Genomic DNA, 128,671 nt, shown 5'->3' with positions numbered 1-128,671 from the left:
CAGGGATTCACCTCCCTGCTGCATCCCATCACCTATGGGGTAGAGAATGCAGCACATTCTCACAGAGACATGTAGCACCTTCTAATACCTAACCCCCCCAACCTCCCCAGGATTTAAGGACCTCAATTCACAGAGGGCTGAGGCTGCAGAGCTCACAGAAGAACAGAAGAATCACAGGGGCAGGTGAAAGGTGCTGGTCGGGACACCAGGGCTTATTTCCTCCTCACTTCCTTAGATCTCACAGAACCACAGCATGGTAGGGAAAGAACCACTGGAGATCATCCAGTCAAACCCTCCTGCTGGAACAGGGTGACTTAGAGCAGGTTGCATGGGATTGCATCCAGGCAGGTTTGGAATCTCTCCAGAGAAGGAAACCCCACAGCCTTTCTGACAGCCTGTTTCAGGGCCCTGTCTCTGTGTGCTGCCATCCAGATGTGCACTTGGTTTCTGACATCACTCTATGGGTACCCTGAAACCACTCACAGACTCCTGTTTTGTTGGGTTTTTCCCCTTAGTTCAACCAAAGACAGTTTTAAGCCACAACTCAGTTTTCAAATTGCCATTTATCAGCTTTTGCATGCTGAGCAACCTTTGCCTCACCCATGGAGGGCAGAGGAGCGGCTTATGGCTCATTTACAGCTCAAAAAATGGGGGGAGAGCACCCCAAAATCAAGTAGGTAGGAGAGCCCTGCAGAGGGGCCTGGCCAGGCTGGATGGGTGGGCAGAGGCCAATGGGATGAGACTGAACAAGGCCAAGTGCAGGGTTCTACACTTTGGCCACAACAACCCCAAGCAGCACTACAGGTTGGGGACAGAGTGGCTGAGAGCAGCCAGGCAGAGAGGGAGCTGGGGGTGCTGGGAGAGAGGAGCTGAAGAGGAGGCAGCAGTGTGCCCAGGTGGGCAGCAGAGCCAATGGCATCCTGGGCTGGCTCAGGAGCAGTGTGGGCAGCAGGACAAGGGAGGTTCTTCTGTCCCTGTGCTCAGCACTGCTCAGGACACCCCTGGAGTGCTGTGTCCAGTTCTGGGCTCTTCAATTGCAGAGAGATGTTGAGGTGCTGGAAGGTGTTTGGAGCAGGGCAGCAAGGCTGGGGAGGGGCCTGGAGCAGAGCCCTGTGAGGAGAGGCTGAGGGAGCTGGGGGTGTGCAGCCTGCAGCAGAGGAGGCTCAGGGCAGAGCTCATTGCTGCCTGCAGCTACCTGAAGGGAGGCTGGAGCCAGGTGGGGTTGGGCTCTGCTGCCAGGCAAGCAGCAACAGAAGAAGGGGACAGAGTGTCAAGTTGTGCCAAAGGAGTCTAGGTTGGATGTTGTTAGGAAGTTGTTGTCAGAGAGAGTGATTGGCATTGGAATGGGCTGCCCAGGGAGGTGGTGGAGTCTCTGTGCCTGGAGGTGTTGCAGCCAAGCCTGGCTGGGGCACTTAGTGCCATGGTCTGGTTGCTTGGCCAGGGCTGGGTGCTAGGTTGGACTGGCTGAACCTGGAGGTCTCTTCCAACCTGGCTGATTCTTTCATTCTGTGATTCCATGATTCATCAGCAAGCAGCACATAGGAGCTGAGGTTTCAACTATATCCATAATCAAATGGAATACAATAACATGGAAGGAAACATTTTGAGTGAAAAACATACTACTTTATTAAGTGAAACCACGTGGAGAAGTGAGACCACTTATGGGACAATTTTACTAGGGTAAATTTTAACTTTTACAGGGGATCAAAGGGGTTTGGCCTTGCTGGTGTCTCCTGCAGCTGCAGGAGCTGAACCCCAAACAGGAAATTCACTCTTGCAAGAGGAGAGCCATCCTGACTCTCACCACTTTTGGACCACATGTGGAAGATGGATAATTTACTGCTGAAAGAACCCTTCCTAATCCTCTGATACTGACCTTTCCCCTAAAATAGGCTGGAGCATTCCATCTGCACCCAGCTCAGGCATTGCTGAAGTATGTGTTAATCCCACACACTCTGGTAAATCGTTAAAGTGATCTAGCTCTGGGTTTGTTCCCTAGTTGTGGAGAAGAAAGCCACATAAAACTACCACTGAGTATGAACAGTATTTCTTAGCAGCATGGGGAGCTGCTGGTGTCTCCCCAGGTGTGCCAGTTTGAGCCTAGCTGGGATATTTTGGGGAGAAGGATTAGATGCTAGGCTGTGAAAAGGAAACAATGGTGATGGCTACTGCACTCATAGGCTTGCTGAGATGGAGAAGAACAAGAACACATAGATAACAGAGTTGCTCTCTCTGGCTTTTGGGCTGCACTTCTCTCTCTCTCTAACCTGCCATCTGTGTGGCTAATCCTTCTGCTTCCTAACCCCCCAGGCTGTCCCTCCAAACTCACTCTGAACGTAAGGCAAAGACTGGGGTCAGGTAGAGGGGTGGGAAGAAAGTGCAAAGGTGGTTGGGAGCCCCCCCTGGGGACTCTGGTTTCTGGGAGGGCTGTTGTGTTTCTGTATGGCTTTTTTACCTTGTCTCTTGCTGTCTATAGCTGTACAGATTGCAACTACCTGCTTGCCTCTTGTGCTAAGCTGTGAATATAAAGCTTCATTCTTCAATAGCCAGCTGGGCTGAGTCTAGTCTGGGTGATTATCGTAAGTGTGGTGGGGCAGGTAACACCCAAACCATCACACCAGGAGAGCACAGTGAAGTGGGTAATAAGTGACAACTCTGACCTTCAGCACGTTCAGCTGGATTGTAGCCACCTTCTTGCTTCCCTGCTTGCTCTTCCTACCAGCTGCCACCAGCACCATCTCAGCGCAGCGCTGGGGGATGCAAAAGCTTGTGGCGGTCCCGCGTTTGATGCACCAGAGCCTGCAGCTGACCCGTGGCCTTCTCCTGCCGTGCAGAAGGAAAACACAGCCATCCATAAACCCCCAAACCCAACCCAGGCAGGCACGATGGAGAATTCATTCCCCCAGCACACGAAACTGGAGGAGTGGCTAAATCAACAACGCTCCTCTGGAGAGCGGGAGCCTGGCTGCCTCCTGCGGCAACCCAACCGCACTTCCAGGGAAGTCCAAAGGCCCAGATACAGATTGACAGAGGTTTACTGTTGCTATTTCAGTCTGCTCATCTGCTCTCATGAGTTCTGGCTGTTACTAAAGACAGTGACAGCTGGTTCCTTTTCTTCTGTGTCCATCCCAGTGTGTTCCCCATCCTCATTTGTCTCCACCTCTAAGGCTGGAAATTACCCATCTGAATGCAAAGCATTATCAGGATCTCCAGGTTCTGCTTTCAGCCATGAGGGAAGATCCATTGGGTAACTTCATGAGGTGATGTCCATATTTGGAAGATGGGAAGATGAGGACTTTTCTTCCCTGTGGGGGTGACAGAGCCCTGGAACAGGCTGCCCAGGGGGGGTTGGGGAGTCTCCCTCTCTGGAGATATTTAAGAGCTACCTGGACGCGTTCCTGTGTGATCTGCTCTAGGTGATCCTGTTCTGGCAGGGGGGTTGGACTGGATAATCTTTTGAGTTGCTTTCCAGCCCCTAACATTCTGTGATTCTGTGTGATTCTGTGCAGCTGCAGCAATTCTTGTAAGCCACAGCAGCAATCATCATCTGACTATCACAATAGGCTCCCTGCTCTGTGTAAACCACAAAGAGGCAGGGAAGTCCTGACCCCAAATTGCCACATTCCCCTTGTGCAACACGAGGAGAGCAGATGGAGGTGGCAAAATCAAGTGCTCCTCTCTGCTTGCAGGAGCTGGACTTGGTAAGGCAGGGCTTTTACGGCTGCATATAGCAGGACTCAAAACAACTGCAAAGGATTAATGATTACATTAATCAAGCAGGCTGGAAGAGACCTCCAAGCTCAGCCAGCCCAACCTCGCACCCAGCCCTGGCCAAGCAACCAGACCATGGCACTAAGTGCCCCAGCCAGGCTTGGCTTCAACACCTCCAGGCACAGAGACTCCACCACCTCCCTGGGCAACCCATTCCAATGCCAATCACTCTCTCTGCCAGGAACTTTCTCCTAACATCCAGCCTAGACTCCTTTGGCACAACTTCAGACTGTGTCCCCTTCTTCTGTTGCTGCTTGCCTGGCAGCAGAGCCCAACCCCACCTGGCTCCAGCCTCCCTGCAGGCAGCTGCAGACAGCAATGAGCTCTGCCCTGAGCCTTCCCTTCTGCAGGCTGCTCACCCCCAGCTCCCTCAGCCTCTCCTCATAAGGTTTGTGTTCCATTCATCGCCAATCCCTCACCCAAAAACTCACTGGCATCTGTTACTACAGAGAAGGATAAAAGAACTGGAACAGGTTGCCCAGGGAAGTGGTTGGGACCCCATCCTTGGAGATATTCAAGATGAGACTTTACAGGGCTCTGGGCAACCTGATGTAGTTGAGGATGTCTCTGCTTAATGGCAGAGGGCATTGGACTGGATGACCTTGGGAGGTCCCTTCCAGCCCAGACCAGTCTGTGATTTTGTGAAATCCTGATGTAAGAGTTGTGAATGACAAAGAAATATCCTTCCTGAGCCCTGCTAACTGAAACTTTTGTTCTGAAGCAAGAAGGTTTATAACCTCTTAAAAAATGCCATTCCTTTGCCATCCTTAGCATTACACATCTGACCAGTCTTGTCTAAATCTTGCATCCTGTGAGCACCTACAGCACTGGAAAGGAGTGGAGTAGACAGCAAGGCATGGTGCACAAAAGGCCTCTTTTACTCAGCACAAGAGCTCAAGGCTCTTTCTTAGAAGCAAACATAGGGAAAGGTTCTGCTTTCTGCATCCCACTCAGTGTTTTTGATATCTCCACTATCACTGGCACAGGTTGCCAGGGAGCTTGTGGCCACTCCCTCCCTGGAAGTGTTCAAGGCCAGGTTGGAGGAGGCCTTGAGCAACCTGTTCTAGTGGGAGGTGTCCCTGCCTATGGTGGGGGGATGGAACTGGATGAGTTTTAAGGTCCCTTCCAACCTAAACCATTCTGTGATTCTGTGATGGGGGCAAAGGTGCTATGATTGCCCTGAGCAGCACGGTGTGGACATGGTATGTTTGGAAGCATCTTAGTGAAGAATGGCCCCAGTCCCCAAAACCAGCTCCACTTTTGGGTGACAATTCCAAGCTCCCATAATAACATGACAGTGAGTGTGCAGCCTGCAAGAAAAGGGCTTGTGTTGCCTGAGAGGGAGGGGGCAGATGGCCAGCAGTTTGAGGAACAGCATTCTGCCTCTCTGCTTTGCTCTGGTGAGATTTCACCTGCAGTGCTGCCGTGCCGTGCCCAGCTCTGGAGTCCTCAGCACAGCAAAGACATGGACCTGTTGGAGTGGGTACAGAGGAGGCCACAGAAATGATCAGAGGGCTGGAACCCCTCTGCTGTGAGGACAGGCTGAGAGTTGGGCTTGTTCAGCCTGGAGGAGAGAGGGCACCACAGAGGCCTTATTGTGGCCTTTCAGTATACAAAGGGGGACCCTGTAAGAGCAATAGGGACAATGTTTTTAGCAGGGTCTGTTGCAACAGGACAAGGAGTGATGTTTTAAATTAAAAGAGAAGAGATTTAGACTAGAGAGAAGGAGGAATTTGTTTACACTGAGGGTGGTGGAACAGTGGCACAGGTTACCCAGAGAGGTGGTAGAAGCCTCATACCTGGAAGCCTTCCAGGTCAGATTGGATGGGGCTCTGAGTAGCCTGGTCTAGTTGAAGATGCCCCTGCTGAGTTCAGAGCTGTTGGACAAGATGACCTTTAAAGGTCCCTTCTAACCCAAACCATCCTATGAATCTAGGATGTATATTTGAGTATATATGAATGAAGTTATGCAGGATAGGTTTGAGGGCACGAAGCCTGCTTGAATTGTATCAGATGATTGTGAAAGGCAGGGAAAGCCCCGCCTGGCACAACCTCATCTTAACTGTTTGCTGGGAGCAGTCTCCTGGGCAAACATAACCACACCTGGGCTTTGCCTGAAGGGAACTGAGTGATTCATTTCAGGGTGTAACAATGTCAAAGGCAGGGAGCTACAGGGACTGCAGCACAGGGAGCCTGATGTGAGCCACAGAGCACAGCTCGACCAGATTGCCCGAGAGCTGGTGATGGAGTTAGTGGTCTCAGTGTGCAGCATCCACCCAGCCTGGTGTGCACCCACTCAGGACAGAAGCCATTCCTGCACAGAGAAGAGAGCTACCTGTTGTCCTAGCACAGCTCTCCCTGGTGTGGAGTCTCTCCCTCTCTTTCTTATATGCCCCTCTAAGTACTGAAAGGCTGCAAGAAGCTCTTCCCAGAGCCTTCTCTTCTCTGGGCTGCACAACCCCAGCTCTCTCAGCCTGGCCTCACAGCAGAGGTGTTCCAGCCCTAGGATCATTTTTGTGGTGCCCTCTTTCTGGACCCATTCCAACAGTCTTTCTTACACTGAGGAGGACCCTGGAGGTGAACAGAGCTCTGCAGGTGGGGTCTCATGGGAGTGGAGTAGAGGGGGAGAACCACCTCCTCATTTAAAGCAGAGAGGAGGGTGAGAAAGCAATGTTATGGGGAGATGTCTTTGAAGGGTGGAGAATGAGTGCAAGATGTCACTGAGGAGGTTAGGACCTTCCAAGTGTATCTCATCTACATGCCTGAGGCAGATAACAGGAGAAAATGAAGGTGTCCTGCTCGATTTCTTCACCCTGCAAGTTTCCATTCCTCAGTTTGGGAGCAGTGGTGCTCCCAAGTACTGGCAGATGGGTACCAGGATGTGCCCAAGTTTCACCCGGGCTGGAGTGATCTTATCAGAGCTGGAAAGTCCTGTTCCTGGGCTGCCTCTGCTGCAACCCTCTCCCTGCAGGACAAGCAATCCTTTCTGTTCCCCTTTTAAAATAGCTGGAAAACAACAGTCCTGACAGGCTGAAGAGGCAAAACCCACATAAACAAACTGTCATGGAGATGGAAGAGGGGAAACAGATAACTCTGGACTCAAAACTTCGCCCGCACATGGCAGTGGTGACTTCACAGTTGAGTTGACTGTCATGCTTTTGGTCCAGGCTGCATAAGTCACTCCCACACATTTCCCAGCCATAGTTCAAGGGCAGACCACTCCTGGAAGGCTTTTGGGTGCAAATGCTTCTTTTCTGGAGCCCAAAGATCCCGGTGCTGTTTTTACAGCACAGACCTCACTGCCCTGATAGCTGGTAGTTGTTGCAAATCTTAGAATCACAGAATCAGGCAGGTGGGAAGAGACCTCCAAGCTCAGCCAGCCCAACCTAGCACCCAGCCCTCAACAAGCAACCAGACCATGGCACTAAGTGCCCCAGCCAGGCTTGGCTTCAACATCTCCAAGGATGGTGACTCCACCACCTCCCTGGGCAGCCCATTCCAATGCCAATCACTCTCTCTGACAACAACTTCCTCCTAACATCCACCCTAGACTCCTTTGGCACATCTTGAGACTCTGTCCCCTTCTTCTGTTGCTGCTTGCCTGGCAGCAGAGCCCAACCCCACCTGGCTACAGCCTCCCTGCAGGCAGCTGCAGACAGCAATGAGCTCTGCCCTGAGCCTCCTCTGCTGCAGGCTGCACCCCCCCAGCTCCCTCAGCCTCTTCTCACAGGGCTGCGCTCCAGGCCCCTCCCCAGCCTTGCTGCCCTGCTCCAAACACCTTCCAGCACATCCATAGCCCTCTTTGTAATAGAGGCTCCAGAGCTGGATGCAGTACTCCAGATGGGGTCTCAGCAGTGGGGAGCAGAGGGGCAGGATCACTTCTCTCGTCCTGCTGCCCACACTGCTCTTGCTGCAGCCCAGGCTCGGGTTGCTCTCTGGGCTGCAGAGCACACTGGCAGCTCGGATGGAGCTCCTCATCCACCAGCACCGCCAGCTCTCATGAAGGGAGCAGTGTTTTACACTGAGGATGGTGAGACACTGGCACAGGTTGCTCAGAGAAGTGGCAGAAGCTGCACCACTGGAAACACTCCAAATCAGGTTAGATGAGGCTCTGGGCAGCCTGCTCTAGCTGAAGATGTCCTTGCCGACTGCTGGGGCCTTGGGCCGGATGACCTCTAAAGGTCCTTTTCCACCCGACCCATTCTGTGAGTCTGTGACTGTGTCCTTGCCTCAGCGTCACTCCTTCAGCTCCCTCTGCCCAGCGGCGCTGCTGCCCAGCCAGCCCCGGGGGCCCCGGCCGCGGGCGCTCCCACCGGCTCGGGCCGCGCTGCGCCCAACCTGGGCCGGGCCCGGCGGGGCTCGGCGGGGCGCGGGCCGCGGGACCACCCCGGGGCGGGGCGCGCATGCGCGGGGGAGCCCGGCGGCGGCGGCGGCGCTGCCGGGGGCGGCGGCCGCGGGAGTCGGTGGCGGCGGCGGTGGCAGCAGCGGGGACATCGCGGGCGGTGAGTGCCGGTCCCCTGCCCGCGGGCAGCTTCTCTCCCCTGCGGACGCTTCGCCGAGGGTCCCGAGCGGGATCCGGCTGAGGGTCTTCCGATCGATCCCCGCGGGGAACTGTCGGGGAGCTCCGGCGTCCCCGCCCGGGTACCGCAGCTCCCTGCACCGCGCCGCACCCATTCCCGCAGCCGCTGCAGCATCCTCCCCGGGGAGGGGGAAGGGGGCCGGGTCACGCCGGGGCCGGTGATGGGGAACACGGGTAAAACACGGCCGGTGCACGGGAAACGCGGGAGCAACGGGTGAAACGCGAGTAAAACACGGCCGGTGCACGGGAAACGCGGGAGCAACGGGTGAAACGCGAGTAAAACACGGCCGGTGCAGGGGGAAGGTGGGTGACAAATGAGGGACACACGCCAAACGCCAACAGAAATTGAGTCGTGGCATAAATTCGCCCCACTTGAGACCTGTGTGTCAAGGGCCTCATGAAGGAGAGAGGTGAGCACTGCTTTATCTCCCTGTGTGTCTGTAGTAGGCACGGGTGGATTTCCCGTGCGTGACTTTGACCCGGCAAGGAGACCAGCATAGTTTAGCCATAAAGTGGGTGAAGAGCCAGCCCTTGCTGTTTGCTCGGGAGTTCTACCTGCTCCTTTCACTTGACGCAGCCCAGCTCATGTCTCAGAGAGGCTGCCAAAGGGTTACTCCCTGCTTACCTCCCCCAGGACACTTTAGGGCTTGTTGGTTATGTCCTCCTCTGTATCCCGCCTGGATTTTCTCTTGGAAACACCTCGAGCATCTCACTTGTTTGAGGGAAAAGAAAAGCTGCAGATGGTCTTGAACAGTTCTGGTTTTCATCAATGAACAAACCACATATATATATATATATATATATATATATATATATATATATATATATATAAATTAAATACAATCAACCAGGTTGGAAGAGACCTCCAAGATCATCCAGTCCAACCTATTATAGTTTGTGTTGGAAGAGACCTTAAAAATCATCTATTTCCAATCCCCCTGCACTGAGCAGGGACATCTGTAACTAGACCTGGTTGCTCAGAGTCTTGACCAACCTGACCTTGACCATTTCCAGGGAGGGGGCATCCACAACCTGTTCCATACATATGTGTGTGTACATATGTATATATATATATTTATAAGTTTGGGTAAACATCTGAAAGCCATTTGCTCAGTGTCATCTTTGGCATGAGTGCATATGAGCCTCCCAGCAGCTGGGCTGGGGTCAGATAACTGGTGCTGGGTACATAGGGCTGGTGGTCCCACACCTGATGTTGGTTGAATGGCTCTGCAGCTCCAGCTTTGCCTGGACCTCATAGCTTTTTCCTGTGCCACAGGGTGAAGATGTGTGCCGGTTGGTGGGTGCTGTATGAGATCATTGCTTCAGAGCTGAGAAACACTCTGGCAGTTTGGTTAGCTGGGGGTCTTGGCAGCAAAGGGAGGCTGGGTGAGGGTGAGGATGTGTGTGGTGCTGTCCTGGCAGTGGTGGCTGAGAAAGCATGAAGTCATGACAGGGTGATGGAAAAGGATTAAGCACATATGCAGTGCTCTGCTGGAGTAAAATCCAGAGGCTCTGAAGTCTGGTTTTGAATCATGGAATCATGGAATGGTTTGGGTTGGAAAAGACCTTTAAAGGTCATCTAGGCCTGTCCCCTCGCAGTGAGCAGGGACATCTTCAACTAAACCAGGTTGTTCAGAGCCCCATCCAACCAGGGCTGGGATGTTTCCTGGCTTGGGGCATCTCCCACCTCTCTAGGCAACCTGTGCCACTGTTTCACCACCCTCATGTAAACAATTTCTCCCTTCTATCTTGCCTGAACCTCCCCTCTTTTGGTTTGAAACCACAACCCCTTGTCCTGACACAGCAACCCCTTGTCCCCTCGGCAGTGCAGGGAGGGGACAGGCAGTGGTGACCGTGCTCCTGCCTCGCTGTCGGGATGCAGCAGGGTGCTAGGTGTGTTGCAGCCGTTCCTAGAAGCCCTGGGGCCCGCGGTGCCAAACCACAAGCCGTTAGACACTTCCTCCCATCCAGCCAGGAGAGCTGTGGGCTAACAGCTACGCTCGCTGCAGGGCTTTGCACTGGCTGGACGTGCATGGTCTGACTTCTTTACACTGAAGCCACAGCTGGAAGCCCTGGCTGAGACGAGGGCTGTGTCCCTGCAGGCTCAGGAAGGGCTGGCTGGTGGAGGATGGCAGAGCTGCTTGCCCTCGGTCACATGTGTGCACTTGCAGTTACTTGTGCATCTTGAGTCATGCACCAGCTTAATTTGTAGCTGCCAGTGTAGATGATTACCCCTGCTGATGGGATCAGCCCAGCAGCACGTTCATTCCAGCACCATTTAGGCATTCCACTATCCATTTCTTCCTGAAGAAATTCCTCCAGAGGAATAAGCTCCTTAAAAAAAAAAACCCAACTCCTTAAAAACCTTCTTGTGGCCATCCAGCATCTGAAGGGGGCCTCCAGAACAGCTGGGGAGGGACTTCTGAGGCTGTCAGGGAGTGCCAGGACTGGGGGGAATGGAGCAAAGCTGGAGGTGGGGAGAGTGAGAATGGAGGTGAGGAGGAAGTTGTTGAGCAGGAGAGTGGTGAGAGGCTGGAATGGGTTGTCCAGGGAGGTGGTTGAGGCCCCATGGCTGGAGGTGTTTGAGGCCAGGCTGTGTGAGGCTGTGTGCAGCCTGCTCTAGGGTAGGGTGTCCCTGGGCATGGCAGGGGGGCTGGAACTGGCTGCTCCTTGTGGTCCCTTCCAACCCTTACTGATTCCATGATTCTAGGAACTCCCAGGAAGGCTCCTTGGAGGCAGCAGCTGTATGTCCGTGGCCGTCCCTTACATCCTGAAGCCTTCAAGCCCGGGTGGTAGCCTGCTCCTAGTTGCTTTTTTTATTCCCCAGTGGATTCTTGGGATCGAGTGAGGATGCAAGCAACTGGTTGCAGCACAGCCCTCCCTTCCCTGGAGAGGGAATCGGCCACCTGGTCCTTGCTGGCCCTTACCAGGGGCTTTGCAGCCCCTTGGAAGTGCGGCACAGTGGAACCTCACCGAGAGAGGCCGTGGGGTGAATCAGGAGGAGGTTCGGGGTGGGAGCGAAGATGCAGAGAAGGAGGGGAGCTGGCAGCTGCAGGGGGCTGGCGCAGAGCTGCAGCCTGCCCTCTGCCCGCAGCAGCCGCGGTGCTGTGCCTGACTGATGCACATTTTTTTCTAATGACCGAAGCTTTAAAATCCACAACCTTAAAAAAACAAAACAAAACAAAACAAAACAAAACAAAACAAAAAGGGGTTTGTGCAAAAGGCTTTGGTGGACAACAGCCCCTAGCCCGTGGGGAAGATTCTTTGGCAACAATCTGGATCGTCAAACAGTGCATGGCCAATTTAGTGTGCTTGCTCTGCCTGCAGGCAGCGGTTCCTGGGTTCCCATCAGCAGATAGATCCGAGCAGGGAATGATTTGCTGGCTTGTTGAGGTTTCTCCTGCTAGCTGGAGTTCCTGTCTCCAGCAGGTCCCTGCAAGATTTGTCCCACCGATTGTGATGGTTTGGGTGTTCCCCATTCCCCCCCACTCTGGAAATCCCCCAGACCAGACTCAGAGGCTCTGGAAATTGAATGAAGCTTTCTGTGTACAGCTTAGCACAAGATACAAGCAGATAGTTACAATCTATAAAGTTATAGACAGAAACTGAAGAGTTAAAAGGGAATACAGAAGCACAGCAGCCCTGCCAGAAACCTGAGTCCCCAGGAGGGTCTCCCAACCACCCTTCCACCTTCCTCCCACCCCTCTACTTTACCCAAGACTTTGCCTTATGCTTGAGGTAGCTTGGAGGGTCAGCCAGGGGGTTAGGAAGCAGATGGATTAGTCACACAGAGGGCAGGTTAGGTTAGAGAGAGAGGTTGAGCCTCAGAGAGACAGAGAGCAACTCTGTTATCTATGCTTATGTTCTTGTTCTTATCCATCTCAGCAAGCTTATGAGTGAAGTAGACATCAGCATTCTTTCAGGTGGAGCTGCCTGGGGGTGGCAGGGAAGGATACCTCATACCATGGAACTTGCAGGAGGAAACTTAGGAGGTAGGATAGGATAGGATAGGATAGAGTGGAATGGAATAGAATAGAATAGAATGAACAGAATCAGACAGGTTGGAAGAAATCTACAAGCTCATCCAGCCCAACCTAGCACCCAGCCTTAGCCAATCAACCAGACCATGGCACTAAGTGCCCCAGCCAGGCTTGGCTTCAACACCTCCAGGCACGGTGCCTCCACCACCTTCCTGGGCAGCCCATTCCAATGCCAATCACTCTCTCTATGAAGAACTTCCTCCTAGCATCCAGCCTAGACCTCCCCTGGCACAGCTTGAGTCCCCTGCTTCTGTTGCTGGTTGCCTGGCAGCAGAGCCCAACCCCACCTGGCTACAGCCTCCCTTCAGGTGGAAGAAGTTCTTTACAGTGAGGGTGGTGAGACACTGGCACAGGTTGCCCAGAGAGGTTGTGGCTGCTCCCTCCTTAGAGGTGTTCAAGGCCAGGTTGAATGAGGCCTTGAGTGACTTGTTCTAGTGGGAGGTGTCCCTGCCTGTGGTGAGGGGTTGAGCTTTGAGGTGCCTTCCAACCTAAACCATTCTATGATTCTAACTGGGATGCAGCTGCAACAAATCCAGACTCCATTATCAGTCAGTGGGGGAAAAATAAGTAAGAGGCACTTCACTGGCACAGTTTCAGCTTTGGCACTTGAAACCACACAGTTGTCCCATTCCATTGGTGGTCCCTACATGACTGAATAGAGCAGGCAGGGACTGGTGTCAGTGGCTGGAGCAAAGCCATACCTGGAAGTGTGATAAGACTTCAGCAACCTGATAGCAGCAGGTCACTGACTGGGGCTATGTCCTGGTCTGGTTTGATCACTGATGCACTGAAAGCCTGGAAGTGTGGGTGCTCTACCAGAGGATCTTGCACCCAACCAAGGCCTAAACCCTTGGGGGCTGTGTTGGCTGGAGGAGTGAGCTCCTGTAAACTTCATGAAGGTCAACAGGGTGAAGAGCAGGGTTCTGCACTTTGCCTGGGGCAATCCCTGGAGAAGAGAAGACTCAGGGGAAACTTAACTGTGTCCTTTCACTATGTAAAAATAGGGCTTGTAAGAAAGATGGAGAAAGGCTTTTTACCAAGGTTTGTAATGCCAGGACAAGGGGCAGCATTCATTTATAATCCAAATGAGAGTCAGTTTGGATAGGACAAGGAAGAAATATTTCACAATGAGGGTGGTGAGATAATGAAGCAGATTGCCCAGAGAATTCATGGATGTCTCTGCAAGTGTTCAAGGCCAGGTTGGATGGGGCTCTGAGCAACGAGATCTCATGAAAGATGTCCCTGCCCGTGGGCGAGGAGTTGGAACTAGATGATCTTTAGAGGTCCCCTCCAACCCAAACCACTCTGGGTTTCCATGTTAGTTGTGTGTGGGAAGAAGAAGTGGTGAGCATATCTGGAAAGAGCCAGCAGCAAAGGTTCAGTGAGGTCAGGAAGAAAAGCTGTGAAATACTACCTCAGTCTTGCAGAGTTTTTGGCAGGGCAGGAATGGATGAGCTGGAGGAGATAGTTGTAGAGATACTGACTATTAACAGTCCTGCATCTGGCAGGGCAGGAATGGATGAGCTGGAGGAGACAGTTGCAGAAGTACTGACTCTTAGCAGTTCTGCATCTGACTAGTGTTGCAGATGGGTTTCTGTTTTCACATCTCCAGTGTGTTGGTTGCATTATTAGGAGCATCCTAGAATCATAGAATGGTTTGGGTTGGAAGGGACCTTTGAAGGTCATCTACTCCAATGTCCTGTAGTGAGCAGGGACATCTCTCAAACTAGATGATCACCCAGTTTTAACGATGGTTGCACATAAAGAAACTGCAGCTACATCTATCACAGCAAATCAGAAGGGTACCCTGGTGATCCACACTGTTCCCCAGCGTGGTTTGGGAGTTAGCACAGTTCCAGGCAGGCAACTGACATGTAGCCACCCATTTTAAGGGTGCTGCAGCATGGAAGCATCCAAAACCCAGGGACTCAGGATGTTTAGCTCAAGGTCTGGGCTCTCACAGCAGAGGCAGCAGCCTCCTAAGTCCTGTGTCCTAGTTTTAGTTTTCCACTGCCCTACTTCACTCCTCGGAGCACTGCAGGGCCTCAGAAGCTCTCTGTCCTTGGGGAGGAGATGCTGTGTCCCCTGCCCCAGCGCAGTGTTTGCCAGCAGCTTTGTTTTGCTCCGTCCCCAGCGAGCACAGCGCTCATGGTGCCGGCTGTGCTGTTCTCATCCCCTGGAGCCATCCCAACGTGCAGGCAGCGCCGTACCCATGTCAAGAGGCACTTGCTGCTCAGCACGGCTGAGCTGGCTGCCAGCCCAGCTTGCATCCAGGCCAGAGCTCGCAGGGGAGCTGCATCCGTGGGGGATCCTGCCACCACCCACTGGCTCTAGTGGCTCATCTCCCAGCACAACGGGACCTTGGTTTGCTGATGAATGCATGCTTGGACAAGCCTTGCTTCAGCTGCATGCTCTCTGTGGCTCATTCCAGCACCAGTTATGCATTCCTCTATCCTTTTTTTTTCCTAAAGAAATTCCTCCAGAGGAATAAGCTCCTTAAAAAAAAACAACTCCTTAAAAACCTTCTTGTGGCCTCCCAGGATCTGAAGGGGCCTCCAAAAAAGCTGGGGAGGGACTTTTGAGGCTGTGAGGGAGTGCCAGGACTGGGGGGAATGGAGCAAAGCTGGAGGTGGGGAGAGTGAGGCTGGAGGTGAGGAGGAAGTTGTTGAGCAGGAGAGTGGTGAGAGGCTGGAATGGGCTGCCCAGGGAGGTGGTTGAGGCCCCATGGCTGGAGGTGTTTGAGGCCAGGCTGTCTGAGGCTGTGTGCAGCCTGCTCTAGGGTAGGGTGTCCCTGGGCATGGCAGGGGGGTTGGAGCTGGCTGCTCCTTGTGGTCCCTTCCAACCCTGACTGATTCTGTGATTCTATGAACTCCCAGGAAGGCTCCTTGGAGGCAGCAGCTGTATGTCTGTGGCCATCCCTTACATCCTGAAGCCTTCAAGCCCGGGTGGTAGCAAGTGGAAGCCTGCTCCTAGTTGCTTTTTTATTCCCCAGTGGATTCTTGGGATCGAGTGAGGATGCAAGCAACTGGTTGCAGCACAGCCCTCCCTCTCTGTGTGTAGCTGCATACAGAGAGGTAGAATTTGAGACATTTTCTTTTGTCTGAAATACTCCACAAAGTTAGTTTGACCCTTTTCCTTAGCAGATAAGGCTTTCCAGAAGATGTTCCCTTCAGTGTCTCCAGTAAATGGCATCACATCACCTTTCACCTCCCATAGCATCCTACCCTGTGCAGGTCCCTGCTGCATGGCTGCTTGTGGGACACTCTGATGCAGCTGTAGCTGGGTCCATAAGCATGTCTAGGGAAATAAAGTAGTCTGTTCAGTGTGCTGCTGAGTAGTCTCAGCACTGCCTGTTGCATTACAGCAGTGCATTAAGAGCACAGTGTCTTGTTCTCATTAGGCTGATGAAGATTGGTAACCCCACTTAAGAGATGAGGAGGTATGAACCCAATGTACTGAAGTCACAGGATCACAGAATGGTGGGGGGTAGAAGTGACATCTGAAGATCATCTAGTCTGAGCCCTCTTACTAAAACAAGATCACCTAGAGCAGGTTGCACAGGGTCATGTCCAGAATGGGTTTGAAAGTCTCCAGAGAAGGAAGCTGCACAGCCTCCCTGGGCAACCAGTTTCAGTGCTTCCTCACCCTCACAGGAAAGAAGCTTTTCCTCCTGTTCAAATGGAACCTTCAGTATTTCAGTTTATGTCTACTGCCCCTTGTCCTGTTGCTGGGCAACACTGAAAAGAGTCTGGCCTCATCCTCTTGACTGGATGATTCTGGAGGTCTCTTCCAGCCTGGTTGATTCTATGATTCTATGATGCTCACCCTTTAGATATTGATAAGCATTGCTAAGATCCCTCTCAGTCTTCTCTCCTGCAGGCTAAACAGCCCCATGTCTCTCAGGCTTTCCTTGCCAGAGAGATGCTCCTCTCCTCTCATCAACCTCATAGCCTTATGCTGGACTCTTTCCAGCAGTTTGTTGTCTGTCATGACCTGGGGAGCCCAGAAAGCAACTTGGCCTCTCTCCACTTCTTCAGTGCTGCAGTGTAGACTGAACCTTGATACCCTGCTGCCTGCTGGGGCAGGACTCATCTCTTGCACAAACTATCAAATACCACCTCTGCCACTTTCTGCCTTCTGCAACACTCCTGTAACTCCCAGTTAATCCCTGAGATGGGGATCTGCACCTGTTACAGTTGTTAGGAGGAAGATTGTCACCTAAATTTAGGGTGGAAGGAAGAAAACAATACCAAGAGTACACAAGAGGTGCTGCTTGAGCTGCTCTGTGGTCTCTTAGCTTCTGGTGTCTGGTAGACTTTCCAAAACACCAGGCAGAATGGGAGCAAGGAGCTGGTCCCATGCTCCCAAACACAGGCTCACAGGATATTAGGGGTTGGAAGGGACCCAAAGAGATCATCCAGTCCAACCCCCATGCCAGAGCAGGGCCACACAATCTAGCTCAGGTCACACAGGAACACATCCAGACAGGGCTGCAAAGGCTCCAGAGAAGGAGACTCCACACCCTCTCTGGGCAGCCTGTGCCAGGGCTCTGGGACCCTTACAGTCAAGAAGTTCCCCCCTTGAGTTGAGCTGGATCCTCCTGTGCTGCAGCTTCCACCCATTGAGTTCAGTTTGCCCTGAACTCTATCCAAGTGTTTTAGTTGTAGGAGATGTTTGGGCTCACTGAGTAGAGGCAGCAGGCTTTGGGATGGGACTTACCCACTGCATCTGAGCTAGCTGCAGCCTTGGAGCAGCTTCTCCCAGCCCTGCAGAGGTGAGCTGAGCCGCTCTCTGCCATCCTAGTGCCGTAGGAGCTGCCACACCAAAGCCAAGCCCTTGTAAAAAGGGATCAGAATAGAACTCCAGGCTTTGAAATGACCTGGAATCCCTCCAGGGACTTTTGCACAACTTCCAGAAGAAAGACATTCAGGAATTAATCCCTTGCAAGTTTTCAAACCCAGTCTGTTGCTCACTGCTGTTGTTTGCATGCTGTCCACAGCCACTTTTAATTTCTTTCCCCATCTTTCTTTCTTTCTTTCTTTCTTTCTTTCTTTCTTTCTTTCTTTCTTTCTTTCTTTCTTTCTTTCTTTCTTTCTTTCTTTCTTTCTTTCTTTCTTTCTTTCTTTCTTTCTTTCTTTCTTTCTCTCTCTCTTTCTCTCTTTCTCTCTTTCTCTCTTTCTCTCTCTCTTTCTTTCTTTCTTTCTTTCTTTCTTTCTTTCTTTCTTTCTTTCTTTCTTTCTTTCTTTCTTTCTTTCTTTCTTTCTTTCTTTCTCTTTCTCTCTTTCTCCTTTCCTTTCCTTTCCTTTCCTTTCCTTTCCTTTCCTTTCCTTTCCTTTCCTTTCCTTTCCTTTCCTTTCCTTTCCTTTCCTTTCCTTTCCTTTCCTTTCCTTTCCTTTCCTTTCCTTTATTTTCTTTTTTCTTTTCTTCTTTCTTTCTTTCCCCTTTTTTTCTCCTTTTATTCTTTCTTTCCCTCCTTCCCCCATTTTTCCTCCTTTTCTTCTTTCTTTCTCGTTTTTTTTCTTTCTGTTTTAAATGCAATGCATTTATTAAAGACTTCCCCACAGCTGACTTCCCCCTCTGCTTTGTTTACCAGGAATCACTGCCTTTCTGGAAGCCTGTGATGCTTGAATGCTAGTCTGCAAGCTAGCCTCTGCCCTTGGTCCAGCCTCAGTCCCAGACAGCTAGCACCGAGGCCAGACCGGTGGGAAAATCAGCCTTGCTCTGTAGCAGATTTTCTCATTCAAACTTCTCCATCAGACTGTGACCAAAAAGCAAAAGAGCTGAGAAAAGCTCTCGGGTTTCCAATTACCCTCTTCAAAAGGGAGAGGGAAAACTGGAACGGGATCGTCCTCCTCCTGTGCCTGCGGTTCTTATTGTGGCTGCAATGATACAGCCTGGCCATCCTCCACCCCCTGCTTCTCGCCCTGCGAGCTCCCTCCCGAACAAACGATACTTGGTTGCCGTTAATTGGGAGCAGCCAAAATAACTGAATCCCCCGGAGATGGAGGCTGAGGACAGCACCTCCCCGAGCCGCCCTGCCGATGAATGTGGCTTTCAGCCGCTCCTACGCCCCCGAGAAGGGGAAAGAATGAGGGCTCTGTCCAAGCGAACCAGCCAGTGCTGACCTTGGCTTTCGGGGCCGCTTGCTGGCTTTGTTTTGGCTTTGGCTTTGGTTTTCGCTTTGGGTTTTTTCCTTTTTTTCCTTATTATTCCCCTCCCCTTTCTCTCTCTTTTCTAACGTTAATTGCTGCTTGCTTTGTCCATCACATGATCGCTGGGAGCTGCCAACTCGCTCTCATTCCTTCGTGCCCCGACTCTGCTTTCAGAGAAGCAGGGGCCCGATTTAACGCCGTTTAGCCGAGTAGCAGATGAATGTCTTCTGGCTACAGAGGGTTATTCGGGCAATCTCTGAGCCTGCCTCGCTTGGTTAAACCCCGGCGTTTTCCAGCTGGGTGAGCCTGTCTGGAGGAATCTCTCCTGACTGCTGCTGTCAAGGGGGTCTGCAGCACCTACCCTCTTCGCTGGCTGCGCTCAGGGGCGATGCGAAGCGCTGAGCTCTCAGGGTGGGAGCTTCTGGCACTCACCATACAAGCTGCAGCCAGCCTGTGCTGGGTACAGAAGCTGCCCATCTCCCTCCCCTCCTTCTCAGCATGCAAAGCAGGGAGGCCACAGACGGTGGAGGGGGCGATGTGCCCCTCACATTGGCACGCATCCTTAAGCTCAGGCTTAATTGATCGACTGGGCTAGGACTAGATGAGGTCCCTGATCTTGAAGGTCTCTTCCAACCTGTTTGATGCTATGATTCTATCGCTCTGATTCTGTGATTGCTGCCTTGCCATGCATATTCTGGTTGCCTTTGCTCTTTACAGGCAGGGTTCACATATTTGGATTTCCTTGGGTTGGAAGGGACCCTCAAAGGTCCCTGTGTCCAACCCCACTGCAGTCAGCAGGGATACTTCCAATTAGATCGGGCTGCCCAAGGCCACATCGAGTCTGATCGTGGAGGTCTCCATGGATGGGGCCTCAACCACATCCCTGGGCAGCCTGTTCCAGTGTTCTACCACACTCTTCCTCCTGATGTCCAACCTAAATCTTCCTTGCTCCAGTTTCAAACCTCTACCTCCCGTCCTATGACTACAAGTTCTTCTGAACAGTCCTTCCCCAGCCTTCCTGCAGCTCCCCTTCTGATACTGAAACACAGCCATAAGGTCCCCCTGGAGCCTTCTCTCTAGGCTGAATGGCCCCAATTTTTGCAGCCTGGCTTCATAGAAGAGGTGTTCCAGCCCCCTGATCTACTGTGTGGGGTTCAGTTTATGGCTGCCCCTCTGCAGATGAGTGCTCTGACCCTGCTCCCCTGCAGCTCACATACCCAGTCTGCACTTTATCTGAGCTGTGTTTCAGTTCCTGCTATCCTGGGGTCTGTGTTAGCATTAGTTTGTGCTCACTAGGGGTGGGGAGCTTCAGCATGACTTTGAACAGAATCACAGAGTGGTAGAAGTTGGAAGTGACCTCTGGAGATCATCTGGTCCAACCACTCTTCTACAGTAGGGTTCCCTAGGGCTGCTTGCAGGGGTTTGTGTCCAGGCAGGTTTTGAATCTCTCCAGAGAAGGAGACAGCAACTTCTGTGGGTATCCTGTTTCAGGCTCTGTCACCTTCACAAGAAAGTTTTTCCTCATGTCTAGATGGAACACCAGTTTGTGCCCATTGCCCCTTGTCCTGCTGTGGGGCACCACTGAAAAGTATTGCCCTGACCTCTTGACACCCACTCAAGCACTTAGCAATTACTTAGACCCACTTTAGATATTGATAAGCATTGAGAAGATCCTCTCTCAGTCCTCTCCAGGCTAAACAGCCCAAACAGCCCCAGATCTTTCAGCCATTTCTCAGCAGAGAGATGCCTCAGTCCCCTCAGCATCTTTGTAGCCTTTGCTGGATTCTCTCCAGTAGTTCATTGTCTCTCTTGGAGAGCCCAGAACTGGCCACAATACTCCAGATACAGCCTCACTAGGGCAGAGTAGAGGAGAAGAACCCCTCTATTTGGCCTGTGGCTGCACTGCCTTTAATGCACACCAAGATTCCATTGGCCTTCTTGGCCTACAGTCAAAATTTGCCTTGCCTCCCTACATTTTGGCTTATGTCCATAAGGACACACAAGCTACTGAGTGAGCTCTGTGTCCCCATCAGACATCTGGACTCCACAGGTGCTTAGGAGAGAAATAAAGTCTTTGTGAACACACACAACATTGAACCCCTAGCAAGGCTTCTTCTTCTTCAGTGTTATACATTTCATGGATTTATAGAATCAACCAGGCTGGAGGAGACCTCCAAGCTCAGCCAGCCCAACCTAGCACCCAGCCCTCAACAATCAACCAGACCATGGCACTAAGTGCCCCAGCCAGGCTTGGCTGCAACACCTCCAGGCACACAGACTCCACCACCTCCCTGGGCAGCCCATTCCAATGCCAATCACTCTCTCTGACAGCAACTTCCTCCTAACATCCAGCCTAGACCTGCCCTGCCACAACTTGACACTCTGTCCCCTTCTTCTGTTGCTGCTTGCCTGGCAGCAGAGCCCAACCCCACCTGGCTACAGCCTCCCTGCAGGCAGCTGCAGACAGCAATGAGCTCTGCCCTGAGCCTCCTCTGCTGCAGGCTGCACACCCCCAGCTCCCTCAGCCTCTCCTCACAGGGCTCTGCTCCAGGCCCCTCCCCAGCCTTGCTGCCCTGCTCCAAACACCTTCCAGCACCTCAACAGCTCTCTTGAATTGATGGGCCCAGAACTGGACACAGCACTCAAGGGGTGGCCTGAGCAGTGCTGAGCACAGGGGCAGAAGAACCTCCCTTGTCCTGCTGCCCACACTGCTCCTGAGCCAGCCCAGGATGCCATTGGCTCTGCTGCCCACCTGGGCACACTGCAGCCTCATCTTCAGCTCCTCTCTCCCAGCACCCCCAGCTCCCTCTCTGCCTGGCTGCTCTCAGCCACTCTGGCCCCAGCCTGTAGTGCTGCTTGGGGTTGTTGTGGCCAAAGTGCAGAACCCTGCACTTGGCCTTGTTCAGTCTCATCCCATTGGCCTCTGCCCACCCATGCAGCCTGGCCAGGTCCCTCTGCAGGGCTCTGCTGCCCTCCAACAGCTCCACAGCTGCTCCTAGCTTGGTGTCATCTGCACACTTACTGACGCTGGACTCAATCCCCTGCTCCAGATCATCAGTAAAGAGATTGAACACATTTGTGACACTAAAATGTTGTTTGTGGACACCCTTTTGCCTTCAGGGGCAAAGGTGCTTCCATTAAACTTAGCAGCCAGATTGGCAAACAAGGGGGGGGAAACAACCCTCAGCCCTGAGAGGTGCCAAGGGAGAAAGCCTGGAAAGCTCAGAGTGAGAGGAAAGGTAACTCAGCTCTGACAGCTCTCATCTGCTAGGACAGGAAGCAACGTGAAAATATTTTGTCTCCTATCAGATATTTTGGGTGGTGAGAGGAAGTGAAATTTGCAACCTGGTTTGAAGTCTGCTTTCAGTTTGCCCTTTGTGCTATCTTGTCCTGGGACTGTATGGCAGCTCCCATCTCTCTGTTTTTACTCTCTCTTCATGTTTAACACTGTCCTGTCCTCTCTATCTCCCACCTAACTATGGGTTTGCTATCATGTGCACACACAGACTACATCTCTGTGTCATCTCAGCACAAGCCTGTTGGAGCAGGTCCAGAGGAGGCCACAAAAGCAATCAGAGGGCTGGAACACCTCTGCTAGGAGGACAGGCTGAGAGAGTTTGGGTTGTTCAGCCTGGAGAAGGCTCCGGGGCAACCTTCTTGTAGCCTTCCAGTACTTGAAGGGGGCTTATCAGAGGGATAGAGACAATGGTTGAGTAGGGCCTGTTGTGACAGGACAAGGGGTGATGGTTTTAAACTAAATGAGAGGAGATTCAGACTCGATAGAAGGAAGAAACTGTTTAGACTGAGGGCAGTGAAACACTGGCACAGGCTGTGTAGACGGGTGGCAGAAGCCCCATCCCTGGAAACCTTCCAGGTCAGGTTGGATGGGGCTCTGAGCAACCTGACCTAGTTATAGATGTCCATGTTGACTGCAGAGAACTGGACTATATGCCCTTTACAGGTCCCTTCCAACCTAAACCACTCCATGATCCTACTCTATGATCCTCCCAGACAAGCAGCAACAGAAGGGGACAGAGTGTCAAGCTGTGGCAGGACAGGTCTAGGCTGGATGTGAGGAGGAAGTTGTTGTCAGAGAGAGTGATTGGTATTGGAATGGGCTGCCCAGGGAGGTGGTGGAGTCTCTGTGCCTGGAGGTGTTGAAGCCAAGCCTGGCTGGGGCACTCAGTGCCATGGTCTGGTTGATTGTTGAGGGCTGGGTGCTAGGTTGGGCTGGATGAGCTTGGAGCTCTCTTCCAACCTGCTTGACTCTATGATTCTGTGATTTCTGACAACAAAAGGTGAAAAATGCAGGCACAATATTTATTTGCATTTACTTATTTTTGGCCAGCTCCCTCCACTGCAGCTCTGGTTGGGTGCACATAAGCTTAGTAGTCAGGCTCCACTCCTGCAGAGCTCTCTGTGCTGGCTGCACAAGAATAACCAAGTTTCAGTGTGATAAGATCTCTTCTGCTTTGTGTGGCATAAACACTGGCAGGGAAGAGACATACCTAAGGTAGAAGGGAAACAGTGTACTGGGAATTGGTGTCAGGTAGGCTTCAGACATTAGGATCCTGCTGTGCCCTCAATCTGAATCTTTCCAGGCAGAGTTTAGCCACTGGAGGTTGCCAGGGAGCAGAGCAGATGAGAGCAGAGCAGAGCAGGCAGAGGCATACCCAGCACTGGGCTTTATCTGCACTGAACATCCAGGCACATCTTACAGAATCATTTAGGCTGGAAAAGACCTTCAGGATCATTGAGTGCAACTTAGCACAGACAATTCCACTCCTAAACCACATCCCTCAGCACCACATCTAGGTGTCTTTTAAATCCCTCTGGGGCTAATGACTCCAGCACTCCTCTGGGCAGGCTGTTCCCCGGCTGGGCAACCTTTCTGGTGCACAAATCTTTTCCTGTGCCTGAACTAAACCCCTCCTAGCACAACTTGAGGCCCTTTTTTTCTGCTCCTATTGCTTGTTCCTTGGGAGAAGAGACTGACCCCCACCTTGCTCCAACCTCCTTTCAGGGAGCCGTAGAGAGCAAGATCTCCCCTCAGCATCCTTTTCTCCAGGCTGCAGTTCCCTCAGCCACTCTTCACAGGACCTGTTCTCTGGACCACCCACCAGCTTCCTTGTCCTTCTCTGGACATGCTCCACAACCCCAATATCCCTCTTGAAGTGAGTGGCCCAAAACTGACCCCAGTATTTGAGGTGCTGAGTGCAAGAGGACCAGTCCCTGCCCTAGTCCTGCTGGCCACGCTGTTGCCGGTGCGAGCCTGCCGAGTCAAGAGGAGTCCCTTTCCCTTTAGAGCAGGCCTGGCATCTCATCCCCCCCAGGAGTGGCAGCACAGCCTTCTCCCCGCTGCGTCGCCGCTAATGGTTCTGCTTTCTGTCCTCCTGGCAGGGCACACAGAGGAGGCTGCGCAGAGGCAGGCTGCCGGCGGCGAGATGACAGCCATCCTGGAGCGGCTCAGCACGCTGCCCCTCAGCGGGCAGCACCTCAGCCGCCTGCCCCGGCTGCTGGAGGATGGCCTCCCCAAGATGCCTGGCACGGTGAAGGAGGGTGAGGTGCCCCAGCTCTTCCGGGAGCCCTACATCCACGCCGGCTACCGTCCCACGGGCCAGGACTGGCGCTACTACTTCCTCAGCCTCTTCCAGAAGCACAACGAGGTGGTGAACGTTTGGACTCACCTGCTGGCGGCGCTGGCCGTGCTGCTGCGCTTCAGGGCGTTTGTGGAGGCCGAGCAGTTCGCCATGGACGCCTGGTCCTTGCCTTTGCTCATCTTTGTCCTCTCCTCCGTCACCTACCTGACCTGCAGCCTCTTGGCCCACCTGCTGCAGTCCAAGTCAGAGCTGTACCACTACACCTTCTACTTCGTGGACTACGTCGGCGTCAGCACGTACCAGTACGGTAGTGCCCTGGCTCACTTCTACTACAGCTCCGACCAAGCCTGGTACGACAAGTTCTGGCTCTTCTTCCTGCCCGCCGCCGCCTTCTGCGGCTGGCTCTCCTGCGCCGGCTGCTGCTACGCCAAGTACCGCTACCGACGGCCCTACCCCATCATGAGGAAGATGTGCCAGGTGGTCCCAGCCGGGCTGGCCTTCGTCTTGGATATCAGCCCCGTTGCTCACCGGGTGGTCGTGTGTCACCTGGAGGGCTGTGAGGAAGATGCTGCTTGGTACCATACGTACCAGATACTGTTTTTCCTTATCAGTGCCTACTTCTTCTCCTGCCCGGTCCCTGAGAAGTACTTCCCTGGCTCCTGTGATATTGTTGGCCATGCCCACCAGATCTTCCACACCTTCCTGGCCATCTGCACCCTGTCACAGCTGGAGGCCATTCTGTTGGATTACAAGAAGAGGCAGGAGATCTTTCTGAAGAGACACGGGCCTTTCTCCGTTTACCTCTCCTGCATCTCCTTTTTCGGCCTGGTGGCTTGTAGTGCCATCACAGCTTACGTCCTGCGACGCAGGATCAAGGCCAGCCTGGCTAAAAAGGACTCCTGAGAGTCATGAACGTGATGGGCACAGTGTCCCTGGGGTGGAGGAGGTCAAGGAAAGGAGCGTAACATACTAGAGACACAACTGTCTTATTGCCTAACACGCTGTGACTAACCAGACCCAGCCTTGGAGGGAGGGTTGGAGACACCACACTGCAGGGGCTTCCTTTTGCCATCCAGACCCTCGTGGAGATTTTGAAGGCAGAACAAGACACTTAACCAAGGATGCTGGAATAGGCAGAGGTTTCTTGTTCATCCTGGTAAACCTGTGGTTGAGCTCTTGCTGAATGTCAGGGAGGGCAGCCTGAAGGCCGTGAGACTGTAGAAGGGTCTGCCAGTGCTCACAACCCAGTGGAGAGGGCACCATGAGGACCAGAGCTAGGTGTGATGACCTCTCGGTGTTGCCATCTCTGTTATCTGGGGGAGAGCTGATACTGTCAAAGGCAGTAGCAAGGTTTCAGGAGGGGTCTCTGCTTCTCAGGTTCATCTGCAAGGATAGGTGTGGCACGGTGGCTGGTATAACCCTCTTCCTGCCCCAGCTGGGCTCTCTCTGTGGTCCCCTCGTCAAGTATGTTGATGCCAGGTTGCTGAGGTGGCTGTAGCAGAGCATTCTGTGCCCCTCACTGCAAGAAAGACATTGAGGTGGTTGAGCATGTCCAAAGGAGGGCAATGAAGCTGGTGAAGGGTCTAGAGAACAAGTCTTGTGAGGAGGAGGAGGAGCAGAAGGAACTGGAGTTGTTTAGCCTGGAGGAAAGGGGGCTGAGGAGACACCACCTTGCTGTCTACAACTCCCTGAAAGGAGGCTGGGGCAAGGCAGGGTTTGGTCTCTTCTCCCATGAAGCAAGTGATAGGCCCAGAGGGAATGGCCTCGAGTCGTACTGGGGGAGGTTTTGGTTGGACAGGAGGGAAATTCTTCCCTGGAAGGGTTGTTAAATTGTGGAGTGGGCTGCCCAGGGAAGTGGTGGAGTCACCATCCCTGGAGGTATCTGGAAGACATGGAGATGTGGTGCATAAGGACATGGTTTAGGGGTGATGTGGCAGTGCTGGGTTGGACTCAATGATCTGAAAGGCCTTTTCCAACCTAAACGATTGTATGATTCTGTGTTTGGAGTCTTAGCCTGGCCCGGGGTCATCTAGGATGAACTGAGTCTGAACCTGGGTCCTGTGTCTAGCCAGTGACCCGTGTGAGTGCAGCAGAGGTGGAGATGCTAAGTCAGCTCTTTTTGTTCTGTATGGCTGCACTATGTAGAGTGGAGCTGCTGCTGAAAAGCCAGGAGTCAGGCTGGCCCAAGGACCAGCAACAAGAGATGAGATCTTTCTCAGCAGTTTGCAGTTGACCTAAGACAGTGGCAATGCTGATGGCCTTTTGGTAGCTTACAAGACAGGTCTTCAGAGGCTCCTCACTTCCATCATAAGTGCTCAGTTCATTTTGAGGAGCTCGGCCTGGGTAAGGTTGGAATTGGTTTTCAGCATCCCTCAGTAGCAGTGGCAGAGGTTGAGTACCCTTGAGGCCATCAGCATTCGAGGCACTGGCCCTAGAAGGGGAAATGGTTTTGCAGATGGGTGCATCGTTTTGGCTGCTTGTGTGACAGGTTCATACATCCCTGCATCTGTCTAAGGAGTCCAGCGTTTTCCATGCAGTGTAGATTAACTTGGGTGTGAGCCATCTGATACAGGAAAGGCTTTGGGCTCTGGGCCTCCATGATCAGGCTCAAGAGGGTATGAAAGTGAAATAGTCTTTTTTTCCCCTCTTAATGGTGCTTTTCAGGACACCAAACAGTCCTTGGTGGGCCTTGTGGGAAAGCTGATCTTGAAGCTGTGGTGTTGCTTTGCTCTGACTTACAGGGTTGTGAGTCTTGCAGGTTCTTATCAGCACCAGATGAAGGAAGAACAGCAAAAGGCAGGAGCAGGGTGACAGCATTAGGGTCCTTTGCAACCTTGGGATGAGTTTGTCTTTTAGACTTGGTAATTACTCTGTGGAGTGGCAAAGACAGTGGTCAGGGACACTTACTGTCCTTGGGACCTATCCAAGGTTTAGCAAGGGTTAGTTTACTGTGTCCCACTTTAGATCTGTGCCTGCTTTGGGGGAATACTGGGTATGGAGCCATAGTGTTACACTGAAGTTGGTTGCACTTGCAGGACAGGATGCTCAGAGCCAGTGCAGAGGAACTGTCCCAAGCAGCCTGGACATCTCCTGTTTGACCCACTGCTTGCTCTCCATAGTAAACCCTGGCACAGCTTCTCCCAGCCCTACGCTGTGCAAGGCCTGCTGCCCTGAATGCCTTGACATCTGGCACATCCCCCAGAGGTGCAAAGCAAGGAATCCCTGGGATCTATGCCAGCCACAGATTTGTCTCACCAAGCCCAAGAGCAAGCAGCTGGATGGTGATTAATGGTTCTGAGTGTAGGGCTGGGGCCACAGTTTGTCACTGGTTTCTGCACTTGATCTGGTTTTGCCTCTGGAGATGTGTGTGTGTTCGTGGGTGTGTGTGCACATGTCATTTCCTACCCAGAAAGGCTTTGGCTTTTTATCTGCAGAGCCTTCTATCTGATTCAAGATTACCCTGAAGTCTCCTTCAGAGTGCTGTGCAGCTGGAGGAGCAAGGGAGGACCAGACAAGAGCATCTCTGGATCTAGATCTATTAATAGGAGCTTTGCTGTGTGCTGTGTTTTGTGGGCAAGTTTGAGACTCCTGGCCCTGTTAAGAAATGAAATATGAAGGGGGAGGGAATAAGTTTTGAGTAGGGAAGAAGAAATCTTAGGAAAGGCTTCAGGGGATCATCGTAGTCCACCCTTTCTCATGAGTCTAGGTCCCCTGCTTTGCACCCAGTCCAGCTGAGAAATGAATGATTCCATTTCCTGCAGTGTATTTTGGTGGTACAGCCATGCTGGCCTAACAGCAAATGTGCTGCAGGGAAGTGGTAGGTGAGGATGTTCTCACTTATCTCCTCCCAGGCACAAGAAGCTCATCTCATCATGGAGCAACCTGTGCTGGCAGGTGGACCAATAAAACCCCACCCTGCAGGGAAGGTGTCAGCAGTATCCTGGTGGTTTTGCCTTTCAGCCAGCTCACTGGGACAACACCACTGCTTGTAGGGAAGGGCCAGAGCAGAGCCCAGCAGCAGTTCCCCCTTGCACAGCAGCTAGTTGCTCAACTAGCTTAGCTGCACTGGTGGACCATTCCCTTCACAGTCTCTGTGCTTTTGTTTGTAGGTCTCCTCTCAGTCTGGGGGAAGACTTAGAGTGGGAGCTGTGGTTTTTCTTACAGCCTAGTTTGCCTTGCTTTTGAGGTAGGTAAATGTGCCACTGAGTGTGAAACTGACTGACAGGTATGAGTGTGTCCTGTGTAGGGAAGGGAGTGGAGTAAAGCAGGCTGTCCAGAGCTCCTTTCTGGGCCGAGACTGAGAGGGAGTGGGCATCACTTCTGACAGTAAACCCTGCTCTGCTGTTACCTGGAGTTACAGTGGTACCAAACAAAGGCATTGCCCAAGTATTTCCTTCTTTAGAGTCTGAATACGGCCATGTCCTGTCCTTGTCAAAGGGGAATGAGTTCAGTAACGCTGTCTAGCTTGGGGGTAGGCAGAGAAGGTGCCCACATGGCTCTTCTGAGGGATTGCTGGTCCAGCAGAAGTGCAGTTTGTCCTTATGGAGCAAACACCACCTTATGATGGTGGTGGTGGTTTTCCATATCCTCTTGTTAGCCCTTAAGTGAAGCCACTCGTGTCCCAGTGTGGCCCTGCACTCAGACCTGGAGCTGACCTCCTGGTTACTATGATGGGTTGATGTGGCAGGGAAGTTCAGTACAGGTTGCTGCTGCTGTGAGGATGCAGCCTTGTGGCACAAGGGGCTGACCAACACTGGAGCTTCTTTCACCCTTGTCTCCATCCTCCTCCTCTTCCTCCAACCAGCTGATTTCTTATCTCTCATGCCCAGACTTCACCCTTGTGCCTTATGCACCTGTCTGCCTATGGGGGCAGACTCCACAGGCCATGCAGTCTGCTGCACCTCAGCGAGGCCAGGACTGGGAAGTGACTGTCCATGCCCTGCTGTTGATCTAGGGGAGACCAGAGCTGAGTCCAGAGAGGGTAAAAGTGCCCCTGAGTTAAGTGCTCAGCTTGTTTAAGAGCCCCTCAGGCTTTTCTCCTTGGGCTCAGTACACCTACTTCCATCCTGGTGTTCTTCTAAGGAGACACAGTGGGGAGGACTACTAGCAACAGGGTTTGGTGATACTGCTGATCACCAAATGTTGAGCACATCCCAGATCCTGACAGGACCAAAGGTCCTACCCCTTTCCCCCAGGAATCTCTAGTCCTGAGACAGCATTTTTGCAGGTCTTGCAGCCTGGCTCTGCACAGGCCAACTCCTGAGAATCCAGTCCAGTGTGCCTTTCACTATGCCTTTTTGGGATGCATCCTGAAGGAACCTGAGGCTCCAAGCAGCCTCTTTGCTTTCTGCTGATCCTTGGTTGCTCTTAACAGCCACTAACCACTGGCAGGATTTGTTTGGTGTTGAGAGTAGAAGGGGAGGATGGAGGAAGGTGCCTTAAACTCATCTTTATGCCTAGTGATTTGTTTAACAAGGGGCAGGTTCCTCGTGTGCCTTGCAATTTACACCTTTACTGACAAGATTCTTTTTCAGCACTGTCTGTTACTAAACAGACCTACAAAAGAGTTTGTATTCCCCATCCCTATCTCCCCCTTGGGAAACAGGGAAGGGTGTGACTGTTATGTATTAACCATCTCTTTCCCAGCTCCCATCTGCTGCCCTTGTGTTGTTGGACACACTGACAATATTGTAAGCTTTGTACTGTACTGATCATTATTTAAAAAACCTTAGTAAAAAGAAAAGAGAAAAAAAAATAAACCAAAGGAAGTGTAAAAGCAAAGCAGCTGGTGTGGTGTGGAATTCCCAAATGCACTGTCTAAGGTTGAGTCGTGAGGAAGAAAAGTGGCTAAGGATTCTGGAGTGGTTATATTGGAGAGGATGGTAATTACAATCACAGAATCAGTCAGGGTTGGGAGGGACCACAAGGAGCAGCCAGTTCCAACCCCCCTGCCATGCCCAGGGACACCCTACCCTAGAGCAGGCTGCACACAGCCTCACACAGCCTGGCCTCAAACACCTCCAGCCATGGGGCCTCAACCACCTCCCTGGGCAACCCATTCCAGCCTCTCACCACTCTCCTGCTCAACAACTTCCTCCTCACCTCCACTCTGACTCTCCCCACCTCCAGCTTTGCTCCATTCCTCCCAGTCCTGGCACTCCCTCACAGCCTCAAAAGTCCCTCCCCAGCTTTTTTGTAGCCCCCTTCAGATCCTGGAAGGCCACAAGAAGGTCCCCTGGGAGCCTCCTCTGCTCCATCCTGCACAGCCCCAACTCTTTCAGTCTGTGCTCACAGCAGAGCTGCTGCAGCCCTCTCAGCATCCTCCTGGCCCTGCTCTGGACACACTCCAGCATCTCCACAGCCCTCTTGTCCCAGGGGCTCCAGACCTGGCTGCAGTACTCCAGGTGGGGTCTCAGCAGAGCACAGCAGAGGAGGAGAATCCCCTCCCTGGCCCTGCTGGCCACACTTCTGCTGCTGCAGCCCAGGCTCTGCTTGGCTTTCTGGGCTGCAAGTGCACACTGCTGGCTCCTGCTGAGCTTCTCCTCCAGCAGCACCCCCAAGTGCCTCTCCTCAGGGCTGCTCTCCAGCCACTGATAATAATGACTAAGAGGCTGTGGGTGTATCTGTGCATCTCAAAGCACTTTCCATGTTGCACAGTAACTATGTAATTTCCATTCCCTCTTCACACAGGAGGCAGAGTGGCTGCCCTGACACTGATCAGAGGGGCTGGAGTTCATCATCTACCAAAGCACTTGGGTGTCAAATTTTCCTTAGCTTCTGTTAAAGGTATCTACTGATTTGGTGGCCTGGCAGTTTCAGAGGGCAAGGTGTGAATACAAGCACCTGTTCAAGCAAGGCAATTCAGTGCATGCTTAACATGAAGCAGAGGATGCTGCAGAATCACAGGATGGCTGCGGTTGGAAGGGACCCCTGGAGGTCACCTGGTCTAATCGTCCTCCTCAAGCTGGGCCACTGAGAGCTGGCTGCCTGGAACCAGTTGTCTGCTGAAGATCTCCAAGGATGGAGACTCCACTACCTCTTTGGGCAGCCTGTGCCACCTTCACAGTCAAAAAGTGTTTCCTGATGTTCAGAGAGAGTACTCCTGTGTTCATTTCAGTGTGTGCTCGTGGCACTGGGCACCACTGGGAAGTGTCTGGCTCCCTCCTCTTGGCATATTCTCTTCAGGTATTTATATACATTGATAAGAACACCCAAGGCCTTCTCCAGACAAAACAAATGTAATTGACTTTGTCCACCTATTCTTTCACTTCTCTCTGGGTCCTCTTCTCATCAACCTTGTCCATCACTCCATGCCAGGGATGTTGGTGACTCTCTCTCCAGTCATCACTGGTTCAAACTCCCTTGTCCAGGAGATTCATACCTCATCCCCCAGGATATACACTCGGTGTGAATGCCAATCCTCTAAACCAATCTGCTCTTTTTCCTTCTGTCGCCGCCACTCTAATAATTGTAGTGATTATTTCTTCGTCACGCAGCCCAAGGCTCCTGTACCGTGGTGATTTCACCCACCAGAGGGCGAGATGTCCTCATCTGTGCTTTGCTAGCGCCTCAAACTCTCCACCGCTGACATCAGCGACAATCTTACCCTTGCAGCTGTCAGATAACGTGGGCTAAGAGACAGGGTACTCCCTTCCAGGGGGGGTCTCAGCAGAGCAGAGGGGGAGAATCCCCTCCCTCGCCCTGTTGGCCACACTGCTCTTGCTGCAGCCCAGGACATGGTTGCTGTCTGGGCTGGGTGCACACATCCAGATCCTAAGATCCTACTTCGTGACCCTGGATAAATTGCCTGGCCTTAGCTCCCCTCTCCAGGCTCCCCACTGATGCAGAAAGCATGATAGCAGCCCTCCTGCCCCATTGCATGCTCTACACAGGGGCACTGTGCCACAAAGCCTTGTTAAAAAGTTGCTGTCACTCTCCTAGAGGACAACTCCTGTCCCACAGAGGCAAGTTCCTCCTCTGAGGAGCACCTTGGTCCATGCTAAGTTCAAGAAACCTGCTAAATGGTGCTTGGGTATCAGAGCAGAAAAATCAGCGAGAGAGCACTTCAGCCTCAGCACCTGCATCTGGGTCAGCAGTCACATTGCTGCTCTGTCAGATCCAGCTTTTTAAGCCCTGCTTGGCCTTCAGTCTATTATTTTCCTTTCTGAGCTCATCAGATTCATTCTTTTATCTCTCAACAGCTGGCTTTCTCCTCTCTCCCACACCATACTTAGGCAAACAGGCTGCATGCATTTCTCTCTGCTTGACTTCTGCTTACGAAACCCTCAGATCCTGCTGCCTGCCCTTGAATCACAGCCTGGCCTCTCGTGGGTGCTGTTGATAAAGTGACTAAGGCAAAGACACACACAAAACTCTTCTCCCTGTAGTGACTGACTTGGCTCTCTGTTACTGCTTACATTTGGGAGTGACTTTTGCACATCCATCTTTTCCTGCTGCTTCCTTCAGAACGAGATGAACATTGTGTTTCTAAGAGAGGAACATGCCATGGAACCATTTCTAGTTGGTTGGCCAGGGCTGGGTGCTAGGTTGGGCTGGATGAGCTTGGAGGTCTCTTCCAACCTGCTTGATTTGGTGATTCTATGAACTCACTGTTTCATAGCTCTTGTACATACTACATGAACAATAAACCAGCACAACCACAACTCCTGCTAAATCACTTTGAGCACTCTAAGCACGGATTTCACCCTCCATGCCTACTAACTTCTCTCTCTGGGCACAGCACACAGCAGGGACAACTCCCAAAAGGCAGCCTGGGTGCCCTGACAGGCTGTGAGAGGGAAGAACACGGCGGCGGCAAGCGCCGCAGCAGCCCGGAGACCCCTCAGAGCCGCAAGGGCACAGGATTAGCGCTCGCACCCATCCAGGGGACGCGGAGGCGTCCCGAGGTGGGCGCAGTCCCGCCAGCCCTGGCCCTTTCCGGACCCTTCCTCTCCAGCCCCTGCAGCCCCGTCCCCCTCAGACCCCGCCCCTCCAGACCCTGCCCCTCCAGACCCTGCTCCTTCCAGACCCCGCCCCTCCAGACCCCGCCCCTCCAGACCCTGCCCCTCCAGACCCTGCTCCTTCCAGACCCCGCCCCTCCAGACCCCGCCCCTCCAGACCCCGCCCCTCCAGACCCTGCCCCTTCCAGACCCCGCTCCTTCCAGACCCCGCCCCTCCAGACCCCGCCCCTCCAGACCCTGCCCCTTCCAGACCCTGCCCCTTCCAGACCCCGCTCCTTCCAGACCCCGCCCCATCCAGACCCCGCCCCTCCGCTCAGCCCGGCCCGCCCCCGGCGCGCGCTCCCGTCGCCACGGCAACCCCGCCCCTGTCTCTCCGCGCAGGCGCCCCCGCCCCGGCCAGCCTGCGCCCCGAGCCGCCTGTCGGTTGCCACGGACACGGCGTAGCCGGAGGCCGCGCAGGGATCTCTGCCGCTGCCGCCGCCGACATGAGCTCGGAGACCGGGCCGGGACTGCCTTTCCTCCCTGGCTACGCCTTCAGGGACCCCACGGTGAGCGCAGCCTCCCGGTGTACCCTGTCTGACGAGGAGCCTCCGGTTCCCCGGATACCCTCACGTCCCCTTTGGCCTGTCCTAACAGGTGTCCCCTGTGTGAGAACCCCTGTGTGAGAACCAGACCTTTACATTCCTCACTTGCTCATGAGGCTTGTCAGTGCCCTGCACCCTGCACCGCGGTCCCGGGTGACCTGCAGACACCCTCTGGGAGGCTGCTGTGCTCTCAGACCCTCCTCTAAGTCCCCAGGAGACCTGGTACCCCTTAACTCACCTGAGCTTGGACTCGATGATCTCTAAGATCCCCTCCAACCCGAGCTGTTCTATGACTATGATGATCATAGAATGTTTTTGGTGGGAAGGGTCTTTAAAGGTGGTCTAGTCCAATCCCCTACCGACAGCAGGGACATCTTCAGCTACATCAGGCTGCTCAGAGCGTCATGCAAGCTGGCCTGGAATATTTCCAGCGATGGGGCTTCTGCCAGCTCTCTGAGCAACCTGTCTCAGTGCCTCACCACCCTCACTGTAATTTTCTTTTTCCTGTCTATTTTGAATCTCACCCCTTGAGTGCTGTGTCCAGTTCTGGGCTCCTCCATTGCACAGAGATGTTGAGGTGCTGGAAGATGTTGAGAGCAGGGCAGCAAGGCTGGGGAGGGGCCTGGAGCAGAGCCCTGTGAGGAGAGGCTGAGGGAGCTGGGGGGGTGCAGCCTGCAGCAGAGGAGGCTCAGGGCAGAGCTCATTGCTGTCTGCAGCTGCCTGCAGGGAGGCTGTAGCCAGGTGGGGTTGGGCTCTGCTGCCAGGCAAGCAGCAACAGAAGAAGGGGACAGAGTGCCAAGCTGTGGCAGGGCAGGTCTAGGCTGGATGTTAGGAGGAAGTTGTTGTCAGAGAGAGTGATTGGCATTGGAATGGGCTGCCCAGGGAGGTGGTGGAGTCTGTGTGGCTGGAGGTGTTGAAGCCAAGCCTGGCTGGGGCACTTAGTGCCATGGTCTGGTTGACTGGCCAGGGCTGGGTGCTAGGTTGGACTGGCTGAGCTTGGAGCTCTCTACCAACCTGCTTGATTCTATAGTTCCTCTTTTGCTGTTTCCCTGTGCTTTCAGCAGCTGTATCTGCTGATGCATGCAGCACTTTAACATCTGGATCTCCTTCCACAGAAAACAGCTTTCCATCGGTCCCAGACGCTGGGCTACAAAAACGGCTTCGCCTTCTCTCGGCTGCCGACAGTGGGGGTCGGCGGGGAGCGGCTCTACGCGAACCAGCTTTCTCAGGCCGAGCTGGATGAGCTGTCTAACCAAAGACCTGCCCTGACCTACGGGCCACCCAGGCGGGCCCCACCTTCAGGCTTCGTTCCAGCACACGTGGCTTTTGACAAAAAGGTATAGAGCAGCTTGTTCCTGCAGTGTCGCTGGCCAAGTTCGGAGGCAGAAACAGTTAGCTCCAGGGTTCGTGGGACAGCGTTCAGCAGTTTTCAGATGCCACAGCCCTTAGTCAGAGACAGCTGAACCCCAGACTGAAAGAGGCTTTCTTTGCTCGGGAGGAGGATTGTAAGACGTGGAGCTGTAAGACTTTCCCCACGAGTAACGGCAGAGCATTTCCAGCAGGCGTTGGGAAAGAGGCTCGATGGATTCTGAAAAGCCTCACTTTATAACCACGGCTCTGCAAACCACAGCCTGCCCAAAACGCTTCCCAGAGCTCTTCTGAAACTGCAGCTGAGCTCAAGCTGCACAAGGCACTCTGCAGAGGGGACCTGTTAGGCTGTGTGACTCTGGTCTATCTATTTGTGCTCGTGTGTGTCACCGCAGCGTGTTACAGCCTGTACTGGTCCAGTAGTGCTTCCTGCCTTACATCGTGGTGATAGTATCAGACTGGGAGGTGGCTCTGTGTTTGCCTGGAGCAGTCCTGAGCTGACTCTCGATTTTAAATGTGGCTGCTGCAGTGTGAGAGGCTAAGCAGATCTGAGAGCATGCAGAGGTTTGCATGCTGCCAGCGAGGCCTGCAAAGGAGATCTGCAGCCAAGCCTCAGCCCATCTGTGAGACAGCCTGGGGAAAAGATGTGTGCTGGGTTAGTTGCTGAGGCTATTCCTTCAGAGTAACATAGATCTTCCTGTCAAGGGAGACACTCCTCCTCCTCTACTCTGCCCCAGTCAGGCCATGTCTGGAGTATTGTGTCCAGTTCTGCTCTTTCAAGAGAGAGCAGGAACTACTAGGGAGTCCAGGGTAGGCTACAAAGATGATGAGGGATACAGAACATCTCTTCAATGAGAAAAAGCTGAGGAACCTGAGGCTGTTTAGCCTGGAGAAGGGAAGACTGAGGGTGAATCTTATCAATGTTTATCCACATTTGAAGGGCAAGGGTCAAGAATATGGGGCCAGAGTCTTTTCAGTGGTGCCCAGAGACAGGACAAGTGGCAATGGGAACAAACTGGAACACAAGAGATTCCATCTGAACATGAAGAAAAGCTTTTCTTGTGAGGGTGTCAGAGCACTGGAGCAGACTGCCCAGAGAGATTGTGGAGTCTCCTTCTCTGGAAAGGTTCCAGACCCATCTGTGTGCAATCTTGTGCAGCTTGCTCTGGGTAAAGCTGCATGGGGGTTGGACTAGATGATACTCAGATGTCCCTTCCAATCCCTGTGTGCCAGGATTTAGTTTAGTATGTCAGATGCTTCTCTGCTCTTTGATTCAATCCAGAGTAGCAGCAGAGGCACCAGCACTTCTAAGGGAAGGCACAGTCCCTTGGGGAGCGCTTTTGCTGCCTAGTAGGAACCTGTGGCTTCATCATCATTTAATTACTTAGATCTCTGGGTTGATGAACCTGTGGCTTCATCATTATTTAATTACTTAGATCTCTAGGTTGATGTAAGCCTGATTGGCCATCTAAATCCTTTTAGGGGCACTGAATGATCCTTGAGGGAATATTCTTCATGCTTCTGCCAAGTAAAGGAACTATCACAGCTGGCTTTCAGCAGGGAACATTTTCTCTGCACCCTAATTTCTCCCCTTATTTCTCCATCACAAAGTAGATTTTCATATAATTATAGAATTGTTTTGGCTGGAAAAGACCTTTAAGAACACTGAGTCCAATCATTGTCTAACTCTGTGAAGTCTGGTGCTAAACCATGTCTGCTTTGCACCACGTCTATGCCTTCTGTAAACACTTCCAAGGACACTGATTCAACCACCTCCCTGGGGAGCCTGTTCCAGTGTTTGACAACCCTTTCAGTGAAGAAATTTCTTCTGATGTTTATCTAAGCCTCCCCTAGTACAACTTGAGGCCCTTCTCTCATCCTATCACTTTTTTACCTGAGAGAAGACACTGAGCCCCACTTCTCTACAACCTCCTTTCAGGTAGTTGCAGAAAGTCTCTCTCCATCCTTCTTCACTCCCTCCATCATCTTCTTTCTCTCATCCACCCTTCTTCAAGGGTGACAGAGCCTGGACAGAGAGGTTGTGGAATCTCCTTCTCTGGAGCCTTTCCAAACCCACCTGGATCTGGAAGCATTCATGTGTGGACTCCCCTGGATCATGATGGTGCTTTTGGCAGGGGAGTTGGAGTCAATGATCTCTGGAGGTCCCTTCCAACCTGTAAGATTCTGTGATTCTTGTAGGCCCATTTCAGGTACTGGAAGGCCTCTTTTAGGTCTCCCCAGAGCCTTCTTTCCTCCAGGCTGAACAACCCCAGCTCCCTCAGCCAGTCTTCGTAGGTCATCTTGTCTGATCACAACCCAGGAACTGCTAATGGAAATTGCAAATAAATTAATGGACTTAGTAGAGTAATAGTGGTGCTCAACTCATGTCCTTATCTCTGCCTTTGTTATGTTGCCCCTTTGGCAGATCCTGAGGTTTGATGCCTATTTCCAGGAGGATGTTCCTCTCTCCGGAGAGGAGCGGTACCGGGTCCGCCAAGTGGTCATCTATTACTTTCTGGAAGATGACAGCATGTATGTCATAGAGCCTGCTGTGAAGAACTCAGGTCTTCCCCAAGGAAAGCATATCAGGCGCCACCGAGTGCCCAAGAATGAGCAGGGGGATCATTACCACTGGAAAGATCTGAATCGGGGCATCAGCATCACCATGTACGGCAGGACGTACCGCATCGTCGACTGCGACCGCTTCACGCAGGTGTGTTGGCTCTCCAGACAGCACTGGCACAGGCAAGCCTGGCACTCACAGGTGGACAGGCCTCTGAACACCCAGCAGTCTGCACTCTCTAGCTTTCACAATAAGGTTATCTGAAATTTTGCTTTTGATGGAGAATTCTTTCTTCAGTTCAAGGCAGATTGGCTTCGAGCATGTTGACTGCTCAATATTTTTGCCCCAGGACTGCTGGAAGTCATAGAATCACAGAATCAGTCAGGATTGGAAGGGACCACAAGGAGCAGCCAGTTCCAAGCCCCCTGCCATGCCCAGGGACACCCTACCCTAGAGCAGGCTGCACACAGCCTCAGCCAGCCTGGTCTTAAACACCTCCAGCCATGGGGCCTCAACCACCTCCCTGGGCAACCCAGTCCAGCCTCTCACCACTCTCCTGCTCAACAACTTCCTCCTCACCTCCACTCTCACTCTCCCCACCTCCAGCTTTGCTCCATTCCTGGCACTCCCTGATAGCCTCAAAAGTCCCTTCCCAGTTTTTTTGTGGCCCCCTTCAGATGCTGGAAGGCCACAAGAAGGTCCCCTGGGAGCCTCCTCTGCTCCAGCGTGCACAGCCCCAACTCTTTCAGTCTGTGCTCACAGCAGAGCTGCTGCAGCCCTCTCAGCATCCTTGTGGCCCAGACAAAGTGCTGGTTCACATGTGAAGGTTGGTTGGTTGATGGAAAACATGAAATGAGCTCCATGGCTCTACATCTGAAGGCCTCTAATCTATCATTAACTTGCAGCCTCCAGATCAGAAAATAGTGAGCCTGAAAGTGTAAACCTGCTTTATGAGTCTTCATGGAAATCTCACATGCCTGTTGGAGATGTTTGTGTAGGTGTTTCCTGGGCTGAATGTTTTCATGGGCCACTTCCCAGAGCCAAAAAGGGAAGAAGTTACCTCTTACCTTCAGAACTCAACAGCAGCAAGGGGAAACTTCTTTACTGTAAGGGTCCCAGGCCTGTCTGGATGTGTTCCTCTGTGACCTGTGTTAGATAGCATGGTCCTGCTCTGGCAGCGGGGGTTGGACTGGATGATCTCCTTGGGTCTGCCTTCCAACCCCTAACATCCTGTGATCCTGTGAACATTAATACCTCAGATGACCTCCCTAGGTGTTTCTGGAGAGCCAAGGAATTGAACTGAACCCTCCAGAGAAAATGATTTCTGATCCATACACAGAGCTACGTCGGATGCCTGAGCACACCTACGTCACACCATCAGACTTCGACCAACTCAAACAGTTTCTGACCTACGACAAGCAGGTGAGGCAGCCTGTTCCCCACATCATAGCCTGTCTGTGTTACTGAAACCTGAGTCTGGTGAGGATCTGCAGCCTTACCCATTCTAAAAACATCTCAGGTCACTAAATAGACTCCAAATTAGCTTCTTTCCTGGCTTTAGTGAGAAAGATCACACTGGGTGCTTCTGTGCTCCACAACCTCCCTGGAGGTGTTCAAGGCCAGGTTGGATGAGACCTTGAGCAACCTGTTCTAGAGGTGTCCCTGCCTATGGCAGGAGGTTGGAACTGGATGATCCTTGAGGTCCCTTCTAACCTAAACCATTCAATGATTCTATGAGATAAGCCACCTGCTTCAAGAAGCTATCAGGTAGGGCCAAGAGCAGTTCTGATATGAATGAACATTCTGCATCTACTCCTCCCTTCTCCCAAAACATTAATGCTGGCTGCCAGTGGACAACTTGAAGTGGAATCACCACTTGCTCTGACTGGATTCTCCCTCTGCTTACAATTGACTAACATTCTCCTCCCTGCTGCTCTGGGTCTTCTTTTCATCTGTCAACAACATAAGAGAATCTGTAGGATACACCTAGAGTAGAAGTTAAAATGGAGCCAGGATGTGGCCTGGGTTCTGCCTATTGTCCCTGGCTACCTTTCAATCACTCATTCTCTGGCCATCAACTAGGGGTCAGCACAGGCCAGGATCATATGAGGTTGCCAGTTGTGGTCACCTTGTTTTGAGGGCAGCAGAGAATTTTGCTGAGTGCCACCCCTGACATTCTGCTGTCAGTTTAGCCTTGGGGACTCAGATCAGCTCTGTCTGCACTGGCTGTTGGGCTGCCTGTTTAGTTGTTGGGCCTCAGAGGATTCTTGAGCATTTCTGTGGCATTAAAGATCACAGAATCATAGAATCAACCAGGTTGGAAGAGACTTCCAAGCTCACCCAGTCCAACCTAGCACCCAGCCCTGTCCAATCAACCAGACCATGGCACCAAGTGCCTTATCCAGTCTTTTCCTGAGCACCTCCAGGGACAGTGACTCCACCACCTCCCTGGGCAGCCCATTCCAATGCCAATCACTATCTCTGACAACAACTTCCTCCTAACATGCAGCCTAGACCTCCCCTGGCACAATGATGATCACAGATGATCATAGAATCATAGAATCAAGCAGGTTGGAAGTGATCCAAGCTCAGCCAGTCCAGCCTAGCACCCAGCCCTATCCAGTCAAGTAGACCATGGCACTAAGTGCCTCATCCAGGCTTTTCTTGAACACCTCCAGGGATATTTTGACTAGGCAGAAATAAGATGGGGTCTGCAGTGAAAGCAGCCTTGTTAGTGCTGCCAAGTGCATTCCCCTCTGCATTGCTCAACATAGAGCAGTAAAGAATAGGCCATGAAACCTCTGAGAGATTTAAGAGTCAAACAAAAAATGCTGTCTTGCTGTATTAAAATCACTTCCCTTCTCATCCTTGGGCAATTATTGTCTGATATTTTTTCATCACTTCCTCCCCATTTTTCCTCATGCTTCTTGCCTTAACATAAACTGTTCTTTCTTACTGCTGTCAAGGTCATAGGATTCTAGAATGGTCTGGGTTGGAAGGGACCTCTGAAGGTCATCTAATCCAACCACCCCTGCAGTCAGCAGGGGCATCCTCTGTGAAGAACTTAACATCCAGCCTAGACCTCCTCTGTGTCCCCTTGTTCTGTTGCTGCTTGCCTGGCAGAAGAGCCCAACCCCACCTGGCTACAGCCTCCCTTCAGATAGCTGTAGACAGCAATGAGCTCTGCCCTGAGCCTTCTCTTCTCCAGGCTCTACAACCCCAGTCCTCAACTAGACCAGGTTGCCCAGAGCCCTGTTGAACCTCCTTTTGAATCTCTCCAGGGATGGGTCCTCAGCCACCTCCCTGAGCAAGATAAGCCAGGCCTGTGCAGCTCTGGAGGCCATTACTACTCTTCCCACTGCTGCCTTGTCACCCCATTCATCCCAATGCCTACAGTACAAGGGTTTGGTTCTCCTCTACCTGGCAGAGAAGATTGGTGAGATGCCTTTGATTGCTCAAACCATTTCAACTCACTTCATCTGGACAAAGCAGGACTAATTCTAACCTCTATTTGTTTCCTCATCCTCTTTTTTCCTCCACCCCAGGTCCTTCGCTTCTATGCCACGTGGGATGACACCAAGAGCATGTTTGGTGAGAATAGATCCTACATCATCCATTACTACTTGGCAGATGGCACAGTGGAGGTTAGAGAAGTCTACAAGCCAAATGATGGCAGAGACCCCTTTCCAGTAATGATAAGACGCCAACGCTTGCCCAAAGCCTTTGTGGACAAGAAAAGTAAGTTTGGGTTGGCAGCCCATCAGCCTGCTCTGAGGTGCTGTGGTGGGTGGATACACCTGTGCTGGCTCTCTTAGTGTCTGCAGAATTTGTGCTGAGAACACTCCTAGTGTCTTTAAATGGTCACTGAATCATAGAATCATAGAATCAACCAGGTTGGAAGAGACCTCCAAGATCATCCAGTCCAACCTATCACCCAGCCCTAGCCAGTCAACCAGACCATGGCACTAAGTGCCTCATCCAGTCTTTTCTTGAAGACCTCCAGGGACGGTGCCTCCACCACCTCCCTGGGCAGCCCATTCCAATGCCAATCACTCTTTCTGTGAAGAACTTCTTCCTAATATCCAGCCTGTACCTACCCTGGCACAACTTGAGATTGTGTCCCCTTGTTCTATTGCTGGTTGCCTGGGAGAAGAGGCCACTCCCCACCTGGCTACAATGCCCCTTCAGGTAGTTGTAGACAGTAATAAGATCACCCCTGAGCCTCCTCTTCTCCAGGCTAAACAGGTCCAGCTTCCTCAACCTCTCCTCATAGGATTTGTGTTCCAGGCCCCTCACCAGCTTTGTTGCCCTTCTCTGGACATGTTCCAGTACCTCAACATCTTTCTTGAATTGAGGGGCCCAGAACTGGACACAGCACTCAAGGTGTGGCCTGACCAGTGCTGAGTACAGGGGCAGAATAACCTCCCTTGTCCTACTGGCCACACTGTTCCTGATGCAGGCCAGGATGCCATTGGCTCTCTTGGCCACCTGGGCACACTGCTGGCTCATCTTCAGCTGCATTGGTTATGGTTTGGGAAATGGTGACAGGCCAGCAGCACCGGCAGAGCCCTGCAGCTGTCAGCACAATGACCTTCCACTGCCTGAAGGGGAACCTCCCAGAAGGATGAGGAGGGACTGTTTATAAAGGCCTGGAGCGACAGCGTTAGAGGCAGTGCTCTGAAATTAGACAAGAGCAGATTCAGGTGGGATATTAGAAACAAGTTCTTTACCAAGAGAGTAGCGGAACAGGTTGCCCAGGGAGATAGATGATTCCCCATCCTTGGAGATATTCAAGGTCAGATTCAACAAGGCTCTGAGTGCAGGAAAATAGGAAAAGAATAATCATAGAATCACAGAATCATAGAATCAAGCAGGGTGGAAGAGACCTTCAAGATCATGCAGTCCAACCTAGCACTCAGCCCTGTCCAGTCAACCAGACCATGGCACTAAGTGCCCCAGCCAGGCTTGGCTTCAACACCTCCAGGCACACAGACTCCACCACCTCCCTGGGCAGCCCATTCCAATGCCAATCACTCTCTCTGCCAACAACTTCCTCCTAACATCCAGCCTAGACCTCCCCTGCCACATCTTGAGGCTGTGTCCCCTTGTTCTGTTGCTGTTTGCCTGGCAGCAGAGCCCAACCCCACCTGGCTACAGCCTCCCTTCAGGGAGCTACAGGCAGTAATGAGCTCTGCCCTGAGCCTCCTCTGCTGCAGGCTGCACCCCCCCAGCTCCCTCAGCCTCTCCTCACAGGGCTCTGCTCCAGGCCCCTCCCCAGCCTTGCTGCTCTGCTCCAAACACCTTCCAGCACCTCAACATCTCTCTTGAATTGAGGAGCCCAGAACTGGACACAGCACTCAAGGGGTGGCCTGAGCAGTGCTGAGCACAGGGGCAGAAGAACCTCCCTTGTCCTGCTGCTCACACTGCTCCTGAGCCAGCCCAGGATGCCATTGGCTCTGCTGCCCACCTGGGCACTGCTGTCTCATCTTCAGCTCCTCTCTCCCAGCACCCCCAGCTCCCTCTCTGCCTGGCTGCTTTCCAGCCACTCTGGCCCCAGTCTGGAGTGCTGCTTGGGGTTATTGTGGCCAAAGTGCAGAACCCTGCACTTGGCCTTGTTCAATCTCATCCCATTGGCCTCTGCCCACCCCTCCAGCCTGTCTAGATCCCTCTGCAGAGCTCTGCTACCCTCCAACAGCTCCACAGCTGCTCCTACCTTGGTGTCATCTGCAAACTTACTGATGCTGGACTCAATCTCCTGGTCCAGGTCATCAATAAAGATATTGATATTGATCAATCAATATATTCAAGATGAAGATTGATTAGGCTCTGGGCAACTTGATTTAGTGGAGGATGCCCCTGCTTACTGCAGAGAAGGTTGGACTAAATGACCTTTGGGGGTCCCTTTCAACCCAGACCATTCTATGATTCTATGATTCTGTGACTCTGTGATTCTATTCATAGAGCTTGCTTTATGTCCCTTTTCACTAGGAAATGTGAGCATTAACCTCATGGATTTATTTTTGCTTCTTCTCCCTTATCCCTAGAGACCTTCCCAAGCTGTGTGCTGGAGATCTCAGATCAGGAGGTGCTTGAGTGGTACACAGCTAAAGATTTTGCAGTGGGCAAACCTACCACCCTCCTTGGGCGCACCTTCTTCATCTACGACTGCGATGAGTTCACACGGAGCTTCTACCGTGACAAGTTTGGCATCACAGACTTCCAGCCAGTGGAAATCAAACAGAAACCCCTTGAGAAACTTCCACAGGTACTGCAAACAGTTTATCAAAGGAAGCTCAAGAACAAGAAGTGCAGATTCAGCTTAATCAGAAACTACAGTAAACAAGTTCAGCTTAAAGAAAGAGCAAGAAACTTAGAATCATAGAATACAATCATAGAATCAATCAGGTTGGAAGAGAGCTCCAAGCTCAGCCAGCCCAACCTAGCACCCAGCCCTGGTCAATCAACCAGACCATGGCACTAAGTGCCCCAGCCAGGCTTGGCTTCAACACGTCCAGGCACAGAGACTCCACCACCTCCCTGGGCAGCCCATTCCAATGCCAATCACTCTCTCTGGCAGCAACTTCCTCCTAACATCCAGCCTGAACCTGCCCTGGCACAACCTGAGACTGTGTCCCCTTGTCTTGAAAAAAGCAAGGCAAGAATGTGCAGCATAGAAATGAAAGTGCTCTGAAACTGTTGATTTGCAATACTGAAAAGGACAAAGCAGTTGTTAACAGTGATAGGAAGAGCTCTGTGCTACAAAATTACACAGCCTATGGGTATAAACTACAGCACAGGAAGTTCCACCTGAATGTGAGAATGAGCTTCTTTGCTCTAAAGGTCACAGAGCACTGGAACAGGCTGCCCATAGAGGTTATGGCCAGTAGGACAAGGGAGGTTCTTCTGCCCCTGTGCTCAGCGCTGCTCAGGCCACCCCTTGAGTGCTGTGTCCAGTTCTGGGCCCCTCAATTCAAGAGAGATGCTGAGGTGCTGGAAGGTGTTTGGAGCAGAGCAGCAAGGCTGGGGAGGGGCCTGGAGCAGAGCCCTGTGAGGAGAGGCTGAGGGAGCTGGGGGGGTGCAGCCTGCAGCAGAGGAGGCTCAGGGCAGAGCTCATTGCTGCCTGCAGCTGCCTGCAGGGAGGCTGTAGCCAGGTGGGGTTGGGCTCTGCTGCCAGGCAAGCAGCAAGAGAAGAAGGGGACAGAGTGTCAAGTTGTGGCAGGGCAGGTCTAGGCTGGATGTTGTTAGGAAGTTGTTGTCAGAGAGAGTGATTGGCATTGGAATGGGCTGCCCAGGGAGGTGGTGGAGTCTTTGGTGTTGAAGCCAAGCCTGGCTGGGGCACTTAGTGCCATGGTCTGGTTGATTGTTGAGGGCTGAGTGCTAGGTTGGACTCGCTGAGCTTGGAGCTCTCTTCCAATCTGCCTGATGCTATTCTATGATAATCAGGGGGTCCAATACGTGTCTGGACCAGTAGGATCTCTGCTGGCTGTGATATCGTAGCTGTTGCTACCTGATGAGGGAAGATCTATTTCAAAACAGATGGTTTGTTAAAAGCTGTCTTGCAAACTTTGTCTTGGTTTTAGTTTCAGCACTTTATTCTTGATACCTTTTCTGAATGCAGGTGATTCCTCCTTACAATGGTTTTGGCATCCTTGAAGACTCTCTTCAGAACTGCTTTTCTCTGTTCCCAAAGCCTCCCCAGAAAGATGTTATTAAGATGCTAGAGAATGACCACAAGGTGCTGCGGTACCAAGTCGCCCTGGTGAGTGCCTTCCTTGATAGGACAGTGCCAGCTTATGTGGTAGAGTCAGAAGGATGTGAGGAGCAGCCTGCTCAGAGAAGGTTGTTAGCAAATAAGCTCCAGGGAGATCTTATTGTGGCCTTTCAGGAGTCAGTAAGAAAGATGGGGACAGTCTTTGGTACAGGAGCTGATAGTTTTAAGCTAAAAGAGGGAAGAATCAGACAGAACAGAAGGAGGAAATTGCTGACGCAGTGGGTGGTGAAACGCTGGCACAGCTTGCCCAGAGAGATAGCAGATGCCCCATCCCTGGAAACATTCCAGGTGGGACAGGGATCTAAGCAACCTGATCTAACTGAATGAAGGTGTACCTGCTGCCTGCAGGGGGGTTGGACTAGATCATGTTTCAAGGTCCCTTCCAACCCAAACATTCTGTGCTTCCATGATTCTATAAATTCTCCTCTGTGACAGTGGGAAAAGAGAGTTCCCTGAGCCAGCACTGATCTCCCTTAGGGCATGCCACTGAGTTACTGTGTACTTGCCCTGGCAGTTAGTGGCACACAGAGGTAGAAAAGACAAGGCCAGAAACTGCAAACCAGAAATGGGACAAGCCCACAGCCTTTTGTGGAGTGACTCCACAAAGAGCAGCACTGCGACGGGGCTGTGCCTCTGCCAGCCTGCAACTGCTGCTGCAGGCCTGAGCTTGCTGGCTCCCAGCAGCTGTCCTTCTCCAGGCTAGTCCTGGCTGCAGCAGCCAGCAAGGGGCTGTGCTGGCAGAGCAGCCAAGTGCCAGCACAGAAGCTGGGAATCCACAGGGTGCTTTCCACCCGCCGCAACGTGGCCCTTGTGCCAGCTTGCCAGCTGCTTTATGCAAGGAGCCTCTGGCACGGCCAGCAGTGGCATTTCCTGCACTACCTGCTGCCTGCCCTCTCCAAACAGTCCAGCTGAATAAGCACTGACTTCTCTATTGTGCAGCAGTTCCTAAAGGTCACAGCTGACGAGTTCAGATCCACTTAATTTTAAACTAAGCAAGTAAACCTCCTGGCATGTCAAGGGAGTGCCTTCCTGTGACTAAGAGCTGGAAGCAGCACCAACCTCTCCCTGGCACTCATGATAATGAAAAGAGAACTTTTCATACTGAATTGTACAGCTCTGTGATGAATATCCCATATAGGATATTCCTTTCTCTTGGCTTACTCAACCTGTGGAAACACTGACTACACTTGGTCCCTGCAACATGCATTCTGCTTCTATTAGCCTCAACCTTTGAAATTCAGGTACTTGGTGCTCTCCAGGGCTTTGTTATGCTCTGTCTGCATACCTGCAGCCTTCTTTAGTCAGCTCTTATATGTAAGAAACAAATCTATGAACTCCAAATACTTACACTCCTCATCACACACTCATTTATGAGGAGAGACTGAAAGAGTTGGGGCTGTTCAGTCTGGAGAAGAGGAGGCTCCCAGGTAACCTTCTTGTGGCCTTCCAGGATCTGAAGGGGGCTACAAAAAAGCTCCTGGGGAGGGACTTTTGAGGCTGTCAGGGACAGGACTGGGGGGAATGGAGCAAAGATGGAGGTGGGGAGAGTGAGGCTGGAGGTGAGGAGGAAGTTGTTGGTGATGAGAGTGGTGAGAGGCTGGAATGGGTTGCCCAGGGAGGTGGTTGAGGCCCCATGGCTGGAGGTGTTTGAGGCCAGGCTGTGTGAGGCTGTGTGCAGCCTGCTCTAGGGTAGGGTGTCCCTGGGCATGGCAGGGGGCTTGGAACTGGCTGCTCCTTGTGGTCCCTTCCAACCCTGACTGCTTCTGTGATACTGTGGTTGCTGGACACCCCAGGAAAGAAGAACATGGTTCAAATCTGGTTTTCCAGAGCCACTATGTCTTTTTTGCCCTTAGGAATCACCAAACCCTGAGGACAGAAAGCGTCGATTCATCCTCTCTTACTTCCTCTCTAATGACATGATCAGCATCTATGAGCCCCCAGTCCGCAACTCCGGCATCATTGGAGGCAAATACTTAGCAAAGACCAGAGTAGCCAAACCAGGCTCCACTCCTGACAAAGCCACCTACTATGAGCCCTCTGACTTCACCATTGGTTCTACCATTGAAGGTAAGATCCAGCCTACACTGATGATGCTCTCTAAGCACCGCTGTTCCTGCCTGCCCTCTGAACACAGGCTGGGAGAGTTGGGACTCTGCAGCCTGGAGAAGAGAAGCCTTCCAGGAGACCTTGGAGTAGCCTTCCAGGATCTGAAGGGGGCTATAGGCAGGCTGGGGAGAGACTATTTACAAGGTCTTGTAATGACAGGATGAGGAGGGATGGGTTTGAACTGGCAGAGGGGAGATATAATCATAGAATCAGCCACGTTGGAAGAGAACTCCAAGCTCACCCAGCCCAACCTAGCACCCAGCCCTGGCCAGTCAACCAGACCATGGCACTAAGTGCCCCAGCCAGGCTTGGCTTCAACACCTCCAGGCACAGAGACTCCACCACCTCCCTGATATTCCAGACCAGTTTGGATGGAGCTGATCTAGTGGAGGATGCCCCTGCTCACTGCGGGGGAGCTGGACTAGATGACCTTTAAAGGTTCTTTCTGACTCAAGCCATTGTTTGAGTTTAAGATTCTATGGACATGGCCATTGATAAGCAACCTACTCTCCTGTGTAAGGTCCTGCACCTGGGTTGGCACAATCCCAAGCACTACTCCAGGCTGGGTGGAGAATGGCTGAGAGCAGCCCTGAGGAACAGGACTTGGGGGTCTGGGCTGATGCAAAGCCCCACAGGAGCCTGCAGTGTGAGTGCAGCCCAGACACAACCCTGTGCTGGGCTGCAGCAAGAGCAGTGTGGGCACAGGGCAAGGGAGGGAATTCTGCCCCTTGGCTCTGCTCTCCTCACACCCCACCTGCAGTCCTGGGGGCAGTTCTGGAGCCCCCAGCACAAGCAGGACGTGGAACTGTTGGAGCCAGTCCAGAGGAGGCCACCAAGATTCTGAGAGGGCTGCAGCAGCTCTTATCTGAGGACAGGCAGAGATACTTTGGGCTCTGCAGCCTGGAGAAGAGAAAGCTTCCAGGAGACCTTGGAGTGGCCTTCCAGGATCTGAATAGGGTTCCAGGAGGGCTGAGGAGGGACTATTGACAAGGCCTGGTAATGACAGGAGGAGGAGGAATGGGTTTGAACTGGCAGAGGGGAGATTGAAACTGGATGCTAGGAAGTTGTTTGCAGTGAGGGTGGTGAGACACTGGCACAGGTTGCCCAGGGAGGTGTTTAAGGCCAGGTTGGATGAGGCCTTGAGCGACCTGTTCTAGTGGGAAGTGTTCCTGCCTTTGTTGGGGGGTTGGAACTGTCTGAGCTTTGAGTTCCCTTCCTACCTAACCCATTCTGTGACTCTATGATGTGGCCTTTATTGCATAGGGAGTGTCTATAAGTTTCTTCTCTTGGAAGGCTCTCAGATGAGTACTGGAGCCACCACCCTTGGCTGTAACCATGCAGCTGTGGTGCTGAGTGACACAGTTTAGAGGTGACCTGGCAGTGCTGGGTTACCAGTTGGGCTTGGTGATCTCAAAGATCTTTTCCAACTGATTCCATGACTCTATAAAAGATCTGCTCCTGCTGGCTTTAATCACATTCAAGTTTCCAGGTCACTGGCTGCTGTGCATTGATAGAACTCTGTTAGTTTCAATGTTTGGACCTTTGATGTAATTAGGAGAGGAGCTAATTCCTCCCACAGTCTTTGTCCAGATTCCATTTTGGGCTAAGATGCACAGAGTTAAACCTCTACCAGGTGACTTCCTGTAGCAAAGGCCTAGCTTGTAAGGCAGTTCTGTCCTGTAAGGAAAATAAATGTAATACTGAAATATTAGAAACAGAGCAGTGCTAATGGGAGGAGCTGTGAGCAGCAGCATGGGGCCTCTGCTCTCAGCAGCTGCTTTTCCTGTAGCAGAACTCCCTTTGACTCAGTGTGGAGTCACCATCCCTGGGGGTGTTCAAGAAAAGACTGGAGGAGGCACTTGGTGCCATGGTCTGGTTGACTGGATAGGGCTGGGTGATAGGTTGGACTGAGTGATCTTGGAGGTCTCTTCCAGCCTGCTTGATTCTATGACTGGAGATGAGGAGGAAGTTGTTGAGCATGAGAGTGGTGAGAGGCTGGAACAGGTTGCCCAGGGAGGTGGTGGAAGCCTCATCCCTGGAGGTGTTTAAGGCCAGGCTGGCTGAGGCTGTGTGCAGCCTGCTCTAGGGTAGGGTGTCCCTGGGCATGGCAGGGAGGGTGGAACTGGCTGCTCCTTGTGCTCCCTTCCAACCCTGCCTGCTTCTATGATTCTATGACTGAAACAAAGGGCAGAGCCCAGCCACAAGAGAGAAGCCATGCTCTGTCCTGGCTGATGAAGAGTCTTACCCATGCTGAAAGAGAGGTAACACTGCTTGCTTTAACCCCCCCCTGCCTCAGTGTTTGGCCACAGGTTCGTTGTCACTGATGCTGATGAACATGTGCTTAACTACATGGAGAGCCATGCAGAGAGCTTCCCCGCGGCAACACTGCAGTCCCTGAGGGATCACTTTCGCTCACGGCAGGTGGCAAAGGAGACTGCCAGCAGGTAGGCTTCAAAGCATTGTGACTCTAAATAAGACTCAAGGTTGACAGTTAAGGGCATTTCCAGCAGCCTCCCTAGGCTCCAGCCTGCTGTCTAAGGACTTCCTGAGTAATTATTCAGCTCGGAGAGCCTGTGTCTGGACACATAGGGAGGGATCCAAGTGGGTACAGTAGGATGTCATGGCTGCTGCTGACCCAAAAACGCTTGCAAGGCAGCTCTGGCTCAGCAGCAGAGCTAAAGAGGACACAGTCTTCTTTTCCTCAAAGACAGCAGTTACCTGTAGCAGATGCTGCTATCAATACCTGCATAAGCCACTGGAGAGTTGCAGGCTCAGAGGAGGCTTGGAAGGCTATTTTCTTTCATTTGCTCTGGCTGTGCTTATCAGCCTATCACAGTCTAGACCACATCCTCTTTTTTAGCTGCTTGAACCCATTTTGGGTGACCCAGTAACAACTCTATTACCTCTTAACACACTTTAGAGTCAGTTACTATCACGGTAGTTCAGGGGCTCTGGATCAGCCTAGAGCTGCAGGCAGTTCCTGGAGCACACATGAAATTGCTCCTGGTTCCAGAGCACCTGCAGGCAAAAGGTGCCTGGGGTAAATGTCCTGCAAAGGGAAGACAGTTTGCCTAAGGCTTCAAGATCAAGGTGGAGTTTCACCTCCAAGTTGAAGCAGAGGTGAGCTTGCTATGAAACCTATCACCTCAGAAGCATGTTGTGTATCCAGACAGTGTGGCCAGCTGTGGTGAGCTGTGGTGACCACACAAGTGTCACAGAAGAACTTTTACATCAAGTCCTGTTCTTACTTTCTTCTACAGTGACATCCCCATGCTTGGGAGCAGCAACCAGGAGCTGGATGCATTAATTGTGCAGGCTCAGGAAGAGCTGAAGCTCCATAAGCACTTGAACAACAAGAACATTCAGGAGGCATTTCTTCAGTGTGATAAGGATGGCTCTGGCATCCTGGACAAACCAACATTTCTAGCCCTTTGCAACAGCTTGAGTGTGCCAACCGATGCCATTCCTCTTAACAAGGTCAGAAGGAAGGGCTGCTGTGCATACTGAATTCCCCTCCTCGAGCTCTTCCAAAGGAGCTCTTCCACAAACCAACCCTAACCAGGGAGCAGGGGACAAGGTCAGAAGGAAGGGCTGCTGTGCATATTGAATTCCCCTCCTCTAGCTCTTCCAAAGGAGCTCTTCCACAAACCTGTAGAAGAGGACCACAACTGTCAGCCACACAAGAGCAACCCTGATAAATCTGTCTCCAGGTGACAAAAGGAAGAATCCTTTCAAGGAGGTGGTTGAGGCCCCATGGCTGGAGGTGTTTGAGGCCAGGCTGTGTGAGGCTGTGTGCAGCCTGCTCTAGGGTAGGGTGTCCCTGGGCATGGCAGGGGGGTTGGAACTGGCTGCTCCTTGCTGGTCCCTTTCAACTCTGATTGATTTTATGATTCTGTGATTCTATGAACTCTGATATTAGACCTTTTCCATCTCACTGGGTGTCAAAAGGAGGTTAGTTATGCACTTAAAGGAACAGAAGTCCTCTTTCTTCCTCTTAAGCACATGAAGTGTAACTCTGTAATAGAGTGAAGACAGCAGAAATGCCTCACTAGCAGGCCTGCTGCAGGGCTCATTTTTCTGTCCTTACACAGTCTCAAGCTGTGCCAGGGGAGGTCTAGGCTGGATGTTGTTAGGAAGTTGTTGGCAGAGAGAGTGATTGGCATTGGAATGGGCTGCCCAGGGAGGTGGTGGAGTCTGTGTGCCTGGAGGTGTTGAAGCCAAGCCTGGCTGGGGCACTTAGAGCCATGGTTGCTTGGCCAGGGCTGGGTGCTAGGTTGGGCTGGCTGAGCCTGGAGGTCTCTTCCAACCTGCTTGATTCTATGATACTTCATGCCATGTGCACACACCAAAGTGACACCAGTGAGCAGGACCTGATCAGATATGCTGCCCCCAGCCCACTTTTGGTAAAGACTTCTGTGGGCTCTCTGGCTGATTTGCTGTGGCCTCTGTCAGTCTGTGGCCACACTTCACTGTATGTGGATGGACTGACACCATGGTGATGCTCCAAAGGCACTCAGGCTTAACTCAAACACTTCAGCTCTCCTTGTCTAAGCATTCAGGGTTACCTGTGACCCAGGACCACAGAGAGGCTCTTCCACACAGGGCAGTAAGATCTGCTCTGTCACACAGGGAGTACTTCTGGGCAGTTTTGCCTGAAACAATTTTGCAGCATCTGCCACTTCTTTATGTTGTTTGTTTTGTGCTTATTATTTTTCCCCCAGCTGATTGACCTGTGCTCTTGTGGAGAAGACAAGATAAACTACCATGACTTCCTTAGAGCCTTCCCTTTGGGATCTCCCCCCAGAAGCGGAAGACCAAGACCAGCAATAAAATTCTGAGCTGAGCTGACTTTAAGATCCCATATTTCAAAAAGGATGCTCTAACTTTCACCTTTGCTTCCCTCACTCTCCCCCTTTGCTTCTCACCAGAGCCAACTAATTCCACCTTCACTTTGCTAACATTTGGTTTTCCTTCCTACCCTCTCCTTGCCCTTTTAGCTGCCTCCAACCTCAGTCTCACACCTGCTGAGTGTCAAAATGAAATGCACATGAGAAAAAACATCCAGATTCTCCTGTTGATGTCTCAAAAGTAGAGCTAAACCTCTGTAAAGCCTGTGATAGCCACTCCAGCTTTCTCTTAGGGAGTCAGACAGGGCCTCTCATTTTCAAGCAGTGAAGCCTGGTGGTTTAAATTGTTATTTGCACTTCAAGAAGATGCAAGAGCCCTGCCATGGGCCACGAGAAACTTGAACTTGCTAGTCTGAATGTAAGCAATTTGTGCATGGTTGCTATGAAAATGTTAATAAAGCTGCTGTAAAGTAGACCTCTGTGGCTGAAATAGCTGAGGATTAAAGTGGGGGGGGGGGGGAACCCTCACAAAACTGGGATTCTGGGCTTACTTGAAGTGCAGAGGTGAGTTTAGCTCTCTCATAGCTGTGGAGGTAGCAGCAGAAGCTTGGGAGAATGGCTTTAGGGCTGAGATCTGAACACATCTGATTCAACCTTGGTGTCGATACAGGCTGGGGAACGATGACACTGAGAGCAGCCCTGCAGAAAAGGGCTTGGGGGATGCTGGTGGGAGAGAAGCTGGATGTGAGCCAACAGTGTGCACTTGCACTGCAGAAGGCCACTGGCACCCTGGGCTGAATGAAGAGAAGCATGGCCAGCAGGGCAAGAGAAGTGATTCTGCTGCTCTGGTGAGACCTTACCTGGAGTACTGTGTCCAGTTCCGGGGTGCTCGACACAGGAAGGACATGGACCTGCTGGAGGGGGTCTAGATGAGGGCCACAAAGGCAGTCCTGGAGCACCTCTACTGTGGGGGCAGGCTGGAAGAATTGGAGCTGTTCAGCCTGGAGAGGAGAAGGCTCTGGGAGACCTTATAGCTACCTTAGCTACGTTTCATTATCTGAAGGGGACCTGTGGGGAGGCTGGGGAAGGACTGTTCAGAAGAGCCTGTAGTGATAGAATGAAGGGCAGTGGTTTGACACTGGAGCAGGGGAGATTTAGGTTGGGCATCAGGAGGAAGTCCTTCACAATGAGAGTGGTGAAACACTGGAGGAGGCTGCCCAGGGATGTGGTTGAGGCCCCACTCCTGGAGACATCAGACTTCATGGAGCCCTGGGTGGGTGATGTAGTTGGAGGTATCTCTGCTGATTGCAGAGGGGCTGGACAAGATGAGCTTTGAAGGTCACTTCCAACCCAATGCAATCTGTGAATCTTAACAGAAAGGTCCAGTGAAAAGGGAAAATTGGCAGCTATGAGACTTGTGCTCTGCTTGGTGTCACACTGCTCCTCTCCATGAAGGTAACAGGGCAGGATCCCTCTTAACCCAAATGGCACTGGGCAATGCCTATTGCCAATGAGTACCTATGAAAGGCAGCTCTCATGCACCCCCCAGAGAACAAAACTCAGGAACAAATTGCTTGTTTCAATCAACTTTTGTGCTGTGCCTTCCCACTTTTCCTTGGATAGCCTCCACGTGGCAGCTCCCTCCCCTCCCCCTCGCTCTGAAAGGTCACCAGCTCTCTGTTTTGGGCCCATTTTGGGCAACTGCTCCTCCTGGTCCATCTTAGATTTCACAGCAGGTTTAGTGTTGTCTCGTGTGCCTTCCACGCAGCCCCTGGCAAAGGCCAGCTTCTCTAGGCTACCCTCATCAGCTTTTCCAGAGACCAAAAGCTTCCAGATGAAATTAGTGGTGCTGGAGGAAGGAAAAGTCAGAAACTGTTTTCTGCACATGCCATGAGGCTGTAACCTAACACTCAGCCAAATCATGTAGCATGCCCAGGGCCAGCTGCAGAAAGCACACAATTTAGCTCTCCATAAAGTATGCACCTAAACCACATCAGAGAAGTCATGTCCTGCAGGCACCCTTCTGCTCCCATCCAAACCATGAAGGCAGCCAGAGAGACCTCAGAGGCTGTAGCCATGGCAGGCTCAAGAACTGTCTGTATACTTCTGGCATGCTTCAGATTCACCACCTCAACCATAAAGACTGGGAGGGTTCCTCACCCACACAGCAGCCACAGAGTCAGTTTAGAAGCTGCTGGGACACGTCTGGCCATTCCCAGGCTTTCTGAAGGCATGGCTGAGGACCTGAGGGACCTTCACAGAATCAGGGTTGGAAGGGGTTTGGATGAAATCAGATGCATGGGCATGAAATAAATGCATGGACACAATAGTGGCTATGATGCTGCAGGGATGGGAGGCTGTGTCATGGATTATAGAGTCATAGAATGGGTTAGGTTGGAAGGGAACTCAAAGCTCAGCCAGTTCCAACCCCCTTGAACACCTCCAGGGAGGTTGTGGAGCACAGAAGCACCCAATGTGATCTTTGATCCGCAACCTCCCTGGGCAACCTGTGCCAGAGTCTCACCATCCTCACTGCAAACCACTTCCTAGCATCCAGTTTCAATCTCTCCTCTGCCATTTCAAACCCATTCCTCCTCCTCCTGTCATTACCAGACCTTGTCAGTAGTCCCTCCCCAGCCTTCCTGTAGACCCCTTCAGATCCTGCAAGGCCACTCCCCAAGTTCTCCTCAAAGCCTTCTCTTCTCCAGGCTGCACAGCCCCAACTCTCTCAGCCTGTGCTCATAGCAGAGCTGCTGCAGCCCTCTGAGCATCTTGGTGGCCTCCTCTGGACCTGCTCCAACAGTTCCATGCCCTGGAGGCAGCAGCACTGTAGGTTTTACATCCTACTCAGGCACCTGCCTGACATGTAGAAGAGGAAATAGCTGGGAACAAGACATCATCTCCATATGATCTTGGGGGTCTCTTCCAACTCGGTTGATTCTATGACACTATGAAGTCTCTTCACCTGCAGGAGGGGACATAAGTCAGGTTTGGAACTGTACTTTGTGTATGAGCCAGCAGTGTGTTCAGGTGGGCAAGAAGGCCAACGCCACCCTGGCTTGTATCAGCAGTAGTGTGGCCAGCAGGAGCTGGGCAGGGACCATTCAGCTGTGCTGAGGCCACAGCTCAAATACTGGGTTCAGTTCTGGGCTCATCATTAGAAGAAAGACACTGAGGTGCTGCAGGCTGTTCACAAAAGAGCAACAAAGCTGGTGAAGGGTTTAGAGAAAAAGGCTGTAGAGTGGCTGAGGGCAGTGTGGTTGTTTAGCCTGGAGAAAAGGAGGCTCAGTGGAGACCTTATGGCCAAAAGGAGATCCAAGCAGAGAAGATGAAACCCAGCTGCAAGGAATTTGAAGCCACCAAACGATGTACCAAAAGGAACAGCAGGAGAGAGAGAGAGAGACACCACCTGGCAGCTTGCTTTGGAAGCAGAGAAGCTCAGCAGCGTGACAAAGCAGCAGTGGCCAGCAGCAGTGGAGGAATCTATGCCTTTTATTTCTTTATTTCAGAAAAATACTTCTGTTGAGTTTATCACAAAAGTCATCGAACAGACAAACAACAACAAACACCACCTGTAAAAAAACAAACGGACTGAAGTGACAGGAAGAAGGAATCCAACAGGGTAAGATAGCAGAGACTGTTACTTCCCCTCCCCCTCCCTTCCCCCTTCCAAAACAATCAGGAAACTTTGCACTGAAGCATAAATATGGAAAAGAAAGAGAAGTTGTCCTCGAGTTCCTTTGCTGAAGTTTGGTCTCTTGAGTTCAGCAGGCTCAAAGACAAACTCCTTGCTTCTGCCTGGCTTTTACAGCAAGAACCCCTCCCCAGCCCCAGGGTGAAGAAGCAAACTTCACCCCCGCAGTACAAAAGCCTGCCATGGTTATCTGCTACATCCTCATGGAGTTAACCAGAAGGCTGCAAATCAAAGCCCATAAACTCCATCTACTGTTGACACAAGCCAAGGTCCACCTACCAAGACTTCACCTAAGGCAAGAGATGAGGCTGCTGTGAATGCCCACAGGCTGCAGCAAAGGCAGGGTGGCTACTGGCTTCAGGAGTCTTTTGGAGGTATCCTAGAGCAGGTCTTTTCTCTCTGACCACAAAGCCTACCAAAAAAGATGTGTGTTCAATGGTGAATTAAGGGTAAAGAGACCTACAGGAGAATTGGAACTTGACTTCATTATTGCTAACTCAAACATGATCAGTGAGAAGTGATCCTAAACAAACAGATGACCCCCCAAAAAAAAAAGCAACTGTAATGCCCTGTAACAAAGGAGTCACTCAAGAGTTCTGTCTGAAATGCTACATCTGCTCTTCTGCTGCCCCTTTCTCTTCCCAAGCCCATTCCCCAACTCTCTAAGGCCAAAAGATAACTGCTGCTGGGCTGTGACAAGATATCTAGGCTGAGCCAGTAAAAAGCATGATGCTTCACACCAAAACATTCCAGACCACTCAACCCCAACCTTCTCAGGTTGGACACAGACTACAGGAACAGCCTCCAACCCACAGCAGCAGCAGCATGCTAGAAGCAAAGGCTTGCTGTAGTCTCCACCACTGCCTGCACTGTGGTGAACAAGAGTTCTTGTCTGGGGTTGGCTCTTCTCTGCAGAAGACTCATGGCTTGGACAAGATGAGGCAAGAGAAGAGCAGCCACGGGAGGGAAGTCAGGCTGTGGCATCTCTGTGCACAAGAGGGGTCGAGGGAAGATTGACCACTGAGGCTTGCAATGAAAATACTCCGTGTGGAAAAGGTCTTTGGGCTGAAGGCTCAGCCTGCTGAGACATGACATGGACACAGAAGCAGCTACTGCAGGCTCCCAGCTGAGGGATGTTGCTAGAACTAGGAGAGAGACTGAAGCAGCCCATGGCAGCCCCTGATGAAGGGTGGACTGCACTCCTCTGGGAGGACAGTGCAGACTGCCTTACATCAGAGGCTCAGCTCAAAACCAAAAGAGAACTCCAGGGATCCTGCCACGCTTGGTGTAACAAAGGGATGGGGATGGGGATTTCTGAGGACTAAATGCAAGGGTGGGCAAAAAAACCCCCACCACACCCAACCCCATCCCATCATCTACAGGTCTTAAACAAAAAAGCAGAAAGAGGAAGACATGGAAAAGCCTGCAAACCAAACTGTCCCTTTTACTGGTAGCTCTACCAAGCAGAAAGCAAACCCCACACAGATGAAGCTCACGTTGCAGGTTGGTTGTGAAGAGGGAGGGTGTTCAGCACACAGCTGAAGCCTACACGGCAATGTAAGGCACTTGGGATGCAGAGCATCGCTGGCTACTGCATGAGGCTGCAAGAGTGTGCAAGGGGAAAAGCTGCCCGCAGCGAGGCAGGCAGGCAGGAGGAAGCCTTCAGCAGGCAGACTCTCGGAGGGCTGTTAAGTGTCACCTGCTGACAGAGCGGACAGCTCAGCTGTGGCGAGGCACAAAGGAGCGGCTGAGGCTCCGGAGAGATGCCGGCCAGCAGCCGCTCTCAGAGGGCACCTGGCAGTGGATGGTCGGGGATGGGAAGAAGCAGGAGAAAGGGAAAACTTCTCACACTAGGCCTTTACCACAGCCTAACGTAAAGCTCTGCCCCACCTCGCTGGGCACACGGCACTGCGGGCACCGCTGCTGCCTCTGAGTCAGGCGGCATCACCTGCTGCCTGTAGCCAAGGCTACAAGGAGGGCTCTGATCCAGAGTCTCCTTCTTCAGACCCCCTGGCAAAGGACAAATCCCTCTCCTGCCAATACCTCTCCTTTGACACTCAGAGGTGGTGGAGATGGAGGAACAAATGGAATCTGACCAACTGTCCTCGTGTCCCTGTGCATTCTCTCTCCCTCTGGTGCCCAGCATCAGGAGAGAGGAGAAGGAAGAAAAGACACCTACAGGAGGAGGAAAAGAAACCCTGACCCATCTCAAAGAGGGGGAGAAAGTCAACTATCACCCATTCCCCAAAACACGAGTGATCTGAAGGACAACTGTGCCAGCCTCGAGCTAGGATTGCACTTGGAGAGAGCCACAGATCAGCTGCCCAAAGGCTTGAGCAAGAGGCACATGAAGGACCTCGTCCCTGCCTCACCCTCGAGGTGGATCTGAACCCTGGCCTGCATACCAAAGAGCAGCCCAGCTCCCCGCAGCTCTGTGCCCCCACGCCTTGCCCACCACTCACCCGTTCCTGCTGTGGAGAAGAACTAAAGCTACAGCTGGCTTTGCTGCACAAGAGGCACCAACAGCAAAGCCCAGCTACAGAATCTGCTCCAGAGGAGAGCTGTGGGGGACAGATGGGTGCCCATCTACTGCACCAAACCTAGGCTGGTGCATGGCACCTTAAAGAAGCTTGGTGAGCTGGTACTGATTCATGGCACCCTGGGCAGCAGGTGCTGCTCCCTCAGCAGAGAGGCAGCTGGGGACCCAGCCAGCAGGATCTGGAGTTCCCACAGATCTCCTGCCAGCACGTCCAAGTGGCAGCGGGCAGGAGCAAGAGGAGAAAGTGGTCTGCAGCAACAGATGGCCTCTGAGGTAGATTTGAGACAACTCCATCTGCCATCGTGCATCACAGGTCAGGCTCCTCCTAGCACGCAGGCTGCTCCTCGCAGCCCCAGCTTCCTTCCCCTTCCCTGTCATCTCGTTCACAGCTCAGCAAGGGAGGAAGGGGCCAGGCTGTTTGGAAGAGAGCCTGTGTTGGATAGCACCTTGGGTGGATACCAGCAGGTATCCCTTGGAAACAAAGAGCGAAGCTGGTGGCTGCCGGCAGCGCGGCTGGACCGCCAGGGTGAGGGTGAGGAAGGCTAAGGCAAGAGCAGGAGGGGCACAGTCCTGCTGATGCAGAGCTCTTTGCAGCAGCCAGTTTGCTCATCTGGACAGGAGAATGCCAGGTCCACGAGGCACACACCAGCTGGCAAAGGGCCGGGGCCAGCGAGAGTCAGGCCAGCACTCAGCGGGACTCGAGGCTTGATGTGGACCTGAGGATGCTGCTGCCCCATGACAAGGCACTGATGGCTGCAGAGCACCAAGTTCAGCTCTTGGAACTGGGAGCTCCAGAACGACTAAGGAGCAGCTCACCTCCTGCAGCCAAGAGGGTAAGAGGGACCCAGCTGCAGCAGAAGAGCTGGGGGAAGCAAAAGCTGGAAAGTGGGTCCTGAAGGAGGAGGGAACTCGACTCCCTTCTCCACTGCCCAGCTCTCCCAAAGGAGCTGAAAGCCAGGGGCTGAAGGACACCCATTTAACCAGCACTCCACCATGAGACAAGACATGGCTGAGGCTCCTCCTTCAGACCACAGCCTCTGTTTGCAGCATCACCATCCTGTGGCACTTGCCACGGCTGTGGACAGACATGCCTAGTGAGGCAACCCCTGCCCAGGAGCACCCCTGAGCCTCAGGGTCACAAAGCACATTCCCTCAGGAGCCTGTTCCCACAACAGCCACAGGGTGCCTTCCAGTTGCCACGGGCCTGACTCTGGGGCTCTGGCAAGCACCACAGAGACCGGGGAGGAAGGGCTGTAGGAAAAAACAAGGATTGTTTGGAACTATCTATGCTGCATTGGTAACAAGAATCCAAAATAAGCAAACACTAAAATAGGGGGAAAAACAGAATTGCACACTGATTTAGGAGGAAATGGAGGAAGGCAAACCCAGGAGGGCTGGAGAAGGCTCCTATGAGGGGAAGGGAGCACGGGAAAGGGACCTTTTTGGTTTTATTGCAAATGGTTCAAGAGAGCAGGAAAGGAAAGGAGGAGAGTGAGAGACACCTTGGGAAGATGACAGGTTTCCAAGCCACTCAAGACACTGGTGAGGAACAGGAGGAGGGGTAGCTTCTTAGTCCTGGTATCTCACCCTCCTCCCCAGCAGACAAGCCTTTGCTTCTATGGTGATTTCAGCTTCTTGGTTCGTGGTGAGGTGCCGTTCTCTGCTTTCACCACTCCGTTCTCATGGTAACCTAGGGATGGAGAGAGAAAAACTTTGTCCCTTCCACAGCTCAGAACCTTAACCTTCTCGGGCTGGCCTGCAGACATGGGCATGACCCTGCTGGGGGTGCCCTGAGCTCAGCAGCACTTCTGCAGCATTGCCTGCAAGAGGATGAGCAGAGGGCTGGAGCTCCCCTCCTGTGAGGAGAGACTGAGGGAGTTGGTGCTATTCAGTCTGGAGAGGAGAAGGCTCCCAGGTGACCTTATTGTGGCGTTCAGTGTCTGAAAGGGGCTACAAGAAAGCCGGGGAGGGACTTTTTAGGCTGTCAGGTAGTGATAGGACTGGGGGGAATGGAACAAAGCTGGAAATAGGGAGATTCAGACTGGATGTTAGGAACAAGCTCTTCACCAGGGAGGTGGAGAGACCCTGGAAAGGGTTGCCCAGGGAGGTGGTGGAAGCCTGACTGCTGGAGGTGTTTCAGGCCAGGCTGGCTGAGGCTCTGGCCAGCCTGATCGAGTGTGAGGGGGGCTGGAACTGGCTGATCCTTGTGGTGCCTTCCAACCCTGACTGATTCTAAGGGGGGGATGCTGAACCTTGAGTTGCTGCCTGCCACGGTGCCCCAGGCCGTGGCACGGCGGTGCCAGCACTCACCCGAGTCCCTCTTGAGCGGCTTGGGCTGCTGCCTGGCGCTGGCGGCTCGCTTGCGGCTGCTCTGCTGGTGCCAGTGCTCGCGCCAGCGCCGCAGCTGCAGGCGGATGAAGCGCCACATCACCGAGGCCTGGAACAGGCACACCAGCAGCAGCACACTCATTCTGGTGGGGGCAGAGAAGAGGCAGGCTGAGAACAGAGGAGCAAGGCCAGCACCAGCCCAGCCTTCCACCCACGCCGGGGCTAGCGCCTGAGGTCCCCTCAGGTGGCTGCTCCACATGGCTTTGAGACAGGCACCATCCCTCCAGCCACCATCTCTGCCTTCTGCCATCCCCTGAGCTCTGGGCAGCTGCCTTTCCCCCCTCATTGTGAAGCTCCTGGGGGGCTGGACTGGGTGATCTTTCGAGGCCCCTTCCAGCCCCTAACATTCTGTGCTTCTGAAGTCAAGGTTTGCCTGGAGACTGAGAGGTGACCTCATCAATGTCTATAACCATCTGCAGGGTGAGTGCCAGGAGGCTGGAGCCAGGCTCTGCTGGGTGATGCCCAGTGACAGGACAAGGGGCACTGGGTAGAAGCTGAGGCATAGGAAGTGTCATGTAAACATGAGGAGGAATTTTTCCCCTGTAAGGGTGACAGCCCTGGCACAGGCTGCCCAGGGAGGCTGTGGAGTCTCCCTCTCTGGAGAGATTCAAAACCCACCTGGATGTGCTCCTGTGTGATGTGGTGTAGGAGACCCTGCTCTGCCAGGGGGGTTGGACTGGATGAGCTTTGGAGGTCCCTCCCAGCCCCTAAACATTCTGTATCTTTCTTGGGTGCTCAGGGCATTGCTGACTCTTAAACATTTAGGGTAGGAATGGATGAGCAGCAGGATCCAGCACTGCCCAAACACACAATTTACATGGTCAAGGTAAGCAGTGCACAGTCATCCTGTGCCAAAAAAAGGTGGATGTGGTTGGAAGGGAGCTGAGAAAGAAGCTAACCCAGCAGTGACCCCTCCCAACTTCTTCAACCCCAGCCTACTCACTGCTGGAGTGCAGGCCTTGCCTGTGTCAGCACTGCTCAGAAATAGCTAAAGCACCCCTGAATTAGAATCACAGAAACAGCATGGCCAGCAGCACCAGGCAGTGATCACCCTCCTGGCCTCATCACTGCTGGGGAGACACCTCAAGGACTGGGGTCAGCTTCGGGCTCCTCACTACAAGAAGGACATTGAGGTGCTGGAGTGTGCCCAAAGAAGGGTAACAAAGCTGGTGAAGGGTCTGGAGAACATCTGTGAAGAGTGGCTGAGGGAATTGGGGTTGATTAGTCTGAAGAAAAGAAGGTACAAGGGAGACCTTCTCGCTCCCTACAACTACCTCAAAGGAGACTGTATCAGGGTGGGAGTTGATCTCTTCTCCCAGATAAGGAGTGACAGGACAAGAGGAAACAGTCTCAAGCTGCACTGGGGAACGTTTAGGGTTGAATTAGGAACAATTTCTACCCTGAAAAGGTTGTCGAGCTCTGGAACAGTCTGCCCAGGGAAGTGGTGGAGTCATCATCCCTGGAGGGACTTAAAAGCCATGCAGATGTGGGGCTAAGGGACATGGTTTAGGGGTGAGCTGACAGTACTGGGTTAATGTCTGGAATTGATGATCTTAAACATCTCTTCCACTCAAAACAATTCTGTGATTCTATGAAAGTCCCCCAGACCCTCAGGTGTTCCAGCAGTCCATGGCTTCCAAAACTTTGGGAATGAGCAGGCACCTATCCTGGAAATTTATGACCTAAACTACAGACACAGTATGGCTGAGAAAGGCTCCCAGTCGTGCTGGATGGACTGTAAGGCATGGAGGACTCATCCCACCCCTGGCTGCAGGGGCAGCACAAAACATCCAAGCTGAAAGAAAAACTCATTGTTATTGACTGCAACAGTGGTTATGGGAGCCTGCAAAGCCTACCTAAGGTTCTTCTTCCACTTCTCCTTTAGAACTTCACTCTCAATTAGAAGCTTACTTGCTGTTCTTAACCCTCTGCCTTGGCTCCAAAGCCTTTTAACCCATCCTCACAGCCCCCTGTCTCGCTAGGATCTTCTCTAAGGGGAACCTAGATCAGATCCTCACTGTCATTTCCAAACTACCCTGGGACAATGCAGCTGAGGACCACAGGGGAGAGGTTTCCACACTTCAGCCTTCATATGGAATCATAATCAAGGAAGCTGAAAGAGACCTCCAAGCTCATCCAGTCCAACCTAGCACCCAGCTCTAGCCAGTCAACCAGACCATGGCACTAAGTGCCCCATCCAGTCCTATCACCCATCACTGTCCAACCAACCAGACCATGGCACTAAGTGCCCCATCCAGTCCTATCACCCATCACTGTCCAACCAACCAGACCATGGCACTAAGTGCCCCATCCAGGCTTTGCTTGAACACCTCCAGGGACAGCGACTCCACCACCTCCCTGGGCAGCCCATTCCAATGCCAATCACTCTCTCTGGGAAGCACTTTCTCCTCAAATGCTAACACGAAAGGATGCATTAAGCAGAAGAGGCAGCAGACAAGGGAAGGGACATTCTTACCTGAAGAGGATGTTGTTGAAGAGAAAGCTGAAGAGGTTCCCTCTCTCGGGGTTGAGGAGCTGGTTCTCCACCCGCGGCAGCCCGAAGCCGATAACCAAGATGTACAAGGTGAGGGTGAAGAGCCTGGTGACCACGAACACGACAGCCCAGACATTGAACCTGCAGGAGGGCAAGCAGAGGTGTCAGCAGGAGCCCCTCCAGCGCTGAGCTGGAAGGTGAGAGTGAGCTCCTTGTGACTCTGGAGGCTCTCCTGTGGCCCAGAGGATGAAAGCCAGGGCCAGCTCTCCTGCTTACAGCTTCTCGTTGTTCTCATCGGCGAAGCAGACCAGCCTGGCCATGTGGAAGAAGAACTCAGCTAAGTACTGCAGCAGCAAGAGGATCAGCCCCAGGCGGGTTAAGCTGGGAGGAAAGAAAACACACATCAGTGGGGCTGGCCAACACCAGCCCTGCACGCCCAGCACCGGCACCTCCCCCGTCAGCCCTGAGCTGCAGCGAGCACCAGTCCCCAGCTGAACCTTTCCACGGCTGCTGGGGTAGGACTGCAACGAGGAAAATCCCTGTCCTCAAAACAGAGAATCACAAAATCATGCAATAGCTTGGGTTGGAAGAGACCTTTCATGGGCATCTAATCCAAACCCTCTGCACTGACCAGGCTGTTTGCAACTAGATCAGATTGTCCAGAGCCCCATCCAGCCTCACCTTGAAGTCTCCAGAGATAGGCCTTCTACCACTGTGCTAGTGGCTCACTACCCTCAGTGTGAAAAATGCCTTCCTTCTATCTAGCCTGAACCTCTTTTAGCCTAAAACCATCACTCCTCATCCTGTCACTAGAGGCCATACTAAAAACATTGTCCCCATCTTTATGATCAGCTCCCTTTAAGTACTGGAAGCCTGCAGTAAGGTCTCTCCAGAACCTTCTCTTATCCAGGCTGAACAACTCCAACTCTCTCTGCCTGTCTTTATAGCAGAGATGTTCCATCCCTTGGATCACGTATGTGGGCTCCTCTGGACCCACTCCAACAGTCCATGTCTTTCCTATGCTGAGGACTCCAGGGCTGGACACAGCACTGCAGGTCTGCAGAGCAGAGGGGCAGAAGCCTCACCCCCACCCTCAGCCTGCTGGCCACGCTGCTTTGGATGCAGCCCAGGATACAGTTGGCTCCTGGGCTGGGAGTGCACATTGCTAGCTCACTGTTGAACCTTCAAGCTCCCTGCCTTGCTGAGGCTTCCTGGCTGACTTGCAGTGCAAAAGGACCCACCCAGCCTCCTCCCTGGCACAGCATGGGATGCTGAAGCAGCCAACTCACTTGAGGAGATAGGCGCCAGCGATGTGCAGCAGGTAGAGCGCGATGCACCGCAGCTGCCGGGGGATCTCCTCCTGGTAGGGGCAGAAAGCCACATCAGTCAGCCAGCCAGAGACCCAGGCAGGCTTGCAAGGGACCACAAGGAGCAGCCAGTTCCAACCCCCCTGCCATGCCCAGGAACACCCTACCCTAGAGCAGGCTGCACACAGCCTCAGCCAGCCTGGCCTCAAACACCTCCAGCCATGGGGCCTCAACCACCTCCCTGGGCAACCCATTCCAGCCTCTCACCACTCTCCTGCTCAACAACTTCCTCCTCATGTCCAGGCTGACTCTAACCACCTCCAGCTTTGCTCCATCCCCCCCCAGTCCTATCACTACCTGAGAGCCTAAAAAGTCCCTCCCCAGCTTCCTTGTAGGCCCCTTTAAGATAATGAAAGGCCACAGTAAGGTCACCTGGGAGCCTTCTCCTCTCCAGATTCATGCTCCTGTTCACCCACCCTCTCCCAAGGGCCACCTTCCCCCCAGCTGGTGGGCAAAGCACCTCAGGTGTGTGGGAGCAGCTGCCTGGCTCTTACCTTGCGGACCTTTTGGAAGTAGAGCTCTGGCAGGGCATGCAGCCAGTAAGCAAGCTGGCACAAGTAGAAAAACTTCACCTGCAACCTGAAACACAGGGATCAGAGAATCACAGGATGGTCTGGGGGCAGAAGAGACCTTTAAAGGTCTGCCAGTCCAACCCCCCTGCAGTGTGCAGGGACATCTTCAACTGAGATGAGTCATGGGAAAATGTTCTTTCCTTTGAGGTTGATAGGACACTGGCCCAGGCTGCCCACTGAGCTTGTGGAGTCTCCTCCTCTGGTGAGACTCCAAACCTGCCTGGAGACAATCCTGTGCAGCCTGCTCTGGGTGACCCTGCTTTAAGCAGGGGGGATTGGACTAGATGACCCATTGGCTAGATGTTGCCACTGGAATGGGCTGCCCCTGGAGGTGGTGGAGTCACCATCCCTGGAGGTGTTCAGGAGAAAACTGGATAGAATCATAGAATCAGTCAGGGTTGGAAGGGACCACAAGGAGCAGCCAGTTCCAATCCCCCTGACATGCCCAGGGACACCCTACCCTAGAGCAGGCTGCACACAGCCTCACACAGCCTGGCCTCAAACACCTCCAGCCATGGGGCCTCAACCACCTCCCTGGGCAACCCAGTCCAGCCTCTCACCACTCTCATGCTCAACAACTTCCTCCTCACCTCCACTCTCACTCTCCCCACCTCCAGCTTTGCTCCATTCCCCCCACTCCTGCCACTCCCTGACAGCCTCAAAAGTCCCTCCCCAGCTTTTTTGTAGCCCCCTTCAGATGTTGGAAGGCCACAAGAAGGTCCTCTGGGAGCCTCCTCTGCTCCAGCCTGCACAGCCCCAACTCTTTCAGTCTGTCAGGATGAGGCACTTAGTACCATGGTCTAGTTAACTGGACAGAGCTGGGGGATAGATTGGACTGGATGATCTTGGAGGTCTCTTCCAACCTGCTTGTCTCTATGATTCTATCTCCAGAGGCCCCTTCTAACCTCTCCAATTCTGGGATTGTGTGTGAGCCAGCCTGGGGCATGGCAGAACCCCACGGGCACCACAGAAGGTGCTAGGTCTCACAGCACCAGACAATCTATGTGAAGTTACAGGACACAGAAGTACACTTCCTGAGCTGAAATTGCACATTTAGCTGAGCCAGCCATGCCTGGAATTTATCCAGATGCAGCAAAAATCCAAGAAGGGAGGACAATTCCCCACTGCCCTTCACTACAACAAATGAACAACAAAGAGACTTGCTCAAGGTGATGTTAGCAGCAACCACAGGATGGTAGGGGTTAGAAAGTACCTCTGGAAATCATCCAGTCCAACCTCTCACTAAAGCAAGTTCACCTAGAGCAGGTTGTACAGGATTGTGTCCACACTCCACAAGCTCCAGTCCAACCCCCCTGCCAAACCTGAATCACCTAGGGCAGGCCACATGGGAACACACCCAGGAGGGCACTGGACAGCTCTGGAGAAGGAGACTGCTCAGCCTCTCTGGGCAGCCTGATCCATCACTGTTACCCTCACAGGAAAGAAGCTTCTTCTCATGTTCAGATGGAACCTCCTGCATTCCAGTTTGGGTCTGCTCCCCTTGTCCTGTCTCCAGCACCACTGAAAAGAGTCTGGTCTCATCCTCTCGATAGCCACCCTTTAGATACTGATAAGCATTGGGAAGATCCCCTCTCAGTCTTGCCTCCAGGTTGAACAGCCCCAGGTCTCTCAGCCCTTCCTCACAAGAGAGATGCTCCACAGTGCCCTCATCCTCTGTGTAGCTTCTGCTGGTCTCTCTCCAGTTCTCTCTTGAACTGAGAAGCTCCAAAACAGACACAATACTCTGCATCTAGAGTAGAGGGGGGAGGAGAACCTCCCTTGACCTGCTGGACTCACTTTTATAAATGCACCCCAGGGCATCATTGGCTTTCTTGGCCATGAGGGCACACTGCTGGCTCAGGGTGAACTTCCTGCCCACCAGCGCTCCCATGTCCTTCTCTGCAGGGCTGCTTTCCAGCAAGCCAAGCCCTAACCTGTACTGAAGCATGGGGTTAATCCTACTCTGCTGCACGACTGTACACTTGCCCTTGTTGAACTTCATCAGGTTCCTCTGCCTCAGCTTTCCAGCCTGTGCAGATCTTGCTCAACAGCAGCACTCCCTCCCAGCGTATTAAGCAGGGAGCAGCCAAGATGAGTAACCGAGCCCAGAGGACACTCTGAACACCCTCCCTGGGGCCACAAGGAGACAACCCCCAGGCCCTCACTGTGATGTCCCTGCAGAACTGTGCATGCAAAGGCTGCTGTGCTGTCAGCAGGCTGCTTCCCACTGCAGGGAAACCCATGCAGAGGAAGGAAGTGGTCAAGCCAAGAACAAAATGCCCTCGCGAGTGCTTACGGAAGATAAACGTGGGGGTAGTTCTCCCACAAGCTCCGGGGGTTTGATATGTATCCTTCCTGGAAAAGAGCAGAGACAGGAGCCTTCAGCAAGAGAAACAGGCAGCAGGTGGCTCTGAGGGGGCAGGAGAATGCCACAGAGGATCTGGGGATGACACTCAGGTCCTTTCAGCCCGCAGTAAAAACCGTGTCCCCTGCACGAGCCCAGGCACAGCTCCCCAGAGCTCAGCCACGTTCGTGGGTCTCTAGCATCTGGCTCCCATTTCATCAGATCCCTGTACTGGGAGGCTTAACCATCGAATATTTGGGCTGGAAGGGTCACCCAGTCCAATACCCCATGCATTAGGCAGGGATACTTTAAACTAGGGCAGGTTACTCAGAGCCCCATCCAACTGGGCCTGGAATGTTTCCAGGGATGAGGCTTGTACCATCTTCCTGGGCGAGCTGTGCCAGTGTCTCATCATCTTCTCTGTAACAACTTCTTCCTTCACTCTAGCTTGAACCTCCTCTCATTTAGTTTAAAATCACCACCCCTTGTCCTCTTGCAACAGGCCCTGCTAAAAAGTTTGTCCCCAGGTTTCTGATAGGTCCCCTTTAAGCACTGAAAAGCCACAGGAAAGTCTGTCTAGAGCTTTCTCATCTCCAGGCTGTCCCACCCAACTCTTTCAGCCTGTTCTCACAGCAGAGGTGTTCCAGCCCTCTCCTTTTTCTGACATCCTCTGGACCACTCCAACAGGTCCATATCTTCCTTGTGCTGAGGACCCCAGAGCTGGACACAGTCCTGCAGGTGGAGTCTCACCAAAGCAGAGCAGAGGGGTGGAATCCCCTCCCCCAGCCTGCTGGCCACACAGCTTTGGAAGCAGCCCAATATAAGTTTGCTTTCAGGCTGTGAGTGTACACTGCCAGCTCATGTCCAGCTTTTCACCCACCAATACCCCAAGGCCCTTCTCTGCAGGGCTGCTCTCAATCCCTTCATGCCCCAGCCTGTTTTCACATCGGGGACTGCCCCGACCCAGGTGCAGGACCTTGCACCTGGCCTTGCTGAACCTCCTGAGGTTCGCACAAGCCTCGTTCTCAGGCTGCTTGAAGGCTGCTTGCTCGCTTGCACAGAGAGCCTTAGGGTCAGGACAGGATGTGCTGGGGCTTGGGCAATGCAAGAGGGATGCTCTGGAGGCGCAGGGGTAAGATGCTGGTCACACACCTACAAGCAGTGGTGTGTGTGGCCCAGGGGTGCTTCTTCCCCAAAGCAGAAGTACTGCTTCTGAAGAGAAAGAGGAATGGAAAACGCCTGCAAAACTGATTTCAGATGCACTGCACATTTCAGTTTCCCACCTGCCTGCATTTGCCTGCAGCCTCTTCCCTGCAGGGCAGATGACAGGATGGGGCTCTCTCCACGTTCCTCCCCTGCACAGCTCCTGCCCTGTAGCGTCAGGCTCTGCAAACTGATGCTGGCACGAGAAATCATCCTGCCCAGCACCTCCCTGTCCCCACTGCCCAGGCCCTCGCTGCCCTGAGCCCTTTTTTTTGGTTGAAAGAGGCCAGGGGAAGTGCAAGTGCTGCAAAGAGTGACGTCCTACACACGTGGGGCATTTGAGGAGCACATCACAGCAATGAAGGAGGCTCCAGCTCCACAGCTTGTGAGAGGAGAGGCTGGTGCTGCATGAGGGCAGCCCAAAACCAGCAGCATTGACTGTTGCCAAAGCTTCCCTCCTCACAGCCCTATATGGCAGGAGCAGTACCAGCAGATGCCTAGAACTGTGGCCTGGTAAAGGTAGTGGTCCCCTGAGCGGGGCTGGCAGGACCTCCTGAGTAGCGAGGAGAGGACCTGCCCTTCAGCATCCATCCCCAGCACCGTGGTGGAGGCCACAGCTGGACTCCAAAGGCAATCAGGATTGGAGCATCATCAAGAGGCTGCCAAAACTGCCAGATCTCTCCTTCCCTCCCCAGACCCAAAACATTTTCACTCTGAAGCTTTGTCCCAGCGGTTCTGCCTTGAAACATCCCTAATGCAACCCAAGGCATGGAGTGGCTTCCCCATTTGCAGCATTCCCCTCACTGACAGCTCACCAAGAGGGGCACCACAAAGACAGGGGTCACAAATACCTGCCCACTCACCCCACGACCCTGCAAAGGGCATCTAAAATCCCCAAAGCACTGAACTCAAACGAGGAGGACAATAAGGGTGAGAAAGATGGCAGGTCCCAGAGCAGCAGGTGGAGATGAGAGGGCCAGGCAGGACTTCTGCCAGAGGATTTCACATCCCATTTGTTTGCACCTTGCACAAAGCAGGAGGATCTCCTCAAACTGCCCCAGCTCAGTGGCTGGCAAGATCCCACCCCACCTCAAAGCAGACCTGCTGCAATGTGCACATCTTGGCCCAGAGACCGGCTGGGGCCTCTCTGCTGCCGCTGGGGTTCTGAGCTGCAGAAGCCCCAAACGCTGCCCAGGGAACCCCAAGCCCAGGCAGCCCCGAGCCTCACCGTCACCACGACGTACAAGCACCACACCAGAGAGCTGAGGTGGAAGGCAACCAGCTGTCCTGACTCGTTGAATTTGCTGTGCTTGACTTTGGAGAGATGGAGGCGCCTGTTGATTTTCTGGGAAGGAGCAGAGCGAGGGAAAAGGAACAAGAAGAGATGAGCCAACAACCCTCCCTCCTCTTCCTCTTCACCATCCCAAGCAGCCCCCCGAGATGAAAGCTCACTCAGCACCAGCTCAACCCCCAGACCACTCCCAGACCTACAGCAGGACCATGTCCCCTCCTGGTGCCACTTGACTCAGGACAAGACTCACATCCAGGGCGTACTCCTGCACCACCGCGTGCAGGATGATGGCGATGAAGATGTAGAAGAGGATAGTAACCAGATCCTTCAGCCCGTAGTGATACTGGACTAGCTCCCCATCTGCAAAGAGACCAAATCCTGGGTCACATCCCTATGGCCCAAACCATTTCCAAGCAAGGGTTAGTGGGCAGGGGGACTATTCCCAACACGCGGCTTGGACGGGGCCACCAGAGAGGTGAAGGCAGAGAGAGGCCATGACTGTGCTGCAGGGCTGGAGAAAAGGACTTCCAAGCCTGAGTCAGGTCACCAGCAGGGGATGGATGGTTTCTCTTCTGATAGTTACACACCTCAAGGGAGGTGACACTCAGGACATTTCAAGCTTCTCCTGTCAGAGGTGAGGGGCTGAGGACAGCCTGGCTGTGCGGACAGGAATTTACCAGCCTGGAGGGATGAAGACACAGAGGCAGCCCTGAAGCAGGTGATGGGCAGGTAGAGATTGCTCTTGCCATCTGGGACACCCCACTGGGAGCTTTAAGGCTTGGGATGTGACTTCCACCCAACACCTAGTCCAACACTCAGCCCTGAAAGCTGCTGCCTAAATGCAGGTGCCTTGTGCTATTGAGAGATCTGAGACAGAGGCCACAGAGGGGACACAGGATCCACAGGAGGCCTTGCTCTTCTAGAGCAACAGGAGACCCAGCAGCACCTGACATAGCCCAGACATCTGCATTTAGGCAACTATTTGCAGCCCTGCAGCTTACAGGGGGGAAGCAGAGTGCAGAGAGCTGCTCTCCTCGTGGCACGGTGCAGAAAGCATCACGAGATGATGCTCAGCTCACCCCAAATTGCTGCTTTCCCTCACTCTGACCCTGACTGTCCTCTCCTCTTGGGAGGTGACCAGTTTGTCACCAGCCCTGCTCCCCCTCCAGCAAAGATGCAGTCCAGATTGCTAAGATTTAAGGTACATAACTAAGATTTGGGTTGTCCAGAAAGGTGTGAGATGGGAAACATGCCAGGGTGAGCACTCTGAGTAACCTATGTTGCTGAAGATGCTCTTGCTCACTGCAGGGGGTTAGACTAAACGGCCTTTAAAGGTCCCATTGGAGCCAAACCAGTTAAAGAAGATCCAAAGATGGAGAGGGGACATCTCACAGGGGTGTATGGTGGTTCTAAGCTGAGGGACAGTAGGTTTAGTCTGAGTCTTAAAGAAGTTCTTCAGTACAAGGGTGGTGGGACTCTGGAACAGGTTGCCCAGGGATCAGCCACTTCCAACCCCCCTGCCATGCCCAGGGACACCCTACCCTAGAGCAGGCTGCACACAGCCTCAGCCAGCCTGGCCTCAAACACCTCCAGCCATGGGGCCTCAACCACCTCCCTGGGCAACCCAGTCCAGCCTCTCACCACTCTCCTGCTCAACAACTTCCTCCTCACCTCCACTCTCACTCTCCCCACCTCCAGCTTTGCTCCATTCCCCCCCCTCCTGCCACTCCCTGACAGCCTCAAAAGTCCCTCCCCAGCTTTTTTGTAGCCTCCTTCAGACCCTGGAAGGCCACAAGGTGGTCATCTGGGAGCCTCCTATGCTCCAGCCTGCACAGCCCCAACTCTTTCAGTCTGTGCTCACAGCAGAGCTGCTGCAGCCCTCTCAGCATCCCTGTGGCCCTTCTCTGGACATGCTCCAGTATCTCCACAGCCCTCTTGTCCCAGGGGCTCCAGAACTGGCTGCAGTACTACAGAGGTGGGGTCTCAGCAGAGTGGAGTAGAAGGGGAGAATCCCCTCCCTGGCCCTGCTGGCCACACTTCTACTTGAGAGGCATCCCTGCCCATGGAGCAGATGATCTCTAAGGTCTCTCCCTTCCCACCTGAGCCATTCTGTGACTCTATGATTTATGACAGCACCTGGTGTGAGGATGTGACACCACCTGGTCCGTGCAGGCCTCCCGGGTGGCTGCTGTGCAAACCCCGAGGTCAGAACTCTGCCTGTGCCACCGAGCTCACAGCTCCAGCTAGGACAGGAGCCAGAGTTGCAAGGCTGAAAAAAACAAGACTATGCACATGTGCAACTGCTCTGCCTCCTCTCGCTAGGGCACTGCAGGAGCTGCTCCAGCAGGAGCTGTGTGCTGAGCATGGGAGACAAGAACGAGACCTGCCAACTGCCAGGCAACATCATCCTTCTTGTGCAGAGTGTGAAACGACCTGCAAGAATCCGGGGGAGCAATGACTCTTCTTCTGAGCAAGCTGGCTGCAGCACCACCTCCTCCCCACAGCTCGGCCAGCTCATGCCCTACACCGTGGTCCCAGGTGCCCTGCTAGGGGGGGCTCAGCAGGAGGGCAGCGGAAGTCATCTGGACTGTGCCCCAGGAGCACAGCCTGCAATTTGATTTGGAAGCTGGGCAATTTCATCAGCCAGGCCGTCCAGAGATTCCAAGGGCAGACCTTTTATCTTCCACCTGTCTGCCTCCTCCTGCTCTCACTAATCCCAACCACCCTGCTCATCCCTTGGATGATTACTCAAACGCTTGTAATTATCTGCTGTTTGCTGCCATCAGGCCAGGTTCTGCCTCAGGCACTTGGCCCATCCTGAGCTCAGAGCCTTACCCAGATCACTGCTGCTGCTGCCCTAATGCAGGTGGCCAGATCACTGCCAGGCCCTCAGGGGCTCTCAGCTAGGAAGTGAGCTACTGGTAGCCAAAATACAAACAAGGATTGAACCTCCAGTTGTCTCCTGCATAGAATCATAGAATCACTATAGCGGGTTGGAAGAGAGCTCCAAGCTCATCCAGTCCAACCTAGCACCCAGCCCTGGCCAATCAACCAGACCATGGCACTAAGTGCCCCAGCCAGGCTTGGCTTCAACACCTCCAGGGATGGCGACTCCACTGCCCATCTTTGGCTCCCTCAGGCTCAGAGCTGTGCCAGCTCAGAGCCTGCTTTAATCACCCTCCATGTGGATCACCTGCACTGCTGGATCCAACTCTGGAGTCTTCAGCATGGGAAAGACAGGGAACTGTTGCAGTGAGTACAGAGGAACCCACAAGAATGATCACAGGGCTGGAACATCCTGCTAGGAGGACAGGCTGAGAGAGTTGGAGTTGCTTAGTCTGGACAAGAGAAGGCTCCAGGTAGACCTCAGTACAGCCTTTCACTACTTAAAGGGGTCCTAGCAGAAAGATAAGGACCACCTTTTTGAGTGGGGCTTGCTGTAACAGGACAAGGGATGATGCTTTTAGACTAGAAAAGGGGAGATTCAGAGCACATATAAGGAAGACATCTTTAATGTGGCATAGGTTGCCCAGAGAGGCCACAGATGCCCCAATCCTGGAAACATTCCAGGTTGGATGGGGCTCTGAGCAACCTGATCTGACTGAAATGTCTCTGCTGACCTGTGATGATCCCTTCCAACTCAAAACATGCTATGATTTTATGACCAGGCCCATAAGCTGCCTGGAGTAGGGATGCTATTGCTCCACATGCATTTCCACACCCTCACCTGGTGCCATTCCCAACAGCCAAAACCAGAGAGGAATTACCTGTGCAGCACCCACCCTTCAGCAAAGAGCTACATCTCTCCTGCTCCTTGGCAGGACACAGAACCACTCCAGCCATGCAATCAGGGAACTTTGTTTTTCTCCTGACCAGGCTTGGAGAAGGATCCTTACCCTGCAGAGACACAGAGCAGCCTGACCATGGCAGAAACAAGGCATCGAGAAAGCCCTAAGCCCCCCCACCAAGGAAAGCATTTCTTCCCATCTCTGGCAGCAGCAGGGCTGACAGGCAGGATCAGTGCATTCTGAGCCACTGAAACTTTGCTCTTCCCCCAATCAACTTATTTAAAACACCTCCTTTAGTACCAGAGGACCAAGCAGTGTGCATGAGTAAAGGCTGTGCCCAGGCCAGCTGGTAAAGAGGGTTTGGGGCAGACCACAACTCAACTTTCCCCCTGGGGTACCCACAGCAGAAGCATCTCTTACCTGCTGTAGGCACACTGACGTTGTACTGAGGTAAGATAAACAGAAAGGCAGTCTTGGCTGTAACCTGTCAGACACACAGAGAGGGGGAAAAGAAGCAAATCAGTTGTTGAACCCCTTCTTCTGCCACCATTTATGTCCCTTTCCTCTTGTGCTGGGAAAGGCAAATCCAGGAGGATGTGCAGGTTCTGGCTTCACTCAGAGGAATGCCTTCCAACAACTGGGATTGCTAGGGAGGAGGTTTTGTAGCAGGGGCCTGGATAAAGGGGTGTGTACAAGAGGGAGAAAAAGCAATGCAGCTGTAAAAGCCCCCAGCCAGCCAGAGTGGGGGAAGCTGCTAAATTCCCCTCACAGCCAACCATCGTTCAGGGCACAACAGGAGCAAGACCTTGCAGGCCATCAGCATGCATTAAAACCACTCCTCATTGCTGTCTGCTCCAGGAGCCACGAGAGAGTCACAGAATCCAGCAGGTTGGAAGAGAGCTCCAAGCTCAGCCAGTCCAACCTAGCACCCAGCCCTCAACAATCAACCAGACCATGGCACTAAGTGCCCCAGCCAGGCTTGGCAAGAACACCTCCAGCCACAGAGACTCCACCACCTCCCTGGGCAGCCCATTCCAATGCCAATCACTCTCTCTGACAACAACTTCCTAACAACATCCAGCCTAGACCTGCCCTGCCACAACTCCAGACTGTGTCTTCTTGTTCTGTTGCTGCTTGCCTGGCAGCAGAGCCCAACCCCACCTGGCTACAGCCTCCCTCCAGGCAGCTGCAGACAGCAATGAGCTCTGCCCTGAGCCTCCTCTGCTGCAGGCTGCACACCCCCAGCTCCCTCAGCCTCTCCTCACAGGGCTCTGCTCCAGGCCCCTCCCCAGCCTTGCTGCCCTTCTACAAACACCTTCCAGCACCTCAACATCTCTCTGCAATGGAGGAGCCCAGAACTGGACACAGCACTCAAGCTGTGGCCTGAGCAGTGCTGAGCACAGGGGCAGAAGAACCTCCCTTGTGCTGCTGCCCACACTGCTCCTGAGCCAGCCCAGGATGCCATTGGCTCTGCTGCCCACCTGGGCACTGCTGCCTCCTCTGCAGCTCCTCTCTGCCAGCACCCCCAGCTCCCTCTCTGCCTGGCTGCTCTCAGCCACTCTGGCCTCAGCCTGTAGTGCTGCTTGGGGTTGCTGTAGCCAAAGTGCAGAACCCTGTAGGAGCCTGGCCCAGCTAGGCACAGCAGCACCCAAGCAAGCTCAGAGGCTTTAAAACCTCACAAGCTATGCATGGGTTTAGTCCTCACATCTCTGTGGAAGCTGATCCAGTTTACCAATGGCCACAGGACCACTGAGGTCAGAGTGCTGTAAGCAATCATAAGAGCCACACAGGGTGGGGGAAAAGCAGCAGAAGAGCACTAAGGACACCCCCAATCTGCCCAACCCCACACTGACAGCAGCTCACCAGAGATTTTTCCCATTGCAGTGGCTCCTCCTTCTGTGCCTCACACACAGCTGCTCCAGCAAGCCCTGTACCTGCTGAGCAGCGCCAGCGCTGAGCTGCACCTCACAGGGAGGCAGCTGCCTCGCTTTCAGAGCTGCCAGCTATTACAAACTCAGCTGGAGATATTGCTTCACATCTTGCAGGACCATAGCTGCAGGGGACACACACACACACAGAGGCTTTGCCAAGTGCTCTCATCCCACCCCCATCAGCATTAAGCAACCAGCCAGCGGCTCGGCTCCACCAGCTCGAGTGCTGCCCATCTTCACCAGCTCACAGGGTGCAGGGCTTGGAAGGGACCCAAGGAGATCATCCAGTCCAAACCCCCTGCCACAGCAGGGCCACACAATCTAGCTCAGGGCACACAGCAACACATCCAGGCAGGCCTGGAAAGGCTCCAGAGAAGGAGACTCCACAACCTCTCTGGGCAGCCTGTGCCAGGGCTCTGGGACCCTTACACTCAAGAAGTTCCCCCTTGTGCTGAGCTGGAACCTCCTGTGCTGCAGCTTACACCCACTGCTGCTTGTCCTATCCCAGGCAGCAGTGAGCAGAGCCTGTCCCCCCCTCCTGACCCCCAGCCCTCAGATAGTTATAGACATTGATTAAATCCCCTCTTAGTCTTCTCCTCTCCAGACTCAACAGCCCCAGGTCCCTCTCTTCACCAGGCAGTGCTCCAGTCCCCTCATCATCCTCACAGCCCTCCACTGGACCCTCTCCAGCAGATCCCTGTCTCTCTTAACCTGGGGAGCCCAAAACTGAAGGCAATATTCAAGATGAGGTCTCAGCAGGGCAGAGGGGGAGGAGAACTTCCCTTGATCTGCTGGACACACTCTGCTTTATGCACCCCAGGATCCCATTGGCCTTCTTGGCCACCAGGGCACATTGCTGTGCCATGGATGCTCTCCCCCAGCACCCCCAGGTCCCTCTCCACAGGGCTGCTCTCCAGCAGATCACCTCCCAGCCTGTACTGTTGCAGTTTATGATTCCTCCCCAGGTGCAGAACTCTGCACTTGTCCTTGCTGAGCCTCATTTGGTTCCTTTGTGCCCTGGCTGGGGGACAACAAACTTCACAGCCTGTGTTCACCATGTCTAAAGATTTTTTTTTTCCCCCACTTAAGTAAAAAAGAAAAGAAATGCCCCAAGTTGTGCTCTGCTTGTGGAGGAGTAGATGTGAGAGGCATTCAGCCAGGGAAGATGGAAACCACAAGCAGAGTGCTGTGGGGTGGTAATGGAAAAAGCACATCGCAGCCCCTGGCCTCAGGCTGGCTGCAGGAGACACTTCTGGCCTGCAGACCTTGTTGGCTTAGGAAAAGCAAAGTTGCTTCATCCTGCAACAGCACCACACAACCCCAGGCATACACCCTACATCCAAACTGGGCTTCCCAGTTCAAGCTTTTGAGAAGCTACCTGGAGTAGTGTGTGCAGTTCTGCAGCTTCCAGCACAAGGGCATGGAACTGCTGAAGCCAGCCCAGAGGAGGCCACCAAGATGCTGAGAAGGCTGCAGCAGCTCTGCTATGAGAACAGGCTGAGAGAGCTGGGGCTGTGCAGCCTGGAGAAGGAGACCTTGGAGTGGGCTTCCAGGATCTGAAGGGGGCTACAGGATGGCTGGGCAGGGACTATTGACAAGGTCTGGTAATGACAGGATGAGGAGGAATGGGTTTGAACTGCCAGAGAGGAGATTGAAACTGGCTCTTAGGCAGAAGCTGTTTGCAGTGAGGGTGGTGAGACACTGGCACAGGTTGCCCAGGGAGGTTGTGGAGCACAGAAGCACCCAATGTGATCTTTGATCTTTGATCACATTGGGTGCTTCTGTGCTCCACAACCTCCCTGGAGGTGTTCAAGGCCAGGTTGGATGAGACTTCGAGTGACCTGTTCTAGTGGGAGGTGTCCCTGCCTATGGCAGGGGGCTGAAACTGGCTGAGCTTTGAGGTCCCTTCCAACCTAAACCATTCTATGGTTCTGTAACTACTGGAGTGAGTCCAGCAGAGACTACAGAGATGAAGGGACTGGAGGATCTCTCTTGGAAAGAAGGCTAAGGGACCTGGGTGTGTTTAGCCTGGAGAAGAGAAGACTGAGAAGGAATCTTCTCAATGCTTATCAATACCTAAAGTGATGGGGGTCAAGAAGGTGGGGCCAGGTTCTTCTCAGACTGGACAAGGGGCAATGGGCACACATTGGTACATAGGAAGTTCCATCTGAACATGAGGAAACAACTCCCCCCTGCAAGGGTGACAGAGCACTATAACAAGCTGCCCAGAGAGGCTGTGGAGTCTCCTCTGGACAGAAGCTGTCTGCCTGGGCACAGCCTGCTCTGGGTGACCCTGCTTTAGCAAGAGGGTTGGACTGGATGATCTCCAGAGGCCCCTTCCAACCCCCACCATGCTGGGGCTCTGTGTGATTCAACAGCAGCTGCAACTGCCCTGCACAGCTGAGGAAGGAGAGATGGGCACAGAGGATGACACCGCTCTAGAGCTCACACTGAGCATGTCGCAAGCAGGCAGGGGAAGGAGAAGTCTGTGATAGGAAGAGCAATGGGAGGATTATTCAGAGCCACAGGACACTGTGAGCTGCTGTTTGCTCTCAGACAGGACCCTGGTGTGGGAAATGAAGCAGCAGGCAGGCCCCTGCCTTGCAGGGCAGAGAGCAGAGCCAGCCTTGCCATGAAGCTGCAGCAAGCAGAGGCACAGTTGGGTGACTCCAGGTGCTTCTGTTCTTTTTGCTGTGCTGTGAGGCCACCTCCTCTGCCTGCTCCTTTGGTTATCCCCTCTCATCTCCAGCCTTTTCTCAAGGCAGCCAGAAATCCAAACCTTACCAAGTTTCACTCTGACACTTGGACTCGATGGCCCTGAAGGTGTCTTTTGGCCAAAACAATTCTATGATTCTAAGAGGCAGGTAGGGGGGGTTACAGGGTGGGAGAGAACTTGTCTGCGTGGGACAAATTGATCACAGAATCCAGCAGGTTGGAAGAGAGCTCCAAGCTCAGCCAGCCCAACCTAGCACCCAGCCCTCAACAAGCAACCAGACCATGGCACTAAGTGCCTCATCCAGGCTTGGCTTCAACACCTCCAGCCACACAGACTCCACCACCTCCCTGGGCAGCCCATTCCAATGCCAATCACTCTCTCTGACAACTTCCTCCTAACAGCCAGCCCAGACCTCCCCTGGCACAACTTGAGACTCTGTCCCCTTCTTCTGTTGCTGCTTGCCTGGCAGCAGAGCCCAACCCCACCTGGCTACAGCCTCCCTGCAGGCAGCTGCAGACAGCAATGAGCTCTGCCCTGAGCCTCCTCTACTGCAGGCTGCACACCCCCAGCTCCCTCAGCCTCTCCTCACAGGGCTCTGCTCCAGGCCCCTCCCCAGCCTTGCTGCCCTTCTCTGGACCCCTTCCAGCACCTCAACATCTCTCTGCAATTGAGGAGCCCAGGTCTTGTGAGAAGCAGCTCAGGAAATGAGGTTGTTTAGCTTGGAGGAAAGGAGGCAGAAGGGAGACATTCTCTCTCGCAACAACTACCTGAAATGAGGTGGGGATCAGTCCCTTTTCCCGAGGAACAAGAGGACATAGGTTGGACTAGAGTGTCCTGCATCTGAGTCAGTGCAACACCAAGTACAAATGCAGGCTGGGCAGTGAGTGGCTGGAGAGCAGCCCTGAGGAGAGGGACTTGGGGGTGCTGCTGGAGGAGAAGCTCAGCAGGAGCCAGCAGTGTGCACTTGCAGCCCAGAAAGCCAAGCAGAGCCTGGGCTGCAGCAGCAGAAGTGTGGCCAGCAGGGCCAGGAGGGGATTCTCCTCCTCTGCTGTGCTCTGCTGAGACCCCACCTGGAGTACTGCAGCCAGGTCTGGAGCCCCTGGGACAAGAGGGATGTGGAGATGCTGGAGAGTGTCCAGAGCAGGGCCAGGAGGATGCTCAGAGGCTGCAGCAGCTCTGCTGTGAGCACAGACTGAAAGAGTTGGGGCTGTTGAGTGTGGAGCAGAGGAGGCTCCCAGGGGACCTTCTTGTGGCCTGCCAGGATCTGAAGGGGGCTACAGAAAAGCTGGGGAGGGACTTTTGAGGCTGTGAGGGAGTGCCAGGACTGGGGGGAATGGAGCAAAGCTGGAGGTGGGGAGAGTGAGAGTGGAGGTGAGGAGGAAGTTGTTGAGCAGGAGAGTGGTGAGAGGCTGGACTGGGTTGCCCAGGGAGGTGGTTGAGGCCCCATGGCTGGAGGTGTTTGAGGCCAGGCTGGCTGAGGCTGTGTGCAGCCTGCTCTAGGGTAGGGTGTCCCTGGGCATGGCAGGGGGCTTGGCACTGGCTGCTCCTTGTGGTCCCTTCCAACCCTGACTGATTCTGTGATCTTGGAGGTCTCTTCCAACCTGGTTGATTCTGTGACTCTTTGCAATGGCCTCAAGCTGCACCAGAAGAGGTTTAGGTTGAATGCTTGGGAAAATGTCTTTCCCCAAAGGGTTGTCAAGGCCTGGCCCAGGCTGCCCAGGGCAGTGGTGAGGCCACCATTCCTGAAGAGACTGCAAAGCCATGTAGATGTGGCACTGAGAGACACAGCTCAGGGGTGAGCTGGCAGTGCTGGGCTAACAGCTGGGCTCAATCATCTTAAAGGTCTCTTCCAAACAAACCAAGTCTATGATCCCATGAATCCTGGTTCCCTTCCCACAGGCCTCTCCCCAGCAGGGTTTGCAGAGCCCAGCTGGCATTCCACAGCCAGACAGCCATCCCTATGGCCCTGCCTGGGTTAAAACCACTTTGGAGGAAGGAAGCAGCTCCAAAGCTCTGCTGGGGGCGGGCTGGGGAGTTTCTGCAGTCCGAGCTGGGGAAATATTTCCAGGGCTTGAAAAACAACTCAGCCTAATTAGAGATAAAAATGCTGTCCAAAGGCTTTTCTTACAGCTTTGGGCTGGGGTTTTTTTCTTCCTCTCCCCCACCAGCTGGAATGTTTATTGAAAGAAAAACTTGTTGAGCCACAGTATGGATTGACAAAGGCTCTATATGCAAACTGAAGACCAAACTTTGGACCAAAGCCTTTGAAAAGCAAACAGTTGGCTTTGGCAAAAACTAATTCTCCCCCCTTAGGGTTGTACAGCCCCTCAGCTCCTGCACCCACACATCCCCCAGCCCCACACAATTGGCATTATTCCTTTTTTAAAAGCAGGAGTAAATTCTGCCTTATTTTGTTTTCTCCTCTTTTTTCCTGCCTCATTTTCTCCCCCCAAGCATTCACTCCTTAAGCTGTGTCCCACATGTTGCAAAGCCTGCAGGAGCCAGAAACACAAATTTTGTTTTCTCCTGCTAAAGCCTGAAGTTTTTTTGCTGAGTACTATGGAGGGGACCAGGGAGGGGAAAGTATATTTAGCAGGAAGCCTGGAAATAGCATCTCATTTGTCAGCTGCCTTCATTTTACAGTGTCACAACCAAGTGTTTGGGAGACCATGACTCACTGTTGTGGCTCTGCACGCAGGGGAAAGCCCAGCAAGGGCACAGCATCTCTGATCATCCAACCCTGTGTAACTTAATCATAGAGTCAAGCAGGTTGGAAGAGACCTCCAAGCTCAGCCAGTCCAACCTAGCACCCAGCCCTGGCCAAGCAACCAGACCATGGCACTAAGTGCCCCAGCCAGGCTTGGCTTCAACACCTCCAGGCACACAGACTCCACCACCTCCCTGGGCAGCCCATTCCAATGCCAATCACTCTCTCTGACAACAACTTCCTAACAACATCCAGCCTAGACCTGCCCTGCCACAGCTTGAGGCTGTGTCCCCCATTGTTCTGTTGCTGCTTGTCTGGCAGCAGAGCCCAACCCCACCTGGCTACAGCCTCCCTTCAGGGAGCTGCAGACAGCAATGAGCTCTGCCCTGAGCCTCCTCTGCTGCAGGCTGCACACCCCCAGCTCCCTCAGCCTCTCCTCACAGGGCTCTGCTCCAGGCCCCTCTCCAGCCTTGCTGCCCTTCTCCAAACACCTTCCAGCACCTCAACATCTCTCTGGAATTGAGAGCCCAGAACTGGACACAGCACTCAAGGGGTGGCCTGAGCAGTGTTGAGCACAGGGGCAGAAGAACCTCCCTTGTCCTGCTGCCCACACTGCTCCTGAGCCAGCCCAGGATGCCACTGGCTCTCTTGCTGACCTGGGCACACTGCTGGCTTATGTTCATCCTACTATCCTACTTTCTTTCTGGCTGCTCTCCAGCAGTAGTGACAGACCCAAAACCAAACCCAGTACTTGGTTGCAGCCTCAAGCAATGAGATCTGAACTTTATTTCCATCATAACTGCTCCCTGCTGCAGAGAAATACCAGGCTGGTGGTGCCCATTCATCTGCTTGGATGGCAAAGAGGTTGCGCCCCCAAAAGCGTGCTCAGGGCGTACCTTGCACTGTGCTTGGGCACAGGGAGAGCTGTGGCAGCCCTCAAGCATCACCACAAGCAGATGCTGGAGCCAGCAAGCACTCAGCTCCTGGGCTGCCTGGGAAGAGGTTAAAAGTGTCGTTTGTGCCTGCCCTGCAGGAAGCAGTCCATTGTGAGCAGGATTCCGCCGCTTCCGCTCAGCCCAGCCACCAGCGCTGGGGAAGGTGGGATCCCAGCAGTGGGGTGGGAAGCTGGGGGGTGCCAAGGAGGAGGGACAGTGACATGTCCTCCCCACCATCACAGAGGTGGTGCTCAGGAGGTGTTGAAAGGCACAAATACTCAAGTTGCCAGGGTGCAAATACTCAAGCTGCCAGGAAAACTCAGTATAAACTGGGTGCAAATGGGCATGGATGGTTTGCAGGGCTAGGGAAGAGCAGAGCCTGGTTTCTCCTCGAGAAGCAAAGAAGGAATAAAGCAAAGTAAGACAATCACAAGGAGCAAAACAGTTATGACAAAGCCTGTGCTGAGGGGAAGACAATGGCAGATGTCACCGAGCTGGGAGGCAATCAGGTGGTGCAGAGGGAGGACTGATAAAAAGCCCCCTGGGCATGGCGAGCACCATCTCCCCCAGGTCTGCCCGGAGAGTGGCAGCACTACCAGGAACCTGATACCTCACAGCAACCAGGGGAGCTTTAACGTAAAGACATCTAACAAAACCAGGAACACCACAAAGCTCTTCCCTGACACCACCTCCACGGGGATATCATCACATCACACCTCAAAACTGCCCTAGGAGCATGAAGTTCTGGGCTCCTCCATTGCAGAGAGATGTTGAGGTGCTGGAAGGTGTTGAGAGAAGGGCAGCAAGGCTGGGGAGGGGCCTGGAGCACAGCCCTGTGAGGAGAGGCTGAGGGAGCTGGGGGTGTGCAGCCTGCAGCAGAGGAGGCTCAGGGCAGAGCTCATTGCTGTCTGCAGCTGCCTGAAGGGAGGCTGGAGCCAGGTGGAGTTGGGCTCTGCTGCCAGGCAAGCAGCAACAGAGCAAGGGGGCACAGACTCAAGTTGTGCCAGGAGAGGTTCAGGCTGGATGTTGTTAGGAAGTTGTTGTCAGAGAGAGTGATTGGCATTGGAATGGGCTGCCCAGGGAGGTGGTGGAGTCTGTGTGTCTGGAGGTGTTGAAGCCAAGCCTGGCTGGGGCACTTAGTGCCATGGTCTGGTTGCTTGTTGAGGGCTGGGTGCTAGGTTGAGCTGGCTGAGCTTGGAGGTCTCTACCTGGTTGATTCTATGATTCCAAGTCAACCAAAAGCCCTTAGAGCAGCAAGTCTGGGTACCACCTCCCCAGTGTGGGGTTTCTGGTGTGCAACCACAGGCACTAGCACCCAGAAAAAAAACACCTGTGGGAAGAAACCCTGAGAGAGACACAACCTCAGTGACTCCCCTCCCCTTTCAGAAGTACAACTACGAAACTCGCAACATTTGCATGCGGTCTGGGAATCCAGCTGCTCCTCTCGGCTTAGTTCTGCACCTTCCCCCGTCCCTAAATAACCAGATCCACAGATCTACCAACAGACGATCCCACAGGCAGCTGTGCGCTGAACTCGGTTTGCTCATTCAACGCGTTCGCTGGGAGGGGGGAAAAAGAAAAGAGGAAAACAACCGAAACAAAAAAAAGCAGGAGGAGGGCTGGGGTGGGGGAAGAAAGAAAAGGAAAGGAAAAGCACAGGGGGCTGCCACCAGGAGGGTATTAGGGAAATGGATCTCCTCCGCCTGCGATTTGCTGCAGAAGGAGCCGATCCTCCTCCGCCAGGCCCCCCGGCCACCCCTTTCCCGTCCGGGTTCGCTTTGAAACGTGGCACTGCGCTGGAGGGGAGGGTTCGCGCGGGGGAAGCGGCAGGAGGAGGGGAGGGGTGGAGGGGTCCGACCCAGCCGAGCTGCTCGACCACGGCTCGCAGCCACCCCAAGTGCCTCTGCCTAGGGTGTCCGGGGCCGAGCAAAGCTGCACAGCGGTGGCCTCCAGCCCTCCTCTGTCTCCTCCCCGAAAGAGGAGAGGAAGGAGCAAGCTGGGAAGGGAAGGAGACGGAACAGGGGGAGAATGCGAGCGGCATTCCCAGCATGGCTCCGCATGGCGCTGGGGCGGCGGTGGGACAACGGGCCTGCGGGGGGGGGCTCCAGTCACCCCAGCGGGGCCCACGTTCCCCACGGAGCAGCTGGGGATGCTTCTACCAGCCCGTGGCGGAGCGGAACAGCCAGGATGGGGAGAGGCCAGGGAGATGTTGGCATCTGCACAAGGAGGCCCAGAAGCCCCTGGTGCTCATCCCACCGAGCGGGGTCAGCGGGCAGTGAGGGAACACCTGGGGCAGGGCTAAGGTTAAAATCCAAAGGGGAAAGAAGCCCCCGCTCCTGGCTCATCCAACAGCTGGGAACTGCAGTGAGGGCTTCACTTCTCCCGGCATGTGTCCGGGCAGCCGGTGTGTCCCGCTCCGTGCTTCAGCCGCGCTGCGGGGCAGGGACCAGCCCCAGCGGGTGCGCAGGAGCAGCTTCGCCACCCTCTGTGCTCACCCCCCTGCAGCTGGGGACCCGGGGAAGGGCTGGGGGGCGGGCAGAAGGATGCGCCCCCTCAAAAGACCCAGCGCCAAACTGGGTCCGCAGAGTGGTCTGGGGGGAGGACACCTCTCTGCTGGTGGGATGGAGACGGAGAATAAGGTAGCACTCAGTACCCCTCGATCGAGGGCTCCTGCACCCCAAATAGGATGGGATCATCTCGCCCCCTTGAACACCTCCTGAGCAGAGGCAGTGCCGGGGGGCAAGGGGAAGCCATCTCCGCGAAGGGGTAGGGGAACCCAGGGAGTTCCGTCCACTGTGGGGGTACGCACGAGTGGGCAGACACACACGGGCGGTTCAAAGGCAGCTGATCCCGGCGGGACGGTGGCGGTGGATAGGGTCTCCCCGAGGGACTGTCCGCCCACCCCCCTCCCCGGAAGGACGTCGGAGGATGGGGGGGGAGTGCCTCACCTCGAACATGAGGGCGATGAGGACGCTGAGCACCAGGCAGACGCCGATGTCGGCATGGTTGTGGATGAGGAACTCCTGGCTGAAGAGCGGGTGGCTCTTGGCCCGCCGGCGGAAGGCCATGGCCGCAGCGGGAGGGGTGCGGCGCGGAACGGCAGCGGAACGAGCCGCCGCCCCGCTGCCCCCCGCCGCCGCTCAGCGCCGCCAAACTTCCCCGGGGCCCCGCGCAACTTCGCGGAGCTCCGGCACAGCTCCGGCACGGCCCCGCGCAGGCGCCGCCCGCCTGACCCCTCCCCGCCGCCCGCCGGCCCCCGCCTGCGCCTGCCGAGCCGCCGCCGTTACCCGGCCCTGGCCCGCGGCTGCTGCCCCACGCACGCCCTGCCTGTCGCGGGGGTGGAGGCGGCACCCCCGGTGCCTGCACGCAGCTTTCCACCCGCACACAGCCGCCTCTGCGCCCGCTTCCCGTGCGTGTCTGGGGCGCCCACTCGCGTCTGTGTCCAGGTACCCTGCGCGTCTGGACACCCACCTACGGCTGCACCCACCTGGCATGCGTGTCCAGGCTCCCACCCGCGGCTGCACCCACCTGGCATGCGTGTCCAGGCTCCCACCCGCGGCTGCACCCCACCTGGCATGCGTGTCCAGGCTCCCACCCGCGGCTGCACCCCACCTGGCATGCGTGTCCAGGCTCCCACCCGCGGCTGCACCCCACCTGGCATGCGTGTCCAGGCTCCCACCCGCGGCTGCACCCACCTGGCATGCGTGTCCAGGCTCCCACCCGCGGCTGCACCCACCGACCATGCCCACACGCCCCTGCACCCGCCCTATGTTGCATGTGCGAGCACCCTTCTGCATCTGACTGCACTTGCTGTGTGCCTGCTGGATGCCCACCTGCACCCACTCACCTTGAATGTCTGGATACCCACCCGCACCTCTGCCCACCTACTGTTGCATATCCGGGTACCCACTCATGCCCACACCTATCTAATGTGCTATCTAGCAGATACCCCCTCACATCTCCACCCACCTCTCCATGAATCACACAATCATGGAATCAGGCAGGGTTGGAAGGGAGCACAAGGAGCAGCCAGTTCCAAGCCCCCTGCCATGCCCAGGGACACCCTACCCTAGAGCAGGCTGCACACAGCCTCAGCCAGCCTGGCCTCAAACACCTCCAGCCATGGGGCCTCAACCACCTCCCTGGGCAACCCATTCCAGCCTCTCACCACTCTCATGGTGAAGAGCTTCTTCCTAACATCCAGTCTGAATCTCTCCATTTCCAGCTTTGTTCCTATCACTCCCCAAGAGGATAAAAAGTCCCTCCCCAGCTTTCTTGTAGGTCCCCTTCAGATCCTGGAAGGCCACAATAAGGTCACCTCTTCTTCAGACAGAACAGCCCCAACCCCCTCAGTCTCTCCTCATAGAAGAGGTGCTCCAGCCCTCTGTTCATCCTCGTGGCCCATCTCTGGACACCTTCCAGCACATCCATAGCCCTCTTGTAATAGAGGCTCCAGAGCTGGATGCAGTACTCCAGGTGGGGTCTCAGCAGTGGGGAGCAGAGGGGCAGGATCAATTCCCTGGCCCTGCTGCCCACACTGCTCTTGCTGCAGCCCAGGCTCTGGTTGCTCTCTGGGCTGCAAGTCCATACTGACAGCTCAGACTGAGCTTCTTGTCCACCAGCACCCCCAAGTCTCTCTCCTCAGGGCTACTTTCAAGCCAGTCACTAACCAGCCACAAATGCACCTATCACACATATGTGACCCAGCACCACCTCCCTGAGCATATCTTAGAATCATAGAATCAAGCAGGTTGGAAGAGAGCTCCAAGCTCAGCCAGCCCAACCTAGCACCCAGCCCTGCCCAACCAACCAGACCATGGCACTAAGTGCCCCAGCCAGGCTTGGCTTCAACACCTCCAGGCACACAGACTCCACCACCTCCTTGGGCAGCCCATTCCAATGCCAATCACTCTCTCTGCCAACAACTTCCTCCTAACATCCAGCCTAGACCTCCCCTGGCACAACTTGAGACTGTGTCCCCTTGTTCTGTTGCTGCTTGCCTGGCAGCAGAGCCCAACCCCACCTGGCTACAGCCTCCCTTCAGGCAGCTGCAGACAGCAATGAGCTCTGCCCTGAGCCTCCTCTTCTGCAGGCTGCACACCCCCAGCTCCCTCAGCCTCTCCTCCCAGGGCTGTGCTCCAGGCCCCTCCCCAGCCTTGCTGCCCTTCTCCAAACACCTTCCAGCACCTCAGCATCTCTTGACACTGACTTGCCTCTACACCCTCTCCTCCAAGCTCACAACCCCAGTGCTGAACCCTACACCTCCTTCCCCTTTAAGAGGGAGTTGCCAGAGGTGTGGAGCACTCTCCACATCCTATCACCTTCACAAACCTATGTCCTGGGTGGAAGTGGGGAGAAGCAGCTGCCAGATGCTCTGCAGTGTGGACAGAATCACAGAATCATTTGTTTTTAAACACCTTTAGGATCAAGTCCAACCATTAATCTGGCACCACCAAGTCCACCACTAACGCATGCCCCTCTGCACCACATCTCCATGGCCTGTACATCCCTCCAGAGATGGTGACTCCAGCTGCTTCCCTGGGCAGCCTGTTCCAGGGCTGGACAACATTTTTGAGGAAGAATTTTTTCCCCTCAGTATCCAACCAAAACCTCCTCTGTTGCAACTTGAGGCTATTTTATCTTATCCTATCGCTTGTTCCTTGGCAGAGAAGGCATCTCCTCAGCCTCCTTATCTCCAGACTAAACAACCTCTGTTCCCTCAGCTTCACCAGCTTTGTTACCCTTCTTTGGGCAGGCTCCAGCACCCCAACATCCTGCTTGTGAGGGGCCCAATACTGAATCCAGTAATCAAGGTGTGGCCTGACCCATACTGAGCACAGAGGGACAAGCACTCCCCTGGTTCCTCCTGCCCCTACTCCTGATACGGACCGAGATGCTGTTGGCCTTATTGGCCACCTGGGCACACTGATGGCTCACATTCAGCCCCTGCTGACCAGCAGCCCCAGGTACTTTTCTGCCAGGCAGCTTCCCAGCCGCTCCAAGCCCACAGTGTTGCTTGGGGCTGTTGTGACCCAGGGGTAGGACTCAGCACTTGGCTTTGTTGGTCAGCCAGCCTCGGCCAGTCAGTCTGACCTATCTGGATCCCTCTGTAGAGCTTCCATACCCTTAAGCCAAGTCTCTGGGACAGAGAAGTGGCACGTTTGCTGTTATGTGCTAAAGCCAGTCCCTAAAAAATTACCCCCACGCCACCTGAGGAGTATGAAGGATATTAAGGGGAATGGGCAGGGCTCTTTAATGGCTTCGTTTGGCAAAACCAAGGCATGAACAGGCTTGGGTCATGGAATCATAGATTCACAGAATGGCTTGTGTTGGAAGGGTCTTTGATAGTCATCTAGGCCAATCCCCTCCCTTGCAAAGATTCTCCCTTCAAACAACCTTTGATCGTGCAGTATTCCCCCTGGCTCCTCCAGCATCCATAGATCCCTCCAAGCTGCTCCCATGTCCACAGGGGAGGATTCACAGTGGGGAGGAAATGCTGCTCCAGCGCGTTCGAGGGAACTGAGCCGTCTCAAACCTGCTGTTGGGAGCACAAAGCCTTCTCCTGCAGCCAAATCCAGCACAGGAAGCACAGTCCCTGGGTTCTCATTAAGCACTCGCTCGTGTTAGGCAAGTCCTGATTAGCCCTGGTTACCCTCCACAGCCTCCACCCCCCCTCCGTGTTATTGTTTAGCCTCAGAGTGATGGGCACAGAGATGCAGTCGGTGCCAAGCCACTGACAGAGGAGCAAAGACACTAAAAAGGGATTTGAAGCAGATTAAAACTGTTTAACTGGGGGGTGGGGGAGGAGATGGCAAAAGTTTCAGCTTGGAAAAAGCAAGCAAATAACAGCAACTCCAGAGCAAATGCTGCTGTTCTCTGTGATGTCCAAGCATTGTCTTTTAGTCTTTTTGGAAGTGAAAAGATGGGGGTTTTTTTCTGGGTAAATCTTTCCTGGGTTGGTTCAGAGAGGTTACATCTCCTCACAGCTGGAGAGGATGTTTTTCACTCTGTGTCTAGCATAGCTGACCCCAAAATCTGGCACTCGTGGGCAGCAGCACTCTGAAGTCAGGCTGGAAGGAGGAGGTGGAAAATGGTGCTGCTGGAGGGCAAGATCCCAGCAGGGCTGGGGCAGGGCTGCTGCCAACCCTCGTGCTCTGTTGGGACCTTTCCAAGCCATTGCCTTCTGTTTCACCTTTTGTTTGACACAGTTTTCACCCTTAGTTCCACCTGTTCATCAGGGGCCTGGGTGAAAGGACAGAGTGTACTCTTAGCCAGGTTGCTGATGGCTCAAAACTGGGTGGACACGCTGGAAGACTGCTCTGCCATTCAGTGAGTCCTGGACAGATTGAACCTAACCTGACCAACCTGATCTTCTTTTATGATCAGATTCCCTGCCTGGTGCATGTGGGGCAGGCTGTGGATGGAGGCTACCTGGACTGCAGCAAAGCCTTTGACAGCATCTGCCACAACAAGCTCCTGGCACAGCTGGCAGCTCCTGGCTGGGACAGAGTCCCTCTGATATGGGTCAAGAGGCACTTAGTGCCATGGTCTGGCTGATTGGCCAGGCCTGGGTGCTAGGTTGGACTGGCTGAGCTTGGAGCTCTCTCCCAACCTGCTTGATTCTATGATTCTGTGATCCTTTGATTCTAATGTAGTTCAAGGGCAGGTGTAGTTCTGCACCTAGGGAGGAATAACCACATACACCAGTATGGGTCAGGGGCTGACCTGCTGGGAAGCAGCCCTGCAGAGAAAGGCCTGGGAGTGCTGGTGGACAAGTTGCCCATGAGCCAGCAATGTGCCAAGAATGCCAGTGGTCTCCTGGAGCACTTTAAAAAGAGTGTGGCCGGGAGGTTGAGGGAGGTTGTCCTCCTGCTCTAGTCTGTTCTAGTGAGGCCACATCTGGAGTACTGTGCTCAGTTCTGGGCTCCCTCGTTCAAGAGAGACAAAGCATTACTGGAGAGAGACCAGCAGAGGCTACACAGAGGATGAGGGGACTGGAGCATCACTCTGTCAAGAAGAGGCTGAGAGACACACACAGAGGATCACAGGGGTTGGAAGGGACCCAAAGAGATCATCCAGTCCAAGCCTCCTGCCACAGCAGGACCACACAATCTAGCTCAGGGCACACAGGAACACATCCAGACAGGCCTTGAAAGGCTCCAGGGAAGGAGACTCCACAACCTCTCTGGGCAGCCTGTGCCAGGGCTCTGGGACCCTTACACTCAAGAAGTTCTCCCTTGTGCTGAGCTGGAACCTCCTGTGCTGCAGCTTCCATCCATTGCTGCTTGTCCTATCCCAGGGAGCAGTGAGCAGAGCCTGTCCCCCACTCCTGACCCCCAGCCCTCAAAGATTTATAAACATTGATTAAATCCCCTCTCAGTCTAAGCAGCCCCAGGTCCCTCAGCCTCTCCTCATCAGGCAGTGCCCTCCAGTGCCCTCATCATCCTCATAGCCCTCCACTGGACCCTCTCCAGCAGATCCCTGTTCCTCTGAAACTGGGGAGCCCAAAACTGGAGGCAGTATTCAAGATGAGGTCTCAGCAGGGCAGAGTAGAGGAGGAGGAGAACCTCCCTTGATCTGCTGGACACACTCTGCTTAATGCACCCCAGTCTCCCATTGGCCTTCTTGGCCACAAGGGCACATTGCTGTCCTGGGGCTATTTAACCTGGAGACAAGACTGAGAGAGGATCTAATCAATGCTTACCAATACCTAAAGGTGGACTTCAAGAGGAGGAGGCCAGACTCTTTTCAGTGGTGCCCAGAGACAGGACCAGGGGCCATGGGCACAAAGTAGAACACAGGAGGGAGGTTTCACTTAACTGCAAAGAGAAATGTTTTTCCTGTGAGGGTGACAGAGCCCTCAGGCTGCCCAGAGAGGATGTGGACTTCTCTGGAGAGGTTCAGAATCTGCTTGGAAGCAATCCTGTGGAACCTGCTCTAGATAACCCTGCTTTAGCAGTGGGGTTGGCCTCGGGGATTCTCAGAGGTCCCTTCCCACCCCTACCTTTCTGTGCTACCATGACTAAAAAGGGCAAGCTAAGGGAACAGTGTCAGGGGATGGCTGTGCCCCAAGCCCAGGTGCTCACCCAGGCATTGTTTGGTTTGTTAGGGCTGGAGCCTTTGTTCCTGCCTGTTCACACCTTTTTCCAGATCACCAGAGAGGCACAGCCAGTTCTCCTTGGGAGCCCCTGGTCACTCCCTGCATTGTCTAAACTCACCATCGGTTGTGCTCTCCATTCCCTTGATGCCTTTTTGCAGCCTTCAAGAGGGAGGCTGTAGCCAGGTGGGGTTGGGCTCTGCTGCCAGGCACCCAGCAACAGAACAAGGGGACACAGTCTGAAGTTGTGGCAGGGGAGGTCTAGGCTGGATGTTGTTAGGAAGTTGTTGTCAGAGAGAGTGATTGGCATTGGAATGGGCTGCCCAGGGAGGTGGTGGAGTCTGTGTGCCTGGAGGTGTTGAAGCCAAGCCTGGCTGGGGCACTTAGTGCCATGGTCAATGTGATTCCCATACACAAGAAGGGTCGTAAGGAGGAGCCAGAAAACTACAGACCTGTGAGCCTGACCTCAGTGCCAGGCAAGGTCATGGAACAGGTCATCTTGGGTGCCATCACAAAGCACCTACAGGATGGCCAAGGGATCAGGCCCAGCCAGCATGGGTTTAGGAAGGGCAGGTCCTGCCTCACCAACCTGATCTCCTTTTATGATCAGGTTACTGCCTGGTGAATGTGGGGCAGGCTGTGGATGGAGTCTACTTGGACTTCAGCAAAGCCTTTGACACTGTCTGCCACAAGAAGCTCCTAGCCAAGCTGGCAGCTCATGGTTTGGACAGATTCACTCTGTGCTGGATCAAGAACTGGCTGGATGGCAGAGCTCAGAGAGTGGTGGTGAATGGTGCCACATCCAGTTGGCAGCTGTCACTGGTGGTGTTCCCCAAGGATCAGTGCTGGGCCCAGTCCTGTTCAATATCTTTATTGATGATCTGGACGAGGGCATTGAGTCCAGCATCAGTAAGTTTGCAGATGACACCAAGCTAGGAGCAGGTGTTGATCTGTTGGAAGGTAGGAGAGCCCTGCAGAGGGACCTGGACAGGCTGGATGGGTGGGCAGAGGCCAATGGGATGAGACTGAACAAGGCCAAGTGCAGGGTTCTGCACTTTGGCCACAACAACCCCAAGCAGCACTACAGGCTGGGGCCAGAGTGGCTGAGAGCAGCCAGGAGGAAAGGGACCTGGGGGTACTGATAGATAGTAGCTGAAGATGAGCCAGCAGTGTGCCCAGGTGGCCAACAGAGCCAATGGCATCCTGGCCTGCATCAGGAACAGTGTGGCCAGTAGGACAAGGGAGGTTCTTCTTCCCCTGTACTCAGCACTGGTCAGGCCACACCTTGAGTGCTGTGTCCAGTTCTGGGCCCCTCAATTCAAGAGAGATGTTGAGGTGCTGGAACATGACTGAGTTGGAAGGCAGAAGGGAACTGCAGCGGGACCTTGACTGCCTGGACAGATGGGCAGAGTCCAAGGGGATGGCTTCAATAGCTCCAAGTGCAGGGTGCTGCACTTTGGCCACAACAACCCCATGCAGAGATACAGGCTGGGGTCGGAGTGGCTGGAGAGCAGCCAGACAGAGAGGGATCTGGGGGTGCTGATTGATACCCACCTGAACATGAGCCAGCAGTGTGCCCAGGTGGCCAAGAGAGCCAGTGGCATCCTGGCCTGCATCAGGAATGGTGTGGCCAGCAGGAGCAGGGAGGTCATTCTGCCCCTGTACTCTGCACTGGTCAGACCACACCTTGAGTGCTGTGTTCAGTTCTGGGCCCCCCAGTTTAGGAGGGACATTGAGATGCTTGAGTGTGTCCAGAGAAGGGCGACGAGGCTTGGGAGAGGCCTTGAGCACAGCCCTACGAGGAGAGGCTGAGGGAGCTGGGATTGGTTAGCCTGGAGAAGAGGAGGCTCAGGGGTGACCTCATTGCTGTCTGCAACTACCTGAGGGGTGGTTGTGGCCAGGAGGAGGTTGCTCTCTTCTCTCAGGTGGCCAGCACCAGAACAAGAGGACACAGCCTCAGGCTGTGCCAGGGGAGATTTAGGCTGGAGGTGAGGAGAAAGTTCTTCACTGAGAGAGTCATTGGACACTGGAATGGGCTGCCCGGGGAGGTGGTGGAGTCGTCGTCCCTGGGGCTGTTCAAGGCAGGACTGGACGTGGCACTTGGTGCCATGGTCTGGCCTTGAGCTCTGTGGTAAAGGGTTGGACTTGATGATCTGTGAGGTCTCTTCCAACCTTGGTGATACTGTGATACTGTGATACTGAGAAGGGCAACAAAGCTGGTGAGGGGCCTGGAACACAAATCCTATGAGGAGAGGTTGAGGGAGCTGGGCCTGTTTAGCCTGGAGAAGAGGAGGCTCAGGGGTGATCTTATTACTGTCTACAACTACCTGAAGGGACACTGTAGCCAGGTGGGGGGTGGCCTCTTCTCCCAGGCAACCAGCAATAGAACAAGGGGACACAGTCTCAAGTTGTGCCAGGGTAGGTATAGGCTGGATGTTAGGAAGAAGTTCTTCACAGAGAGAGTGATTGGCATTGGAATGGGCTGCCCAGGGAGGTGGTGGAGGCACCGTCCCTGGGGGTCTTGAAGAAAAGCCTGGATGAGGCACTTAGTGCCATGGTCTGGTTGATTGGATAGGGCTGGGTGCTAGGTTGGACTGGATGATCTTGGAGGTCTCTTCCAACCTGGTTGATTCTATGATATGATTCTATGATATGGTCTGGTTGCTTGGGCAGGTCTGGGAGCTAGGTTGGACTGGATGATTTTGGAGGTCTCTTCCAACCTGATTGATTCTATGATTCTATGATCAGCAGCACTGAGCTCTCCTGGGCTAGGGGGCTGAGGGGCTGGGGGGAAGCCTCTCTCTCCCTGAAGCACTGCAGAGGGTTTCCTTAAAAACAAACAAACAAACAACCAAAACCAAAGCAAGCGAAGAGAGGCTCCCCAGAGACAAATGAGCAGAGATATTCCATTCCAAGGTAGGTGAGAGCACACGATGGTCTGGCCAAGTGTGGTGTGATGGAGATATCCCTGCCATGGGTTGTGCAAAACTGAGCATTACGTTGCTGAGGGAATTCCAAACTTTCCCCAAGGTCTGGTGACACAGAATCCCAGAAGCATCCAGGTTGGCAAAGCCCCTCAGGATCACCAAATCCAGCTTAGAACCTTACTCTGCAAGATTCACCTTAAACCATAGCCCCAAGCACCACATCCAAACGACTTTTGAACACACCCAAGGCTGGTGACTCCACCACCTCCCTGGGCAGCTCATTCCAGTGCCTGACCACTCCCTGTGAGAAAACCCTTTTCTTCATGTCCAATCTAAACCTCATCTTGAGGCCATTCCCTCTGGTTCTGTCTCCAATTACCTGTGAGCAGAGCCCAGCAGCAGCCTCTCCACAACATCCCTTCAGGTGGCTGCGGACAGCTATGAGGTCTCCCCTCAGCCTCCTCTTCCTCACACTACCCATCTCCAGCTCCCTCAATCTCTCCTCATAAGATTTATTCTCTAGATACCTGAGGAAGTGGAAGGAAATTCCCACAGCCAAAGCCACATTCCTCCAGGAACTTGCTGTGCATAAGTATCAGCTACCTACAGATCTTAGAGCATCTCCTTGTGCTCCCACCAATTCCTGTCTTCCATAACCCAGCAGCGTCAGCTCTGCACAGCCCTCTCGTCCCGTACCTGGGCACCGGTTGGGCACGCAGCATCTGGAAAAAGGCATCTGCTGCTGTGGCCTTGAGCAGCATCTCCCTCTGGTGGCTAAGAGACAAGGAGCTATGGGGAGGTACACCTCAGCAGGGCTTCTTGGAGCTGGCAGGGCTGGGGAAAATCTGAATGTGCACCAGGCCAGTGAGAAATCCGGAGTCTGTTCATCCCCTGCCACCTCTTCTGCAGGTGGGGCAGGGTATCTGGAGCTGTGGTTTGAATGATAGAATCAAGCAGGTTGGAAGAGACCTCCAAGCTCAGCCAGCCCAACCTAGCACCCAGCCCTCAACAAGCAACCAGACCATGGCACTAAGTGCCCCAGCCAGGCTTGGCTTAACACCTCCAGCCACACAGACTCCACCACCTCCCTGGGCAGCCCATTCCAATGCCAATCACTCTCTCTGACAACAACTTCCTCCTAACATCCAGCCTAGACCTCCCCTGCCACAGCTTGAGACTGTGTCCCCTTGTTCTGGTGCTGCTTGCCTGGCAGCAGAGCCCAACCCCACCTGGCTACAGCCTCCCTTCAGGCAGCTGCAGACAGCAATGAGCTCTGCCCTGAGCCTCCTCTGCTGCAGGCTGCACACCCCCAGCTCCCTCAGCCTCTCCTCACAGCGCTGTGCTCCAGGCCCTTCCCCAGCTTTGTCACCCTTCTCTGGACAGGCTCCAGTATCTCAACATCTCTTCTAAAAGTCATTTCTTTCAGTGAAGGGTTATGGGTCAACACCAGGGCTGCACCCAGCACCCAGCACTGGGCAGTCCTGCAGGCATGAGGTCTGTAAAGCCAGATAACTCAGGTATTTCACCTGATTTCACACTGCTCCATGGAAGTTGGGGAAAGCACAGGGAGGCATCTCACTGGTTACCATCTCCCATCATCAAGGAGCAAAGCCATGGCAACAACTCCCCCCCTACATAATCCAGTTTTAGTTAGCACAAAGCCTGTGAGCTCTCCAACCTAAAGAGAAGGCTCTGGATTAGGAAGAGGATGATCCTGCTCAGGGAGAAAAGGATTTGGGCACAGAGGAATCAAATGAGGTTCAACAAGGACAAGTGCAGAGTGCTGCAACTAGGGAGGAATAGTAAACTGCACCAGCACAGGCTGGGAGATGGTCTGCTGGAGAGGGATCTGTGGAGAGGGACCTGGGGGTGCTGGTGGCTAACAAGTTACCCATGGCACAGCAATGTGCCCTTGTGGCCAAGAGGCCAATGGGATCCTGGAGTGCATTAAGCAGAGTGTGTCCAGCAGATCAAGGGAGGTTCTCCTCCCCCTCTACTCTGCCCTGAGGAGACCTCATCTTGAACACTGTGCTCAGTTTTGGGCTCCTCAGTTGAAGAGGGACAGGGATCTGCTGGAGAGGGTCCAGCGGAGGGCTATGAGGATGATGAGGGGACAGGAGCACTGCCTGATGAGGAGAGGCTGAGGGACCTGGGGCTGCTTAGTCTGGAGAAGAGAAGACTGAGAGGGATTTAATCAATGTTTATCAATATCTGAGGGCTGGGGGTCAGGAGGGGGAACAGGCTCTGCTCACTGCTCCCTGGGACAGAACAAGGAGCAATGGATGGGAGCTGCAGCACAGGAGGTTCCAGCTCAACACAAGGGGGAACTTCTTGACTGGAAGGGTCCCAGAAATGTGGCCTCTGAACATCTTCATTCTCATACCAAAGGACTGCCAACATCCCAGCTTGCTGCCTGGCTTCCTCCTGGACTGTTACTTGCCTGCAGCACCCAATCTCACTCAACCTGCTGCTCTCTGCAAGCCACATCAGTGTGCCCAGGCCCTACAGACTGAGGTGGCCCCAGTTAGAAAGCTGCTGGGGCAGATCCCTCTTCAAAACTCTCCACAAGCAATTCATCCTGGGGCACAGGAGAAAAGTGTGGGGAAGAGCTCCCAGCTGGAGAAGGGGAAAACCCTTGCTCAGTTTAAACAAACAGCTTGATTGGGAGTGGGTAGAACCAGAATGAGTAGGACATCTAAGAAAACAGGAAAATGGAGTTGCAGAGGTATCTGGGGTCACATCCAGCCAGGAAGCTGCACAGCAGTTGGCTTGCAAAGCAGCAGGAGAGCAAGGTCCAGCATCCCCTACAGCAAGGTCGAGGGAGGATCCTCTCCATGCTTATCTGTGTCCCCAACAGGAGACATCATTATTTATTAGCAGCAGCACAAACCCAAACCAGATCAAACTTTCCATGAGACTCCAGCAGCTCTGCTGCCTTCTGTGTGATGCACACAGAATCACAGAGTGTTAGAGGTCTGAAGGGACCTCCAGAGAGCATCCAGTCCAACCCCTTGGCCAAAAGCAGCAGCATCCAGGCAGCTCCACACAGGAACACATGCAGGAGGGTTTGGAAAGGCTCCAGAGAAGGAGACTCCACAACCTCCCTAGGCAGCCTGCTCCAGGGCTCTGTCACCCTCACTGTAAAGAAGTTTCCACTCATGTTGAGGTGAAACCTTCTATGTCCAAGCTTGTATCCACTCTTCCTTGTCTTATTGCTGTGCACCAGCAAAAAGAGATTGGCCCCATCCATTTGACACCCACCCCTCAGACAGCTATATTGATCAGATGCCTCTCAGTCTCTTCAACTGAGAGCCCCAGGGCTCTCAGCCTCTCTTTGTTAGTCCCCTAATCACCCTCGTGGCTCTCCATCAGGCTCTCTCTAGCAGACCCCTGTCTCTCTTGGATTAGGAAGCACAAACCCGGACTGCTGCAGCTGTTTCCTCCCTTCAGCTGCGGGTGCTGGCTGTGCAGGTGCTGGCTGTGCAGGTGCTGGCTGTGCAGGTGCTGGCTCTGAGTGGAGACACAAAGCTCTTACCACCTTGGAAAGCTTCTTTGCTCTGTGAATGGCACCAGGTGGGTTTCACTGCCCAGGCCAGCCTAAAGAATGATCTGCTTGGCTGAGTACTGAGCAGGCAATGCTACATGGAAGCTCACTTCGGATGATTCATTGCATGCTTGTTCCACCTGCTGCCTTTCCTGCCCCATGGCAGCACCAGAGTCCTGCCTGCAGCAGGAAAACAGCTGGACACAGCCAGGTGTGCACCAGCTGGCACCCATGAGGCCACAGGTGAACCCAACTGACTGTACATCAGTCAGAGTGTCAGGTCATGTCCCCCAGGACAAGCCCATGTCCAGCCAACAGCTATTTCTGAGCCCATGGTGTGGAGGCTTTTAGTTCCCAGCAGAAATGAACCCTGCCTTCAGTGGTGACTTCGTGGTGGCAGACACTATGGAGACCTGTTGGGAGATCTGAGTCTTCTAAAGAGTGCTTGAGGGAACTGGGGTCCTGTAGCCAGGAGAAAGGGAGGCTCAGGGGAGACCTTCTCACTCCCTACAATGACCTGAGACGAGGTTGAAGCAAGGTGAGGATCACCTCACTTCAAGAAGGCTATTGAGGTGCTGGAGTGGGTCCAGAGGAGAGGGACAAGACTGGTGAGGGGGCTGGAGGGAAAGTCTGATGAGGAGAGGCTGATGGAGCTGGGAGTGTTCAGCCTGGAGGAGACTCAGAGGGGACCTTATCACTCTTGACAATTGAAGGGAAGTTGTAGTGAGATGGGGGTCAGGCTCTGCTCCCAGACAACTGGTGACAAGACAAGAGGGCATGGTCTGATGCTGTGCCAGGGGAGGCTTAGGTTGGGTATCAGGAAGCACTTCCTCATGGAGAGGGTGATTAAGCCCTGGAATGGGCTGCCCAGGGAGGTGGTGGAGTTGCCACCCCTGGAGGTCTTTAAGAGAAGACTGGATGTGGCACTTGGTGGCATGGCTTAGCTGATGTGGTGCTAGGTTGTGGGCTGGACTGGATGATCTTGGAGGTCTTCTCCAGCCTCGGTGGTTCTGTGGTGAGCCTGGAGTGAGGTGAGGGTCAGTCTTTTCTCCCAAGTAGCAAGTGATGGGGAAAGGCTGAGAGGGCCCCCATGAGGAGAGGCTGAGAGAGCTGGGGTTGTTTAGCCTTGTTTGGGCTTGTTAGGTTGTTTAGAGGAGGCTCAGGGCAGAGCTCATTGCTGCCTGCAGCTGCCTGCAGGGAGGCTGTAGCCAGGTGGGGTTGGGCTCTGCTGCCAGGCAAGCAGCAACAGAACAAGGGGATAGAGTGCCAAGTTGTGCCAGGGGAGGTCTAGGCTGGATGTTGTTGGGAAGTTGTTGTGAGAGAGAGTGATTGGCATTGGAATGGGCTGCCCAGGGAGGTGGTGGAGTCTGTGTGTCTGGAGGTGTTGAAGCCAAGCCTGGCTGGGGCACTTAGTGCCATGGTCTGGTTGACTGGCCAGGGCTGGGTGCTAGGTTGGGCTGGCTGAGCTTGGAGCTCTCTTCCAACCTGCTTGATTCTATGATTCTATGAGAGGACAAGAAGACCAAAACGGCCCCCAGTGGTATCAGGGGAGGTTTAGGTTGGGCATCAGGCACAGTTCCTCACGGAAGGGGTTTTCAAGCCTTGCTGCTCAGGGAAGGTTTCCCATGTGCGGGCGCGGACGGGCAGTAGTTGGCAGCCGGGACGCGGTGTAGTGGCAGCCGCCGGTCCCACACACAAGGGATCAGAGCATCACACAAGGGCAGGGCTTGGAAGGGACCTCTGGGGATCGTCTAGTCCAATCCTCCCGCAAAGGCTGTCGCACAGGATCGTGTCCAGGCAGGCTTTGAATCTCTCACTGAAGTGGGAGGAACAGGACTGTGCTCTCGAAGCCTTCAAGGACACCACTAGGGGACGTGCAACACTTCGAGAGCATAGTTCTGTTGTAGGTATTGATTCAAAAGGAAGTGAGAGATCCAAAGCTGTTGCACAGTCACTGAATCACAGATGCTGAGGACTGTAAGGGACTTCTGGAGATGACCTAGTCCTACACCCCTGATAAAGCAGGGCCACTCAGAGCAGGTACAGGATCACATCATAGAATCATAGAAACAATCAGGTTGGAAGAGAGCTCCAAGCTCAGCCAGCCCAACCTAGCACCCAGCCCTGGCCAAGCAACCAGACCATGGCACTAAGTGCCCCAGCCAGGCTTGGCTTCAACACCTCCAGGCACACAGACTCCACCACCTCCCTGGGCAGCCCATTCCAATGCCAATCACTCTCTCTGACAACAACTTCCTAACAACATCCAGCCTAGACCTCCCCTGCCACAACTTCAGACTGTGTCCCCTTCTTCTGTTGCTGCTTGCCTGGCAGCAGAGCCCAACCCCACCTGGCTACAGCCTCCCTTCAGGCAGCTGCAGACAGCAATGAGCTCTGCCCTGAGCCTCCTCTGCTGCAGGCTGCACACCCCCAGCTCCCTCAGCCTCTCCTCACAGGGCTCTGCTCCAGGCCCCTCCCCAGCCTTGCTGCCCTTCTCCAAACACCTTCCAGCACCTCAACATCTCTCTTGAATTGAGGAGCCCAGAACTGGACACAGCACTCAAGGGGTGTCCTGAGCAGTGCTGAGCACAGGGGCAGAAGAACCTCCCTTGTGCTGCTGCCCACACTGCTCCTGGTCTCAGGACATCTGTGTTTGGGGTCTCTCACAGAATCCCAGACTGGTTTGGGTGGGAAGGGACCTTTGGGGATCATTTATCCCAATTTCCACCTGTATCAGGTTGCACAGAATCATGCCCAGGTGGGTTTGCAATCCATCCAGAGAGAATGAGACTCTATAACCTTTCTGGACATCCTCTTCAAGTGCTCTACCACCCTCACAGGAGAGCAGTTTCTTCTCATGTTCACATGGAACCTCCTGTTCCATTGTGTTCTTCCTGCCCTTGCTCTTTTTCTGTGCATCACTGGAAAGTGCCTGGCCCCAATTTTTTTGCCACCTGCCCTTCAGATATTGATAAGCAGTGTGAAGATCCTTTCTCAGTCTTCTCCAGATTAAACAGCCCCAGGTCTGTCAGTCTTTCCTCTCCTTTCCTTTCCCCCCTTTACTGCTGGGCTGTGGCATTGTAGTGAGTTCCTTTGCAGCCCTGGGAATGAAGCCTGAACTCTGCTGCTGAATTAGGAGCTGCATTTTCACCCGCTCAGCTCAGGCCCAGAGCAGGGACCCTCTGATATGTGAAACCTCAGTTTCCAGGGTCCCCTGCAGGTCACCAGTAGACTGTGCCTGCCCCTGCCATGGTCTTTAGCACCCCTCCTTGATACTTAACTTTACAGCAGTGAACTAAATACCCCCTGTGTGTTCAGGGCTGTGGAATGTAGAAGCAATATGCCTGGAAATCTTCCAGGTCATGTTGATTAGGGCTCTCTGGTTTAGATGAAGGTGTCCCTGCTTACTGCAGGGAGGTTGGACTAAGTGACCTTTAAAAGTCCTCTCCAACCCAATCCATTCTGTGATTCTAATAAGTGCTGCTGCCTGGGAAGCCAAACTGCTCAGAGATGCCACAGCCTGATTGTCCCTCCTCAAAGGGGGCACCACCAGGGGCTCTCGTTCTGCTTTGAGTCTTTGCAGCCTCAAGCTCAGTGTTGGCATTTGGTGGGCAGTGGATTAAAAGGCATGGCTGGAAGGGGTAGCCTACTTTTCCTCTTGTCCCAGAGCCATGTCTGGTTTCATTAACCAACAATGTTTAACTGTTGGGCACATCTCCAGCGAAGCATTTTAATGAAGTTAGGGGTGTAAATAGGGCTCTGGAGCCAAGTGAAGCTCACTCTTGATTGTCTCTCAGCCTTCTCCTCCACAGTTTAATAAATGCCACTTGCTGCCAGATGGCCATTCCTAGAAACTCCAACTTTTTGCTTGCAAAGCACAAACAAGCCTCAAATGGGCACCAAAGTGTCTCCCAAAGCTGAGGGTAGTCTGGTGAGGAACAATCTTTGCTTTCAAATCCAGTAGTGAAAAACTTGCAAAGCTATGTGCAGGTGCAGTGTGGTGTGACCCTTCTTGCCACCCACAGAAGATGTGTGAACCTCATCCCAGAGTCATAGAATCAAGCAGGTTGGAAGAGACCTCCAAGCTCAGCCAGCCCAACCTAGCACCCAGCCCTATCCAACCAACCAGACCATGGCACTAAGTGCCCCAGCCAGGTTTGGCTTCAACACCTGCAGGCACAGAGACTCCACCACCTCCCTGGGCAGCCCATTCCAATGCCAATCACTCTCTCTGCTAACAACTTCCCCCTAACACCCAGCCTAGACCTCCCCTGGCATAACTTGAGACTCTGTCCCCTTGTTCTGTTGCTGCTTGCCTGGCAGCAGAGCCCAACCTCACGTGGCACTTCAGGGTGTTGTCCCATGTGCTTGTTCCATAGCTGTCCCATGCTCTGGCTAAATGGTTGCTGAAGCACCTGCCTGTCTGTACAGCCCATAGAGGAGGTGATGCTGTGGACCAGAGGGCAGCCAGCCAGTGTCAGTGCTAAGAGGATGATTCCTTTCAGGGTGGGGACCTGTTGTGGTATCAATCCACAGGAGAGTTTGTAATTAGAGGTGGCAATGTGCACCCTTCAAATACATTGTTTGGATTAAAATGAGATTGCTAAACCCATGCCTTATAAACACAAGTTAATTCTTTGCTCTTGCACTGTCTCTTGGTCTCAGCAGCTTTGTGGTGAAGCTCCACAATGCCAACCAAAGCCACGAAGGCACTTGTCTTGCTTCTTCTTCTTCTCCTCATGGTGTCCCAGGCTGCTGCAGGTAAGCAGGCATACAACCAGAGGGCATTTTTGTCTTTGGGAAACAGGGAGGGCAGTCTGTACATGAGGAGTCAACCTGTGGTTGGTACCTTGACACCAAAGCTGCCTGCTAGCACTGAGGAGTCAGACTCCTCTTGGCCGCTTCGGTGCCATTTCAGAGCACCACAACAAGCAGAATTCAGGAACGCTTTCAGACACCACAGCAAAACTCAGCAGCAGGCTGATGGTCTCCCCCAGATCATCATTGTGCTCCCTGCAGGTTGAGCTGTTGCTGACTTGGGTGCAGGCTTTCTTCATGCGTGTGAGACGCTCACAAGTTCTTTCTTCTCCTTTCCTTTCCAGAGGCAGACACTGTGGTGTGTCGGAACACCAAGGGGGAGTGTGCCTTCATTCTGTGTCCCTTGTTCAAGAGAGCCACTGGTACCTGCTACAATGGATTGGCAAAGTGCTGCAGGCCCTTATGGTGACCCTCCACACTCATGGTTTGCACAGCTAAGCCACTGGCTGTGTCACACATCTGTCTGAGAGCTGCCTCTCTCTATAGCACTGCTGCTGTTCCTCTTGTGAACCCCATGATGCGATGACTCTCTGTAGGGGCTGGCAGCATCACTGCCACTAGTGGCAGCAGTAGAGTATCTGTGTCCCTCTTTACATGAGTATGTGGTGGTTTTGCTGTTGGCTTTCCTCAGAGCTTGTGGAAGCTTTGCATGTAGCCATGTGCCTGTCCTTCACCCATGCAGCTTCTCATCCCCTGGACCACAGTCAGCAAGACAGGGCTGAACTGGCCATTTGAAACGGGGCAGCTCCTCTCCTCTTCCCTCCCTGCCCTGCCAAGGGTGTTTTGTGGTGGGAATTGGGCAAATTTCCTCTTCATGCCTTTGGGAGAGTGAGTTGTGCAACAAAAGATATCCCAGCAGACCTCACCCATCCCATATGAGGTGGGATGAGCCAGGTTGGATGAGGCCTTGAGCAACCTGCTCTAGGGGGAGGTGTCCCTGCCTATGGCACGGGGTTGGAGCTGGATGATCCTTGAGGTCCCTTCCAACCTAGATCTATCTATGACTCTATGATGTTCTCCTGTGATAGACACCCGTGGATCCCTGATGGCCTTGGTTACACCCTGGTGTTCCAAAAGGAGAGCACAAGGCTGATTACCAACCACTGAAGAAACTCAGCTGGGAAGGGTCTCTCTGTTACAGCCCTGATGCTACACCTTGGCCAAACCCATGGATGCATGAGGTGTGGAGGGCTGGAGCTAGGCAAAGCTCAGATCTTAGAGTGCAGCCCCTTGGGACCTTCCTCCAACACTTGGATTTTTGCATTGTCCTTCCCATTTAACACACATCAAAGGGATGTGTGGAGCAGGGACACACTGATTTCTCTCCTCGCATCTCTCTCACCTTATCCCTGCCTGTGACTTGCCTCTCTGCCTTCATCCTCACCAGTCAGGTCCTGCATTGTGAGTCCCACCTCTTCTGGCTGGACTTTCTCTCTGCTTTGGAGCTCTGAGTTGCTCCTGCCAGTGTAATATTTAGAGATAGCTTGGTTACTCTCTGTTAACTTTCCCATCTTCTCTGTTCAGGATGTCTGTCATTCCTGAGCAGATGGATGAAGGGGACCTGTAACCCTACCCACCCCCTCTTCCTAACTGCCCCTTTTCTTCCATGAGCCTATTGGTTTTCCTGGTCCCTTACAATCACCTCAAGAGAGGGTCTTTCTCATCCTGTATCTTCAGAAGATGCTGTCGTGGCTTCATCAACTGCTCACCTCAGAAGCCATATCATAGAATATGGTTGGAAGAGACCTCCAAGCTCATCCAGTCCAACCTAGCACCCAGCCCTGGCCAATCAACCAGACCACGGCACTAAATGCCTCATCCAGTTCATCTGGCTGATTCAGACCCTGCTCTGGAAGACATGTCTGGTCAACTCTCATTTGACATCTACCATGCTACAGCAAGGGCTGGAAATTGAAGTCTCCAAGGAAGCTCTGCTGCTATCTTGCAGTCTTTGCAAACTATCTCAGCCTTCCAGAGCTGAAGCAATCTGTGCTCTTCAGTTCTCCTCTAACTCATATTCACTGTGCACAAAGAAACTGTCCTTTGCAAAATGAGTTGTGTGAACAGCTAATAAAACCTGAGCAGCAACACCAAGTGCCTTAAACAGTTCATTGGTGAGGAATGTTTTGGTCCCTCTAGCTCTAGGTCCTAGATCCTGTGGATCTTCTATCTGGTCACATCTCATCAACAGGCATCTCCAAAACACCAGAAAGGTTTTCTAGTTCATCTCTTCCCCAAGCCCAAAGTCAAGAGGAGTTCTCCACCATCAGGGAGCTCAGAGTTGCTCAGCCTGGCAAGATGGCTTAAAAAAAAATCTCACCAGACATTGAATCACAGAAGGGTTTGGGTTTGCAGACAACCAGCAAGAGAAGAAGGGGACACAGTCTCAAGCTGTGTCAGGGGAGGTCTAGGCTGGATGTTAGGAGGAAGTTGCTGTCAGAGAGAGTGATTGGCATTGGAATGGGCTGCCCAGGGAGGTGGTGGAGTCTCTGTGGCTGGAGGGGTTGAAGCCAAGCCTGGCTGGGGCACTTAGTGCCATGGTCTGGTTGCTTGTTGAGGGCTGGGTGCTAGGTTGGGCTGGCTGAGCTTGGAGGTCCCTTCTAACCTGCTTGATTCTATGATTCTATGATTCCTACAATGGTAGCTCCAGACCTGGATGGAGGTTCACTCTTTTAGTTCAGGAATAAGAAATAATAACAGCCACAAGCAGGTATTTGGTGGAGTGCCAGAAGGTTGCAGTGGCTCTGTCACAGGGATAGCTTTCAGGAATGACAAATGGGACTCCCCAGTGGTTGCATAACCACTGCAGTTAGGAAACCGAGAGCCTTGCAAGCTGGGCGAGAGCTGCTGCTCACGTTGCACTGGTGAAGAAACAGGGGCACAACGAGGGAGCGCAGCAAGGTCATTGCCTCCAGGTCACCCACGGCCAGCAGCAGGAGGAAGATCTTCAGAGCTGTTACTTTGGCATCCTAGATCCTTTACCTCCTTCGGAAATGAATGCAGGCATCATTAACAAGACAGAAGGCAAAACCATTCTCAGTTGTCAACAACAGCTGGAGACAACTGATCCTCTCGTCTGGAGTGTGACTGTTGGTCACTGCACCCTAAAAGAAGCACATGGCAGACATGAGGGGAAAAAAACCTCCTGCCCAGAACTCTGGAGTATGCACTCTGTGGGGAAGATGGACAGTGGAAGAGTTGGGCTTTACTGAGCTGGAAATACCTTCCTGATTTCACAATCATTCAGCTTGGAAAAGACCTCTGAGGTCCTCAAGTCCAACAACCTCCCTCACCACCAGACCCTTTCTTCACCTCCCCCAGCAGTGAGGCCACACCAAATTCTAACGGCTCCCAGGTACTTTTGGAGGGCTGTGTGCATAGTTTATGTGTGAGCCTTGATTTAGTCTACAAACGAATGACAAAGGCAGGGGTCAGTGCTGCCTTCCACCCCTCACAAAACCAGCTGATGGCTTCTCACCTTCCTCCTGACCACCTCCCACGGCCACATGCTGGTCCCTGGCTGTGTACTGACTCCTTGGAGGCTCTCCACATCCTTCTTGTAATGGAGGCTCCAGAGCTGGTTGCAGTACTCCAGGTGGGGTCTCAGCAGAGCAGAGGGGGAGAATCAGGGGGAGAATCACCTCCCTGGCCCTGCTGGCCACACTTCTGCTGCTGCAGCCCAGGCTCTGCTTGGCTTTCTGGGCTGCAAGTGCACACTGCTGGCTCCTGCTGAGCTTCTCCTCCAGCAGCACCCCCAAGTCCCTCTCCTCAGGGCTGCTCTCCAGCCAGTATGATCATGCATCATGAGTGAGGTGCTCAGAATGATAATCCAGGAGCATGGCAGCCTCTGTGTCTGTTTTTATTGTGCTGAAGAGCAAATGCCACTGATCCTCAGAGCATAGGAGCCCTGAGCAAGCTGCTGTGGCCAAACGTTGCACAAACAGAGTTGACCCAGAGCAGGTTGCATGTAGTTTGTGCAATATTTGAAAGTGATGCCTTGGTTCACAGGACCTCCTCAGTACTCCACAAGGCTGAAGGCAGTGTCTAACTGGTAGCCAGAAGGCTGTGAATATCAAGCATCCTTCACCACCCTCCAGGAACAGCCTTTGCCGAGCTCTGCTTCTTCGCGTTAATACATCTGGGTGACTGGCACTGCACTGAGGACTTTTCCCACCTTGAGCCTCATCCTAACTGGTAAGATCTGACTTCTTCTCATTATTCAGCCTCTCTTTAAAAGTTGTGTGCTTCTTAAATGGGCTGCAGACTTCGTATTTCCCATGCTTAGCTGCACCTCACTGCTGTATCCTTAACCGTGCTGCTATCCCAGTCTGTCAAGAGTCAGTTCTAGAGGGCTTAGAAGTGTGTTTTCTGCCTAGAAAGTGTGCCAGGATCCTATGGATGCTCCAGGGGCCCCTTAGGACAATAGGTATTCCTATAAGGAAAGTGTGGGGTGCCTGTTCTGAATAATGCTTGACCTGGAAGGACATTTCTGTAGGTCACTTCTCAGTTTCCTGTGGTGGTGGAGGGACAGACCTCTTATTTAATGTCTTGCTCTCTTTTCCCTGTAGTGACCACAGTTACCAGACCACCTTTCACCATGAAAATCCTTCCCTTCCTCTTTGCTCTCCTCTTGGTGGCATTTCACACAGCTGCAGGTAAGTCATAAATCAAGATGAGAATCATAGAATCAATCATAGAATCATTGACTCAATCACAGAATCAATAATAGCATCATAGAATCATAGAAACAGTCATAGAATCATTGACTCAATCATAGAATCAATAATAGCATAATAGAATCAAAGAATTGATCATAGAATCAATCATAGAATTATAGAATCAATCATAGATTCATAGAATCAATCATAGAACCATAGAATCAGCCACAGAATCAATAATAGTATCATAGAATCATAGAATCAAGTATAGAATCATAGAATCAATCATAGAATAAATCATGGAATCAATCATAGAATCAAGCATAGAATCATAGAATCAATGATAGAATCAATCATAGAACCACAGAGTCAATCACAGACTGATAGAATGACAGAGGCTCCTCTGTGTTTCTTTCCATTCCACATTAGAAGGACAGAAAGTCACAGGGCAGAGGCAGTCTCTCTTGAATGGAGGAGCCCAGAACTGGGCACAGCACTCAAGGTGTGGCCTGAGCAGTGCTGAGCACAGGGGCACAAGAACCTCCCTTGTCCTGCTGCCCACACTGCTCCTGAGCCAGCCCAGGATGCCATTGGCTCTGCTGCCCACCTGGGCACTGCTGCCTCAGCTTCAGCTCCTCTCTCCCAGCACCCCCAGCTCCCTCTCTGCCTGGCTGCTCTCAGCCACTCTGGCCCCAGCCTGTAGTGCTGCTTGGGGTTGTTGTGGCCAAAGTGTAGAACCTGCCCTTGGCCTTGTTCAGTCTCATCCCATTGGCCTCTGCCCACCCATGCAGCCTGGCCAGGTCCCTCTGCAGGGCTCTCCTACCCTCCAACAGCTCCACAGCTGCTCCTAGCTTGGTGTCATCTGCCAACTTACTGATGCTGGACTCAATCTCCTGCTCCAGATCATCAATAAAGATATTGAACAGGACTGTGCCAAGCACTGATCCCTGGGGCACAGCACTAGTGCCAGCTGCCAACTGGATGTGGCACCATTCACCACCACTCTCTGGGCCTGGCTCTCCATCCAGTTCCTGACCCATATCAGAATGAATCTGCCCAAGCCAGGAGCTGCCATCTGTGCCAGGAGCTTGTTGTGGCAGATGCTGTCAAAAGCCTTGCTGCAGTCCAGGCAGACTCCATCCACAGCCTTCCCCACATGCACCAGGCAGGGAACCTGATCATTAAAGAGCTCAGGTTGGTCAGGTAGGACCTGTCCTGCCATAACCCGTGCTGGCTGGGCCTGATCCCTTGGCCATGCTGTAGGTGCTGTGCAATGGCACTCAAGATGAGCTGTTCCATGCCCTGGCCTGGCACTGAGGTCATGCTGACAGCTCTGTAATTTCCCAGCTCCTCCCTCCGGCCCTCCTAGTGGGTGGCATCACATTGGCAGCTTCCATTCCACGGGGACCTCTCTAGTTCTTGGCTTGGAGGGACAGTTCCCAGCTCTGCAGAAGGGACTCAAGCACTTGCTTGCTTGCTCTGCCTATTGACCTCCTGCGCGGGTTGCATCAGGACTCTGAAGCCTTCGACACGGGCTCAGATCACAGGAAGTGAGCAAGATGCAAACCTTTGACAGAAGCAACTCCCTCTTGTTTGATCTGGGTTTTTTTCCACTGGTACAGACTTTCCAAAACCTGTGAGACCTATCTTGAGATGTGGCTACCGTGGGACTTTCTGCTCTCCCGGGAGGTGCCCTCGTGGCAACGTCTACCTGGGGGTTTGTCGTGCAGGGCATTCTTGCTGTAAGTGGTAAGTTGAGGCTCTTATCAGGGGTGGCTTTCCAAATCCTCAGGGAAGTCCTGTGTGGCAAGGTTTTCCCTCTCTGTGTTAAGTCTGAAACCTGTGAAATCTTCTCTGCTTCCTGCAGGTTGTAGAGAGGCTGAGAGCAGAGGACCAGCCGGGATCTGGGGATGGTCGCCCTCTGCATCGTTGGGTTCAGGGAGCAGTTGTGCTGCTGCTCCTCAAGGAGTCATCCTTCTCCCTTCAATAAAAGCAAGAGCTGAGGAGGTTGTGTGGCTGCTGTCTGTGGTGGTGTCACTCATCTCTCTGCAGATCTTACTTCCATTTGGGAATTTGAATCCTGGCATCAGGCTAAACCTACCAGGATTGGGTAGCTTACCAAAGTGGTTTCCTCTCTTGGACTGCTGACTGAATATGCTTCATATATCGAAAGTACTGCAGCCAGTTCTGCAGCCCCTGGGACAAGAGGGATGTGGAGATGCAGGAGTGTGTCCAGAGTAGGGCCAGGAGGATGCTCAGAGGGCTGCATCAGCTCTGCTGTGAGCACAGCCTGAAAGAGTTGGGGCTGTGCAGGCTGGAGCAGAGGAGGCTCCCAGGTGGCCTTCTTGTGTCCTTCCAGGATCTGAAGTGGGCTACAAAAAAGCTGGGGAGGGACTTCTGAGGCTGTGAGGGAGTGACAGGACTGGGGGGGAGGGGAACAAAGCTGGAGGTGGGGAGAGTCAGAGTGGCTGTGAGGGGGAAGTTGTTGAGCAGGAGAGTGGTGAGAGGCTGGACTGGGTTGCCCAGGGAGGTGTTTGAGGCCCCATGGCTGGAGATGTTCAAAGATCACATTGGGTGCTTCTGTGCTCCACAACCTCCCTGGGCAACCTGTGCCAGTGTCTCACCACCCCCACTGCAAAGAACTTCTTCCTAACATCCGGTTTCAATCTCCCCTATGCCAGTTTAAACCCATTCCTCCCCATCCTGTCATCTAGCTGAGGATGTCCCTGCTCCCTGCAGGGGGATTGGACCTTTAGATCCCTTCCAGCCTGTGTGAGTCTATGGCTCTATGATCTTAACTCTGCAAGCTGGGTTCTCACCTCCTGGTCCAGAGCTTTCAGACGTGGGAACAGCCTTTTGTTTCCTTACAGGGATTAAGGACACTGAGCAGAGCAAAAGGAGGCAGGTGACCTCATTTGAAGCCTGAGTTTACCTTTGGTTGTTTTGCCTGGTGTAGATTTGGAGTAAATCTACCAAATAGATATCAGGTGCAGCAGCAAGTCAGGAGATGAGAGGCAGACCTTCTTGAGACAACTGGACAGCATGTACAAGGGGCCAATAAGCTGCTACCTCAATTACTTCTCCAGTGAGAGGTTTGTTCTGCATCACCCTGAACCCTCACAGAAAACCCCAGTGGGTGCAGGTTGCTCAGTGAGCTCCTGCCAATGCAGCTGCTGTCATTCCTTTAGCAAGGCCAAGGGCAGGGTTCTGCACTTTGGCCACAACAACCCCAAGCAGTGCTACAGGCTGGAGCCAGAGTGGCTGAGAGCAGCCAGGCAGAGAGGGAGCTGGGGGTGCTGGGAGAGAGGAGCTGAAGCTGAGGCAGCAGTGCCCAGGTGGGCAGCAGAGCCAATGGCATCCTGGGCTGGCTCAGGAGCAGTGTGGGCAGCAGGACAAAGGAGGTTCTTCTGCCCCTGTGCTCAGCACTGCTCAGGCCACCCCTTGAGTGCTGTGTCCAGTTCTGGGCCCCTCAATTCAAGAGAGCTGTTGAGGTGCTGGAAGGTGTTTGGAGAAGGGCAGCAAGGCTGGGGAGGGGCCTGGAGCAGAGCCCTGTGAGGAGAGGCTGAGGGAGCTGGGGGTGTGCAGCCTGCAGCAGAGGAGGCTCAGGGCAGAGCTCATTGCTGCCTGCAGCTGCCTGCAGGGAGGCTGTAGCCAGGTGGGGTTGGGCTCTGCTGCCAGGCAAGCAGCAACAGAAGAAGGGGACAGAGTGCCAAGCTGTGGCAGGGGAGGTCTAGGCTGGCTGTGAGGAGGAAGTTGTTGTCAGAGATAGTGATTGGCATTGGAATGGGCTGCCCAGGGAGGTGGTGGAGTCTGTGTGCCTGGAGGTGTTGAAGCCAAGCCTGGCTGGGGCACTTAGTGCCATGGTCTGGTTGATTTGCCAGGACGAACTTAGAGGTCTCTTCCAACCTACTTGATTCTATGATTCTGTGATACATGGTCAGGAGCATCTTTGTAAGGACAAATCAGTCATCAGACTAGCACTTGCTCACTGCTGCCAGTGAATAGTTGTCTGCCCTGACACTATCTCAAAGAGAGAACTCATCTATGTACTGCCAAAGTCCTCCTCCTGAGTGGGGCAACCTCAGCTTGTTCCCAGCTGGTCTGTGCTCACATCACCTCCTGAATCCTGCACAGGAATTAGAATAGAATCATAGATTCAGTCAGGGTTGGAAGGCACCACAAGGAGCAGCCAGTGCCAACCCCCCTGCCATGCCCAGGGACACCCTACCCTAGAGCAGGCTGCACACAGCCTCACACAGCCTGGCCTCAAACACCTCCAGCCATGGGGCCTCAACCACCTCCCTGGGCAACCCATTCCAGCCTCTCACCACTCTCCTGCTCAACAACTTCCTCCTCACCTCCACTCTGTCTCTCCCCACCTCCAGCTTTGCTCCATTCCCCCCAGTCCTGACACTCCCCACAGCCTCAAAAGTCCCTCCCCAGCTTTTTTGGAGGCCCCTTCAGATGCTGGAAGGCCTCAAGAAGGTCCCCTGGGAGCCTCCTCTGCTCCATCCTGCACAGCCCCAACTCTTTGAGTCTGTGCTCACAGCAGAGCTGCTGCAGCCTCTGAGCATCCTCCTGGCCCTACTCTGGACACTCTCCAGCATCTCCACATCCCTCTTGTTCCAGGGGCTCCAGAGCTGGATGCAGTACTCCAGGTGGGGTCTCAGCAGAGCAGAGCAGAGCAGAGGAGGAGAATCCCCTCCCTGGCCCTGCTGGCCACACTTCTGCTGCTGCAGCCCAGGCTCTGCTTGGCTTTCTGGGCTGCAAGTGCACACTGCTGGCTCCTGCTGAGCTTCTCCTCCAGAAGCACCCTCAAGTCCCTCTCCTCAGGGCTACTCTCCAGCCTTCTCTGCAGAGCTGCTTTGCAGCAGGTGACAGCCCAACCTGCACTGGTGCAGGGGTTATCATTCTTTAGGTGCAGAACCCTATGCTTGCCCTTGTTGCACTTCATTAGAGTGCTCTGCACTCACCTATCCATCCTGTCCAGGTCTCACTGGAAGGCAGCACAGCCTTCTGGTGTGTCAGCCAGTCCTCCCAGTTTTGAACCACCAGCAAAGTTGCTGAGGGTGAGTCTGTCCTTCCATCCAGGTGATTGATGAACATGTTGAACAAGACTGGACCCAGTCCTAATCCCTGGGGAACCTCCTTAGCTACAGGCTTCCAGCTGCTGCTAACAACCTGCTCAAAGGTATCCCTGAAGCACAAAGGGAGCTAACTTCAGCCTTCCCTTGGCCTGTGTGCAGGGCAGAACATGCTGGTGGTCAGCAGGGGCAGGAGTAGCAGTGGTTGCCTTTTAAAAGGAAGCAAGCAAGCCAAGAACCAAGCTTGCCCCAAGCTTGCCTTTTGTTGCGGGGCATCTAACCTCCCTTCAGAGAGGATGTTTCTGCAGATGCCTTGGCCACCATTGAAACCACAGCCTTGTGAAGGGCAGGAAACTGGGCCAACAGCCACCTCGGAAGGATTCCCCTGCCTGGAGACCTGAGGAAGTTGGATCCAAACCATCAATTTACAGTTGATGTCCTAATGAGCTTTGCACAACCCACAGTAGGTGAGCGTTTCTGACACAAGGGGCTTTGCTCAAGGTCTGGGGATGTTGCAGAGAGGCTTAGCCCTGGAGCTGATCCAGTGTCTGTAGCCAGTAAACTGGATATTAGTAAAGCATTTGGATGTGAGGATGCATTGCTGGATTAATAACTGGCTGCATGGCCAGGCCACCCATGGAGCCAGTTGGTGTCCTGTCACTGGTGGTGTTCCCCAGGGCTCAGCACTGGCATCAGCCTTGTTTAGTATCTTTAGTAATGATCTGGGTAAGGGGATTGAGTGCACCCTCAGTGAGTTTGTAGATGACACCAAATTGAGTGGGAGTGTTGGAGTGCTTGAAAGCTAGGAAACCACAGAATCATAGAATCAAACAGGTCAGAAGGCATCCTGGGCTGGCTCAGGAGCAGTGTGGGCAGCAGGACAAGGGAGGTTCTTCTGCCCCTGTGCTCAGCACTGCTCAGGCCACACCTTGAGTGCTGTGTCCAGTTCTGGGCTCCTCAATTCAAGAGAGATGTTGAGGTGCTGGAAGGTGTTTGGAGAAGGGCAGCAAGGCTGGGGAGGGTCCTGGAGCAGAGCCCTGTGAGGAGAGGCTGAGGGAGCTGGGGGTGTGCAGCCTGCAGCAGAGGAGGCTCAGGGCAGAGCTCATTGCTGCCTGCAGCTGCCTGCAGGGAGGCTGTAGCCAGGTGGGGTTGGGCTCTGCTGCCAGGCAAGCAGCAGCAAAAGAAGGGGACAGAGTGTCAAGTTGTGCCAGGGGAGGTCTAGGCTGGATGTGAGGAGGAAGTTGTTGTCAGAGAGAGTGATTGGCATTGGAATGGGCTGCCCAGGGAGGTGGTGGAGTCTGTGTGGCTGGAGGTGTTGAAGCCAAGCCTGGCTGGGGCACTTAGTGCCATGGTCTGGTTGCTTGTTGAGGGCTGGGTGCTAGGTTGGACTGGCTGAGCTTGGAGCTCTCTTCCACCCTGCTTGATTCTATGATTCAACTCTATGATTCTATGCATACATTTGCTGGATGAAACTACATCGAGGCTGACAAAGCACACTGAGATGGCACTGTCAGCAGGTTGAGAAGCACTAAAGGGTTACACACTGCAGACCCTTACCCCAACAGGGTCACAGTTAGAAGTTGCCTCCCTGGGGGCTGTCGGTTGGATGGAGCTGTCCTCCTGCGTGGCGTCTTCCCAGCTGTTTTCTAGCGAAGCCAAGCCAGCAGGCTGCTCCGGGGGGGAGGGAGCAACACAGAGCTCCTTTGTGTTGTGAAAGCAGATTGCTTGCCAAGGGCTAAGGAAATGGGATGTGGCATGTCCCAAGAGGTGTCCAGCAGACCACAGCGCTGAGCGGCCCTTACGCAAGGCAGGGTGACACAAGCCCCGGGCTGGAATCCTTCTCAGAGGTGTCAGAAGGGGAGAGCAATGCTTCCTTTTTTTCTCTGGCAGGGGGAGAAACTGGAAAAGGAGCTTTTGTGCTGGACATTCTGAGGCGTGAATCATCCCGAGAGACGCATTGCCACGTGGAGAGCCCAGCTGGCAGGGACCAAGCTGCTGCTGCCGCTGGGAGCTGAGAGGCTGCGGGTAGCTGCTAGCCGTGGGCTGTGGAGCGCATCCTCTCACTGCTGAGTGCTCAAATCTCCTCCGGGACAGGCTGACCTCTCTCCTCAGGCGCTATACGGCAGGCAAGCACCCTCCCACTCACCTCTGCTTCCTTTCTCTTGTCCCCAGAGCTGCGACTGCCTTGGCCATGCGCATCCTGCCTCTCCTCTGTGCCCTTCTCGTCCTGATGCTTCAGGGAGCAGCAGGTAAGAAATGCGATGGGGGAGGATTTGTCCTCTGTCAGTCTTTGTGCAGGGAGGATTTTCTAGCTGAGATGTCATGTGTGACTTCTCCTGGGTTTTGTGGAGTCCCCCTTGGGGTCCCTCATGCCCCATTCCTTTAGGGAAAGGCTCCTGCTGCAGGTTCTGCAGATAGCATAAGGAGTAGGACCTGGGTGACACAGCTCTTGTGCCCCGTGGATGAGGATTTGTTGCGTTCTCTGTGCCTCCTAGTCGCTGGCTTTCTGACTCAGCAGCACTGAGCAGAGCAGCCCAGGCAGAAGGGAGGCAGGCAGATCCTGCTTCCATCCTCAGAGTCCTCCCTTGTGCCTGGAGGGAGCCAGGAGACATTCTGGAGAGCCTCTCCCGGGGGCTGCTGAGGGTCAGTAGTGAGTCTCTCGCATCCATGTACCGTAAACATCACCTTAGTCTCTGCTGCAGGCGCCTGGCCGAGCACGCGTGGCAGGGGACAGGCAGGCGGGGGTGGGCTAACGCCGGCCGCTCAGGGACCAGAGCCCCGCTCAGCATCTCGGCAGGGCCATACTGAAGGTCTCCCCCCTTTCTGTGCTCTGCAGGGCTGTCCCTCGCTGGAGGATTGCCCCAGCACTGTGAGCGCCGTGGGGGCTTCTGCTCTCCCAAGTCATGCCCCCCGGGGATCGGTCGCATTGGCATTTGCTCTGAGCAAGACTTATGCTGTCGGAGGTAGGTTCGGGGCTGAGGGCGCTGCCTGCTGGGGTTACAGGCGAGGCTGCTGGAGAAAGAGGGGAGAATATGCAAGCCAAGGGCATGGGGACCTTCCTGAGCCCTCGCTGGGACAGGCACTGATAGACCTTTTCTCCTGCAGCCGATGGTATCCCTGATGTGCTCCTGGGCCCCCGGCGCCAGTGTCCCAGCAGCCGCCTGAGAGCAGCCCAAGCCCCTGCCGCGAAGTCAGGACGATGCTGTGCGGAGGCACCAGGCACCGCGGGCAGCGGCGGCAAGCCCGGGCAGCCGGATCGGGATCCCATGGGAACGCCTTACCCCAGTGTCCCCAATAGAAGTTGTTGGTTTGCATTGCCACTGCTGAGCTGTCTGTGTTTGTCCCCAGGGCGCAGCATGCAGCTCTGCGTCTCTCTTCTCCATCTGATGCTCAGAGGCTGCAGCAGCTCTGCTGTGAGCACAGACTGAAAGAGTTGGGGCTGTGCAGGCTGCAGCAGAGGAGGCTCCCAGGGGACCTTCTTGTGGCCTTCCAGCATCTGAAGGGGGCTACAAAAAAGCTGGGGAGGGACTTTTGAGGCTGTGAGGGAGTGACAGGAGTGGGGAGAATGGAGCAAAGCTGGAGGTGGGGAGAGTCAGAGTGGAGGTGAGGAGGAAGTTGTTGGTGATGAGAGTGGTGAGAGGCTGGAATGGGTTGCCCAGGGAGGTGGTTGAGGCCCCATGGCTGGAGGTGTTTGAGGCCAGGCTGTGTGAGGCTGTGTGCAGCCTGCTCTAGGGTAGGGTGTCCCTGGGCATGGCAGGGGGCTTGGAACTAGAAAATCCTTCCAACCCTGACTGATTCTATGGGGACACTGGGACCAGCCTCACCCTGGGGACTGACACCTCCAAAAGGCAAGGCCAGACTGAGACATGTGCCATGGGTCAAGGACTAGGTCTGCATCAACAGGACCAAACTGCAGCTCTGGTGAGAATCCAATGCAAGATCCTCATCTCAATATATCTCATCTGTGTAGGGGTTTGCTCCAGCCATGGCCTCCTTGCAGTGTGGCCTGAAAGTCCTTTCCACACCAAAATCAGCAGCCCTTAGCTGGCTCTGAACTGGTCCTGAGCCCAACACCAAACTTCCAGGATTAAAGTGACCCTGTGAGGAGGAGCAGAGAGGTGACTGAAGCGAACAACGAAGGATTCCATTCCATATGCCATATTCAGTACAAAGCTGAGGGAACATGAGGGTCAAGCTCTCTTCTTCAGTGGCCATTATCTGAGGAGGCCTCTGGCCATTCTTCTGCCTTTCATCCCAATCCATGCATCCCTGTATCCAGCTCCTGAATCTGGTTCCTCTCTGCCACTGTGCCCTGTCTAGGGTTCCCCCAGTGCCCCCACCCAGCATCAGTGGTGAGGTGATGACCCTCAGGGGAATTCAACACTGGATCTATGTATATTTGGGGTTATTTTCTGATGAATGTTGTTGTATTTTCCTTTGCATTGTTCCATGGAAGCTTCTTTACTGTGCTCAGCCTCTCTCCCTTATTCCCTTTCTCTTCCTGCTGGGCAGGGAGAAGAGTTAACACAAAGCACCTGGTGTTCATTTAGTGGCCAACCCAGACTCACCCTGTGACACCCACATTGATCTTTACCCTTTTTGAAGCATCACATAATTCCTATAAGCCCACAGACTCTGTTTAGAGTCATAGAATCATAGGAGCAAGCAGGTTGGAAGAGACCTCCAAGCTCATCCAGTCCAACCTAGCACTCAGCCCTGGCCAAGCAACCAGACCATGGCACTAAGTGCCCCAGCCAGGCTTGGCTTCAACACCTCTAGGGACAGCAACAGAGACTCCACCACCTCCCTGGGCAGCCCATTCCAATGCCAATCACTCTCTCTGACAACAACATCCTAACAACATCCAGCCTAGACCTGCCCTGGCACAGCTTGAGACTCTGTCCCCTTCTTCTATTGCTGCTTGCCTGGCAGCAGAGCCCAACCCCACCTGGCTACAGCCTCCCTGCAGGCAGCTGCAGGCAGCAATGAGCTCTGCCCTGAGCCTCCTCTGCTGCAGGCTGCACACCCCCAGCTCCCTCAGCCTCTCCTCACAGGGCTCTGCTCCAGGCCCCTCCTCAGCCTTGCTGCCCTACTCTGGACACCTTCCAGCACCTCAGCATCTCTTTTGAATTGAGGGGCCCAGAACTGGACACAGCACTCAAGGTGTGGCCTGAGCAGTGCTGAGTACAGGGGAGGAATATCCTCCCTTGTCCTGCTGGCCAGAAGTTTCTCCTGATGCAGTAAAATCAGAGGGCATGATGTGAGCTGTGACCTCACCTAATCACTTCTCCTGTGCTCATTGTCCCTTTACCTGAGTAGCCATCAGAAAGTTGGCCTTACATTGGGCACTTCTTTCACTGGCACTCGGCAAATTGCCCTGACAAGGATGCTACAGGAAAAGTAAAATGTTCTACATCATCCTGCATGTCACACAACAGCAGCTTCCTGAGCACACTGAGAGGGGAGGAGGTAGCTGCTGGCATCTACTCATACCAGTCTGCTTTGTCCCTCCCAGGCAGTTCATGCCCAGCCACAGCAGGCTGGGTGCCCACAGTAAAACATGAGGGGCACAGGATCATTACTGAGGCTGGAATAGACCTCTGAGATCATCAAGTGCTGCCTATGACCGAACACCACCACACAACCTAGACCATGGCACTAAGCACCACATCCTACCGTTGCCCAGATACCTCCAGGGATGGTGACTCCACCACCTCCCTGAGCAGCCCATTCCAGTGCCTAATCACCCTTTCCATGAGGAAGTGCTTCCAATATCCAACCTAAACCTCCTCTGGTTCTTGCCAGAGAGAGTGATTGGCATTGGAATGGGCTGCCCAGGGAGGTGGTGGAGTCTCTGTGCCTGGAGGTGTTGAAGCCAAGCCTGGCTGGGGCACTTAGTGCCATGGTCTGGTTGCTTGTTGAGGGCTGGGTGCTAGGTTGGACTGGCTGAGCTTGGAGGTCTCTTCCAACCTGCTTGATTCTATGAGTCTATGGGGCACTTTCTGATTGGCTGAGGATAGATGTGTCAGGAGGCATAGGGACCTGTCCCTCCCCCCAGCAATGGTATAAACCCAGGCTGTCTGAGGGGGAAATAGTGTTCCTTGGACCCAAGGGCCTCTGAACACAAGCTGCTCCTGTCGGGCTTGCTGCTGCCTGCACACCAAGACCTTTGCCAGGTAGGTGAAGATCTCCTTCTGGGAAGCTGCCCATGCAGGTTCTCTGCTCAAGGCCCATCTGAATGGCACAATACAAATGGATACAGTTAGGATATCAGAAATTCCTGAGGAAGGGAATAAAGCTACCTATGAGTCCCATTCGGGTTCTTGGTTCAAGACCCATCTGGGGAGGGACTTCTGAGGCTCTCAGGAAGTTGCAGGATTAGGGGGAATGGGGCAAAGCTGGAGGTGGGGAGAGTCAGGCTGGAGGTGAGGAGGAAATTCTTCAGCATGAGAGTGGTGAGAGGCTGGAATGGGTTGCCCAGGGAGGTGGTTGAGGCCCCATGGCTGGAGGTGTTTAAGGCCAGGCTGGATGAGACTGTGGGCATCTGTTCTCATAGCAGAGCTGCTCCAGCCCTCTGGTCATCCTCATGACCCTCTGTTTGGAGACAGTCTGGTACAACACAGTGCCCAGGCTTCTGCACCACCTGCTCTCCTCTGTGTCCTTATTGTGTCTTAGTGTCCCCTTTTCCAGCCTTGTGAAGACCCAGGAAGGCAACAGCCATGAAGATGCTGTACCTACTCTTCCCCTTCCTCATCCTCTTGTTCCAGGGTGCTGCAGGTAAGAATGTGTGCTAGTTTGAAGCTAGCTGGGATATTCTGGTGGAAGAATTAGATGCTAGGCTGTGAAAAAGGAAGCAATGCTGATGGCTGCTGCACTCATAGGCTTGCTGAGATGGATAAGAACAAGAACACAAACACAGATGACAGAGTTGTTTGCTCTCTGTCTTTGGAGCTGCACTTCTCTCTAACCTAACCTGCTGTCTGTGTGACTAATCCATCTGCTTCCTAACTCCCCTGGCCCACCCTCCAAACTCACCTTTATTGTAAGGCAAAGTCTGGGGTGAGGTAGAGAGGTGGGAAGAAGGTGGCAGGGTGGTTGGGAGCCCCTCCTGGGCACTCTGGTTTCTGGCAGGGCTGCTGTGTTTCTGTATTCCCTTTACTTGTCTATGTCTGTCTCTAGGTGCAGATACTGTACCTACCTGCTTGTCTCTTGTGCTAAGCTGTGAATATAAAGCTTCATTCAATTTTCCAGCTGGGCTGAGTCTAGTCTGGGTGATTTCTTAAGGGGGACTGGGCTAGGGAACACCCAAACCACCACAGTAGGAAAGAGGGGAGGTTGGGGTGAGGGGACACACTCATCACTGGAGTTTTCAGTGCCCTGTGAAGTGACCACATTGTCTTGCCTGCATCCCCCCTCGTAGGAACAGGAGGCTCGCTGGGGTGTAGCCAGAGAGGAGGACAATGCTTCTTTAGGAGATGTCCCCCAAATACAATACCCTCGGGAAGATGCTCGATATTTAGGAAGTGCTGCAGGAGGTAAGGTCTGCGTTCCCGGAGAGGGAAGGGCTTCCTGCCCTGCCCACGGAAAGAGCTGTTCAAACTGTCTCCAGCCGATGCCTGCTGAACACTCTCCTGCCTTTGTGCTTTGGGGGAGAGCCCCGAGAAGGAAGGGGAAAGCCCCTGAGGGTTTGCAGCTGCCTGGTGTGGGTTTGAAAGAGTCCAAGGTCAGCCAGCACCTCCTCACTCTTCTTCAGCCCCAGAAGAGTGGTGCAGGCTTTGCAGAGGGCTCTCCCGGGCTGGCAGGAGGGATTCATCCACTGAGGACACAATCCTGCTCCTGCTGCATGTGGATGGATTTGGAGTCAGGGATGCCAAAACTGAGACTACACGAGCCCAGGCTTTGCACTAAGAACAAAGCCACCCCCACTGACCCAGGCTGTCTGGGACCATAGACTTGCTTGTGATAGCTGGGGAGGGGGAGGAGAGCTAACGGAAGGGCTCAGCATGTCACAGCAGGTGCCCTGTTCTTCTGCTTTCTTCACACAGCAACTGGGGCTGAGACCCTGAGCTCTGCGAGCAGCACATCCCCTCGCTTCTGGCCCCTGGAAACTTCTCCTGATGCCCTCTCCCCTGCCTGCCCCTGCCAGCCCCAGGAGTGGAACCTCTGCTCCTGCTGGGTGCCCAGGTTCTCACGGGCTGGAGCCATCCCGTGATGGGCCTGGTGAGGTTGGGGCAGAGGCTCCCATCCCCAGCATGAATAAAGACAAGCAGTTTGGCAGTGCTGCGTGTGATGTGTGCCTGTTCTCTCCTGGTGGGGGCTGTGCCTGCCTCCTTCCACCTCCCCTCCAGCAGGGCTGCTGTGCCCACTGCTTCTGGCTCAGGGAAACAGAGAGGCAGAGAACTGTAGAGTTGTTTAGGTTGGAGGAGACCTTTCAGATCATCAAGTCTGACCATTAACCACACATTGCCATGTCCACCACTGAACCATGTCCCTCTGCACCAGGTTTGCAGGTCCTTTCAATTCCTCCAGGGATGGGGTCTCCATCACCTCCCTGGGCAGCCTGTTCCAGGGCTCAGCATCCCTCTTGGTGAAGACACTTTTCCTAACATCTAATCAAAACCTTCCCTGCCACAACTTGACATTTTACTCAGAAGAGACTTACTCCCTCCTGTCTTCAAACTCTTTCCAAGGAATCATAGAATCATAGAATCAACCAGGTTGGAAGAGACCTCCAAGCTCATCCAGTCCAACCTAGCACCCAGCCCTGGCCAATCAACCAGACCATGGCACCGAGTGCCTCATCCAGGCTTTGCTTGAACACCTCCAGGGATGGTGCCTCCACCACCTCCCTGGGCAGCCCATTCCAATGGAAATCACTCTCTCTGTGAAGAACTTCTATACTTTCAGCCTATACCTAGGAGCTGCAAAGAGCTAAAACATTTCCCTTGAGGCTCCTGCTCTTGAGGCAAAGCACCTCCAGTTCCCTCAGACGCTCCTCAGAGGTTTCACCATCTTCACCAGGCACTTCATTGTCTTCATTCCTCTTCTTTCAGCATGCTCCAGCATCTCATTGTCATTCTTGCCTAACACTCAACCCAGTACAAGGTGCAGCCTCACCAGTGCTGAGCACATGGGGACAACACATGCCCTAGTCCTCGTGCCCACACTATTTCCACTGCAAAATATGGGCCAGGAGGTAAAGAGATGCTTGCAAATCCTCATGTCTGGAGCACAGGAGCTTTGTCACAAGAACCCACCTGCATTTCCAGATGCAGAACCTGCATCAGGGAGCCTCTTCTTAAGGATATGGGGTGAAGAACCTCAGGAAGGACAGCCCAGCAACTGGGAAATGTCATCTGTGAGTCATGATCTCAAAGGAGAAATAAAAGAACCCAAGAGGTTTGGATTCTCTCTTCTTCCCTCTTTGTTTTGTCTGTAGGCAAAACTCATTTTCTATTGAGCAGCTGCACTGTTGTGCCAGATTAGGTCATAGAATCATAGACTCAAGCAGGTTGGAAGAGACCTCCAAGCTCAGCCAGCCCAACCTAGCACCCAGCCCTCAACAAGCAACCAGACCATGGCACTAAGTGCCCCAGCCAGGCTTGGCTTCAACACCTCCAGGCACACAGACTCCACCACCTCCCTGGGCAGCCCATTCCAATGCCAATCACTCTCTCTGACAACAACTTCCTCCTAACATCCAGCCTAGGCCTGCCCTGGCACAACTTGAGGCTGTGTCACATTGTTCTATTGCTGCTTGCCTGGCAGCAGAGCCCAACCCCACCTGGCACACTGGGTGCTTCTGTGCTCCACAGCCTCCCTGGAGGTGTTCAAGGCCAGGTTGGATGAGTCCTTGAGCAACCTGTTCTAGTGGGAGGTGTCCCTGCCTATGCTGGGGGGTTGGAACTGGCTGAGCTTTGAGGTCCCTTCCAACCTAACCCATTCCATGTGAGGTGCAGGGACATCTACTTCCAGCAGGTGCCTAGAGCAGAGGTGGCTTTCAATACACTCCACACCCTCGCACATCACACTCCAGGAGGTTACTCCATGAGAGGAGGAGAGATAAAGAAGAACTCCATTTTTGGGTCTGGGATGCTGCTGGTGTCTGCTTTATCCTTTGCCATCCCAAAGGTTTTCCAGCCTGCCACAGCTGCCCCTGCCCCTGCTCTGCAGCTGGGTGTCACAAGAGGTGTTACAGGAGGGTACTGGTGAAGATTGCAATAGCCCCCAGGACCCAGCTCAGCCTCTGCTGTTGCCTCAGAGAGGAAGGAGATGCAAACCTCACCATGTCCATGCAGATGGGGCACTTTCCCATTGGCCCAGGGGCTGCCTGGCTGGTGGGAATCAGTGCCTGTCCCACCCACAGGAAACGGTGTAAAACCGGGGGGGGTTTGGACAAAGAGCCCTTCACACTGCTGGCCACAGCTGATTCCTGCCTGCATCTCTACAGCCTGCTGCTGCCTTGAGGCACTCTGAGCCAACACTGTGAAGTGTCAAAGTAAGTTTTCTTGCTTCTACTTGAATTTCTCTGGCTGTTGTTTTGAGGAAAACAGAACAGGTACCCTGCAGGCTGTGCTTTGAGGAGAACACGTGGAGGAGCTGTGAAGAAGGCAGAGAAGCAGCCCCCAGCTTCTTGTCCAGCAGGCTGATGCTTCCCCAAGCGCTCTCAGGATGCCTGCACAGTGACAATGCTGGGAATCGTTATTCATCCTTTCTCCTGGAGCTTGGGCTTGTGTTTTTGGGCTCATCAGCTGCGCCCAGCTTTGTCCACGTCCTTTCTGTATTGTCTCAATCTGATCTCTTTGCAGCTGTGTGAACATCTGGGACAGGCATCAGCCATGCGGATCCTGTACCTGCTCTTCCCTCTCTTGCTTCTGTTCGTGCAGGGTGCTGCAGGTGAGAACAGAGGGCAGAAGGGGTGAGATGTGAACCCCAAAGTGGGGTTTTCCTTGCCTTAGGAAGTGGCAAGGTCTTCCAGACATATATAATATGTGGGAGGAATTGGCTGTGAGGAATGGCTGGGCAGCTGAGGAGCCCCTATGGCATCACAGAACCACAGAATCAGTAGGGGTTGGAAGAGACCACAAGGATCAGCCACTTCCAACCCCCAACTCCCCTGCCATGGACAAGGACACCTCACACTAGATCAGGCTGGCCAGAGCCTCATCCAGCCTGACCTTAAACATCTCCAGGGATGGAGCTTCCACCACCTTCCTGGTCAACCCATTCCAGGCTCTCACCACTCTCACAGTGAAGAACTTCTTCCTAACATCCACTCTGACTCTCCCCACCTCCAGCTTTGCTCCATCCCTCCCAGTCTTGTCACTCCCTGACAGCCTCAAAAATCCCTCCCCAGCTATTTTGTAGGCCCCTTCAGATACTGAAATGCCACAAGAAGGTCACCTCAGAGCCTTCTCTCAAGACTGAACAACCCCATCTGCCTCAATCTCTCCTCACAGCAGAGCTCCTGCAGCCCTCTGAGCATCCTCGTGGCCCTTCTGTGGACACTTTCCAGCACATCTCCATTGCTCTTGTAGCTCCAGACCTGGATGCAGTACTCCAGGTGAGGTCTGAGCAGTGTGGAGTAGAGGGGCAGGATCACTTCTCTCACCCTGCTGCCCACACTGCTCTTGCTGCAGCTCAGGCTCTGGTTGCTCTCTGGGCTGCAGAGCACATGTCCTGGACCTCATATTGGTACTTTGCACTGTAGAGCTAAAGATGTGTGCCCAGGTAGCCAAGAGATCCAATGGCATCCTGGGCTGGCTCAGGAGCAGTGTGGGCAGTAGGACAAGGGAGGTTCTTCTGCTCCTGTACTCAGCACTGCTCAGGAACCACCTTGAGTCCTGTGTCCAGTTCTGGGCTACTCAATTCAAGAGAGATGTTGAGGTGCTGGAAGGTGTCCAGAGAAGGGCAGCAAGGCTGGGGAGGGGCCTGGAGCACAGCCCTGTGAGGAGAGGCTGAGGGAGCTGGGGGTGTGCAGCCTGCAGCAGAGGAGGCTCAGGGCAGAGCTCATTGCTGCCTGCAGCTGCCTGCAGGGAGGCTGTAGCCAGGTGGGGTTGGGCTCTGCTGCCAGGCAAGCAGCAACAGAAGAAGGGGACAGAGTGTCAAGTTGTGGCAGGGGAGGTCTAGGCTGGATGTTGTTAGGAAGTTGTTGTCAGAGAGAGTGATTGGCATTGGAATGGGCTGCCCAGGGAGGTGGTGGAGTCTGTGTGGCTGGAGGTGTTGAAGCCAAGCCTGGCTGGGGCACTTAGTGCCATGGTCTGGTTGCTTGCTGAGGGCTGGGTGCTAGGTTGGGCTGGGTGAGCCTGGAGGTATCTTCCAAGCTGCTTGATTCTGTGATTCTATATAAGTAGAACAGGGCTGGGTGCTAGGTTGGGCTGGGTGAGCTTAGAGGTCTCTGTCAACCTGGTTGATTCTATGATTCTATTCTTTGATGCTGGCTTTGGTGATGAGCACATGTTGGAGACTGAGGTCCAGGTGCAGCACCAGCCCCTCTAGAGCCAGAGACATTCTGCACATTTGTTTCACACTTGCTTCTATTTTGTGTCCCCCTCCATCGTGCAGGCTCCTCCCTGGCCCCAGGAAACAAGAGGGAATGTGTCCGGGCTAACGGCTTCTGTGGGTTCCTGAAGTGCTCTTTTCCCTATGTCATCAATGGGAGATGCTCAAGGTTTTACTTTTGCTGCAGAAAGTGAGTTTGGGAAGTAGCAGTGTCACTGTGCTGATGTGTTTACACAACCTCCCCTCTAGCGAGCGGCTCCCACTTACACATGCTTGAAGGCAGAGTTACAACCAGTAATACTTGTGCTGCTTTCTTCACACAGGATCTGGGGGTGAGACCTTGAGCTACATTAGTAGGATGTCCCTTTTGCTTCTGGCTCCTGGAATCTTCTCCTGATGTCCTCTCCTCTGCCTGCCTCTGCCATCACCAGGTGGTGTAAGAGCAGGAGTAGAAGCTCTGCTCCTGCTGGGTGCTCCTAGGCTGGGGACACCTCATGCTGTGCTGCGTGCGGTTGGGGCAGGAGCTGCTTTTCCTGGCTGGAATAAAGACAAGCAGTTTGGCATAGCAGCCTGTGGGAAGTGTGTCCATTTCTCTGTGACAGGGGGTGTGCTGTTGTGCTGTGCTTGCTGGCTCTGCAGGTGACTGCTGCTAGGAGACGTCTTTGGAGACGCTGGGGGTCACCTCTGTGGCTGCACCTGGAGGATGCTCTTACCTGTCAGTGTCATGAAGACACCAAGCCTGACAGTCTCTGTTGGGCTAGGGTGTTTGCTGGGCGTGCAATGGAGCTTCTTCGTAGATGCTTCCTCATGGTTCTACCTGTCATGAGTGTCCCTTGTCCTTGACAGCCACAGCCTGACCGTGCTGCCTGCTGTGTCCCTTGAGTGGCCACTCACAGTTGCTCACCCAACACACCCCAGAGGATCTGTACAAGCCTTCACAGAATCACAGAATCAAGCAGGTTGGAAGAGAGCTCCAAGCTCAGCCAGCCCAACCTAGCACCCAGCCCTGGTCAATCAACCAGACCATGGCACTAAGTGCCCCAGCCAGGCTTGGCTTCAACACCTCCAGCCACACAGACTCCACCACCTCCCTGGGCAGCCCATTCCAATGCCAATCACTCTCTCTGACAACAACTTCCTAACAACATCCAGCCTAGACCTGCCCTGGCACAGCTTCAGACTGTGTCCCCTTGTTCTCTTGCTGCTTGCCTGGCAGCAGAGTCCAACCCCACCTGGCTACAGCCTCCCTGTAGGCAGCTGCAGGCAGCAATGAGCTCTGCCCTGAGCCTCCTCTGCTGCAGGCTCCACACCCCCAGCTCCCTCAGCCTCTCCTCACAGGGCTCTGCTCCAGGACCCTCCCCAGCCTTGCTGCCCTTCTCCAAACACCTTCCAGCACCTCAACAGCTCTCTTGAATGGAGGAGCCCAGAACTGGACACAGCACTCCAGGGGTGGCCTGAGCAGTGCTGAGCACAGGGGCAGAAGAACTTCCCTTGTCCTGCTGCCCACACTGCTCCTGAGCCAGCCCAGGATGCCATTGGCTCTGCTGCCTTCTCTGCAGCTCCTCTCTCCCAGCACCCCCAGCTCCCTCTCTGCCTGGCTGCTCTCAGCCACTCTGGCCCCAGCCTGTAGTGCTGCTTGGGGTTGTTGTGGCCAAAGTGCAGAACCTGTAGCACTGCTCAGGGTTGTTGTGAACTTATTGTTGTGTCCACCCCAGTTAGTGTCTTTCCTCACACCAGCAGCTCCTACCCTGTTATCCAGGTCCTGCACCCAGAGTAGCAGGTTCCCAGTGCCTTCCTAGGACCATTTCCTTCACGTTCATTTACACAGCATTTAACTTCACATTCAGTCATCCTGAGCAGCCTTTATCTCAGCAGGGTGAAGCTTCTTTCACTGTCCTATGTGCTTAGGGCTATGGTTTAAGGTGAATCTTGTGGAGCAGGGTTCTAAGTTGGGCTTGGTGATCCTGAGGGGCTTTTCCAAACTGGATCTTTGTGTGATTCTGTGAAAACCCAGGCAGGATCAGCACCCTTGGCTCACACAACAGCCAGCCACCTTTCAGCAGTGGGGATGCCAAACAATAGCAATTTATTCAGAGGGAGAGAAAACAGAGCAGAAGACATTTGCATTTGCTCCATAAGGTTTTGGCATTAAAAATGAAAGCCTTCAGAGCAGGATCCAGTGGGTTTGGGTGGAAGGGGATTCAAAGCAGTCTCCTAGACTGAGAAGAAACGTTGACTCTCTGATGGTCCTTGGAGCTTTCACAGAGCCCATATCCTACACAAAGAAACACCAAAACATGACATGAGATTTTGATTCTGCTGATATTCCCTCCCTGATTACCCTCAGCCCATGGATATTTTCCTCCTAGGCATAAATTCTTCTCAGAACACCTAAAATTTGAGTGTATCACAGTATCACCAAGGTTGGAAGAGACCTCACAGATCATCAAGTCCAACCCTTTACCACAATTCTCAAGGCTAGACCATGGCACCAAGTGTAGCCAAGCTCTGTGCATTCACAGCTGTGAGCATGGAGACTTAGGAATTAAGTTGCTGTTCCCTGACACTCAGGTGCTGGAACATGCCCAGGGAAGGGTAACCAAGCTGGTGAGAGGTGTACAGAACAAGTCTTATGAGAAGCAGATGAGACAACTGGGGTGGTTCATCTTGGAGAACAGGAGGCTGAGGGGAGATCTTCTGCTCTCTACAGCTACCTGAGAGGAGGTTCTAAAGAGGTGGGGTTCAGTCTCTTCTCCTGAGCAACAAGTGATAGGAACCAGCCTCAAGTTGTGCCAGAAGAGGTTTAGCTTGGACATGCAGAAGGTTGTTCCTCAGAAGGGTTGTCAAGCCCTGGAATAGGCTGTCCAGGGAGGTGAGGAAGCCACCAACCCTGAAGCTATTTAGAAGACATGGTGCTGGGGGACATGGCTTAGTGGTGGACTGGATTGTGATGGGTTGGACCTGATCTTGAGGCCCCATGGCTGGAGGTGTTTGAGGCCAGGCTGGCTGAGGCTGTGTGCAGCCTGCTCTAGGGTAGGGTGTCCCTGGGCATGGCAGGGGGTTGGAACTGGCTGCTGCTTGTGCTCCCTTCCAACCCTGACTGATTCTGTGCCAGCAATTCTGTGAACCCATTGGGGTGAGTCACTCATTCCTGAGTGAGGGTTAAGCACCCTGTGATCGTGTCTCTTTACAACACTTCTGCACACATTTGATGGCAGCCAGGGATCTGTGCTCAGCTTGTTACATAACTGAGCTGCTCTCTGTTCCACAGCAGACACCAAATCCGGGTGCTTTGCTCTGGCAGAAAGCTGCAAATGCGTGCAGCAGAACTGAGCCAGCACAAGGCTGATATCTCTGACTGTATCACTCTTCTTGGGGCAGATCACTGGTCCAGAGGAGGCCACAGAACTGATCAGAGGGCTGGAACAGCTGTACTATAAGGATAGGCTGAGAGAGGCTTTCTCTTCTCCAGTTCAGCCTGGAGAAGAGAAGGCTGCAGAGGGACTTCATTGCAGCCTTTCCACACTAAAAGGACTCTATAGGAAAGATGGGGGTGAAATTTTTATTAGGGCCTGTTATGACAGAGCAAGAGGAGATGTGTTTAAACTCAAGAAGGTTTAGAGAAAAAGAAGGATTTTTGACATTGAGGGTAGTGAGACATTGGCACAGGTTGCCTAGAGCAGTAGTAGATGCTTCACCTCTGGAAACATTTCAGGTCAGGTTGGATGGAGC

At 53.6% G+C, this 128,671-nt stretch overlaps 8 protein-coding genes across 11 annotated transcripts in view; 6 read left to right on the top strand and 2 right to left on the bottom strand.

Moving 5' to 3' along the window:
• Window positions 1-8,203: 8,203 nt before the first annotated feature.
• On the top strand, window positions 8,204-29,923 carry PAQR8 (progestin and adipoQ receptor family member 8). Of its 2 annotated transcripts, none has more exons than XM_064146700.1 (2): window positions 8,204-8,273; window positions 23,943-29,923. In XM_064146700.1, exon 2 carries the CDS (start codon window positions 23,987-23,989, stop codon window positions 25,043-25,045), a length of 1,059 nt encoding a protein of 352 aa, XP_064002770.1. In that variant the 5' UTR covers window positions 8,204-8,273; window positions 23,943-23,986; the 3' UTR covers window positions 25,046-29,923. The 2 variants fall into 2 exon arrangements, with proteins under 2 accessions (XP_064002770.1, XP_064002769.1); XM_064146699.1 differs by lacking the exon at window positions 8,204-8,273 and adding an exon at window positions 8,507-8,760.
• A 3,664-nt stretch (window positions 29,924-33,587) lies between these two features.
• Window positions 33,588-52,816, top strand: EFHC1 (EF-hand domain containing 1). Its single transcript, XM_064146844.1, has 11 exons — window positions 33,588-33,650; window positions 34,802-35,023; window positions 37,480-37,767; window positions 38,890-39,039; window positions 41,163-41,355; window positions 43,662-43,882; window positions 45,236-45,376; window positions 47,242-47,455; window positions 49,791-49,938; window positions 50,755-50,971; window positions 52,216-52,816. The coding sequence occupies exons 1-11, from the start codon at window positions 33,588-33,590 to the stop codon at window positions 52,330-52,332; spliced, it is 1,974 nt and encodes a 657-aa protein (XP_064002914.1). The 3' UTR covers window positions 52,333-52,816.
• Window positions 52,817-55,815: 2,999 nt separating this feature from the next.
• TRAM2 (translocation associated membrane protein 2) lies at window positions 55,816-85,474 on the bottom strand. Its single transcript, XM_064146698.1, has 11 exons — window positions 85,259-85,474; window positions 74,442-74,505; window positions 70,484-70,593; window positions 70,171-70,287; window positions 67,692-67,750; window positions 65,318-65,402; window positions 64,746-64,816; window positions 63,733-63,837; window positions 63,439-63,597; window positions 60,885-61,045; window positions 55,816-60,264 (listed from the first exon to the last, which is right to left on the bottom strand). Exons 1-11 carry the CDS (start codon window positions 85,376-85,378, stop codon window positions 60,191-60,193), a joined length of 1,125 nt encoding a protein of 374 aa, XP_064002768.1. The 5' UTR covers window positions 85,379-85,474; the 3' UTR covers window positions 55,816-60,190.
• Window positions 85,475-102,566: 17,092 nt separating this feature from the next.
• On the top strand, window positions 102,567-103,105 carry DEFB1 (defensin beta 1). Its single transcript, XM_064146843.1, has 2 exons — window positions 102,567-102,639; window positions 102,981-103,105. Exons 1-2 carry the CDS (start codon window positions 102,567-102,569, stop codon window positions 103,103-103,105), a joined length of 198 nt encoding a protein of 65 aa, XP_064002913.1.
• An 11,282-nt stretch (window positions 103,106-114,387) lies between these two features.
• On the top strand, window positions 114,388-115,405 carry LOC135177189 (gallinacin-5-like). Its single transcript, XM_064146842.1, has 2 exons — window positions 114,388-114,687; window positions 115,275-115,405. The coding sequence occupies exons 1-2, from the start codon at window positions 114,630-114,632 to the stop codon at window positions 115,403-115,405; spliced, it is 189 nt and encodes a 62-aa protein (XP_064002912.1). The 5' UTR covers window positions 114,388-114,629.
• Window positions 115,406-118,369: 2,964 nt separating this feature from the next.
• On the top strand, window positions 118,370-119,977 carry LOC135177044 (gallinacin-1-like). Its single transcript, XM_064146697.1, has 2 exons — window positions 118,370-119,215; window positions 119,859-119,977. Exons 1-2 carry the CDS (start codon window positions 119,158-119,160, stop codon window positions 119,975-119,977), a joined length of 177 nt encoding a protein of 58 aa, XP_064002767.1. The 5' UTR covers window positions 118,370-119,157.
• A 2,860-nt stretch (window positions 119,978-122,837) lies between these two features.
• LOC135177188 (ostricacin-2-like) lies at window positions 122,838-125,507 on the top strand. The gene is made up of 4 exons (XM_064146841.1): window positions 122,838-122,936; window positions 123,247-123,334; window positions 125,003-125,129; window positions 125,263-125,507. The coding sequence occupies exons 2-4, from the start codon at window positions 123,277-123,279 to the stop codon at window positions 125,273-125,275; spliced, it is 198 nt and encodes a 65-aa protein (XP_064002911.1). The 5' UTR covers window positions 122,838-122,936; window positions 123,247-123,276; the 3' UTR covers window positions 125,276-125,507.
• Window positions 125,508-126,993: 1,486 nt separating this feature from the next.
• LOC135177187 (gallinacin-2-like) overlaps window positions 126,994-128,671 on the bottom strand; it is a 5,803-nt gene continuing 4,125 nt past the window's right edge. For all 3 annotated transcript variants that reach the window (XM_064146840.1, XM_064146839.1, XM_064146838.1), the window contains one exon: window positions 126,994-127,214. In XM_064146840.1, the coding sequence (XP_064002910.1) occupies window positions 127,199-127,214 (16 nt within the window). In that variant the 3' untranslated portion in view covers window positions 126,994-127,198. The remainder of the gene's footprint in view (window positions 127,215-128,671) is intronic.

The sequence above is a fragment of the Pogoniulus pusillus genome, chromosome 7 (genome assembly GCF_015220805.1).
Source record: "Pogoniulus pusillus isolate bPogPus1 chromosome 7, bPogPus1.pri, whole genome shotgun sequence".
Taxonomy (NCBI): Eukaryota; Metazoa; Chordata; class Aves; order Piciformes; family Lybiidae; genus Pogoniulus; species Pogoniulus pusillus.
Note: the sequence above shows the minus strand (reverse complement) of the source record. Positions and strands in the feature narration are given on the sequence as shown.

Excerpts from the sequence above, each read along its gene's own strand:
- LOC135177188 (XM_064146841.1), top strand. The coding sequence starts at position 123,277 with ATGCGGATCCTGTACCTGCTCTTCCCTCTCTTGCTTCTGTTCGTGCAG. Across the intron at positions 123,335-125,002 it reads GTTCGTGCAGGGTGCTGCAG|GCTCCTCCCTGGCCCCAGGA; the intron begins GTGAGAACAGAG and ends TCCATCGTGCAG.
- LOC135177189 (XM_064146842.1), top strand. The coding sequence starts at position 114,630 with ATGCGCATCCTGCCTCTCCTCTGTGCCCTTCTCGTCCTGATGCTTCAG. Across the intron at positions 114,688-115,274 it reads GATGCTTCAGGGAGCAGCAG|GGCTGTCCCTCGCTGGAGGA; the intron begins GTAAGAAATGCG and ends TGTGCTCTGCAG.
- DEFB1 (XM_064146843.1), top strand. The coding sequence starts at position 102,567 with ATGCCAACCAAAGCCACGAAGGCACTTGTCTTGCTTCTTCTTCTTCTC. Across the intron at positions 102,640-102,980 it reads GGTGTCCCAGGCTGCTGCAG|AGGCAGACACTGTGGTGTGT; the intron begins GTAAGCAGGCAT and ends TTTCCTTTCCAG.
- EFHC1 (XM_064146844.1), top strand. The coding sequence starts at position 33,588 with ATGAGCTCGGAGACCGGGCCGGGACTGCCTTTCCTCCCTGGCTACGCC. Across the intron at positions 33,651-34,801 it reads ACGCCTTCAGGGACCCCACG|AAAACAGCTTTCCATCGGTC; the intron begins GTGAGCGCAGCC and ends CTCCTTCCACAG. Across the intron at positions 41,356-43,661 it reads AGCCTTTGTGGACAAGAAAA|AGACCTTCCCAAGCTGTGTG; the intron begins GTAAGTTTGGGT and ends CCTTATCCCTAG.
- TRAM2 (XM_064146698.1), bottom strand. The coding sequence starts at position 85,378 with ATGGCCTTCCGCCGGCGGGCCAAGAGCCACCCGCTCTTCAGCCAGGAG. Across the intron at positions 67,751-70,170 it reads GCTTGTACGTCGTGGTGACG|GAAGGATACATATCAAACCC; the intron begins GTGAGGCTCGGG and ends GCTCTTTTCCAG. Across the intron at positions 63,598-63,732 it reads GATGAGAACAACGAGAAGCT|GTTCAATGTCTGGGCTGTCG; the intron begins GTAAGCAGGAGA and ends GCCCTCCTGCAG.
- LOC135177044 (XM_064146697.1), top strand. The coding sequence starts at position 119,158 with ATGAAGATGCTGTACCTACTCTTCCCCTTCCTCATCCTCTTGTTCCAG. Across the intron at positions 119,216-119,858 it reads CTTGTTCCAGGGTGCTGCAG|GAACAGGAGGCTCGCTGGGG; the intron begins GTAAGAATGTGT and ends CCCCCCTCGTAG.